The 121,896-nt window shown below is 42.1% G+C and overlaps 3 long non-coding RNA genes across 6 annotated transcripts; 2 read left to right on the top strand and 1 right to left on the bottom strand.

Annotated features, from left to right (window-relative positions):
- Nucleotides 1-228: 228 nt before the first annotated feature.
- On the bottom strand, nucleotides 229-17,387 carry LOC112675973 (uncharacterized). The gene is made up of 3 exons (XR_003146183.3): nucleotides 17,151-17,387; nucleotides 15,376-15,573; nucleotides 229-2,049 (listed from the first exon to the last, which is right to left on the bottom strand). It is a non-coding gene; the product is annotated as an uncharacterized LOC112675973 (long non-coding RNA).
- A 62-nt stretch (nucleotides 17,388-17,449) lies between these two features.
- On the top strand, nucleotides 17,450-73,179 carry LOC112675974 (uncharacterized). Of its 3 annotated transcripts, XR_004810868.2 has the most exons (6): nucleotides 17,457-17,535; nucleotides 21,379-21,428; nucleotides 61,135-61,226; nucleotides 61,636-61,716; nucleotides 61,830-61,926; nucleotides 71,128-73,179. It is a non-coding gene; the product is annotated as an uncharacterized LOC112675974 (long non-coding RNA). The 3 variants fall into 3 exon arrangements; XR_003146184.3 differs by lacking the exon at nucleotides 21,379-21,428 and having other exon boundaries at nucleotides 17,450-17,535; XR_003146185.3 differs by lacking the exons at nucleotides 17,457-17,535; nucleotides 21,379-21,428 and adding an exon at nucleotides 29,148-29,248.
- Nucleotides 73,180-81,306: 8,127 nt separating this feature from the next.
- On the top strand, nucleotides 81,307-95,695 carry LOC112675975 (uncharacterized). Of its 2 annotated transcripts, XR_003146186.3 has the most exons (4): nucleotides 81,307-81,502; nucleotides 83,776-84,075; nucleotides 90,894-90,999; nucleotides 92,921-95,695. It is a non-coding gene; the product is annotated as an uncharacterized LOC112675975 (long non-coding RNA). The 2 variants fall into 2 exon arrangements; XR_003146187.3 differs by lacking the exon at nucleotides 90,894-90,999.
- The last annotated feature ends 26,201 nt before the right edge of the window (nucleotides 95,696-121,896 follow it).

The following is a 121,896-nucleotide window of genomic DNA, read 5'->3' as shown; positions in this document are numbered from 1 at the left end:
GAGTGGAAGATGGGTGGTTTCCAGTGAAGTTAAGTTGAAATACAAAACAGTCCAATACATTTGGCAATACAGAGATCATGGGTAACCTTAACTGAGAAGAGTCATTAGAATCCTGTGGGTAAATAAAATGGGAATTAACCCTGAGAAGGAAAGAAGTAGAGATTTATTTATTTATTTATTTATTTTAAATGTATGTGAAACAGAAATTGGATAGCAGCTGGTGGAGAATGTTGGGTAAGGGATTTTGGCTTTTGTTATTGGTTTGTTTTTACCACAGAAAATTCTATAGCAAAAAAAAAAAAAAAAAAAGGAAAATTCTATAGCATGTTTATGCATTGATGGGGATGATTCAATAACAAGCAAGAGATTGAAAGTGCAGCAAGGACAAGGGAATCCTTGAGAAGGTGCTAGGGATCAGGGTTCCAGAGCTCCAGAGGTAGATGGGCTGTAGTTGGAGGCACTCTGCTACCTCCACTGAAACAGGAGACATGGAGAAGATGAGCATAGATGAGGCTGACTTACAGATTTGGTAGGGAGGAAGAGTGCAAATTCTTACCCGACAGTGTCTATCTTTTAATCAGAACATTTGAAAAATTACATTTAATTCATAGTTAAAGAAGTTTTGAGAAAGAGACTGTAGAAGGAATAAACTAATCATAAGACTGGAAAAGCTAATTTACTGAGGAAACATAAGAGGAGTGTTGAGTGTTTTGTTCAGGTATTCTGGTCATGAATTTGGAGTGAATCTGGTCAGCTGTGTTTCATGTGTGTGTTTTCCCTCCAGGAGTATTATTATTATTATTATTATTATTATTATTATTATTACTATTATTATTATTTAATACGGGCATGGATAAATGAGTCCACCAGGCTTGGCTTTATTCCAGGCAAGTGTGACAGAAGAGAGAGGTGTTAAGGAGAGGAAATTTTCAAGGAGGCGATAATAATTATAGAGCATATGATCTAAATGACTCAGAAAGAAATTATAAAGAGGGGACTAACAGACTGATGGGTAATGGGAATGTAGTTGATAGTTTGGAGATACCACTGAGGTTAAAGAATGATGTCAGTGAGTGGGAACTACGGGAGGAGGTGTGGGCTAGAGACTGGCTTTCATGAAACAGAGCTGGAGGTGGTGTGATACAGCAGTAACACAGTAGTGGGTGACAATAAGACTAGCTCAGCTGCAATAGGCTGAGGAAAAAACAACCAGAGGTGAGAACGTTGAGGAGCTGAACATTCAGCGTTTAGACGTTATCTCATTTTGCACACATCTCAGTGTTTTTCGGTTGTTGGTCTATCTTTCCAACAAGTATGCTATTCTCTGAAGGAAGGAACTCCATTTGTCTTATCACTGCTTCCTCTCTCATGCCCAGTGAAGTACCTGACCCATAAAATACTCAATAAATATTTACTGAATGGGCAAAAAAGTCTATTCTTTTAAAAATTCGAGAAGGTATTCCTGAATCGAGAGCTGCACCCTAGGACCATTGTCTTGACTCCTTCTGGACCACTTTCGGTGAGCTGCCTTGTAGGTAATGCCATTTACTGCTGCTGTGGAAGCAGTCCTGTTGAATTCTCCCTGGTATTTAAGGGCATGCTGAGGAAGTAATTCGCTCCTTTGCGTAGTATTCCCTTCGTTAGGACCCACAAGGGAAACTTGTCTGAGCTTTCATTGCTAGGAAGACCTGTGACTCCCTTAAGTGAACTGACACTTTGTGAGCCTCGTAAGCAAATGTGTATCCCTCTCCGCTTTGCCCATTACAGGCAGATTTGTGGCTCAGGCTCAACTTCAGCAATTATGCAGAAAAATATGGTATCTATTTCTTAGGAATAATTTTATCCTTTGCTTTATCTGGTTATCTTTTCCTGAGTTCCTCAACTCGGTGATTTCTTCTCGTGTTTCATTTCTATTCTAGAATATTTCTCAAATATGTAAAGCTAAAGTATGTTTCCCCAGGGTGCAGCTGGATGGAATTTTATCTCGACCACTTCAACTGGTGCATGCTTCTGGTGATCAGGTGAAAAGCGAGCCTGTTATTTCATAACCTGTAAGAATGAAGATTTAGATTATAATCATTTATAAACAATACATGTTTCTTGGAATTTATTGAGCTAATCTTTTTGAGTTAAGCTTGGAATTTCTACATAGAATGCTATACATGTCACCTATTTTGGACTTAATACCAAGCACAAAATTGCTTACAAAAAGTAAACACTTTTTTGAGAATTTATCAATTAAATCAAAAGCTCTTATCTGAGCCTTTATTAATTTAATTAAAGAATCTTATGAATTTTTTGAGCATATGCTTGCTTAATTAAATAATTGAGGAAGTGTGAAAGGAACTAAGTCATGACTAAGGACTTTGGGAGCCTTATTAGAAATGCAAATGCAATAGTAAGGCAGAGATCAAGATGACAAATATGGACAAAGGCCACTGAGGAATGAGAAGGATGGCCAGAAATGAGAGGACCTGGGAAACTCTATAGGACTAACCACAGAGGAATACTGGGCACAGAAATCTACACACTACAGAAAATGAAAGGGAAAAACAGAGGAATCGTGTTACAGCTGTGGGCTTTGCAATACACGATATTGGAGAGTCATTAGTGCTTTGAGAGAGTACATAAATACTGTCATTGTGGGAGAGTGTGTTCCAGAACACAAGCTGAGACACCTACTATATTTTACAACCGTTGCTTTCCACAGATGGAAATGTGGAACGTACAGGACAGAGAATGATACACAAGTGCAACTCAACAATGGCACTCGCACCAATGGGGCCGTGACCAGACCTCTGTGTGTAATTTGGTTAGGGATGACTATAAGCTTCTTTCTGTAAAGTGCGATCACTGGTCTCATTAAGTATTGTGTCTGAGAAGAATGAGATTGTTGATTGTGTTGGCCATGAAATATATGCATAAGAAAATCAAATGCATTAATATTTTATCAACAACTATAAAGATATTCCAGAATGGTCTAAGTTATGTTGGCAAAGCAAGTTTCACATATTTTTGTAAGCTACCTCGAATCCTTTCTTGGGAAAAGCTGGGCTATTCATTAAAGAATGTAAAACCAGACAGTCATATTTTCAGTACTGCATTTTAAAAAATGACTCTGGGAATGGAATGTCTCCTATTGGTATTATTAGAACTATTAACTATCATACATTGTGTGCTTCCAATGTGCTAAGCAAATGCTAGACATTCTTTGTGCCTTACTCGTTTAATCCTCATCGTAATCTGACGATAGGGATGATCACTATTCCCATCATGCATGCAGCAAATATTTATTGAGTTCCTAATATGTGCCGGCAACTTTTTTTAGTGAGTGAGACAAAGACTGTATTTTCATGGTGTTTCCTTAGCAATGGAGGACAATGAGTGAACAATCTAACAGAAGACCAATAGTAATAAATGCCTGGTGAAATGTGAGGCTAGGCAAGGGGATGGAGATTGATAGGGGGTACAATTTTCAGAGTGGTCTGGGAGGGCCTCTCTGAGGAGGTGATATTTGAGAAGAAACCTGTGTACAGTGAGAAAGCGAGTCATTTCATAAACACAAACTCAAAAAAGGCTAAGTAACTTGCAAAGGGTTAAGCCCAGGGTTATCAAATTCTAGAACACCCCTTTCAACCATTTAATTCACTGGGGGTAGAGTTCTGGGCTAATTCTATGACCAGCCTTAAGGGCAATTTTGAAAGTAGGATCTCAACTCTTGGAATTCCATCTTCCAAAGTCAGGGCTTGCCACTCACTGCTTCAGGGCCACAACAGTGTGGCCAGGCTGCAATCTCATGGCAAAAAGATAAACACATCTTTGATGAAAACAGATTTGAAATCCAGCTGGGATCTGTTTTGCTGTGTGAAAATAGAGGGGAGTGTCTTTGGGAGCTGTATTGTGTGGTGTCGGCACTTCTAAAGCATTACGCCATGAGGTACCCGCAGAATGTTCACGCTGCTTGAGGGTAATTCATGTTGTGTCCTGCGCCGGAGTCCTACAGGATCAAATTGATAGAGTGGAAACACATTTGGCTCTTTTAACCTCCTCTCACTTGTTTTCCCTGTCATGCTATAGTTGCCACTGGAAGGGAATGCAGAAACTGTCCCATTTACCTTCACAGCCCACCTTCGTTCAGCTAGAATCGTGTCACCTTCCCTTCTCTCTCTGATATTCTCAATGTGGACAATGGACAGTGTCCGGCTGGTGTCACCCACTGTGTTATGGATTAATCACCTTTACTGGTGGTAGTATTTGTTCACAAGAAGGCGGGGAGAGCATGCTATGGGTGGGAGCCTGGACTGGGATAAGCCCTCAGGGAAAGCTTGGCCCCTAATATGCAAAATAACATCTTTAAGTTGATGTGGATTTGAGTGAAGCTCTGAAGTTTTTGGAGAGGTCACAAGAAGGGCTCAGGAGAATTCTAATCTGTTTGTTCATTTGCTCATTTGCACATTTTCCGAGTACTTATTAGGCACCTTAAATATACACAGCATGGTTCTTATCCCAGAAAGTGGTCTCATGAGACACAGTTGTGAACAAGGCCACTGCATTCAGTATGACAAGTGGTATGGAAGGAAGAGCTACACACGATGTGATGTCAGAAGCACAAAAGGTGACTGGTAGGGGGTTCAAAGAAGGTTCACAGCAGGTGCTCTTGATGGTGGATCTGCGGGGAGGATGTAGAATTTGCCAGAGAAGGAAGGAATGAAGGGGAATGTTCTGAGATAGAGGGGATAGTATGTTCAAAGGCAGAATTCAGAAGGGGTCGTCTGCCTCAGGCAATAGCCCTGGGACATGAGATGCTTGTGCAGGAACTGAGGGCAGGATGGCAGGAGGGGCGGGGGGGGGTGGGGTGGCTGGGCCAGATGCAGGGCCTTCTGTTCCCAGCCAGGGGGCTCAGGCCTTTTCCTTGCCCTCTGTGGAAGGGAACCACAGGTTTGGAGAACATCTGGTGAATAAAAAACCTGACGCCCAGATGGTGACTTGATTAAACTAGATACTGAAAAATAGGATATGATTTGAGTTATTGCCAAATGAGAAATTCCTGAAGATTTTTGTTTTGTTTGCACATGGATGTATTCTATATTATTATTTTTCCTCCGGTGTGCTTGTGTGCAAATGATGGACAATGTGTCATAAGGGCTTCAGATTCTTACAGCCACAAGAACCTGGTTCTGTCAGAGAGTTTACTGCGCAGCATGAAGACTAATGCTTTGGACACTCACCCACACCATGCAGGTGGGAGTATAAATTGGAACAGCACTTCTGAAGGGCAATCTGGCAATGTACATCAAAACAACCTATGAAAGCTGCACAACATTGACCTCAAACTCCTTTTTAAAGAATTTGTCCTAGGGAATGGCCAGAAATGCATCTAGAGCATTCATTGTAGTATTTTTTTATGATGTCAAAAAGCTGGAGATCACCTACGTTTTCTAATGAAGGGATTATGGTATAATGGGAGAGCTCTGTCGATGTTAAAAGGATTAAACAGAAGTTTGTTTTTATGGAAATTTATTACTAAATGAAAAAATAGTTTGCAACGTAATATGTACAATGACTCTAATCTTGTAAAAATTAGATGTATAGTCTACTTATGTGTATGTACAAAAAAAGTCCAGAAAAATATATACAAAGATGTTATTATTGGTGGTAGGATAATAAGTAATTCTTAATTCCTATTATTGGCTTGTCTGTATAATTTCTAGGGTTTTTTGTTTAATAATAAACATGTATTACTCTATGACTTATGCAGTATAATTTTCCCATGTGTTTGCCACACTTTTTTACAATTCTTCTGTTATTCCATCCAGGATCATTTGGCCAACAACTCAGGAGAATGGAAAAAATAAAAGATTTGGGGACCATATATTATCTTTGGAAAACTTCTGCCTTGTGTAGGCCATGTCTGTGATGAGAAAGATAAGCTAGGCTTATCTTCATTCCTTTTTGGAACACACATCTTTAGATTAAGCATTGCTGGCAAACTTCCAGAATTCCCATTTCCTTAGTAACTGAGCAGTGTAATAAATTGGATAAAAGCATCTGCTATTTTTCAAGTCATCTGTGCTGTGCAAAAGTCTCACCCGGACACCTGGATTCTTTTTCAAAAGCTGTGATTTTCATATTCTGTACGTACAGCTGGAAATGATCTGGGTTTAAATCAGTCCTTGTAGGGGTAGCTGCTTATTTGGTTTTACCCAGTATTGTGACTCTGGTGTTCAAGTGTGTATTGCCTGAATCTTGTGTCTATTTCTAAAACTTTTAGAAAAGATTCTGTACCTTGGGTTTTATGAAGATCATAAACACGTTGTGGAAAATGAATTGAAACACCATTCACTGTTCTTATGTATTGACTTCAAGCTGCAAAGAAAGATATGCAGCGATTCTGGCCATTTCCCTTTTCCCTCCTCACTGCAGAGATTGGAGATAACCTTTCACTAGATCAATTCTGGTCCAAACAAGCTGCTCTTCTGCACGTCTCCTGTTGCTTTTATCTGAAAAGGTCTTACCTGCCTTGGGGCATCTGCAACCTGCTTGCACCTTTATTACAGAGTCTTTGTTTATGGCAGAACAAAAGATTGAGTTAATAATTGGTGCAGGTTTTCCCTGGTTTTAGTTCAGATGGGAAATTCTTTCTCCTTTCTTAGTTCAGATGGGAAACCAGGTTGTTGGATTTCTTTGCCCTGGAAACTTTTTGCAGAGCAGAGAGGAGAAGCTGCGTGAGGGAAAAACCCCTCCGGTGCGTTATAAAATCTTGAGCTCATCGGAGATGGCATTGGGTATTCTGGAGAAGAGTGATGTGGAGGGAGCACCTTTGGGGACAAGATGAGAGTAGGGGGGTCCCAGGTGATAAGCAGGGTTTGCAGGCTTGGCTAGCCTGGAGTGAGGTCAGGACCCACACCCTGTGCCCGGCAGTGCTCTAGGAGGGGAGAGGTTCCAGAGGGTCAAGGTCACTGCAGCACCAGCACGACTGGCTGAGACTCTCTACTTTGGAGCAGTCACACTTCAAGGGACCCTGTGGATATAGATTTTGAGCATGTTAGAGGAAGCTGTTGGGAGAAATGAGGACCTGCCCCTATTTCACGGCTTTTTGTACGTCTTCCAAATAGTGGAGGGGTAAGAGGCTGGACTAAAAGTCGGAGAGGCCGTGTACCTCTAACCCAGAGTGACATGATCTTTGAGGTAGACTTACTGTGGATGAAAAGAGAACACTGTTTCTGGCTCTGGTGTCATTGGCTCTGAGTCTATCAGATACAGTTTTTGTTTGTTTGTTTGTTTGTTTGTTTTTTAGAAGACCTTGCTTGTTTCCTTTCAGTATTCCTCCAACATGCTGCCAGTGGTCATATACATTTCTGAGGTTTGTAGATCTAAAATGAGATTGTTTGGATTATTGCATTCCCTTTGCAAGGATTAGTAATTTTGGGGCCAGAGCTCAACTTTTAAGGGCCGTGGTTATTAATGGGATTTGCAACCCCTTTGTGTGGGAAAAGTCGCTTCCAGATTGGAGCTGAGAAGAGATAACCCATTTCTGTAGCTTCGTGAGATTTCCTCTGTCATGTTAGTAAGCCTTGTCCTTTCCCTTTGTAGCAGCGCCAGCTGTAATTGTTTCTCTGTGTGTAGGAGCAGGTAATCCATTTTTAGTTGCACTATTTAAAACGATGCGATTGATTATTCCTTGGTTTATGTCATGGTTTCTAAGGCCGTGCGGATGTAAAGTCACTATAAGTTTGCAGCTCTGATAGTTGCCGCTTATGTATCTAAGGGGCCTATCTGAGCAGGCCTGAGCAATACGGATGACACACCTTGCAAATGAACTTGGATTACAAGCTGTGGGTGAGAAATAGAGCTAGGAGGCCTGACTTCAGCTTTCTGACAGCTCATTGGAAAAGTTAGAACCTAGTCATCTAGTTGTGTGACACACAACCTTAAACCAAGGCAGCTATTTATAAGGGTTATAATCAATTTACAGGGCATTAAGGGCATTTAAAAAAGGGAGGGTTTATTCCTGGATGGAATATGTGTAGAATATTCCAGAATGATGCACAGGATTTGGGTGGGCAGAAGGCAAAAGGTAATTTATGTTTCTATTATTCATGAAGTTTTATAACTAAAAGCCTATGGATTTGGTTCTTAAGATAACCCAGAAGCAACCCAAAATCGCCCTGTTTTTCCATCACATCTTTAGCCCGAGTCTGAGGCAGATTGGAAAGAGGTAAGATTGTGTTCCATTTATTTTAAGAGAGTTTTAATTTCATTTCCTTTTTCCTTTTCATTATTTTTAACCAAAGACTGGGCCGGGTCAGTGGTATGAGTTCAGGCATTCTCCAGACACCAGGAAGGAGTGGGGACGAGGGGAGGGTTAGGGCTCCCTTCTCCCTTGGGATGCTGCTGCCCTGGCCCTCACCGTCCTGCCTGGGTTGATAATCATGGAAAGGGAAGAGAAGAGGAAAGGGGTAGAAGAGAGCCAGCGTCTCCGGATTGCTCACCTATAAATTGCTGAATACCAAACATGGGAAAGGCCCGAGGCCGAATGAGGCAATGAATTGTGGGAACGTGATGCCCAATCGAAGTATGCTCTCCATCCACATTTTGGATCATCAAGGAGACACGGTGAAATGGAGAAGTACCCACGTAGAACAATTTCCAGATCCAATAGCACCAAGTCTGGACGTTCTATTATCATATAACCATGAGAGCTAGTATTTATTGAGCACTCACTTGCTGCCAAGCTCTTGACGTGCATTATTTTATTTACTGCACATAACTACCCCATGCAGGAGATACACCTGTTATCCCTATTTTATAGGTGGGGAAACTGAAGCAAAAGAGTTAAGACAATGAGCCAAGGTTACTAGCTAGTAGCTAGGGAAGGACTGAAGTCTGGCTCCAGAGCCCCAAAGTGTAATATGTATGCCACATTGACTGTCTGCTTTCAGGGGAGCAGAGCAGGGCCTGCATTGGAAATTTCTGTAAGCACTCCCAGCGTCTTGGTCGGTAATGGAGACGTCACTGAGTTTACTTGCATCAGCAGAGAGAATTTAATGAACCATATTAAAACAAAAGCAGTGGTTGTATTCACATTTCCTCAGATGTTTTCCCTTTTATCCTCTGCCATTAATGGGGTGGTGACTAGACAGTGGCATTTTTAAAAAGCATCCATAATGAATTAAAATAGCTTTTTGATGGAGAAACTATCGATAGCCTATATAAGAGTAACACTCTTAATAACTCATCTGGAGTGACTGAGGAGAGCAAATGAAACACATTTGCAGCACGGTGTATTTTGCTGGTTTAGTTTCTGAAAAACAAATAAGCCAATAAACTCTACCACTGAAGATTATGTTGAGTTACAGGTTTGTAATATTTATTCACCAATCAGGAAACATGAGCTTGCATCCCTAAATATGCCTCTGCTTTTCAGACACACTTGTTTGTATAATTCTTCAGCTTCCTGAGGGAGGAGTGATGTTGAACCTATATCCTATGTTCAGTTGCTATTTACAAGTTCACAGCCAATTCTAGACTCCAATTCCAATTTTAGAGAGAACATTTCTAAGAGAACCTTCAAATTTACATCTCCACCAAAGCGATGGTGCAAATACATTGGAATTAATAGGAATTTTAATTAAACGTGTCCCCTCCTGGAGATGTCATGCACTGTTTTCTAGGACTCGAATGCATGGGGTCTCTTAAGGACATACACAATCTTAAAGAAAACTCATTTGTATTTTGATAAAAGGTAATGCATGCACATAATACAAAATGCAAAAGGTGTTAATAATATATACTGAAAAGTGAAAGTCCCTCAACCCCATTCCCTGGCCACAGCAATTAGTGTTTCCTTGCCTTGCCTCACATGATATCTTGAGATAAAGATAAAATTATAAAATAATTTGAGAGTATTTTGACTAGACTGTAAAACAATAATTGAACTTTCACCTTGAAAGAAGTTATCAAGTAACACTCATGCACGATGCATCACTGCACTCCTCACCTCTTCCTTTAGAGTCAGTTTTTTCTTTACCACAACTCTGATAGTCACCCCATTAAGAATGAGATAAAGGGAAAGGCGGGAGGGAGTAAAGGGTTTCATGAAGTTCTGGGAGGGGCAAGAATGGTGGGCAGTCAGAGCTGGGTAGGATGAGAGGTAGGATAATCAGAATTACATGCTATGCAGACTCATTTTTCAAATCCAATTTTAAGACTCAAATTGGCTGCTGCTTGATGTTGTGTTTTATGTGAGGCAAAGCCTTAGTGACAGCCCTCAGAGGAGCTTGGAATCTGATTAGGACATTTGGTTGTCTAAGGTAATATAACAGGAGTTCGTGACTAAGCTCTAATGGTGAGTAAGCACTGAAAGCATTATTATGTGTTCCAGCCTTTATCACCAGTGGGATTGAGTGGCAACCCCACTTTAAGCAGGGTGAACAGGGGGAAAGTAGGAGGCTGTTGTAGAATGTGTTTCCAGAATTCACTGAAGCTCTTCCATGCCCACAGGCTATGAGTATCTTTGTAATACTTGTTCTTACACCCCCATCCCCCCACCCTCAAAAAAGTTTACCATGGTTTCTAGTTCTGATTGATTCATTGCAACGTAGTGTAGTGGAAATAAAGATTATCTATAGATATAGATATAGATATAGATATAGAGTTGCATTTTTCCAGCAGGATGAAAGTAGATAGAAATATATACAGAGGAATAGCATGACCAAGGCATGGAGGAGTGACAGCCAGCCCTGTGTGTCTGTGTGCTGGACAATACAGTGTCATGGTCAAGTTTGGGTGAGGAGCATGGAGTGACCCACTGCTCTAGAGGAAGCGGGGGCCTGGATGATGCTTGGCCCTAGATGAAATAGGGAGGAGTGCTGGGCCATTTGAATCAGTAGATGGTTGTGGTCAGAGTCTGGAATAACATCTTTGGTCACAGTGTAGAGGGTAGCTTAGAGAAGTCAGTGTTGCTTGTTTCCCTCATGCTTACTGACTAGCAGTCCTAAATGTCCCTGCCAAGAATTCAGGAATATACTTAAGAGAAAAGCTTTCATCATCTCTCACCAGATGCATAAGGAATTTTAATACCAGTTTTCTTTCTATATCTTGGGCTTTCTAAGAAACTTATCTAGCCATATGACTGACTCTTTGGACACTACCTGGTTGCATTACCATCTGGGGTGGAACTCAAACATTTTGGGATTCTCCATCATGTCTTAGTTGTTTGTGTTGTTTAGATCCCTCAGTTAAGAACTTAATTTTCATTTCTATGATTGGGCGGGTCAGTTTACAGGTAAATTTGCCATATCCCCAAAATGATAGAAATATTTTTGTGCAATAATGTAGGTGCAACAACAATGACAAGGGCCAAGATGAGGTTTCCAATATTGGGGCTTTGTGGCATAGCTAACTCATGCCTCCAGAGCTGTGCTGGTATGACTCAGCCCCACTCAGCAAGGCATGTGAGGATGATAGACAATAGTAATATATTTGAATGCTTCTTTTATGATGAATAGGAGTGGGTATTACAGAGTGATCAGGAGATATGCTAAGAGAACATGCTGAGGAGAGAGAGAGAGATTTATTTTAAGGAATTGCCTCATGGATTATAGAGGTAGACAAGTCCAATATCTTTGGAGAGGGCCATCAGGCTGGAGGCCCAAGCAAAAGCCAATAGATATTGCAGTTCAAGATCACCTGCTGGTGGAATTCCCTCTTGATAGGGGGCTAGGGATGATGGGAAGTCAATCTTTTGTTCTATTTAGGCCTTCAGCTGATTGAAGGAGGCTCAACCTTCTCATGGAAGGCAATCTACTCAAAATCTGCAAATTTGAATGTTATCCTTACCCCAAAATATCCTCAAAGAAACATCCAGGGTAACATTTGCCCAAATATCTGGGCAACACAGCCAATCCAAATTGACGCACAAAATTAACCATCACAGAGACTCAGGCACACAGGGATAAGGAAAATGTAAAGATGGAGGCAGAGATTGGAGTGATGTGCCCACAAGCCAAGAAACAACCAAAGATGGCTGGAAACTATCAAAAGTGAGGACAGATGTCTAGGTTGGTTTATCCTACAGAGCTTCCAGAATGAATAAATCCTGCCAATACCTTGATTTTGGTTTTTTGTTGTTGTTTTGTAATAACTTGATTTTGGACTTCTACCCTCCTGAATTGTGAGAGAACACATTCATGATGTTTTAAGCCACTTAGCTTATGGTAATTTGTTACAGTAGCCCTAGAAAGTGAATATACAGTAAACTCAGCCGTGCTGCAGGCACATTTCCGAGTAGAAGTTAGGGTCTGATGTCCTACTCTGGGAATAGGTTGGGATGTTCGTGATGCCAGGCACATTGGCAGAGCTTTGGAAAGAAAAGGCTTAGATACAAGGTTTCCAAGGGACACTACGTACAAAAGCCAGCGGCAAACTCACTGAAAAGAAGTGGAGCTTATATGATAGCAAAGCAGGGGTTAATTTCCTTATATATGAAAAGCTGCTACAAAAAAACATCAGGAAAAAAAGAGAAATGACTTTTAGAAAAGTGAGGAAAATTGAGGAACAATCAAGATGCAAAGGAAGAAACTAATGAGTCACCCCCAGGATGACCCGGGCTCAATGTGCATCCTGCCTCCCCTTAAATTTGTGCTCAAAGTGTGTTTTTTTAAGCATATCCTGAAGATGCACATACAGGACCCAGCTTGTAAGGACCAGAGAAAAGGCCTAGAGCACTGCATAACTTACTCCATCACCCATCAGCAGGGCAGGCGTTGCCACACAGAGATGGTTTCCTCGACCTGGGAGCAAAGGGTGATGGGACATATGAAAGCACGATCAGTTGATTAATCAAGAAACAGGCATTTACTGAAGATCTATTTTGTCTCCGGAACTATCCTGTTCATTGTGAGGAACATGAGAACACTATGCTCTGGGCCCCTGCCCCGCTCCACGGAAAAGAAAAGACAGGGATGAGAAATAATAGAACAACAATCCAAGGAGGGATGACTATTTGGCCTAGATCATATCAGTGGTTCCCAGTTCTGGATGCCTGTTAGAATCCCTGGAGAGCTCTTTACAAAATGCAAATGCCTACTAGAATGTTCTAGTAGTAGCACTACTTGTAAGGCCTCCAAGCTGGAAACTCTCCAAACGCACATCAATGGTAGTTTGGATAAATAATTATGGATTATTCATGTAATGGAGTAGCATTCAGCAATGAGATTGAAAGATTGACAACTACACACATCAATGTGGATAAATCTCTTTCATATAATGTTGAGTGAAAGAAACCAGATAAAAAAAAGAGCACCCTTCAATCTGCCATTCGAATGTGAGATGTTAACAATAGAGGAACCTTGGTACAGGGTGTAGAGGGACTTTCTGTACTACCTATCCTTTTTCTATAAAAATAAGCGGTTCTTAAATTTAAAAGTTTATTTAAATATAAAACAAAATCATACTGTATGGTTTCACTTACGTCAAATACGAAGACAAAATTTGCCTTACGCTGTTAGAAGTCAGGAAAATGTTTACCCTGGGAGGAGTGGTTTCTGGAATGGTCCGTGAGGGGACTGTGGGGAATTGGTCATGTTCTGTGTCTTGATCTGTGTGCTGGTTACATCAGCAAACATGTTTCACTGTGAAAATTGACCAAGCTGAACACTCATCTGCACTTTCTGTTAAGTGATATTTTATTTCAATAAAAAGTTAAAAGCTATTCTGGTGTCTAATCCTGCCTAGACTAACTAAATCAGATTTCTTGGAGAAGGGCCTGGGCATTAGTATTTTTAAAAGCTCCCTAGATTATTCTAATGCTCACCCAGAATTAAGAGTAACTGTTACTTGTCCTGTAGGCAGTGAGAGAAGCCAGTACAGACTCAAGCTGTGAATTCAAGCTTCTCAGAGAGGTCAGAACATGCATGGGGCCTCAAAGACTAGAAGGGATTGATAAGGCCACGCCCCACAATAAATGAGCTTTTTGAGCCCAGGAAACATTCAATTTCCAATTCTCATTTTCCTGTTTTTCTGGCAGTGGCTACGTTTTCGCTTAGAAACTTGATTCCTTAGAAACTTGATCTTACATGCACTTAAATGTTCAAAGAGCTGCAAACAGGGTCTTGCCAGAATTCATGCAAATAGGATTAAAAAGCAATTAGTCTGGTGTACCCCAAACACTCTGTTTTATCTAATTTGTACCCTTTCTTGTATTTCTACTCAAGCCTCAGTAAGCCCTCCAGAAAGCATGCCTGAAATAAATGACTGGAAAAAACAAGCCCCAGCATTTCGGTTGGATCAACAGAAGCACTCCCTGTTGTACCCGTGATCAACTGCTAAGACCTAATACATTTAAGTGTATAAGATCAGGGAAGGCAAACTTCATAGGGGCAAAGTTTGATGGATCTTGGCTTGTGGAGGAACTTATGTCTGAGTGCGTGTCGCTGCTTATGATTGTTAGTAGTCCAGACAGGCCAGCTGACTCACTGATAGGCTTCTTACTTATAAGGAGAGAGAAGCTTACAGAACATTCACGAAGAGTATCTGTGAATGGAGAGCTGGCATTTTCAATCTGACAGCCTTTACTTCCTTGGGCTAATTCTGGGTAAAAATGGTAAGAACAGCCGGCTTCTATTGAATGCGCACATCACACCAAACACATGGCCAAACCCTTTCCATAAATTATCTAATTCAATCCTCGATTCAATCTTATGAATCCTCACTTGACAGATGAGAAACTTGATGCCCGGGACTAACAATTTATCCAGCTCCCACCACCTGTCAGAAGCAAGGCCAGTTATCTCAACACTGTTGACTTCCAGACCATGTGTTTAACCGTGGTGTGATGCTGCCTCCAGTCGTCCTGGGAAAAGTTGGGATGATATAACCCTGTAACACTGTGTCCCTAAAGCTGTCCTCTCCTTCCCAGCCCAGATTCATCCCCTCCCCACCCTAAGCTCAGCTTGTCACCTCCTCCTTACCTCTCCCTCTGACTTTGTTTTCATCTCCGGATACTCACATTTATTCTGGACAGTTGTTTCTCCTCCCTCTGCTTCTCACCTCTAGAAGCGTGGATGGTGAGTTAAATCATGCTAAGACTTTTGAGATTTGCTGAGTGATTTCTCTCGAGAGTGATTGTCCTCAACGAGAAACTCCACTGGGAGGACAGCGCTTACCACCGTGAGTGCTTACGCAGGTGGCATCAGCTGGCCCAGGGGTCGGCAAGCTGCTGGCCAAATTTGTTTCGGTAAATAAAATTCTATGGGAACACAGCTGTGCCCTCCTGTGTATTGACCGTCTATGGCTGCTTTGATGCTACAACGGCAGCATACAACTTTTGCTCTCTGGACCCTACAGAGAAATTTTGCCCATCCCCAAGCTAACCTGTGCAGAGACTCTACGCAGAACTCAGCGCACAGGCACCCTGCAAATGGTCATTTCCTCTTGCAGGTTCCAGATGTCTTCCTGAGGGGAGTTGCAGCAGGAGGAGCGTTCTGCAATCACATCACGTGGCTGGCTGCTGCCCCTGCCCCTCCACAGCGGGCATGGGGGCTACAATCCTCGCTGGATATTCCCTTGCACCTTGGCAAATGAAAAAGTGACAGGCATCCTCACAGAAGCAAAGCCATGTATTATTCATTTTGCAGAGAGTGTTTTCTGGTGTGCAGACAGCAGAGAAGCCCTGGCTGGGGTGGAAACAGCCCAGGACTGGGAGTGTCACCTCAGTCCTAGGACCAGAGAGCAGGACACAGGGATTGATGCCTCCATGCCACAGACACCTGGGCAATTATGTGTCCTCACAGCTGTTTCCTTCACAGGGTTAGAGAAGGGACTTAATTTCTACACCAGAATATGTTTAAAATATCAAAAACCGAACCGAACCGAAAAGTCTTGAAGTACTTGGAGTTAATTTGAAGTTAACTGCAGTGTCTGCTTCTTTATTATACTTTTGTTAAGGACCATTTCCATCATGCAATCCTGTTTTCCACTGGTTAGCTGCAGGGGTGGCTTGGATTTGTTGTGGATAAAATTGAATGGCTGTCTTGTAGCCATTTCGAGAAGTCACTAAGTGTAACCCCTTGGTTGCTCCATTAATTTTACTTTCTCTAATTCAGGAGGAAGCAGGGGACTTGCATTTTGTGAACCATTCTCTTCAGAAATTGTATCTCCCTTCCTAGGGACCCACAAGTACTTGGATCTACTCTTTTCTCCTGGATGACCTAGAAGATCTGATCCCACATTATACCTCGCACCATCTTCACTGAGATTGAGCTTCTGTGAGGTTGGTACAGTGGTGGAGGTTGGAATTAATAAGCAAGTAACCCCACTAGGGCACCTGGGTGGCTCAGTCGGTTAAGCATCGGTCTCTTGGTTTCGACTCAGGTCATGATCTCAGGGTTGTGAGATTGAGCCCTGCACTGGGCTCCACCCTGGAGCCTGCTTAAGATTCTCTCTCTCTCCCTCTCCCTCTGCTCTTCCCCCACCCCACTTGCACAGTGCACTTGCTCTCTCTGTCTCTCAACTTAGTTCCAGGGAGCAGGAATGAGGGCTGAGGGAAGTGAGGCAGGACAGAGGAGGGGTGGGGTGACGATGGGCTGTAGAACTAGCCTCCTCTCAGTGAGGGTTGCTCCATCTCCTGAGACCATTTTCCAAGAAGATGTATAAACTGGGTCTTAGGACAGTCAACCTTGAGGGAATAAAGGAGGTAGAACTTATCCACCAGCTCTTGTCTTCCCACCATCCCCCGAAAGATTTACTGACAGTTTTTTTTGTCCCCCTGTACTTCCGGGCTGCATGTGTCAGCCCCGAGTGGAGCCTGGAGAAGTCCCAAGGCTACTAGTCATAGATGTGGCCACTTTGTTATCCGGCGTCCCTTAGTACCCCCTGTTTGGCAGCTTTCTGCCTGAGGCTCTCCCTGGTTGCAGGACCATGTCTGGCCCCCACACCAGGGGCTTAACATTCCTGGGAGCTGAGAGTTGGTGCTAACTACTCTGGTGCCTGCAGCCCTTGGGTGTGTCAACTGTAAAGCCCGTGCTGTGGGTTCTCCCGGAGGCTTCCAGGGGCACGGAAGCCCAGGTACCCACGGCAACACCTCCCACCAACATCGGCTTTCTTCCTATCCCTTATCAGTGTTCCTAGGATCCACTCTAAATTCTTACCTCAAAGTCTGCTTTAGGAGAACTTAGCCAAAGCCAGTAGAGAGGTCCTCAGGGAGGTGAGAAGCGCATGGCATGGGCGTAGTGCACCGTGCAGCTGCTCTGGCTGTGGTCCCAGTAGGGGCGGAAGGCAGGGGAGGTTGAGGCACGTACAGGTGTCTAATGGTGTCTGCTGCGCCTGGCAGGAAGAGTTAGAGTTCATTGATTTTAAACTGCCCCTAAGTAAGGGTGTACCGCGTGCAGAGGCCACGCGTGAATCAATGCATTGAAATCTCACCATTGTGACGCAGGCGCTGTTAACACGGCCCACATTTTACACATGAAGAAACGGAAGCATCATAAGGAAGAAGTAAGCTGCCTCAAGTAATATAGTAACAGAAGGCCAGAGGTAGGACTTGAACCCAAGGCAGTCAGCCTCCAGATTCTGTGCCTCTAAGTTAATGGTTGAGGATGATGCATCTTAATCGTTGCTATTTGCAGATTTACCGTGACCTGATTTAATTTCAGGAGACACAGCCATTCAGCCCCCCGTTCCAATGCCCACCTCTAGACTCGGTTTCTTAGTGGAGTGTGTGTATGTGTGAGCACTGGCTGTCGGGAGCATGGGAGCTGGGGGTTGAAACACGGTGACCCCTTTGCCTGCAGTCATTCCCCAAAGAAATAAGTTCCCACCCTTTGTAATCAAAGCCACAGCTGGATATGAGCCTGTCATCGGGGTTTGGGTCTTTTTCCAGGACCAGAGGCTGTTTCTAAATTAGACTCTAACTTACTGGCCATGAAATAGCACAAAGCAAACAACTTTTTGATGAGTTAAGTGTAAATGAGTCAGAGGCAGAGAGATTAAATTTTCCCTCAAATACACATGGGTTAAAAAAATTATAGTCTCTAGAGAGCCTGGCTCCTTGAGGACTGAGTTTTTGCCAAGTCAGCACATTGGAGAAAGAGTTTGTGACTCTCTGCCAAACCCCAAGCGCCACTGGCTTCCTTGCCTTAGCTTCTTGCTGAACCCGGGAGGAATCCGTCTTCCTAAATCCTTGCTGCCTGTCAGAGCTGAGTGCCCGTTTCTGTGCAAATGATTCATTGTTATAATTTGTGCCACCTCCTCATAGACTCAGGGACTTTTCCTTTTTTTACATCAATTCCTATGTAGTATTCCAACAAGTCTTTTCTTCCTCCCCTGTCTCCCTCCTGCCCTTCCATCGTCTCTGCCAACAGATTCAAAACAGGAGTCCGCGACAGGGCTTTCTTTGTCTGGCCCCGAAGCTCGCTCTGCCTCTGGCGGCCTATGTCTGACAGGTGCAGCACAGGCAGGAGGAATGACAGCATCATGCAAAATACAAGCCAATGTAGTAGCGCACATCATCATTTCTCCTGCTAGTGTCTTTGGGTTACGGTGAGGTCACCTTTGGGGACAGCTTTTGCTCTTTTCCTTAAACAAAAGAGTCACTGTGGATATCACGCACCCTCCAATTCTACTTTTAAGAGCACAACAATGAGAAAAGGATTAGAATGATTTCGAGTATCTTAGATACCTCCCATTCCAGGGTTTGGGGTAAAAATGTGTCCCCCATTGCAGGGGGCTCTAAAAATGAAAGAGCAGGAGGGCCTTTGAGGGGCCCCTGAATATTGGTGGTGGAGGGCCAGTTTGCTCAATTGCAGGTGATGCTACTTCTGAGGTGGGTGAAATAAAGAACTTAGAGCCACGAAAACAAATCTCTTTGAATTTGAATTTGAATACCAATAAGCATGGGTCCCAAAATTGAGCCAGTGGCACTTGCCAATTCCTCTGCATTTGGAGTGGATTTTAATGAGCACCCCGGGTGTCATTATATCTCCCAGGCTTTTTGCAGAGTGTCCAGATGACACCTGAGGAGAGCTCCACTTGTAGAACCTCTGGCATCCACACCTGCAGCATTCCGGAGGGCTAGGCCACTCAGACATTTTTTGTTCTGTGGGTCCTGGAAGACGGTTGGAGCTGAGCATAGATCAAATTCCAGGGAACATGCACGTCAACTTGTCAAATGTTCTGCTGGGTTGGGGGCATACGGTGGCGTAGGCTCGTGCCCAGGGAACAGCCTGCATGCAGCTCATGGAAGGATGCAGAAGTACAGCCTGCTTGACGCCAAGAGCCGTACACGTGGAAGCCCCGGTAAAGTCCAGCAGCAGATGGAAAACTCCACCAAACCTTTTATTGGCCATATGTCACTTTTGAGCGTTGGCCAACAAACTAAAATTTCAGCTAATATATAATGATTTAAACAGCAAAAAGAGCAGCTGCACTTTGATTTTTGATGCCTTTCCTCCCGGCTCTCCCAGCTCACTGGAGTTTTTTGATCTCCTCTCTTTAACCCTGCGTTGGCTCTGAATCTTCACCAGCCGGCACCCTCTTCAGAATTTTGCTGCTGGTTACATCTTGCTTAGTGGGTCAATCTCTCTATTCTTTCTTCCTTGAGGGCTGAGTTTTCTAGCATTTTTGTGGTTATAATTATTTCTTAAATTTTTTAAAGATTTTATTTATTTTTTCATGAGAGACACAGAGAGAGGCAGAGACACAGGCAGAGGGAGAAGCAGGCTCTATGCAAGGAGCTCAGTGTGGGACTGGATCCCTGGACCCAGGATCATGCCCTGAGCTGAAGGCAGACGCTCAACCACTGAGCCAGCCAGGCATCCCAAATTATTTCTCAATTTGTTAAGAAAATACTACAAAGCACAAGATTGGAGTATTTTAATACTTTCAAAAATCCCTCTTGGGTAAGGTCCCCATGTGTTCATTTTGGGTGCCTGGGCTGGCCTTCTGCTTAGCCTGCAGAGCTAGTCCTTGGAGTCGACTCTGGGAGGGCAGCTTGTTCTGATTTATGAGGACACGGCCTGAGATGGAGTTCCTCTGGAAAAATTCAGCTCTTTTACTGTCAGAATCATCTAGAAGGAAATGATTGATGTCAGGAATCAGGAAAGCAGGCCACCCCTTGGCTCTTTCGTCTCTTCTGGCTCTTCTATCTCACACACTTGAAGTGCCAAGTCTCTACTCCCAGCGGTCGTGGACATGATAGCTGGCTTAGTGCTTGAAGCCTCATGGAAGAAGAGGCTTCTTGTTATAAATTGAGGGTTATACAGTTGTTTCTGGGGTCAGTGTGCTGGAAACCACCAGGAAAGGAGTGGGAGAACAATATGAATTTAAACTTGCATGCCTGCCAACGACTAAGACTAACCCAATACTCAATTTAGGAATACATGATCACTGAAGTTATGTCCTCATCAAAGGGCTTTGTAGTTGTCACTCTAACAAATTCCAACTCAGGTTTCTGTATATTAATTCCTGCAGAACACAGCTACCTCCCTAATGTTATTCAAAAGATTTTGAACAGCATTGTGAATAAAAGTTATAGCAGAGCGCACCAAACTCCATGATTTCTATAACATCTGGAGCAAAGCACATCAAGGGGGGAGTAAAATGCACATTCATCATGGGTGTTTGGGGTATTTTCTGTTTTTACAAAGAGAGGAAGTAAGAAATATTTTTCCTGTAGGGATTTTTAGTTATCTGTTCCTGTGCTAACCTGGACACCTCACAGAAGAATTATGGTCTCTGTCTTTATAGGTTGATTCCCATTGTAGGTCTGATTAAGATTTTGTCCTATAGCCGCTTTCCTTTGGGAAATTTATCCAGAGATAGAACTGCTGTGTGAAGCAACATGTGTACACAGCTAACCGTTTCAGCATTATTTATGAAAGTGGGAGACTGGAAACAACCCAAATGTTCATCAGTGGAGAGTAGACTGCACTGTAATACATCCATACACTGGAATGCAACCTAAAAGAAGAAAGATGGTCTCTACATACAGAGTTGGATAAAGCTCTAGGACATTTGTTAGTCAAAGTTAGGTATAGAACACAGTGTGCAGTGTACTACATTTTGATCTGTGTAATATGTGTAATAGGCGTATACACATAAAGAAACTTTAGAAGGGTACATGAGAAAGTAGGCTGATGGGAGAGCAAGAACAGACACCATAGGAGAGAATATGTCATTCACTGTTTTTTTTAAATTGAATATATTTGACATGTAACATTGTATAAGTTTCAGCTGTGCAATGGGTTACTTTGATACACTTATATATTGTAATATCCTTGCCATTGTATCGACATTATCACATAATTACAGTACAATATTTTGTCTATGTTAATTTTTTTGTGCATTATATCACTATGGCTTATTTACTATTTGTTGCAGGTTTGTGACCGTAAATAACATCAATTTATCCTCCCATCTGCTACCCTCTGGTAACTACCATTCTACTCTATTTTTTTTTACGAGTTTGATTTTTTCATAGTCCACACGTAAGTGAGATCATGCGATATTTGTCTTTCTCTGACTTATCTCACTTAGCATAATGTGCTCAAGGCTCCTCCATGTTGTTGCAAATGGCAAAATATCCTCCTTTCTTGTGGCTGAATAATATTCCATTGTATATTATACACACAGACCATGTCTTTTTTATCTGTTCATCCACTGTTGGACATTTAAGTTGTTTCCATATCTTGGCTATTGTGAATAATGCTTCAGTAAACATGGGAAGACATATATTTGAAGGACAAATACAGCAGTGTTTTCACTCACCAATGACAGCTTCTCTCCTCCATGATTCTCCACCGAACTATTTCTTCCACTACTCTCACTGCTCATTTCCTGACTTTTTCGTTGGCTCTCCCATCTCCTCACACAAGATTGTCTCCAAGGTCCTGCCCTTGCCCTCCTGTCTCTAGCTACCTCCCTTCCCCAGAAGAGCTTTGATCTTCACCCTATGGGTTTCCTCTCCAAGTCTGTGTCCATACCTTTAGATATTTATTTCCACTTGCTTGATGGGCATTTTCACCTAGAGATCTTGCTGGAACTCGAGCACTGGTATTTCCCTGAGTCAAATATATCATCGTTTTCTTACAATCTGGTTCTTCTCCTTGCTTTATTCTTCTGGTAGCACTGCGTCCCCAACTCCACATTCCTTAAGCACAAAACCTTAGATAAAACTTTGATTCTTTGTTTTTTTGCCCTTGCTTTTCATTTCCAATAAGTTAAAAAAAATTGATGTTTTGAGTTTGATTGACCTCATATAGCTTTGTTATGCATTAATGTCTTGCCCGTGGAGCTCTTCACTGACCACCTCACCTCCAACTTTATTCTACTGCTATCTATGTAGCTGACAAAATAATCTTCATGGAGAGAGGTGCTCATACGATCTGTGAGGAAGACTTTCAAATGCTAATGAGGGATACACAGAAAATGTCTTCGTAAATGGAAAGGCCAGAAAGCATAAGTTATTATAAAGCTGACAATTCTCCCTAAATTAATATATAAAGTTAATGAGTGTCAATAAATATACAAACAGGGCTTTTTTGTTTCTGTTTTAGTTTTTTATTTTTCTGTAACCAGATAAGCTGATCTGAAAGTTTTTAAGGAAAAATAAGTGTGATAGCATATTGCAGGAAAATTCTAAAGAGGATAAATGAAAGGGGAGAATGAATCCTAAAAGATATTAAAATTATTAAACAGTGATAGTATTTAATATAGCTTAACTGCACATCATAAGTGAGAACAATATAATAGAATCAGAAATTGATCCCTATACTTTTATGAAAAGTTAGTACTCGATAAAGGTTGCACATGTAAATTAGTGGAGAAAAGATTTACAGTTTAATAAATGGTGTTGGGCCAATTGGGTAGCCATCTGGAAAATAATAAAGTTGTATTCTTCTAACTCTTTAAGCCAACATAAGTGCCAGATGGACTATCAACATGAAAATTATACTATCAAAGTTCTAGGAAGAAAATGGAAAAATTTTTTCTAATGATCTTGGAGTGGAGAAGAGCTTCCTATGCATGATGAGATTCAGCAGACATAAAAGAAAAGATAAATTTGGATCTAAAAATCAAAGACTTCTGCATGGTAAGAAACACTATAAATAGAGTCAAAAGACAAATCATAATCAGGGGAAAAATATTTGTTACAAACATATCAGACAAAAGGCTGAATATGTTAAAATATAAAGAACTTCTACAAATCAATAAGAAAAAGATTAACACTCTACTAGAAAAATTGGCAAAGGACATGAACAAATAACTCCCAAAAAGAAATACAAATGGTACTAAGATAGTTGAAAATATTCCTAGGTCCCTACACAATAAGCAAATGTAAACTAGAACTGCATTTTTCACCTAATATCCAAAGTTCCTTAAAATGTATTTTTGACAACTTGTTTTTGACAAGGATATAGGAAAACAGACATTTGTACATTTTTAAGGTATGTAAATTAATACAACCTCTAAAGAGAGCAATTTCAGACTATTTATCAACATTGAAAATGTGCATACCCTTCCACACATCAGTCCCATGTTTTAAATTGTCTCCTACAATTCTGTTGAAGCTTGTGGCTGAAGAAATGTATGAGGATATTCACTGCAGCACTAAGTGGAATAACATATTTTATCATCTCAAAAAAAAAAAAACAGAGAAAAAAAAGAAATGAAAAAATAGTAAAGCATAAAACCTGCCATGTTTACCCTCTACTCAACACCCCCTACCCCCAATTGTTTCCCATCAGGCATGTAAAGTTTTGTGATCTGGCCCCAGCCTGCCTTTTCTGTCTTGCATCTTACCTCTGTCTACACTTCTTATACTGGGGCAAACGACCACATTGCTACCCTGCACAGTCCTATCTTCATACCTCTCTTTGCGCTGAACCCGTTGCCGACATGCACTCTTCCCCACCTCTCCCTTCTTCTTCATCTATGTGAGTCCTAACTCTCCTTTATAACCAGACTCACATGCTACCTCTTCTGAAGACATCCTTGAATGTTTGACAATCCCCTATCCTTATGTGAAAATCTCTACCTGCTACGACTTTTGCCACAGCACTGTGAGTCATCTCTAGAATGACAGCGATATATCTTGATGTCCTTACTTTGATGCAACTGTTTAACCTGGGGACCCTTTGATACAACCTACGGAAGACACTATTAACTTACATTTCCCCCAAGAATGAAAATATCTTAACTGTTTGTTTCTGATTATATAAGTAAAATGCACATACTTAAATAAGTGGAAAATCTCAAGACTCACTCCCGTGTGTGTGTGTGTGTGTGTGTGTGTGTGTGTGAGAGAGAGAGAGAGAGAGAGAGAGACACACACACACTAAAGGAAAGATAAATTTCCTGAAGCAGATCCCTGGGTCAAAGTAACACAAATTTAAAATTTTGACATATGCTGCCAAACTAATCTTCAGAAAAATTTATAATTCACTCAACAATAGTCATTGAGATCAAAATATGTGCCAAGTACTGGGTGCTGGGTATTTAGGATACAATGGTGAGTAATGGCAGGTGTGGTCCCTGCCCTCCTAGAGGTCTGGTGTAAGTGTTTCTAAGGAAGACACATAGTTTTGTTAGAAAGGACAGTAGAGAGGATTTGGTGTAGTTGGGGAGTTCAAGGATGGCTTTGTGGAGGAAGAGACATTTCAGATAAAGCCTAAAGCTTAAGTGGGAGGCAACTAGACTAGTGGGGGCCATAAGAGCTCTTTAGCAGTAGCCTGTGCAAATGGGGACACAGGGGGTGTTGCAGAAGGTTTGTGTTGCTGCTGTGGAAAGTGAGGAGGGCCTGGTGCAAGGCTAGGCTGGGGGTATGGGAAGGGAGTAGGCCACAGATGCATTTGTAGGTCTTGTTAAGGATCATATTGTTGTTCCAACAGCAAGGGGAGATAAAAGCAGGGTTTAGAGAGCATATTTGTGTTTTAAAAAGATAACTTTGGCCAAGTGGAGAACTGATAAATAGGCAAGAATGAACCTGGTTGACAAGTTAGGAGGCTATTGTAGTCGGCCAAGGGACAGGTGACACTAGCTTCAACTAGCCTGAATTATAGACAACAATAAGGTGATCAAGGCTGAAACACAGAAAAGTGGACGATTTTATAATTTTATCGATGAATACCAGTATCAGAGTAGATATCACTAATCTTTTCCATCTTTGCCAATCCAACGTGTGTATGTAGTATACAATACACGTAATATGGATTATATGTATAACTTAAATAATTTTCCCTTGATTTTTAGTGAAGTTGAACATTTTTTCCTTATTAGCTCTTTCTTCTTTTGAATTACCTGTATCTAGCCTTTGTCCATTTTCTTCTTGGGGTACTTGCTCTTCTTCTGTTCCAGGATCCAGTCTGGGATCCCACTTTGCATTTAGTTTTCTTTCTTTCTTTTTAAAGATTTATTCATTTATTTATGATACACACATAGAGAGAGAGAGAGGTAGAGACACAGGCAGAGGGAGAAGCAGGCTCCATGCCGGGAGCCCGATGTGGGACTCGATCCTGGGACTCCAGGATCGCGCCCTGGGCCGAAGGCAGGCGCTAAACCGCTGAGCCACCCAGGGATACCCTGCATTTAGTTTTCATTTCTCCATTGTCTTCTTAGGCCAATGAAAGTTTCTCAGGTGCGTATATTTTTATTAACGGTTTGAAAAAAACCATCATGATTGATGCAAGGCAGAGCTTGGTAAGAATCCAAGTGTGAAATCAAGGTAAACTTAAACCAATTTTAAAAAAGCAAATGATAATATGTGATACACATTGCAAATATTTATCCAGTTTTCTTAAACTTGGGTGCTTGTGTATATGCAAGTTTATGTGTGATACCATCATCGAGTCACTGTCTTTTCCCTTGTTACTGCGGCTTTGGTATAGTGCTTAGAAATCCCTCCACCCCAATGGTTAGAACTATTTATGTGAGTTATCTTTTATTACTTTTACAACCATACATTTTCAGGGTTATGGCAAGTAAGATGCAAAACAGACATCTTTGTCTTGTTCTTTATTCTCTCCGATGTCCACTTCACCAGATGGGGTGATAAAAATCAGTATGAGGTAGTGCTTATGATATAAAATCAGCAAAGTCAAAATGACCGAATGCTCTCCTCTGAATTGCTTTGACTTTATACCTAACTTGGGTCCTGAACAAGGCCTTCCCTGTCCTTAGTATTCTTTGCCTTGTCAATCCTACCGGATCACGAGTTCCTTGAGGTCAGGAACCGCATCCATCTCCTTCTGTGTAATACCCATGTAGTTGGGTCCTCCTTAGAAGTCTCCACCAACATAGCATTCTGATATATGTATTCCCATGAAGAAAACTCAAACTCTAAACATTGACAAAAATGTAGCTTTTCTCGAAAGTTTTGTGAGGTATTTATTGGAAGTGAGAATCCATCCTAAATCCCACAGCAAGACAATCAAATGTCTCTATCAGGAAGCACATTCGTCCACTTCCTCTTCCCCTCTCTTCTACAACCACTCTCCAGTGAGAGCAAAAGTCTAGTCAGCATAATAAAACCTGCCACATCAGCCTAATGAGGGTCATGTGTGTTTTTTCAAACATCCCTTAAGGGCTTCAGTTCATCTCATCAAGGCTGTTTCCCCTGGTGTTTTTATCAGAAAACTTTGTGCATGACAGTCAATACGTGCTTATGCAAATCAATAAGGTAGGCAACAGTGCAGCTCTGACGCTGGACTTAAGCTGAGACTTAATTGGCATCTAGGAGTAAAAAAGACTTTTGTTTTCTAATTCCTTCTTTTTAGGACTCTATTGGAAACCCACCATAGTTTTATGGGCTATCAGATCAAGTTAATTGTAATAAGGATCCATCTTAAATTCTCACCAAAGGGCTTAGTTCTTAAAGTGGCATTTTCTTAAATGGTCCCTTAGCACAGACTAGAGGACAGTGTAATTGCAAAGTGAGCAGATGGTCTGGGTGGACTGAAAATATGGATATCACCTGTCTGTCCTGGGTGGCCAGCCAGATGCAAATCCATTTGGGATAAAGCCTTTAGGCTAGAAGCCAATGGCCTCCAAATGGGAAGTTTTATTTTTTCCCCGAGGAATATGAAGAAGGGAGTTGAGACATCATACACCATTGGACAAAGTAGATGGAAGCATTCTTTGTTCTAAGGAGCAAGCCAAGTGCACACGCGTGAGCAAACCAGATTACACAAGGTTGAAGGGTAGCTGCTTGATGCCTTGTCCAGGCTCAGGTTGGGACCAGGGCCATAGGATGTTTGACTATCACCTGAGCACGGAGTTACAAGAGGGGTTCAAGTTCAAGTTCTCAGAAGTCTGCTGCCCTGGCACCAAAATTCTGGCCTCATGGTGAGTGCAGTCAGTTTTCTCCTCTTTCATTTCCTAATGGCCTCATCCTGCTTCCTGGGGTCTTTTCAAGCCATCATTTACCTATAACAAGTTCACCTTGTGTGAACATCTCTTATTGGTGATGTGACATTACTTTGTTAGCTTTAATTTCGTCATCTGAAAAAAGAGAAGAAGAATAATAGAGATAATGTGGATAGAGCGACCAGCATGGTACCAGGCACCCAGTAGGTGCTCCTGTGGCTCATTTTAGGAGAAGCTAAGGCTGATTCCAGCTGTCAAGACACCTGAGGCTTTGGCATTCTTCTAGGCCATTGGCGAGGGCATGCCTCGACCAGAGCAGCAAGGATGACAGACGGCTTGTTCTTTCCTGATCCTTTGCCATGTCAGAGTTCTCGTCATTTAGGTCTCTTGCCCATTTTGGGAGCCTGGATGATGACTCCCTGGTGTCTCTTCACATGCCACAGCCCATGAGCAGTCACTTCTGCCGACCTCTCTGCAGGGTAAGACAATGAGCTGGGGACAGCTGCGGGAACCATGGGAAAGAGCCAGAAGAATCAAAGCCGTAACTGAGTTAATGACACCGTGGCACTCGGGTGGCTGTCTTGAGAGAAAGAAAAGAAAAGAAAAGAAAGAAAAGAAAAGAAAAGAAAAGAAAAGAAAAGAAAAAAAAAGAAAAAAAAAAGGAAAGAAAGAATCCCAGGCCTCCAACCAGAGACAGCTGTTTTGACTTAGGAAAAAAAGCCTAAAGAACAGTTTAGAAGTTTGTTTATCTAACAGCAAATGGATACATAACTGGTTTAAAATAAATCAAAAGACATTTTGTATTTACATAAAAATTAATCCAAAAAGGAAGATAAATAAAAATCTCATCCTCTTGACTTCTCTGTTTTCCCTCTTCTCTTTCTTCTTTCCTCTCCTCCTCCAATACAATGAACACCCCTCTTCTTGAGTATTTGACACGGCTCAGGCTCAGGCTCAAGCTCAGGCCCAGGTGAGCTGGAATCAGTGGATGTGATCGTGAGTGGGAGTCCTGGAAATTCCAACTCTCATCTTGTGCTGCTTCATGTACTTGAACCTCACAAAGGCAGAAACCTCTGTTAATTTAGTTGTGAGTGTAGTGTGCTAATGATGTCAGGAAATAGCAGCCAGCATTTATGGAATTGTGCAAGGAACCCACGCCTGGGACTCAGGACACAGAGACTATGGTTCTAGTTGACCCCTAATTCATGTGTGACTTTGGGAGTGTAACTCAACCTCCCGGGGACTCTCCTTCCTATGGTGTCTTCCCTGATGGTCGAAGTGTATGCCTTGGGCAGAGGGCTGTTTACAGTTATGGCACTGAAGGAGGTGACCCTGGTGACAAGTCAGAGTTGAAATCTGGCCTTTGCTCCCCTTGCCAAGACTCTGCCTCACCAGAGGGGAAACTTGCTGAGACCTGGATAATGAGCCTGGGCAGAGGCCCTCTCTGGCGTGGGGTGGGAGTGAAGAGAGGGGGAGGCATTTTTGAGATCTTGGGACCTGAAAGCCCAATGATGTGACTGCAAGGTGGTCAGGAGAGACCAAAGACAAGAGAAGTCTGCAGGAGACTGTATAGAGGAGGTTAGGAGATGGAGGAGAAGACTGAGAGTCAGTGAGGAGAGGAATCCAGGGAGTGGTCTGGGGGAGGCAGTGGGAGGGCCCCTTCTCCGAATGTCAGGATGACTAGGAGTACAGCCTAGCCTCAATGCAATGATAAGACGCAGGGGGGAGAGTGCATGCACACCGGCCCACACCATTCTGACTGATACTCCATTCTGCTGGGGTGTTGAGGAGGGCTGGATGTGGGGGCAGTGGGGGTCCACAGGCTGGGGGAGGCTGGAGACCAGAGAAGAACATGAGGATGAAAGAGACCCCAAACCTCCACTTTGAGGTAATGCATGGCTGTGATTTATCCACTTTTATAGTTGAATAGAGTCTGTCCCTTAGAGAGTTTACACTCTGTGGTAAAGTGGATTGCTTTGTGCCTACCTGAGCCTGGCTGACTGGCCTCTGGTGGTGTTTTGAGTGGCCGAGACGGGGAGATGCTGAAGAGGAGTGACAGGGAAGATGGGAGGACCAAGGTGGTATTAAAATAAGGCAGACCTTGTGCTTGGAACACCCTAAGCCTGGCCCCTCTAAGAGGGGGACATGGATCATGATCTGAAAAGCTGGGGCAGAAAATGTGAATAAGCTGCAGACATGAGTGCAGAGCTGGGCTGACCCCAGGCTCCCGGGGGGACTCTTCGGATGGGGCCAAACCAGGCTCCGTTTGGAAAATCCAGGAGCGAGTCGGTACCTGAGGGTGAACGTCTGTGCGGAGGCGCTCGTGACCCGGGGCTGGGCCGGGAAGGAGCGTTGTCTGTGATCCCCTGGAAGGTCTGGTTTATTAGATGGGGCGGCAGAAGCAGCCAGAACACAGCAGGTCCCTCTGCGAACTGCCTTCTGCGCCCCGCGCCGGGCTGGGCCGAGCTGGTGTGGGTGCTGAAACCCCGGCCTAGGGCTGTCACCGCCCAGCTCGCACCATGGACTCTCCCAGAATGTGCTGAAGAGGTTTGTGTGTAAGCCACATGGGCTGAGGGGCCACAGTCGGCGGCGGGGGGGCTGCTGTTACAGCCTCAGAGAAGGGCAACCCGGGTGGCTCAGCGCTTTAGTGCTGCCTTGGGCCCAGGGCGTGATCCTGGAGACCCAGGATCGAGTCCCACGTCGGGCTCCCTGCATGGAGCCTGCTTCTCCCTCTGCCTGTGTCTCTGCCTCTCTCTCTCTGTTTTAAATAAATAAATAAATAAATAAATAAATAAATAAATAAATAAATAAATAAAATCTTAAAAAAAAAAAGCCTCAGAGAAGACCAAAGAGTTGGGCAGCAATCCTGCTTTACACCTCCTCTGGAGGCTGAGGATGACAAGAGGAGCAGGGGTGAGTAGTTTCGTCATGGGGCGAAAACAGCACTGGGTTAGGTGACTTAGGAGATGGGTGTTGGCCCTCCCTCAGGCAGCTGACCTTGCTTACCAGATGGGCCCCTTGGTCTAGAAGGTTCTCTGAGACTGAGACAAACCTCATGCCCTGTTGCTGAGTATCCTCAGCTCAGTCTCCAGACCTGCCAGAAGATTGTCTACATTAGCATTCCGCGGCCGAGGTGCCATCCCATCACCCTACGTAGAAAGCCAGTGTCTAGCAACAACACCTGACACACCAGCCGGGTACCCCCGCATGTGAGCCCTGCATGCCACCTACTTCATTGTGATGAAGTGCTGTTCATTCATAGCTGAACCCCCCCAGGGCTTGCACATACATCCAGAATCTTGACATCATTTTCTTATCTAGCAGAGTTCTGGAAGGATAGGTGGAGATGGCAGTCACACCAGACTGAGTTTTTCCTACTCTACATGATTCCCCCAAATTGAGTCCATCTGCATATCGACTCTTTGAATTGCCCTCATTTCCTCAAACTCTCAAATTGTTATTTCACAAAAGAGAATTCTATGTCTCATACCTACTAACTCTAATACCTTTATGGAAGTAATGGTCAGTGGAACAGATTCACTTATGAAAACTCACCCTTGGCGGACATTGTCAAATTAAGATTTGAAGGCCAATAAAGAAAATCTAATAAAATCATATTCTTATGTTTCCTTAAATCTACCATAAGACCAAAAATCTTTAATGAACCAGAAAATCCACAAAAAACATCAAGCTAAAAATAAGCTTTAAAAATTGACTGGAAGTCAACAAGAATAATAGAAAATGTAAAACCTGCTGACTAGAGCAGTGGTTATATTATATTGATCTGAAGGATTAAGGCAAAGAGAGGGAATTCAGGGGTACACCATGATGAATGTTTGCTGCCCTTTGAATGAAAATTTCCAGGAATGATATGACGGGTGGTTAGGTTTTAGGACCTCAGGAGGAGGCCACCTTCTCCCTACCCTCACCATGAAGAAGTTTGTCCAACAGGCTATATTCCAAATTCCAAAGCAGTTTTACTAACAACTTCCGATGTGGCCATATGATCAAATCAAATGAAATGCCTTGTAAACTGTGGAGGGCTTTACAAATGCAAGTGGCGCCTTGGTTGTAGGGGGAAGAGTTTAGGTCTCAACCACTAGTTTTCTCCTCAAAGAGCCTGGACACAATAAGAATTTGTTGAACAAATGAGTCAAATATTCTACAGATAATACTCTTTGGATATTATTCCTTCTGATTATCCTCAAAGATTGTTTTTGGGAGGGGTGGGTGCCAGGGGATACTCATTTACTATCTACTTGCAACCTAAAAACTGTCCTGAGTGGTTCTGTTACATCCTATTCTCTTTGGAGGGAACCTATAGAAAAGGAGTCCTTTAAAAAAAAAAAAAGATTTTATTGATTTATTCATGAGAGACACAGAGAGAAAGGCAGAGACATAGGCAGAGAGAGAGAAGCAGACTCCATGCAGGGAGCCCGATGTGGAACTTGATCCCAGGACCCCAGGATCACAACCTAAGCCAAAGGCAGACAGACGCTCAACCATTGAGCCACCCAGGTGCCCAGGAAGGGAGCCCTTTTGTTAAGAAGGAGGATGGAGGAGATGACATCGACCGTCCTTTCAAAAGCCAAGAGTCTATGATTCCAGATGCATTGGGGCTCCTCAGGTGACCCCATGTGATTTGCCCCCTGCCTTGCTCACTGCCATCCTCCTCTTGTGGCCTGGCTGAGATGTCTTAGGATGTTCATTTCAACTCCTAGAAACTCAGACATTACTTGATTTCTATGATCCAGTCCTTGGAATTTTCTTTCTCAAGCCATGAATAAATCCACAGAAGGTACACTGAAGTAGTTCTTTAGGTTTCTCTTGAGGGTGGGCTCCATTCATTCATTTATTCCACAGATATTATTGATCACTCACGAGGGGCCAGGCACTTTGCTGTTACTGAAGATCTGGTCCTAAACAACACAGACAAATTCTTCTCATAGAACTTGAATGTTGATGACTGGAAGAAGAGCCCCAGTGGTGTGGGTTCTTCTGTGACTGGCCTCTACCTCCCCACCCCATCCGTGGGTAGGCTTTGCAGCAAGAACAGAAACAATAGATGCCTGGTAAGTCTGGGTAAGTAACAGAGGTGACGTCAAGAACCTCACAATGTTAGGCTTATTAATTTTGTGTTTATATGACTTTCAGGATCTTTTACATACTGGTTAGCCAAAGCCTGCTAGTGCAAATGGCCAGAGTAGGAGGACCTGTTCCCAGCCGTGACTGCCTCCCAGCCCTGTTTCTTGGTGGAAGTTGTGCGGCATAAATGGGTTGATTCTGATACTTAGTGGAACTATTTGGGTTAAGACTTAGGGTTCGGCTACCTTGTTCTCAAAGAGTACGCTGGTGTGAATATTTTTTTGCTCTATGGAGCCATGTAGCATAGTAGCTAAGAGGCACTAGATCTCAGCTGTGTACTTGGGGCTCCCAAGACCTCCTTCTAGGGATAGAAGAGAGCAAGGTTATGATCTGCCCTGTGAGCTCTATGACAATGCTTTGCCTCATGAAGCAGCGAGCTTTTGCCCCCTTTGCCTTGGCATCCTGCAAAGAGCTTGCAGGGAAGGTATGATCTCCAAGTTTCCTTGACTTCCTGGGCTATAGGAATGTGCTTGGTGAGACACTATGCAAACTTCCAAAGAGCTCTGATGAAAGGAGACATATTAGTGATGTTTTCCTTCAGCAGTTCTGTGTGATGGAGTATTTCACCCTAACTCTGGGATGACTCCAGCCAAATTAACATTATTTTTAGGAGCCCTTGAATAGATCTGACCTGTTCTGGTCATCAGAGCCAATTTGGAGAGGTGGCTCCATTCCACAAAGATCCCAGGGAGCATGACTCATTTGGCCAAAGATTTAGGAACTCCAAGAAATGGTCTCATCAGCCACCCAAATAAATTAATCACAACAAGTCCTTGTAGCCACCTAACATCTGTTCTGGGACAACATGAGGTTACAACTGCGGAAAAGAATCAAAATGAAGAATTGGTGATTGGTGTTGAGGGACCAAGGGGAGAGTGAAATTTTCCCACAAGATTTACCTTTGTTGTTACCAAGAATTTATCTCATTGGGTTCTGTCCATTTCATCCTGTTCTGTTGCAGGATGATGTATACATTGCCATCTTGATAGTCAGAACTCTATCTTCCTTTTCCCCTTTTCCCATGCCTCCCTTGAAGCGGGGAAGCAAACAACCAAGACACAAAGGAACGAAGCCAAATACTACAAAACATTAATGGAATATTTGCTCCAGATGAGATTTTTAAAGAGGCACTTTAAATGCAGCAAAGACCTAAGCACTCACATCAATGTTCCTGTAGGCAGAAAATAAAATCTACAAATAAAGTTTTAGTGGAAGGTGTATCACTTTATTTTATTAGTATTCATATTCCAAACTCATATATGCAATTGTGGAGGACTTCATGAGACAGTTTGCTCTTGGGAAACAGACAACAACCCCAGACCAGCCTAATAAACATCCAAAATATCATCCATGCCTGGCGCAGGTGTTCTCCAGTTGCCACCTGTGCTAATGTTTAGTGGGCTAGAGCTCCGGGCACCATCATAATTTGTGCTCTGGCTTTGCATCCCACATGCCACTGCAACGAAATGGCCCAATTTGTCCTGCCTCTGCATTGGAGGGGACAGGGTCTCCAGGATCTCCTAGCAATATACCTGTCTTCCAGTTTACTATATTTATAGTCAGAATGACAGACACTCCTCTTAGCCTCCCTGACTGTTCAAGGACAGGTTAACTCTGAAGAAAGGTGCTTGAAGGTTTCCTGGAAGCTCCGCTGTTTTGATTTGGCCTCTGACTCAGAGTCGAGCACAGGTGAAGGCTTCAAGCCTAGAATCCAGCACCGTTCCCCTAGTGGGGTACAAGATGGAGAGTCGATGTACATACCCTGTCCAGAACCAGGAGAGTTTTAGTTTTTTGATAAACTGGCCTGGTCCTAGAGAGGATCTGTTGGGCTATCGGAAATGCTGGTGCTTTGCTACTTAAAAAGAATGAATTTCCTTGCAGTTTCATTTGACCTTCACAAGGACATTCCCACTTTGACCCCACATCATCGAGAAGTGACTTTTTCACTTTACAGGCACTTTTAATCTCATTCCAATGTTTCTCTCCTCATTCCACAGCCACCCTAACGATGAACTGAGAATCATTATGAATTCCCAGGGGAAGTACCTCCACATTTTAATTCCTTATGGTCATGTGGTGGGAAGCCCAGCTGAAGAGAACTTTCAGATTAAAGACAAGGAAGAAACCTGAGGAAAAACCAAGGATTTCAACAGACCTCATTTGGTTGGGAAGGAATCCTAAAGATGCCCCAGAGGGAGCTACCCAAACTGTAGCCTGGCAACCTGGGGAAGTATCTGACCCAGATATGTAGGGTTTGGCTTAATCTTCAGATTCTGGTTGCTTAATTCCCAGACTATTTGTTGTCAATGCTGCACGATCAATTGGCCTAAAGAGATAAGGGACCTGTTTAGATTAACATCAGAAAGAAAAAAAAAAAAAGCACATTCTCTGATGGAAGTATCAGTTTTTCTCAGCTAATGGGCAAGGAAAGTAAAGCCAAGAAGAGGTGCTGGATGATTCCATCCCATTTCACCTAACTGGACAAACCTCTGGACTGTGGGAATGAGGAGGAAGTGATCTTATGTGAAGAGGGTACTATGCACTCAGGAGGCACTGCAAGAAGAGGGCCTAACCCTGGCCTCATTACAGGCCAGAGAACTATCTAGCCTCAAGGAGAAGGATAACAGAGTGGTTCAGAGCTGAGGCTTTCAAGATAGAATTTCTGGAGTCACATCTCACACTGCCACTCTTATCTTGCTCAAGGGCCTTAACCTCTTGGTGCCTCAGTTTCCTCTTCTGTAAAATGGAACTAATAAGGCTAATGTGTAGATCAAACAGGTAACAGTGTTTAGAACCATGCTTGGCATAGAGTTATTATCACATGGTCACTACTGCTGTATTTGATGTGTTAGGCTACTAACCGGATTTCGTTTATCCAGACTCCTGACTGTTTATTGTTCCTGGACCCAACCCCAGATCTGCAGAATCAGAATCTCTGTGGGAGAAACCTAGGAATTTGTGTTTTAATAAATGTCTCAGGCAAATCTGGAAAACATAAATGTCTCAGGCAAATCTGCTGAGAAAATTCCTCTTCTGGACCCTGGACCCAATTTAGGATGGTTTCAATCCACTTGCTTCCCACTTTGCCTCTCCTCAGCTACCCTGCTCCCCCTCCCCCACCTGGACACGTCTTCTTCATGACCATGAGGTGTTCTGTTTTCTCATCCTTGCGTGAGGAAGTGCTTTCTCCTCCAAGTGCACATGAATTTCCTTGCTGTGCTCTGCTAGCTCCACTGCCTGGAAGGCTCTTTCTTGCCCTCCCATTGCTGAGCACTCCCATTGCTGAACACACTGTATGCATTAGGCATTTTTCCCTCGCAGAGGCCTTCTCCGCATCTTCTTGTCCAGCAGAATTTCTCACGCAGAGCTAGATGGTTGTCTTCTCCCTAGACCTGTCTCCTGGTTCACCTGCAATCCTCTTTAAAGGGCAATTGGAGTTCAGTCATGAGAAACTAAGATGCCATGACCCCCGTGTCACCAGCTGGTGTCTCCTCACCAGGGACAGTGGGGTGTGGATAAGGAGATGATCTAGTCTCTCAGGAGACAGCCCCTGCAGCTGCTCTCACACTCACTAGTACTGGTCATACCTCACACGCCAAAACCATGGCCCCTCCACACCCTGTTCAAGCCCTTTCCCTGGTGTTTGGCCCGGTTCCCTGGAACTGCTCTGTGGCCCCTTTGCTTTCTCCACCATCGTTGCCTACACAGGATGTGGGTCCCCTTCCCACTGTCTTTGCTCCAAGCTTGAAACAAGCCAGTGTAACCAGCACCTTGGGCTGGTCTGCTCCAATCTGGACTGCTGAGCACAGCTCTCCACTCCAGGCCCTGTGGCCTTGCTGCCAGTAGGGAGATTCTGTAAATCCTTTGAGCCTGTGGTGATAAGGAGGTCAGAGAGGAGGCCTGGGGCCAAGCCCCAAAGGGCAGACTTCTCTGGAGACTCGGGAACTGGCCAAGTGGGAGGCGAGGGGCAGACATTCCTGGTGTTTCTGTTGCTGTCTTTGCCACACCCTGGGGCTCACCACATATCCTCTAGGTCTGTTGTTTGACCTGCTTTGTTAGCAGATCCCATCTCCTCCACCCCAGCCCTTCTTTTGCTCTGTCCTTTGCCACAGAGGGGGCAGGGGTTGGAGAAGCTGTGGGAGAAGGGAGGGAAGGGATGCACTGTGACTTTAGTGCTGGTGCAGGGAAGCTCCCAAGGCTTGGGACCATGGCTGAGGAAGGTTCTCTGTCCTCCCATGTGGTCATTTCTCCAAGGACAGAGAGAGAGAACAGTGAGAAGACAGAGATGGTGTTATACTCCAGGACTATTTATTACCTCCTTTTTGTACAGATTCTGTTCCTTCTCCAATAGTCAAAGATGACTTTTTGTAAGAACAGATACATGGCTTATACTTTAATTTATTCTTTCATTTAGCAAGTATTCACTGAGAACATACTCTGTCTGGGTCCTTAGGGTAAAGGTGCTGGGAAGAAGTCTGGGAGGTGCTGTAGATGAGACAAGCCTATAGTGCAGTGCCTGGGGTTGAATAGGCCTTAAAAATGGCTTTTAAGTAAAATCAGGCAACTCTGATATAAGGAGATTTTTTAAAATAAATTTTATTTATTTATTCATGAGAGATACACAGAGAGAGGCAGAGACATAGGCAGAGAGAGAAGCAGGCTCCGTGCAGGGAGCCTGATGTGGGACTTGATCCTGGGACTTCCGGGATCACACCCTAGGTTGAATGCAGATGGTCAACCTCTGAGCCACCCAGGGGTCCCTGATATAAGGAGATATAAGGGCCACACAGGTGCTCTAAACAAAATATACAAGGGTCAGAAAATCTTTGCTGCAGTGCCTGAGGGTGGTGTCAAGGTAGAGGTAACACTTGGGTTGACCTTAAAGAACAGGTGAGCATTTGTAACCATGCAGGTGTGGTGAGCACTGTCGACCCGAGTATATGTAGGGAGATGGGAAAGTTCTGGAATACTTGGGCAGTGGGTAAAGTTTAGTTTGGCTAGAGCCCAGGGTTTCTTAAGGAGAATAGTGAAAATCCTAGGAAAGTTGGCCAAGACAAGTCTGTGCAATGCTCATGGAACAAGACGAGAAGTTTTTACTTGATTTGGTCAGATACATAAGCACTGGAGGCTATCCTCCAATAGACAGATGAGTGAACATGACAAATTGTGCTTTAAAGAAGAAGAGTCTTCCTTTCAGGCCAGGAAGATCATCAACATAACAGTGTATGAAGGCAGGAGCAGTGGCAGTATGAATAGAAATGAAAAGATGAGATTTAGAGAGTGGTCCTGAGGGAGACTGAGCAGGATTTGGCAATGCTGTGGGGATCGAAGAGAAGAGAGTGACGTATCAGGAAGCGGTTGTGTGATTCTATGTACTGATCCCCATTGGCTGGGAAGCTTCTCAGTTCAATAATCACAAACATTGATTAGTGCTACTCTCTTATCTTGTGCGAGACAAGCAATACAGGAACAGCAAAGGTGACCAGACACAGTCTTTGCCCCAACTAGAGAAGAGACTTAGAGGAGAACCCAGGCCAAAACTTCTATTCCCTTTGGAGAGAATCAGAGATGATTGAACGTTGTATTTACTATCATCCACGAGTATGAATGAGAGGGAAAGGGACTTGGATTTCCCAGGAACACCATGGGTAGTTTAATGATTTAATGATTTTGTTTGGCTTTGTTTCATCAAGAGCTATTTCTTTTGACTCTAACATGGGGTATGTGTTGAGTCACAAAGGTGAGTAACAGATTGTCTCCCTTCCCCTCTCCCAGCTCTAGGGGATGCTCAGAGGAGTCTGAAAAGAATGGCAGGGCTAGGTAAAGAAGAGGACACATTTCAGTGGTCTGGGATTGAAAGGCAAGGAGGGCACAGGAGCTGAGGGCAGTCTTTCTGCAAGAGGAGGCGTTTAAGCCAGATGTTGGATGGGGTAGGATTTCAATAGGCAGACATTGGAGAAGTGAGAGTGGCGTTCTTGGTGAGAAAAAAGGAGAGCAAAGGTGAGGAGACAGAGATGATAGGACATGTTTAGGGCCTGCTACACTGTCTTGTTTGAAAGATGTATAGGCAGGGGCGACTCATTGACTCAGAAGGTCAAGCCTCTGACTCTTGATTTCAGCTCAGGTCATGATCTCAGGGTCCTGGGATCCACTCCCCCCCACCCCATGTTGGGATCTGAGGCAGGGGTACACTCAGCTGGGAATCTGCTGAAGATTCCCTTTCTGCCCCTCTCTGCCCCTCAAATAAATAAATAAATACATCTTTAAAAAACGATGTATCAAAAAAAAAAAAACAACGATGTATCTTTAAAAAGCATATGTATATGTTCTGTAAACAGAACGCCATCCTGTTTAAAGCTAAAGTTTTGTTTTGTTTTGTTCATGAAGTTAAGAATAACAGTTGGTAAACCAGCTAAGTGGGCTAGAAGTCGTGGTTTAGTTGTTTCCAGTTATACAATGTTCTGGGTTTCTGATTGGGCCTAGGAGACATCCTTGTTTGTTAACAACTGTCAAGAGTTATTTGATTAGGTTATTTCTCTACTCAAGCCCAGAAGTGACTTTTGGCAATAACGTTTCCTTGGTACGGAGACTTCCATTACTCACTATCCAAAGGAGTGGAAATCATGCTTGCTTTCCTTTTATGGGGTCTCTTTATAGACAATGAAATGTGTATGTGACAGGACATAGAGGTCAATACATGGAAATCACCACATTTCACAATCATATTCCTGAAAACCCAAATGCTCCATGCAAGAAGTAGGCTGAAATTAGTCTTTTGCACTTTTCTTACTTCATCCTTTTGGATCTTCCTTTGCTCTCAGAGTTGTTGATTCATCAAAGAGCAACTAGAAATATTATGACAACAGTGTCTTTTTTCATGCTCAATAAGAGGACAAGAAGGACCACCCAAGGGTAAGAGAAACAATTAACCAACTTAATTATCAGCAATAAATTGTCAGTAATTCTTAGCTATTCTTTTGGTAACACTATGTGCTAGCATGCTTAAAGTAAATACAAGAATGGATTTTTTTTTCTTTTTGGCAAGGCATAGTAGAGGGATGGTGGTTAGGGTTGGGGAATTGCTTGCCAAAACAGAAAGGATTCTAATAAACACATGAGATTCAAATCCTAAACATGTCTTTGAGTTTGAAGTGTTGAAGTTGGTATCTGATTGTGTACTGCTTTCCTAGGGCTGATTACCAAATGGTCACCAACTACATGGCTTAAGAACAACAGAAATGTATTTTCTCCCAGTTTTGGAGACCAAAGGTTCAAAATCAAGGTGATTTCAGAGTCACATTCCCTCTGAGGTGTTGCAGGGAGAACCCTTCCTTCCCTCTCCCAGCTTCTGGAGCCTCCAGGTGTTCCTAAGTTTGACGCTACATCACTCTGCCTCCCAGCTTCATGTGGTTTTCTTTGTGCATCTCCATATCTGAAGCCTCCCCCTGCCTTTCTCTTAAGAGGGATACCTCTCATTGGATTTAGAACCCACATGAATCAAGGATAATCTCTGAGATCCTTGGCATAATTCCACCTGCAAAGACTCTTTCCCCAAATATGGTCAATTTACAGGTTCCAGGGATGAAGGCATAGACATATCTTTTGGGGGCCATCAGTGTATGACACTGAAGATGCATTCTTTGGTGGCATAAGGATGTCCTCCTGGATGTTCAACTAGTTTTTGTTGATTACTCATCCTTAGGACAGCAGAAGATTGAACTTAGTGCAAGGAGATTATGGTGAGTCCAAGAAATCTGCACTTGGGACAAGAGGAGTTATGTAGTTTACTGGACAGAGATTATAAATTCATTTTACTAATCACAGTATATTTTGGAAATTTATCAACAACTTTCTTGATAAATTCCAATGCTGGGAATTAGAGATCTCCAAAGAGAGTCAACCACATGGTACATTTTGTTGTTCATAACACACTTTCTTGGTTTTTTTTTTTTTTCTCTCTTTATTTGTTTTAAAGATTTTATTTATTTATTCATGAGAAACACAGAGAGAGGCAGAGGCAGAGACATAGGCAGAGGGAGAAGCAGGCTCCCTGTGGGGAACCTGATGTGGGACTCGATCCCAAGACCCCGGGATCACAACCTGAGCCAAAGGCAGAAGCTCAACCACTGAGCCACCCAGATGCTCTTCCCCTTTCTCTTGAAAATAGAAATCTTTGAATTGATCCAGTTGGGCATTTGAAACTCTGAAATGTTATGGAATAAAAAAGTACATTTTAAAGCAAGTCTCCCTAATATAAATAGAAGACAACCCAGCAAATAATACACATTGAAGATTTTTTCAAGAATGTTTTTGATGGCACCCCTTTGGGGTCAGAGTTCCTTATTTTTCATCTGGGAATAGTAAGACATAGAGAAGCCAGGGCCACAAATGCAAACTTAGCTCCCTAAATAATACATGCAGAATCCCTTTTCTCTTCCAGTAGCTGAGAAACACAGCCACCCACATATTCCTGCTCCTCTCCCCCGGTGCTTTGGGTTGGTAGTAGGAAATTGCTGGGAGAGCACTGACTCACCGGAAATGCTCTCTTTTTTCTAGAGTAAACAACAAGAATGAAATTGTGTCAGCACCATTTACCAATTTTATTTTTAATTGGATTCTACGCCTTTGATCACTGAAGGGGAAATAGTGAATGAGGGCCGGCACAAGCTTAAGGACCGGCATTATTACCTTGTATGTTCGTTTAGACCATTTCCCACCATCCACCTGAGATGCAGTTATTTATTAGCATAATATGCTTACGGATCTATCTGCAGGGCTTAAAGATGGAAATTGAAACTCTGTGATGATTTAGCTGAAAGTTACTGGAGCATTCATAAAGCTGTCAGAATTACAAGAGAAACCACATTAAGAAAACGCCAGCACTAGTTGCTATTAAATGGATATTCAAACATCGTCAGCACTGTTATCCACAGAGGGCTGGTCTAATTTATAAGCTCCTGTACAAGGGGATAATGGTAGCTGCAGGTTCAAAGGAAAGTGGATCATAGGAATGACATTAGGAAGAATGATCACATGTTTTAAAACATAAATCAGGACACAGGACAAAGGACTTTCCCCCGATTCATTTTTTTTTAATATATTTACATCTTTAAAAAGTATTCTCACTAATAAATCACATTTATAGAAAACAATGAAATGAATTGAAAAGGCACAAATTCAACTTTTATTCATTCAACAAATACTTATTGAGTGCCATTTGTATGCCAGGCATGATTTTAGGTAGTGGATATGATGCAGACTAAACAAAGTGCTGACCATAGATAGTAGTCCATTGTTTTATCAACAGAGGTTTATTGAAGGCTGCTACACACCAGGCATGTGCTATGGTTGATATTCTGTTGATTTACAATCATATACATTTGTGATCCTATATACTCTTGGGAAATGAAATGTTACTGAGTCTCTGAGCCTAAGAATTCCCGGGAGTAGCTAGGTGTCTCCCATGAGTCTGCTGATCACTCTTGAGCATAGCCTGCTGCTCTGTTGGCTAAGCTAGAGTTCTGTAGACTCAGTCTCCATGTACAGAGTCGCTGTACTGAGCCAAAATTTTGTTTCCATTTTCACGGCTGCCTCTACGTTTACAGCCTCAATGCTGGTGGAGCCAGAGATCTGGATGTGATGTTGGTGTCCCTGGAATGGAGCCCTGTGTTCTGAGATGGCGACCTGTCATGACTTGTCATGTGAATGAACTCTTCCTCCAGCACACTGAGCTCGGGTTGCTTGTGCCCCAGGAGTTACAGTGTTTAGCCAGCCAGTTCTGTCAATTCTTCCCAAGCAGAGGTTCCTTTGCCATCTTGCATCCAACTCACACATCTGTACCCTCTCCTAGCCCCATAAATCTAAAGATGTTAGTGCATGTAACTTCCACTCCTTATGGGCCTCTGAGACCTGCCACGCCAAGGCATCTGGTTACACACATGCATCTTTGAAAACAAGATAGTCTGGGAAAATCTAGAGCAGGTGGCCTTAGATATATAGCCTCTAGGTACAGACTGAATGACCCAGAGTTCAAGGTAGAAAAGCCAGTATTTTATGGAAATGGGCAGTTAAGAAAAGATGACCCAGGAGTCAATTACAAAGGCAAAAAACAAATTTGAGTATGAGCCGTACACCCAGAAATGAAATTGAAGTTAAGGTGCAATAATTAGAAACATGGGAATCTGCATCAGAAATCAAATTAAATTGGCAAAGAACTTAACGATGTACCCCCAGATCTTCACAGGGAGAAATTATTACTTAGGCCTATTCTACTATTAAAGATGTGGTCATTGAGCTTCTGACCCGATGCAGACTCTGCATTAGGCAGTGGGGACAGAAGGATGAACGAGTTCTTTTCCTTGCCTTTAAGAAGCTTAGAGTCGAAGACAAGGGTCGGAAAGTACAGCCCTTGGGACAAATCCAATGCACTTCCCGTTTTTGCACGGTCTGTGAGCTAACAATGGCTGTTGCATTTTAAATGTTTGGGAAGTGGGAATCAAGAGACTAATGTTTCCTGATATGTGAAAATTGCATGAGTTCAAATTTCAAGGTGTGTAAATTAAGTGCTTTTGGACCATGGCCATGCTCATTCGTTCATGTGTTGTGTCTGGCTGCTTTCCTGCTACAGTGTCAGAATTGAGTACTTGCCACGGATTGTATGAGCCACAAAGCCTGAAATGTTTACCCACTCCTGATCTAGGAGATGGGGCAGAGGGAACAGCACAGACATAAGCACATGATTAGGGGAGAATATGAAGGTAAAGATGACCCCAAGGGTATTTCTGGAGCATTGAAGAGAGCATTACAAAAGAGGCATAATTTTCAGTTTATTTCAGTTTACTAGGACACATGTATAATTACCCAGAGAATTTTAGATACTTTTTTTTTTTTTTTTTTTTGCTGTTATATAAACAAGGAGCCAAAGAAACAAACAAAAAAAAGAAACTTGTGACTGTATTTCCAGCTTAACTCTTCTGGTTATTTTTTTTTTACTTACTTATTAGTAATAATATTTTAGCTTTCTTTTAATAACATTTTATACACACAGGTATTAATATTGCTTTATTACCAGTTGTCTTATATGTATTATTAAAACATTAGTTGTTCAGGATATCCTGCATCGGATGGAGTTTTTTTTTTTTTTTTTTTAAAGATTCTTTAATTTTTAAGTAGTCTGAAGGCTGTGGTCTGGAGCAACTTGGCAAGGCTAGGTCTCTGCATGTGGTTTAAAGGGCAAGTCTCCCCCAAAGGCTTGAGAGAGGGGTGTGCTCTGAGACACTCCCTTTTATTGGATCGGGCTTCCTGGGACAGGAAGTGGGGAACCTGGATGTCAGCAGGTACCAATGGTGGCAGCTGCACATGGCTGACCTCAGGGGCATTTTTAAATAGAATCTCTTCCATATCTGACCTGGGGGAGCTGAGCAGAAAAAGACAGATATGGGACTTTGTTTCTCATTTTATATTTTTATCTTTGGCTTCCTCTGGTGAAAGTATAAACTCACGCTGTAAATGAACAAGTGGTCAGAAGTCCACACTGACTCACGGAGAGGCAACATGGCACTAGTTGTGGGGTTAGGATGTCTGGATTTGAATACTGGCCCTGCCACTCAGCAGTTTTGTGACTCTGGGAAATTTACTTAGCTTCTAGACATTAGCGCTTGTTAAATGGGGAAAGTACTAGCAGCTATCCAACAGGGTCATTGTAGATTAAATAAATTAATGCATGAAAAACATTGGAAACAATGCCCGGCATGCAGAAGAGTCCTCCACATTTGCCGTGATGACAATGATGATTAATATTAATTTGCTCTCTTGGAAATTACCTATTTGGGGTCCACCCTAAACATTGTTTTTAGGCTCTTAACATATTTCGCCACACTCCATCTTCGGAGCGGGAATCCTTCCCTCTGTCTCTCTTTTTCCTGAGGTCCTCCCCTGAATTCTGGCCTCTTCCATTGTCTTTTTGTCTTACTTCAGTCTTTTAAATCCTGACTGTAGCAATCTAGCAAATATGCCCAGGCACTAACTTTTATTATCCTTGTGAGGGAAGCCTAGTGGAGTGATTAAACGCTCTATCGCAATACCATTGATGATCGAGTTTCTGTTTTAGAGCATCAGTCATTTCTTCTGCAGCAGAAATGGAGACCACTACATATTTGTTGGATTGAATTGAATTCTATTCTTGCTCTGACAGTGATGAAGATCCTATTCTTAAAAATTTATTGCTGCATTAAATTAGCCTAGAGCTTAAGAACTGGACAGGTATCCATTGATTTACATTTAACTACCCGATACTTTCTGCTTGAACGTTTTGCTCTGGAAAAGAGAGTTTGGAATTTCTGTGTCCCGATTTATACAAGGGATGTATTATGATTCTTCAAGCAGATCATCCTTATCCACAATTTTCTGGAACTCTTGCTTTAAGCATATGCTTACTGGGCTCCTTATTCATTCCCAGCTGATTTGTTATTGGCTCAGCTTCCTCCCTTTCCTTGCACTCAGCTGCTCATCTCTGAGTTTCAGAGATGCTTGCAAAGGACTGATTTAGGATTTAACAGAGGGAGAGCGAGTGTTTTAGTTATCTGTGTCTGTATACCACACTGCCCTCGAACTTAGCAGTTTGAGACAATGAACATCTACAATCTCACAGTTTCAGTGGGTCAGGAAGCTGGGAGTGGCTTGGTTGGGTTATTATGGTTCAAGATTTCTCACGACGTAGCAATCGAGGTGTCAGTCAGGGTTGCAGTCTTCTGAGACTTGATTGGGTTGGAGGATCCACTTCCAAAACTGTGAGCATAGCTATTTTCTGGGGCCTTCATTTCCTTGCCAGGTTGGCTTCTCTTGCAGGGCTGCCTACACACAACAGTAACTGGCTCCTCCAGAGAGTGAGCCATGTGAATGAGTAAGAGTGTCCAAAATGGAAGCCAGAGCTTTTATAATCTAGTAGTAGAGATGGCATGTTATTATTTTTTGTATAGTATTGGACATGCAGATCAACACTCGTACCATGTGGGTATAGACTACAAAAGAGTGTGGATAACCAAATGTGGGTTCCTTGGGGATCATCTTGGAGGATCAGTCCCATATTCTACCCTCTGGTTCCTAATGATTCACATCATTCCCACATGCAATATACATTCATTCCTGCACAGGTTGCCCCAGAGTATCTCACTGAAGCACTAGCTTGAAATCCAGAATTTTCTTATCTATATCAGCTCCAGCAGAAGAAGGGGCTCTTCAGGTGTAGCTCCTTAAATGCAACTTCTCAAGTACAGTTCCTCTTCATTTATGAAACTAACTCCCCACACCTGACATACAGTGGGGGAGCAGGCATAGGATAATGGTGATAGACATTTCTGTTCAAAAAGAGGGAGAATGAAAGGCACACAAAAAGTTACTAGTATTTTAGAAATAGCAATCTGGAAACCAACTAGTTAAATGCCTTGACTTTGATCAACTATTGAAGCCTGGGAATAATTAATTCTCCATGGCTCTCAGCTCTGCCTTCTGGGCTTTTGGTTCCTCCCAATGAAATCATCTTTCTCTTTTTTTTAAATAAATTTTTAAAAAATATTTTATTTATTTATTCATGAGAGAAAAACAGAGAGAGGTAGAGACATAGGCAGACTCCATGTGGGAAGCCTGATGTGGGACTCGATCCCAGGACCCCAGGATCACACCCTAAGCTGAAGGCAGATGCTCAACCACTGAGCCACTGAGCCACCCAGCCATCCCCCCCTTTTTTTTGCCATCCCTTTTTTAAATACAATTTTAATGTTAGAATAGTTTCAGATTTCTACAAACTTGTATGTTACTTAGCTTCTCCAGGCCTCAGTCTCCTCATCTTGCTTTCTTTGTTTCAAATGCCCTCTGGTATTTTCACCCACTTGCTTCTCCAGACTAGAAAACTCATTCTTAATTTTTACTCCTCTTCTCCAGTGTGCATTCCAGACTGCCCAACCCAAGGTCAATGCACGTTTGGTTCTCCTGACATGTGTTTCTTCCGCATCCTGTTATGCACATGAATGCAGTGTATTAGAATTATTTATTTTCTTGTCTCTTGTCTTTGTTTCTTAGCACATTGAAGGCTAGAATCCAAGCCAGTGTCTAAAAGAGAGAGGTGCTTAAATATTTCCTGAATAAATTGAATACATTAAAGAATTATTTTTTTAAAAATAAAAATACAGAGCAAGTGTATAGATTCATGTAACTACCATTAACAATCAGGATACAAAACAATTTCATTACTACATGAAATGTCTTGCTATCCTTTCCTTTACCCCTAAACCCTGGCAATCACTAGTCTATTCTCCACTCCAAGGTTTTGCCTTTTCCTGAATGTCAAATACATGGAATTACAGTATGCAACCTTCTGAGAAATGATTTCTTTATTCATGCAAGCCTTTGAGAGTCATCTAAACTGTTATGTATTTCAATAATTTATGACTGCAGTGTTTATACTGCTGAGTAGTAACCCACTGTATGGATATACCACAGTTTGTTCATCCATTCACCTATTGAAAAACATTTGGGTTGGTTTCATTTTTCAGTCATTATGAATAAACTTTCCTATGAACATGTTTTTGTGTTAATTCAGATTCTCATTTCTTTAGGCTAGATATCTTGGGATAGTATTTCTGGGTCATATGATAAATATATGCTTAACTTTATAAGGAACAGCAAATTGTTTTCCAGAGTAGCCACATCATTTTACATTCCCACTAGTAATGTATCAGAGTTCGGTTGCTGTGAATCTTTTCCAGAACCTAGTAGTATCAGTATTTATTTTTTTGGGGGGGTCCATTTTAATAGATATGTAATGGTATCTCATATGGTTTTAATTTGTTTTTCCCTAATGGTTAATAATGTTGAATAAATTTCCATGTGCTTATTTGTCATCTATATGTTCTCTTTGTTGAAGTGTCTGTTCAGTTCTTTTCCCCATTATAAAAATTGTATTTATATTCCTACTGCAGAGTTTTGAGAGTTCTTTATATGTTCTGGGTACAAGTTTCTTGTTAGTTATATATTATAATTTTTTTCCAATCTGTAGCTTGTCCTTTAATTATCTTAACAATATTATTTTAATGAGGTGCAATTTATCTTTTTCATTTTTTAGTGGCTAGTGCTTTTGGAGTCATATCCATGAACTTTTGCCTAAAGATTTTCTCCTATTTTCTTCTAAACTTTATACTTATTACATTTATATCTGTGATACGTTTTGAGTTCTTTTTTAAAGCTTTTATTTATTTATTTGACAGAGAGAGAAAATGAGAGAGAATGTGAGTGAGAATAAGCTGAGGGAGCTGCAGAGGAGAGGGAGAAGCAGATTCCTTGCTGAGCAGGGAGCCAGACATGGGGCTTGATCCCAGGACCATGGGATCATGACCTGAGCCGAAGGCAGATGCTTAACTGACTGAGCCATCCTGGGACCCCATTTTGAGTTATTTTTGTATAAGATGTGAAAGATATGTCAAAATCAATTTTTCACATAATGATGTCTAATTGTTCTAAAGCCAAGTGTTGGACAGACCAAGCTTTCCCTATTGAATTACCTTTGCATCTTTCTCAGAGGTAAATTGATCATATTTCTGGGTCTCTACTCTCTTTAGTTTATTTTAATGTCTAGCTATCCAGAAATACCATACTGTTCTGACTACTGTAGATTTATATTAAGTCTTATAATTACATAGTATGATTTATCCACATTTACTCTTTCTTTTTTCTTCAAAATGGACTATTCTAGCTCCTTTGACTTTTCATATAAACTTGAGAATCAGTTTGTCCATATCTAACAAAAATCTTGGATTTGATTGCTATTGCATTAAATCCATGGAACAATTTGAATCTTTGAATACATTAAAACAGTATGTTTCTCCATTTATTTAGGTCTTTCAAAATTTATTTCATCAACATTTTGTAGTTTTTAGCTTACATGTGCTGCACATGTCTTATTATATTTCTACATAACTCCATTTTTAGGAGGATTTATTGAAAATGGTATTTTTACAGATTTTCATTCCCAATTATTGTTCATTGTCAGACTTCTGTGTGTAATTTTGTATACTGAGATTTTGCTAATTTCATTTTTAGTTCTGGGAGTAATTTTTTATTTTTTTTACTTTATTTATTTTTTTGTATATTTTTTAAATTGGAGTTCGATTTGCCAACATACAGTATAACACCCAGTGCTCATCCCATCAAGTGCCCCCCTTAGTGCCTGTCACCCAGTTGCCCCAACCCCCCACCCACCTCCCCTTCTACTACCCCTGTTCATTTCCCAGAGTTAGGTGTCTCTCATGTTCTGTCACCCTCTCTGTTATTTCCCACTCAGTTATTTTTTAAATAGATATCTTGTGATTTTCTATATAGACAAATGTGATCTATTTAAAAGTACACTTTATTTTTTCCTTTTCCATCTGTGTGCCTTTTTATTTTTCTTGCCTTGTTGCATTGGCTAGGATTTCCAACATCTATATTTATGAAGGAGACTGATCTACAGTTTTCTTGGGTACTATTTTTGGTATTTAGTATCTTTGGTTTTGATTTTGGCTGGTCTCACAAAATGAATTGGGAAGTATTCCCTTCTTATCTATTTTCTATTAAAGATTGTGTAGAATTTGCTTTCTAGCTTCCTTCAATGTTTGGTAGAATTCTCCAATGAAACCATCTGGGCCTGGAGATTTCCTTTTCTGAAGGTTTTACAAATTAATAAATTTCTTTAATAGCTAAAGAATTCTTTGGATTATCTATTTCATCTTAAATGAATTTTGGTAGTTGGTGTTTTGTAAAGGAATTAATATACTTAACCTGACTAAGTTGTTGAATTAGTTGTGTGCACATAGTTGTTTGCATAGCTATGGGGGTATGATAAGCTCTTCCTGCTTTCATTCCTGATATTGGTAATTAATATCTTCTTTCTTTTTTCTTTGTTAGTCTGGCTGAAGACTTATCAATTTTCTTTATTTTTTTCAAGGAACCAGATTTTAGTTTATTGATTTTCTCTTTCCAATTTCATTAGTTTTCTTCTATTTCTATTAGGCTTGACTTGAGTTTATTTTTCTTCTCTTTTTACTTTCTTAAGGTGAGATCTTAGACCTTTTATTTAAAACCTCTTTCTTTTCTAATATAAACATTGATTTTCTTTTCTAATATAAATATCCCTGTAAGCACTTTATTAGCTACATCCCAAACATTTTGATATGTTGTATTTTAATTTTTGTTCAGTTCAAATATTTTCTAATTTTCTCTGAGACTTCCTTTTTTGACTCAGATTAATTAGAAGTATGTTGCTTAATAGCCAAGTATTTGAAGACTTTCTAATTATGGTTCTGTTATTGATTTTTATTTTAATTCCATTGAAGTCAGAGAAAATACTCTGTTGGGTTTTGATTTTTTAAAAAAATTTGTTAAGGTTTGTTTTATGATCTAGGATATGATTTACCTTGGTGAATCTGTCATATGCACTTGCAAACAATTTGTATCCTGCTCTTGTTGGATAGAGTGTTCTATGAATGTCAGTTCGGTCAAGTTGGTTGATAATGTTGTTCAGTTGTTCTACATTCTTGCTGGTTTTTTACCTACCTGTTCTATTGAGTACTGAGAGAACAGTGTGAAATTTCCAACTATATCTGTGGATTTGTCCATTTTTCCTTTCACTTCTATTTCTTTTTGCTTCATGTAATTTAAAGTTCTATTGTTAGATGCAATATATGTTAAAGATATGGCTGTCGAAATCAGCCAAAACAACGAAACAAAAAATGACTAGGATGAATTTTAGATACACAATGAATAGTTTGTTGGTATAAATATATCCTAAGTAACATTTGTATTTTATCTGGCAACTCTAATTCAGGATTGTTATGTCTTCTTGATGAATTGGCCTTTTATTAATTTGTAATGTCTCTCTTTATCCTTGCTAATTTTCCTTGCTCTGACATCTACTTTGATATTAAAAGTGATTCTAGTTTTTTTTCCCCTTAGCTTTTTTTTTATTATTAGTATTTTCATCTTCTAAGCACATCAAATAGAGACAGGCATTGTCAGATTTAAAAATAAGAATAGCAACACCAGTAACCATGTGCTACCTACTAGGAACTCATTTTAAATATAATGATATTGATTATATTATGTGTCAAGTAGTATACCAAATGCAATTCTATTTAGGTAGACAAAAACACCAGAGTTATCACTTTCAGAAGAGGAAACTGCAGTTTGAAAATGATATAGTTATTGCTTCAGGTCATACAGCTACTAAATAATGGAATCAGAATTTAAAGCTTAGCCTAACTCCAAAGTTCATGTCTTAAGTACTAGATTGTTCTTTCTGGTTACCTTGCCTGTAAAGCAAATTTTTGCTTTGTTTTGTTTTGTTTTTGGTTAAGGACCAGGTGAATATTTTAGGCTCTGCAGGTCATGTAGTTTCCTTTGCAACCATCCAACTCTGCCTACAGTCCAAAAGCAGCCACTGATAATCTCTAAATAAAAAAGTGTGCTTGTGTTCTGATAAAACTTTATTTAAAAGACAGGTGATAGATTAGATTTGACCTGTGGGCTTCTGTTTGCCAATTCCTGCTTCTAGGTTATGGGTGGATTTTTCTGTTCTTGTCTCCTGTGGGCTATATTTCCTGGTTCTTGATTTATGAGTTCATTCCAGGTCATCATAACTAGTGATAAAGCTTAATTCACATTTCAGGCAGTCATGTGTCATATGACCTATTCCCTTACCTAAGATCTATTTCTCTTATAAGGAACATTAACTTCTTTCTTCTTTCTTTCTTTCTTCTCTCTCTCTCTCTCTCTCTCTTTTTTTTTTTTTTTTTTTTTGGCTTAGCAGGTCCTATTATAAATGCAGGATTCAGAGGCAAAAGAATAGGAACAGTGATATACAAGGCTCTGTCTAGGAGAACAAGGAGAGAGAGAGATGTTAAACACACACAATCTGCCTTCACTATGCAGCCTGGTTGCTGAATCTAGTCCAAGTATACATGTAATTCCAGTCTACTACATCCTTGAAAGAATCATTTAGTTTCTTCTTGTATGCCTCTAGGGTTATGGGACTCTCAATCCCTAAAGATAGTCCTTCCTGTATCTTCCTTGGGGATGGAATAAGTAGATTGCCCTTAGTTCTTGGAAATGTTGTGTAAATAATGAACTGAAATGTGTCTCTGTGTGATTTGTTTCCATTGTTTGAGTCTTACCCTTTGAAGTCACACAAAATGAATGTAATTTCTTCAACAAGGCAGTCTGGGATTGTAAATTTATTTTCTACTAGAGGAAGGAAAAATACTAGATCTCACAGTAGGGTCAATAGCAAGCACAAAATGCTTAAAAATAAACTTAAAAAAATTCCAGGATTTATGTGTAGAAAATTTCACACATTTTTGAAAATATAAGAAAAATGGAAACAAATGGAGAAAAACACAATGAGAAGACAATACTATACAATGAGAAGACAATACTATAAAAATGCTGATTATTACCAAATTAATCATTAGATATAATATAATTCTTATTCAAACCCCAACAGCTTTAGCTTTTAGCAGGGAATATTTTGAATTAGGACTTGACTGAGCCTGAGTTTAGCATGGGAGTGCTTGCGGACTGAGGAAAGATGGGGTATGGGGTGGAAGAAGCAGGGCTGAATAGTGGGAAAACCTGGTCTGCAAAAGAGTATCAAGCTTCCTCTCCCCATGGGGAGCATGGCACTAGTTTGAATCTTTAGTTATACCAAGTTGGGGTTCCCCTAGCTCCCAATCAGTCAGTTATCACATGCTTCAAGAAGGAGGCCGGATCACAGGTGTGGTGTTTTTCTTTAGCTGAGTGCTCACAGCTGAGGACCATCTCTTGAGCACTCTCAGCAGTTGGGAGAATAATCCTCTCTACCTGAAGAAGGATCTGGTGGCTCATCACAACATCTACCCTGTGAAGAAAATTGGACAAAACTTCTGTCAGTAAAGTTCATCTAAAATATGGGGGAAATCTTGCCCCATGAGATAGTATACTATGAAGCTACCCACAATCATTAAGAGTAGATTATTGGCATAGGCAAAGAGAGACCAATCAGTGAAACAGAAATGCAAGAGCAGAACAAGAACCAGACTTTTGCATATGTAGGAACTTAGTACATAACACATGTGATCCTTCAATCTAGTAGGGAATGAATGATCATTCAATAAACAGTATTGAAATTAAAATGAAGTCAGCTTCCCTATCTCATACCTTATACTAAAGCTAATTTTAGGTGGATTAAAATCCAACTTAATACAGAAAAGAAAACTTAATAGTGCTAGAAAAAAATGTAACAACGGGAGTAGAGGATTTCCCGAGGATGATCTCAAGATCAGAATCTGTAAGAGAAAAAATATTAACATCAAATAAGATTAACAGTGTACAATGGCAACAAACTTACTGTAATAAAGATTTATTTTATTTTAGAGAGAGTGAGTATGTGCACATGAGGGGAGAGGCAGAGAGAAAGGGTGAGAGAGAATCCCAAGTAGACTCTGTGCTGACATGGAGCTGGATGCAGAACTCGATCTCACAACCCTGAGATCATGACGTAAGTCATAATCAAGAGTCCAATGCTTAACTGACTGAACCATCCAAATACTCTGGCAACAAATTTACTGTAATTCATGTATCTAAAATTGATCAAAAGCTTATTATGTACCTGACACTGTTATCAGGACTTGATATGATTTGCCATCTAACCCTATAATTAAGGTACTGTTATGTTTCTTATTTTAGAGTTGAGGAAACTGAGGACTACAGAGACATTTACCTGGTTTACATAACCAGGATGTGGAAAAGCCATGATTTGAACCCGGTTTGTTCAAACTCCCCATTCTTTAAACAAATGTGGAAGACAGTGACAACCTAGGAAAAGTGTCATCAATGACAAAAGGTCATTATCCCTACTTGAAAAAGGTCTGTTACAAATTGAAGCTGAATTTGTCATTATTCCAATAGAACATTTAAAAACCCAAAGTAAAGAAGAAAAATAACGAGCAGTAGATAGGTGAGAAGAGCTCCAACTTTAAAGTCTCACCAGTGAAGAAGAAATGAAAATTTCAAATAAGGAGAAAGCATTTTTCCTCTGACCCATAAGCCAAGAGTGAAAAAAGCTATAACCTGAAAGTCCCGGTGGTGTAGTGGTTTAGCGCCGCCTGCAGCCCAGGGCGTGATCCTGGAGACCCAGGATCGAGTCCCACGTCAGGCATGGTGCCTGCATGGTGCCTGCTTCTCCCTCTGCCTGTGTCTCTCTCTCTCTCTCTCTCTCTCTAGCTGTGTCTCTATGAATAAATAAATAAAATCTTAAAAAAAAAAAAAAAGCTACGTCCTGGAGTGACAAGTATATGGGGAAATGGCCATTGCCATATAGCTAGTGAGAATATTGAGCAGTATAAATTTTCCAGAGCTGTTTTGCAATATTTACCAAAAGCTTTGATTCAACATGGTCACCAATAGTTATTTAGTTTAAGAAGATACGTAAATATATATTAATATATGTTAATAATATATTAATTAATAACATACATTATTCTGGTGCTGTAATGATAATAAGAGTTAATTTTTAAGAACAGAATATATTTCCACTATACTCTACTCTCATTAACGATGTCAATGCATATCTGAATTAACCTAGAAAATTGTTTAGTTTTTTACTGAGTGAAAAAAAGGTATGTATAGTGTCACATTTTGTAAATAGAGCTATAGGTATAATTATCTGGATGGCTATATCTAGAATCTTAGCAATACTTACCTTTAGATGGTGAGATTATGGACAATTTTTCCTCTTTTTATTAATCCTTATATTCTTATTTTCTACCATAAATGTTTGCATCTTGTGTAAAAAATATAAATTTTGTTGATGTCAAAGTTTTGAGTAGATGTTCTTAATCTGAAGCCTTTTTGGAAATAGCAGTCACATTCCTAGCTGGCATTAAAAATATCTGTAAAATGTGTTTCGCCTGGTTTCATTTTTTTGGTTTCAATTTGGGTCAGTTTTTAAAATTTCAACTTCGATCTTTTTTTTTTTTTTTTTTGGCCTGGGTTCTCTGTGTATGTTTGCTCCCAGTACCTAGAAAACTTGCCTTTTCATTTGGTAAGTAAAGCAGTCAGAACAAAGCCACCAATGTAATTTGAGTAGGTGTGGATCAGAATGAATCAGGCTGCAGGAAATGATTTGGGACTGTTTTTCAAGATCTTTGCTTTTTTTTCAGTCTTTTGTATTCAGGGAAGATTGAAAGCCCATGTGGGAGAGAAAGGCTTTCAGATTCTCAGGTTTTTAAAATACAGGTCTCCAAGGCCTTCGACTGAGCTTCCTAGGCATGACAGGAACAGAATTTGGTGCAAAAAGCAAGCAAATCGCCTTGGCGAAGATATTATCCCTTGGTCCCTCCCAGCTCCCCAAGTGTCCTGGGCTTTCTCTGCTCTCTTCCTCTGTCAAACATCTCTCTGCCTTTTCTCTACTTCTCATCCTCTCAGCTCCCTAAACTGCCAGTGTCCTTGAATTTGAACTTCTTCCCAAAGAGAGAAGAATAGCCTAGGGAAATAAGAAGAGGAAACGAGTTTATTTTCCAGTTCTCAGGGGCTACCTTTAGTAAGAAGGCTCCAGGACTGTGCCAAGCAGTGTATGTGTATTGCTGTTTAGTTTACTTTTATATATATGCATTGCCCTTCCACCTACCCCCTCCCTAAAACTGTCTGCACACCCTGCTCATCCCTACAGAATTCCTGACTGGGGAGCCATGTAACAAAGGGAAGGAAGAATGAGATACAAGCACTATGCTATCATGGACACTGGGGGGCAAAGGAGGGTGGGAGATGGTCTGAACAGAATAGGCTGTGGTATAGCAAAATACCTACAGATATTTCTGCTCATTTCAGATTCGTTTGTTTGTTCTTTCATTTATTTGCCCACGCTCAAACATAAACTGTAGTGGCAGATGCTGTACCAGGCCAATTGGATAGACAGATAAACCTACTTCCAACCTCAAGTAGTTCAGTTAGAGACAAGATTGCTAATTATGGATGCTCATCAGAATCACTTGTAAGAATGCAGATTTCTGGGCACCATCCAAGACCTTCTGAATCAAATTGCCAGGGAAGTTTCAGAAATTGTAATTGCATCAAATTTCCCAGATAGTTCTGTGTAGTCAGTACTGGTCTGAAGACCAATGTTAGGAAACAACTGGTAATAGCTTCATGATTTACAAAAGAAAAAAATAATTAGGAACCAAATCACGGTGCAAATGCCAGGCCAGCCAGCTTCTTCTCTCTCCTTTCCTTCCCACTATGCTTCCCTTTAGGAACACCAAAGTCGAGGATAATTTTTCAGCTTTCTATTGCTGTGTAACAAATGGCACCCAAGCTAAGTGACTTAGAAAAGCAAACAACAACTGGTTGTTTTTCACAATTCTGTGGGACTGGGATCAGCTAGGTGGTTCTTCTGTTCTACATGATCAGATTGAGGTCACTTACACGGCTGCATTCAGGTACGGTCTCTAGTGAGGCTGAAATGTCCAGGATGGTCTCTCGTCCTCTATGAGTTGCTCTCCATGTGATCTCTCCTAATTCAGTAATGCAGCCCAATTCTCTCTACTATCTTTGTAGCCAACTCAAAAAAAAAAAAAAAAAAAAAAAAAGCTGATGCTGACAGTTTGTTTAAGGCTTGGGCTTGAAATCCCAGAAAATTACTTCTGCTGTATTCCATGCATTCTATTGGGCAAAATGAGACACTGGGCCAGCCCAGATTCAAGTGAAAAGAGAAGTAAACTCACCTCTCACTGAAAGGAAGAGGAAAGAATTTGTGGTCATCTTTAATCTACCATACAGTTTTTAAAAAGTATGCTGCTTTATTAGGTCCACATACCCACAGACTTCACAGATGACTTCAGGCTAGGGGTTACAGATATGGTTCTAGAAATCAGTCAACTTAGACCAAGACCTTGGCTAGTTGTATAAGTGGTCATAAATGAACAATAAACTTTAATAGGGTCAGGCTGTAAATACAAGATGGGTCACTCCATTGTGACTACATAAAAAAAGAGCTAAAGGTAAATAATGAACAAACAAGGCATGAGACTGTAATCTAGTGTTTTTGCCAAAAAGGAAAAGCACAATATCAGATATACTTAGAAATTCTAAAGAATATTAAAGCCGTGACTAGAATATCATATCCAGTTTTGGTTCTTATAATTAGGAGCCAGAGTTGTTCAGGTTAGAAATAGAATTGATTTTTTTCTTTCTCCATTATGTTCTGGAGCCAGGACTTGATTAGGGAATCCAGGATAGCCTATACTGCAGGAAATGAGGAGTTTGGATTTGGATGGGGGGAGAAGGAGACAATTGAATGGCAGGCCATCATCCACCTGTTGACTCTCTAGAGCCAGGACTTAGGGTATCAATTAGGCCATGTCATTTTCTGTTTCACCATCCTTTGGCTATTCAGGTTACACAGAGTAAAGCCTAGGTCTGTGCAAGAGCCAGCAAGGCCCCACCTGGTCTGGCCTCTCTAACTAATTTCATCTTCTACAAATATTTTCCCTTCTCACTTTACTCCCATCACAGTAGCCTTTCTGCTGCTGGTTAGAGATGCCAGCACACACCTGCCTCCAGCCTCTTGCACTCATTCCTCTCTTTACCTGGGATGCTCCTCTGTAGATCTGCATGGCTCATCCCTCACTTCCCCCAGGTCTCAGCCTATATTCAAGCCATTACCCCATATGAAGTGGTAACCCCCACTTTCATACTCCCTATTGCCATCTATCACTATCACACTGCTTTGCTTTTCTCCCTGCACTTCTAGCATTGGGTATACATTTATTTTCTTGTTTATATGTTTGTCGTCTCTCTTCCCTCACCAGTATGCTAGCTTCAGGAAAGCAGCAGCACGGCTTTGTCTCCTTCATACCTCTAGTGGCACCAGCAGTCCCTCGCACCTTCTAGGTACTCAGGAAGAGTTTCTTGAATAAATAAATGGACCTCCTTGTGAGCCTTGGGTAACTGAATACAACACTGAGATCGTAGCACCCTGAGTGCTTGTTGAATTGACCTGTTGGCCAGTATGTTGCAGAGTCAATGGGCCAGGAGACTGGAGTTAAGTCCCTGCTTTGCCTCTAACTTCTTTGTGACTTTGGGCAAATGTTTATCCTTTCCATGTCTCAACAGGCATATCCTCTACAAAACTCAACATTTAAAGGAATCTTAGGTGGGAAAGTGTTTTGGAAAGAAGATTACCAATGGTCTTGTATTATTCTTTGAGGGTCTTGCCTGTTGCTCAAGGCAAGAGAATTGCAGCCTATGCTTTCAGTTCAAATCTTTGTATCCTGCTTATGGGGAGGGACATTATTGACCTAGGCAATTGCTAATGCGTGAGAAAGTAAGAATAATGGAATTTCAGAGGGCAAGTGGGGGCTCACCAGGTGGGTAGAGATGGCATTATCCAGGAACTGGGAGACGTGGGGTTTTTCACTGTTGAGGTTGGTTAGAATGCATGTCAGGAAGGGTCAAGGGTTTAACAGAGTTTTGAATCCCTTTCCTCATAGAAATGGTTATTTTTAAAAATGCTAATTGATATAGCAAGAACATGGTCTTAGATGTCAAATTACCTAGATTCGAATTCTATTACCACTTGTTAAGTGTGAGACCTAATATTTTAAAATCCTAGTTTCACCTTCTGTAAAATGGGCATTTTAGAAATTATTATTACCTTGCCAGGCCATTATGAAGATTAGATGAAATATTCCATGCAAAGTGGCTGGAACATATGTATGTTTGCAATTATTATTATTACTACTACTACTGCTATTACTACTACTACTACTATTATCAGGAACAGTAGTAGAGTAGTAATGGTAGACTCATATTTATCTACCTTAAATCCTGTCTCATTTTCTATTCAGTGAAATGAGATACCAATCTGTATCAAAAGGCTGCTGTGAAACCAAATGATGGTGTATGTCAAAGAACTTTGTAAATGTGAAAGCTTTATCCAGATGTGAGTTATTATTAAATGTTAAGATTCAGCTACTATCATGAGCCCCAGGGCCCAGCTCCATTTCCCCTTCCCCATGGGCCCCAGGGCCCAGCTCCATTTCCCCTTCCCCATGGGACACATACAATGTACCCTCTACCTTGCTTTTGGCCCCACAGTCTCCAGTTCCTCCAGTTGCTGGGTCAGATCATCCTCCAGAACCAAAGGGACCAAGAACCTCAGCTCCAGATGCAGGGTAAACACAGGCCTCACTCTTGTCAAGTCTCTGCAAAGGACCCTGGAGGCCATGACGGGAGGACATACTCTAAAAGCTACCACTGCGGACCCATCTGAGGGTTGTCAAAACTGTCAACAGGAAGGTTGTCAAGTTTCTCTCCCTGAGGTTTTTAAAAATAAGAGTCTTGCCTGAAGATGGAGCCTTAATTATATGACCTCTCAAGATCACATCTCATTAAGATTCCATGTCACTTCCTGAGTTTGTATAGCCTCTCTTTTGAGAGTAAGGCCCTTCAGTAATTAAACATCTGAAGGAACTGGGCATTCATTATCTGAGCATTAATTCTGAAGACAGATCAGGGGATTCTGCAATTTCAACTCATTTTGGTAAATGGTCATTTGATTATTATCCAGCTGATGGAATTAGAAAGAGATCTTTGAACTCCATCTTTGTTCACATCCCTGTTCTTAGGGTTTCTCTGTGTAAAGGTCTTTGATTAACTGGCTATAAGGATGCTCTGTTGGATTTCCTTTGTAGACATGCCAGTCCCCTCTGTGATATAGGGAGCTCCTTTGGGGCCAGAAACCCATCTTGTCCTTGTGTGTCTCTTGCTGCCTGTCACTACACAGGATCTAAATATTACAAAGTAAATATTTTGTTTTGTTTTTAATAAACAAATGAATACAATTTCAGGGGAACTGTCAATTGATCATGACCAAACTTGGGACTGCTATTAAAAAAAATTCGTCTTTCATCTTGGATTTGCTTTTTGGTTGTCTGCTATCTCAGAATGAAATAAGTAACAAACATTTTGAAGTAGATTTTTATGACAATTCTGAATTAATTTTAATGAAATTAAGCCCATTTCTGGAGTTTGCAGAAGGCATTTCAGCACATGAAGTTTGTCCATAGAGGAAAAAATCAGACTCTCTTTTCACACTACTCAGAAAATGGGACAGAAGAAGGTGTCTGATCATGATAACAATGAAAGTGGATGTGAAATTTACATTCTAGTCCTGTGTCCTGTGCTTTGTTGTCTGGTTAAGATGGAAACTCATCCAGCAAAATTTGACATGATTAATATAGACCCATTTTTCTGAGCCAGGGATTTCCTGAAAGAGGGTGGTAGACTGAAGTCATAAGATCTGAATCCTGATTTTGACACCACGGACCTTGATTTCTGTGTGGGTATGATGGGGGTGGAGTGGTGAGGGGAAGCTCTACTGTTCTATGACTCAGTGCCTGGCTTCTTGTAAGGCGCCCACCAGAGAGTGGAAATAGCATGGAACATGATGGTTCTGAGTGAATTCCTTGGGAGCAGAGTCTCTCACAATGCTTAATGCATGAGAAATAACAAGGAGTGTTTATTGCCTAATGAGTGTGTCATGCTGGTTTGGGCCCTGGCTTTGAGGATAGGCTGAACTGGGTCTTTTCCTTGGATATGCCACTCGATAGCTTTGTCACTTTATGTATGATAACCTTTCTAAGTCATTTTAAAACGATATATATATTACATTGAAAAATGGAAATAAAAATAGTGCCCATATCATAAAGACGGTGGAAGGACTGACGGGACAAAGTATGTAAGATGATGTAAGAACCACCTGATATACAGTGAACACTAAAAAAATAATAATTGCTAATGTGGTGGTGTGGGATGAAGGTGGTGAGAACCAGGATTACCTGAAAGAGACAAGGATGTCAGTTTCCTTATTTGTCTCTTAGATTGTTGAGAAGATTAAAAAGAGTTTAACAGAATACCTGGCACACAGTAGGTGCCATTAAAGTGTTGATATTTTAAAGAAAAACACGTTCATAAGTTCTCCACGCTCTCCAACATAGATCAAGCTTCTCCCGTGTGAAGTCAACAGAGAAAGTAGGTGTGTGCTGCCACTGAGACATTTTCTGGGCATTAGTGTTCGATTTCATGATCAAGAAGGAACAATTCATTCCCTCCTGGGTGTGCTGTTGTCTCTAAAGACAACAGGTGCTCTGCCATAGTATAGCAAATCCTTCTTTCTTTTCCTCTTTTCTTCCCGTTCCTCCTTCTTTTGTGTTCTCTCCCCAACCCCTGCCCCCTTGCCTTTTGGTTTGTATTCAAGTTATTTTCCCTCTGCTGTGATCTTCCCCCTCACATCTGCTCTTATCCCTCCTTTGCTGCTGAGCCACATGAGTCATGAGGGCCGCTCTGACAGAGGTGCAACTGTTCTTTGGCAATCAAAGAGCTTCTCAGGCCTGCTCAAAGTCATACGGTAATGCTGCAAATGCCAGCTCAAATGCCAGCAGAAAGCTGGACCCCCTTTCATCTCTTCCTTTTGAAGAACTTCTTTGTGGGGGGCCCCTCACAAATAGTATCTTGAGACAGAGTGCATTTTAACCCATTTGTTTTGCTTTTCTTCCTCAACCCTTGTAGAAGGAGTGGGAAGTTGGAATCAGTGATCAAACTGCTGCTCCACAGAGGGAGCCTCTCCTGAAACTGCACCATGGACTTGGGCTAAAAATGAGGTAATTTCCCCGAAGTGTAGCTTTGCCACATCCACTGAATCATTTGGGAGGCCTTGTCTAGGACTGCCTCAGCACCCTACTGGTAACTCATGGGGTTACCCCCAAAGACTGTGGACTTGTCTAAAAATCCATGGGTTGTCTCATTTGAAAATTGTGTATCTGATCACATTTTTATATTTTAAATATTTTAAACTGGTTTACTGTGAACCATTATGAATATCCCAGGCTCAAAACTTATTTAGGGAGAATTTTGGATTCTAGGAATAATACCAGAAGTTTGTCCTTCTGTCAGAACATTTGTAAAGAGTTTTCCTCCTCACATTAGTAAACACCCAAAAATGAGATCAAGATTCCTTCTAAATCCCATTATTTAACTAGTCATATTTAGTTGCCTATTGTTTATATTCAGCCTAAAGGCCCTGACATCAATGCACGGAATTGGGAGCAAGGAACTGTCTTCATTCCAGAACTGAGCTGATACCTCCTGAAGGTGAGATCCTTGTGAGATGTTCCCCGAATAATTAGCAAGAGCCTGAAGGATGTATGGTTTGGTATTTAGTCTTATTCTATTTCTAACAAGCTTTGTTCCTTGTTCTGGTACAGGTGAATCAACAGCTATCTAAGGAGGAAGAGATCATTTCTGCTGTCCCACATTCGACCTCCATCCTGGACTGAAATTGGTATTGAACATCTACTGCATGTAAGCATATAACCTCCATTATCTATAGTCTTTATGAGAACTCTGTGAAATGTTGTTATACTAGGTCTTCGGATAAAGAAACTGAGGCTCAAAAGAATCAAGTGACTTTGGCAGATTATAGTTTCAAAAGATGGTCTTAGCAATATTTCCTGTTGCGTGGCTCATCCAGAGTCTTGCCTCTCTCCTACCCAGAGGGGAAGTCCATTTTTTTCTCCCCTATAAACTTGGCAGGATTTTGTGATTGCCTCAAGAGGTAGAATGTTGTAAAGGTGATGCTACATGACTTCTCAGGTTGTTTTAATAAAAGGTGACATTGTTATATCTAGCTCTTTCTCTTTCTTTAGGAATATTTACCACCGGAGCGCATAACCATGTTGTGAGGAAGCTCAGGGTATGTGGAGAGGTCACATGTGGACATTCTGTTCAATGGCTCTGGCTAAGGTCCCAGCCAACAGCCTACACCAAGTGCTAAGCCTTCCAATGATTCCAGCCCCCAATGTCAAGCCACCCCAGTTTATGGTGGCATAGCAGAGACAAGCTGATCCTGCTAAGTCCTGACCTAATTGCAGATTCACAAGCAGTGTAAACATCATTGATATTATGAAGTTTTAGGATGGTGTGTGACATAGCAATAAAACCAAAAAAGTAAGCTTGTAAAACTAGTCCATGCATGAGTCAGGATTCAAACTTAAATCTTCATCCCACCATAGGTTCTGTGACAACTATACGACTTTACACCACTGTAGGCTGGTTCCACTGTCCCAGATCCTTATTCTTCCAAGTGTTTCTCCTCAAGTAACTCTTCTTCTCCAAAGTCCTCTTTCAGCCTGGACCCAGAGCCATTCTGCCTCTGCTTGCTGTAGCTGTGCTCATTACTCTTCTTTCCCTAATTAATATACAGAAACCTGAGGAGCAACACACACATTCTGGATATAGACAGGCCTTATGCACTCCTGGGGATGCTTTCCACATTATATTGTGTTTTTTGTCATTGTTTCCTAAGGGCATAATAATAAGTCTTCACAGTAGTAGTGGTAAGTGTACAGGTCTTGACATCTGAATGTCGAGGTTCAAATCCTGCCTCTTCCATTCACCAGCTGTTTGACCTCAGACAGTTTAACTTCTCTGTATCTTAGTTTTCCCAACTACACAACGAGGCTAATACCATTTCCTTCTTCATAGAGTTGCTGCAATGGATTAATGAATTAAGAAATTAGCACCCTAGAACAGCAGTTAGCATATTAGTTCTCAGTTAATGTCATTTATGGGTCACCTATAATTTAGAAGCATAGTTCATCACACATTTTTTTCTTTTTTTTAAGATTTTATTTATTTATTCATGAAAGACACAGAGAGAGAGGCAGAGACACAGGCAGAGGGAGAAGCAGGCCTCTCATGTGGAGCCCAATGCGGACCTCAATCTCAGGACCCAGGATCACGACCTGAGCCAAAGGCAGATGCTCAACCACTGAGCCATCCTGGTGCCCCTAACACATTTTTTTCTACTTAGGTCATTGGACAGGAAAATAATGTTAAATTCTCCCATTGTTTGTTTTCCTCTGTGGTTCTGTGTAACCTGCTTTTGTTTAGTGTGGAAGGTGGGGCAAACTCTGCTGGTCATCCATCTTTGAGTAGGGAAGACCAGAGACTGGCCAGAGACTTTGTCATCCAAGGTTTAGCCCTGCCCTTATCTTAGCCACATCACCTTCTGCCAAATGAGAACTGTTGGCCTCTGTTAGTTGTTTGTGGTGTGTGTGAATAGATGTGTAAATCAAAATTTATTTTGGAAGACACTTGAGAAAATTGGGTATCTTTCCATAAGGACTCAGGGGAACCGATAGACAGGCAACAAAAAAGGTCGGGGAAATCTTTCTGGCTTCATACAAATAATAGAGAAACACAAACAATTGGATAGGACAAGGTAGTGGCTGACACAGCACCAATGATCACACAGGACAGAACTGCAGGGGATCTTCAGTCCAATCTCCAGGGGTAGTTCCAGGGGTGAAGCAACTGCTCTGCTACTGCCTGCATGGACTTTAAGAGCCTGTGGCTTGATTACCTTGTGTCCTTGATCACCAAGGGCATTTGACTTTGGGGTCTTGGATTCCCCATCTTCATAATTAACTTTCTGTTCTGCTTCTTTTCCTTGAAGAAAAACTGAGGTAGACAGGTAGCTGTGACAAAGCAATATATATTTAGAAGTGCCATTTGCTGAAACTAGCCGAGTGTCAGAAATTGCAGGAAACATATAATTATCCAGTCTGCCTCATGGCTGAGGAGCCCTATTGGTGTGATGGCTAAATTAGTTTTATGATATTATTTTTGGCTTAAGCTCAGGTGAACCGAGGGACCTCAGGAGGCACACAAACTCTCTGCCATCTCTCTATTTTCAGCACCTATCCTTGCTGTGTGGGAACCAATGTGATATCAACGTGAAATATAAATTGAAAAGCTTCCCTTGGCCCTCTGTGTTCCGCCCAGCTTTTTATATCAGTGACTCGATTTCTATCACTTGTCTGCCATGCTCTTGACGTCTTTGCTGTCTCAGTGTGCTGTTTAGATGCTTAATGCCTCCTCTGTTGAAGTCCATTCCCTTGGAGCTGGTGTTAATGAGGTCCCACGAAGTAGCGCTACATTTTGCAGCACAATTTCAGTTGCCCAGAGAGATGGATGGTATGAAACAGCCAAAAGGGCTCCATCAAGTCGGCATGGAGAACAGGACCACCAGGAGCCCTGAACGGAATTCAATCAGGTGGTGCTGTAGAGTAGGAGAAGGGGGAGAGATCCCTTTGACAGGAAAACAAATTGAAAGGGAAAGAAAATCAGAAGACAAATGCCAGTTTTCAAAATGGGGCCTGGGAATAGAGGGGCCCTGCATTTGGCCAAATCGAGGCTTCACACTGCAATGGTTTTCTAATATTCTGGGGAGATTTCTATCTGACATTGGTCAGGGTCTCGATTAAGGTGTCTCCTGAGGAAAGAAACTTTCCTTTGTAGCTTTTGGGTGCCAGGATTAATCTCAGTTCAGATGATGGCCCCATTTGAGCAGTTTAAAAATTGCGTAGATAGCTAGTGATTATGCCTCCTTTCCTCTCCTGTCAGCTTGCATTTAATGGCAGCTCATTGCAGATAAAAACTTGGGAGTGGTATTGCATCACGTGGGTGTACCCATGCGAGCACGTGCACACACACACACACACGCTCACGTGCATGCATGCACACACTTTGAAATGTGAGCCCTGGAGAAAGTTCTAGATGAAGGGGTCCTTGTTATTGTATTAAAAGTAAAAACTGCACTTGTCTAAAAGGTACATGGCACATCTGAAGGCTCTTTGAAACTCTGCCTCTCTGCTTCAATGTTCTATGCATTTCTAAGCAGGGAGACTTCAGGCAGCTGCAGGGAATAGGACAACTTAGCACATGCCTTTAGGCTTTCCCCAGTGAAGTGACATTCTTTTCCTTGGGCAGTTCTGAAATAGCTGACTCAACTGTAGCTTCACGGCTGGGAGATTTAGACAACCTGGTGTAAATCCGGGCTGCTCTATTTACGTTGTGTGGGACCATCAGCATTTTACTTAACAGTTTGGAGGTTCCATTTCCTCAATTGAAAGGTGGAGATATTTAATGTTGCTGTGATGCTGTTGTAAGGGTGGTATGAAATAGGGTATGTCAACGTAGTGCTTGCCGAGCAACAAGTGCTCAACAATTGTTACCAATTTCTAACAACAGCAGCCTTAAGTGTTGGCCATCGTGGCATATACGAGAAGCGGTTTGGAGAGAAAAGCTGAGATTATGCACTCCTAGCAAGAAAAAGACATTAAGGAATGAGTTTCACCAACCTCATTTGGAATATAAGGCTAAGTTCTTAGGGGGTAGCATCTCATAAGTGGGCTTTTATCAACACAGTTACTTTTACAGCACACGATGTGGCCAACTGTATAAGATAACTTAACCTCCTCAAGATGCCCCTAAAGTGAGGGTGTGCAGTGGGAGAGGTGGGCATTATTGTTTCTTTAATACAAGTGAGGCCCTGAGAGAGAGAAGGCACTTCTTGCACATGGTTCTCAGACCTGACGTGGAGTCCTGTGAGCTGCAGTGGTTATGGCCTCCTGCTCAAGCTGAGGATGAGGCCGTGACTTTTGATAGTGGAGAGGGAGAAGAGGTTGAGTTCTGAGATAACGATGGTACCTGGGATTGAGATATAACATTGGTGGTTGGCTATCAGTCTATTGATTCTGCAAATTGGGGTGTTCCTACATTCAGGCCATACAGACACAACACTACAGAGGAGCAGTGTTTTTAACCAAACTGTTGCTCTTGACATTTCACTCATTCAACACTTACTCCTTCATCTAATGAGTATGTCCCTATGCCAGCAATGGGCATCTCTCATCTCCTTATGAAGTCCACATTCTCTCTGCCCCTGTAGTCTAGATCTTAGTGAAAATCTCAGCCACATAATTAGCCCTCTGAGCCAGATTCCTTGGTGTGTCTTAGCTTCTTGCTTTCCCTCACTTGCTGTTCACTTGTCCCTTGTTTGGCTTTTTGAGGTGGCCTCCTAGTGTCCCTTCCTCTAGTTGCTTGTGTGGAACCTCCTGCTTACATCCTTGAAAGGCTTCTTCCAGAGTGATGGCCAATTTCCTTAGCATGACTCAAAGGCCTTTCCTTATCTGACCCCTCCCTACTCAGCCTCATCCTCTGCCACCCTCTCTCCTGCCTCCTTGCTTCAGAAATACTGGTACCTTTCCTAGCACTGCATGTGCTTTCTTGCTTTGGAACCTTGGCTGTATTCTCAGCTGAACTGTATTTGCCCTGCCCCAGTGGCCTGGAAAATACTTGTGTTTCCTTTTAGATTTCTCTTCAATGTCCCCTCCTCTGGGAAGCCTTTCTCTCTTTTTTTATTGCTTCTGTGCAATGTCGATTATGTTCTCCATAATCATCCTTCTCTGAATAATCCTCCAAAGTTGAACTAAGCACATCAGACTGTAATTATTTGCATGTAAGTCTATCTTAAAAGATAGTCCTCTACTCCCTGAGGTTAGCAACCATGTCCTCAGTGCCTCAATAAGATTTACACAATTAATTAGGGAAATCAATCTATGGATGGTAGCCATATTTAAAGACAAGTGCAGGGTAGATATTATTTGAGAAAATTGCTATTTTTTTTTTCTGGAATGCTCTCTGATGATTTGTGTATATGTGAAGAATGTTTCCTGGCTTTAGTAAGGATGCTGGCTCTGGTGTCATTCCACTCTATCCAAGTGGTGGGGTGCTTGCCTCAGAGTCAGAGAAAAATGACTAAGCTTCCTAATTATAGTATGGTAAGAGGGGTGTAGAGTCCAGAAATCAGGGCCTGAAGGGCAGCCAACTAGAAAGGTTTTGGGGATTTGGAATGCAGATGTGTCCCCTCAGCAGGAAACAAGTACAAACCGGAAAATGAAGCAAAGAGGGAATAGGCAGGAGCAGAAGGCAAGAGCAGAAAGAAAAAGGAACAATGAAGAAATGGCAACATGGGGCCAACCAAAAAATACAAGGGTTTGTGCAATGGGTTTGTGTTATTACAGCTCTATAACAGCAACAAGTTGCATTTTAAAATCTGACTGGTGAGTTTTCCACTTCTTTTCATCTTTCTTTGTCCCTCCTATGGAAGGGGACTTCATCATAATGTCACATCATCTTTTTTTCCCTTTTGAATGGAGTTCACAGTATTAGCTTCACAGCAAAAGTGAGAAAAACATACAGAGATTCCCATGTGCCCCCTGTCCCCACACATGCATAGCCTCCCCTGTCATCAACATCCCACGGGAGAGTGGGATGTTTGTTATAACAGACGTGCTGGCATCGATGCATCATAATCACTCAAAGACCATAGTTTATCTCAGATTAATTCTTGGTGTTGTGCATTCTAAGGGTTTGGACAATGTAATGATATGCATCCAGTTTTACAGAATCATACAGAATAGTTTCACTGCCCTAAAAATCTTCTCTGCTCCATCTATTCATCCCTCCCTTCTCCCTAACCACTGGTGTCCACTGATCTTTTTATAGTTTCCATAGTTTTGCCTTTTTCAGAATGTCATATAGTTGGAATCATACAGCGTGTAGCCTTTTCAGATCAGCTTCTTTCACTTAGTATCATGCAGTTAAGGTTCCTTCATGTCTTTTCATGGCTTGATAGCTCATTTCTTTATAGTGATAAATAAAATTCCATTGTCAGGATGTCTCACAGTTTATTTATCCATTCACTTACTGAAGGACCTCTAGGTTGCTTCCAAGTTTTGGCAATTATGAATAAAGCTGCTTTAAACCATCATGTGCAGGTTTTGTGTGGACAAAATTGAAAACTTATGCTTTCAATTCATTTAGATAAATGTTTTGTTTTGTAAGAAACTGTCCCACTGAGGCTGTACCATTTTGCATTCCCACAAGCATCTACTGTTGCTTGTGTTCTGGATTTTAGAGTGTGGTGCTAACTTATTGTTGCTTAATTTGCATTTCCCTGATGCCATAGGATGTGGAACATCTCTTCATATGCTATTTGCCATCTGTATACCTTTTCTGGTGAAGTGTCTGTTTAGTACTTTTGCCTATTTTTTCAATTGGATTTTTTGTTTTCTTATTGTTGAGTTTGAAGAGTTCTTTGTATATTTTGGATACCAGTGCTTTATTGGATGTGTCTTTTGCAAATATTTTTTCCCAGTCTGTGGCTTTCTTTCTCATTCTCTTCACAGTGTCTTTTCCAGAGCAGAAGTTTAAAATTTTAATGACGTCCAGTTCATCAATTATTTCTTTTATGGATTGTGCTTCTGGTGTTGTATCTAAAAAGTCATTGTCATACTCAAGGTCGTCTAGATTTTCTCCTCTATCTTCTAGGAGTTTCATAGTTTTGCATTTTACATTTAGATCTGTGATCTATTTTGAGTTAATTCTTGTGAAGAATGTAAAGTCTGTGTAGATTCTTTTTTTTTTTTTTCGCATGCGAACATCCACATCCTTTGGTGTGAATATTTTATCATTTAAAAAATACAGATGTAGAGATTTGTGTAAGTTCTTTATTGTTTCATCTTTCAGTGTTTACTTTTACGGCTTATCAACACCAACCAATACACACACAGTAGTGTCTCAAGCTACTGTAAAAATCTGGGGAGTCAGTGTTTCTCTGCCTTTCTCTCCCCCTCCCACCTACCACTTTTGATATATTAGATTAAATTTCAGCCCTGGGCCAATCTGTCAGAGAAACAGGAAATGTCTTTTGCTATGACATATTTGCTAGCGGCTGAGGTTTGAAACCAGGTGGGTATTAGTTCTTGCACAGAAGCAATTTCTCCCCATCAAAGAGCTAGAATCACTGGACCTGCCCAGCCCAAACCTTTGCTTTGTACGGATCAGTCTCTCTGATGTGAAAAACATCTTTTAATAAACACATTTAACAATTTGCAGAATTCTTGAGAAACTTAAGGAAATAAAGAAGACAACAACTTTCTGCTTTGGGAGGAAAATCAACTCTAAATATAGTACGCTTTGATCCACACTGAAATTGTATGTGGATGATTGTCATATGGTTATTAACACCCTGAACAGGCTGTATGTGACTGGAGACAGAGTGATAAGAGGGAGGGGAATGCACGTCTCTCAGAGAGCCTCATAGCGTGCTCCTGTTATCACAGCTATCTCTAACTAGAGGAGAGTCCCCAGCTCACTTTCTCTTAGCATGTGGAAGTTAAGGAGTGGCTCAGAGTTGCTTTGACTCATCACTAGGAGCACATGGTGAGGGAAGGGAACCCACCTCTCCTTCATGCTCTCATGCCTTTGCTATTCTGCTGAAGGAAAAATCAATACCAAACACAGAGAACAAATCTAGCAGCACCAGAGAGGCAGCACTTCCCTCGTGCCTGCCTAAAGAAGATATCTTTTGCAGGTCCTGGCCAAGAACTGTAATGGCTGCTGCCAGCCCCTAGATTTTCCTTGTAGAAGGAATTATTTTTACACTGGTGTCCCTACTAGCTACCTCCTCTTTCAGAATTCCTAACCAGTAATCACCTTAGAACTCATTCAGTAATCACCTTAGAACCCATTCCAAATCAGCCTGGAGATCCAGGTGGAAGCCCAGAGCAGAGGGAGGCATCCCAGGTTTTAGAAGCCAACATTCTTTCCTCCCTTTCGTGTTATGGGGAATCTAGGTCATTGACACCCGAGATAAGTTGTTCAAGGTGTGGTGGCCTTGAGGCCAAGGCAAGTTGTGTATTTTGCCTTGAGGTTTTAAGGGACTTATTTGCAACAGAAGCTAGGAAGCTGCCTGAGCAAGAGAGCAGTGTGGAGCTTAGGAGGAGCTGCATCCAGCAATAACCACCAAAACACTGCTATTCCTCTCTTTGCCGTGCTAATCAATGATTCTCTTTAAAGTTAAAAAATAGTTTTTAAAAGTTACTTTGAGTTTTTATATATTGATTTCTATATACTTCTGTATCTATATCTATGTCTATATCTATACATGTTAATTTTAAACTTAACCAGGAATGGAAACTTCATGGCTTTGCACAGTAGTCAGTGAAATGATCACCTTAAATGATTTGCCAATAATTATTTAAGCAATTTTCCTCTTGGGACTAATAATAAAATAGTAATCGTAATCATGCTAAATATAGTAATAAAGAAACAGCCATCACATGTTAAACATGTTCGATGTCTAGGCCCAGTCCTTAGTCCTTTATGCATTTTTTCTTATTTAATTCTTACAGTTCTGATTAAGAGATGACATTCTGTGCAGGTATCAGAGAATACAAACAAAAAAAAAAAACAAGACAAAAAGTCCTTAAAATTTACCATTTGCTTTCATTTTGCTTTATAGCCATTTGCTTTATTAGAATGTGCTATAGAGTATTTTTGGAACATGGTGTAGGGTCTGTAGTTCTGAAATCAACTGAAAATTGTTTGCCTATTTTATTTTTTTAAAATTTATTTGAATTCCAGTTAGTTACCATAGAGTGCTATATTAGTTTTAGACATTTGCCTCTTTTAAAACAGCATTTGTAGATTCTATTGTGAAGGTTAATATTAAAGACAGCAATAATAATAATAACAGTAAAGAAAGGAATCTTCTTCTGAGCACTGAAAGTTTACCAGGCACTGTTTCACCTGTGTGGCATGTGTTAGCTCATTTCAACCTTTTGAAATGGGTATTACTGTGTCCATTTGCAGATGGTGAAGCTGAGATTCACAAAGGGCAGATGGCTGACCTGAAAACCCTCAGCTGGTTAGTGATGGAATCGACATCCAAAGCAGACTGGCCTGATCCCTGAGTGCTGTGGGGCCATCTGCAAAGAGTGCTGTGCAGCCTGCTGTGAGCCCATCATGGAATAACTACCATCTAGATGTGGGGAAGAGCTGTTAGAATTGGGGAAGGGGGTAGGGCTCTTTCATGAAAACCACACTGACTGGACTCTTGGGCCAAGGTCTTTTTCTCCTTGATCAAGTGTCTGGCATCTGTCCAGTAGCAATGACCTCCATGCCATGGTATTTAATATGTGAAGAAGGAGCTCTACCAGCTGGGAGAGAGAGTTGAAATACGTAAATTCAGTTGGACGCCAACACTGGAGGACCTGTTTTATACACTTAAGGAGCTTCTTACTTCGTTTCTGCTTTTTCTGGAAACTGTCTCTCCACTCTGCGGACTCTCATGACAACCATATTATATGATGTCATTTGGGCCCACACTGGGTCAGACATGGTTCCCCTGGGAATCTGGAACTGGGACTTAGATATTCCAGCCTCAGAGGGAACTGTGGGTGGCCTAGAATGCTAAGCTGCAGTGACAAAGTGTAATGAGGATGCATTTGAAAGCATGGAGGGGAAAAACCAGGGAAGCAGTCATAAAGACATTCTAGTTTTGGTCTATTTCTGAGGCTCCTCTGTGTCTTTGAGTAGTTTAGTGAGATCATCTATTAAAAATTAAATATAATATGGCAAATTTCCATTTTTGTTTAAATTAATTATGTGGAATTCTGTCATTGGCAAATAAAGGGGTCTTAATTCTGGAGCGTCTAAAGTCCAAACCCAGGTTAGGCAACAGCCGCAAAACTCTAGAAGAGGGGATGTGATAGTGAACATGGCCATGGTAAACAAGAAGCCAAAGGAAATGACAGCATCCAGGGTCTCCATCAAGTCCTGAAAACTGAGGATTGAGGGCACTGGTGTTTACAGTCCAGTAATAGAATTGCCCATGGGTGAGGAGAAGAAATCTCCTGCTCTGCTTCCCCCGCTCCCAACCTGGAGTAGAATGGAAAAGGGGGTGAGGATGGGCAGGAGGCCCAGAGGAGCAGAGGAGCAGTAGCTGATGCTTCTGGAGAGCCAGACCGAAGTTGGAACCATGGGGACATGGTGGCCACTGGGAGGGGGCAAGGTGCCTATGGCAGCCATGCCCAGTGGGGTGTTTGGAGGAAGGGATTTGGAGGGATTTGGGATTTCTGTGAAATGCGGAAGGGCCTGTGGTGTCTGCTATGTTGTTACCACTGTTGTGATGCCACCTGAAGCAGCAAAGTTTACACAAACTGAGGATAGTAGAGAATGAATCCGGCTCAGATGGAGGATAACCAACAAAGTCACCTTACTTGACTCAAATTTGGCAGAGATGGTTTTCAAATGTAAAGCATTATCATTCTACTTGCAGCTTCTCTCTGAGCCAGACATGAGACCAGGGGGGAATAACTGCCCACACTGGACATTTCTAAACGTTCCTCCAGCCTCTTTCCAGGTGGACTCACCTCTGAAAACTCTGATTCCACCCCTGTGGCTGCATGATTCCCTTTTGCAGCAGAAATTCTAACTCCACAATTGAAATAAAGAAAAATCCAGGAGCTGAATCAGGTGGAATTGTTGCAAGATCTCACGTTGTTTTACTACACTACCTTTCTTCCATTAAAAAAAAAAAAGAAAAGAAAAGAAAAAAAGATATGTATTATCTTTGAAGGAGAAGCGCCTAAGAAGTGCTGTTCTATGCTGACAGAAAGGGAATCTAGCTTCTTAGGTGTTTTTCTGAGTAAGAATACTCAGGTGATTCTTACTCTTTTTCTTCTTCCTTGGAAGCTCTGCGAGTCTTTCGGATAAAAAGTTCTGAGATCCGTGAGCAGAATTTCTCCCATCTTTGTAGTTCCAGGTCATTTTGGTGCTATGTTTTGGTTGTGTTCATGAGAAATTTGTCGTTTCTAAGTCACTGCACACATTTTATACCTGAATAAAAGAGAAATACGCATAGATGCCATTGTGCTTGATTGAATCCTTATGCATGACAATCTGAAGGTGCTTATTTGGGGCATTATGATCAATTAATGATTTACTCATCTCTGACTTAAAGCAATGTGTGGTGTATCACCTATGGCTGATGAAAGGCATCGTAGAAGTGCAAAATGTTATTAGCTTTTAAGGAAGGGATGATAAGATTTGAAGCATAACCTAGCCCTGGAAATACTCATTCTCGGGTAAGCTGCTTGCAGTTCAAATTGCAGCAGCAAAGAGGCTTTTGGTCCCCACACGCATTAATCTTTTAAGCAGAAATGAAGCCTAGAAACTCCTGCATCTCCAAATGGAGCGGGTGCCTGGGATGTATACAGTAGGCATCTTAGGGATCAGAGTGGGCACTGAATCTAGAGATGTACCTACTGGCGTCTCTGGGTGACCTTCAGCCGGGGGCCGAGTGGGTGGGGTGCGGAGGATGGCGTGAGCTGGGCAGAAGGCTTTGTTTGGCTCCAGGAGGCACCTCATCAGGACAGGATGAGGCATGCATCTCTGACTGATGGGCTGTTAGAGCTTTAAAATGTTTGCCTTGAGTGACCTTAGGGAGAAACACCATCCTCTCTGGCTTAATGTGAATTAAATTTTTCGATTACTCTAGAGGAAGGAAAGGCAGCGGCTCCAAGCATGCTTATTTGTGGAAAGTAAAATGAAATTAAACACTCGAGCAGAAGGAATCTTAGCAGCTCGCTGATCCCAGGGCATCGCCCCTTGCCACTCAACGGCAGTGAAAATTTGATTTGAGGGTAACGGATATTTCAAATGGAGTGTCCTGAATCCATCTAAACATGTTTTGATTCTGAGAGAATAACTATACTAATTTATATATCCTGGGAAAGAAATGAAGCATTTTAATATTTTTTCTTCCTTCAAGGAGAGTGCTATAGATCCCGCCACTAATGGAAGGAGAATTTAATATAGGCATGTGTGGTCCTGTTGGCTGATGTTTTGTGGTTTGCCATAAGCACGCAGAGAGAGGATCCTTTCTTGGTCATGGGATGCTCAGATCAAAAATGAGGTTTCTAGGATTGGAAGAAAATCTAATTGTTCTCATAAAGGTGAAAACCTGGATGGCTCTTTCTTTCTCTTTAAGGATGAGAAAAAGTGTGTGTGTGTGTGTGTGTGTGTGTGTGTGTGTGTTTCATTAGAGTGTGAGCAGGCAATCTTGATTATATATCAGAGAGCCCATGATGTATTATCTGCAAGTAGATATATTTAAAGTCTGGAATAGAGAGTCGCAGAATTATTGTCACCATCATCCTTGGGGGACCTGTGAATGTGCCAAATCCCTATGCGTTTGGAGTGCCAAAATGACAGACTTGAGACATAACTTCACCTCTTTTGGGTTTTATTTGCAATCAGAGCGTAATCTCTTAAATACAGGCATATTTGTGTGAGGGTGTATATACACAAGTGTGTACCTGGCTGAGCTGTTCACTCAACTCAGAAACCTTCCCTGTAACATCCCGGATGGCCTGGCATCCAGATGTAGCTTGAAGGCTTGCAAAAAAGACAATAGAACTATTTCCAGGGATCACCCATCCTACCATTAGACCACTCTGGTTTCTAGAAGATGATCTTCCATACAGAGTAGAAACCTACCCCTATAAAACTTTACTTATCATCCTGGGTCTATCCTTCACAGTAACAGAATTTTAGGCATTAGAAATTAGAACTGATAGCATTTTATGTAATCTGGGGGCTGTTGTATTTCCCCTTACCTGTTTATTTCCAGACTAACCACTGCTTGTCCTTTATTCCTCATAAATTGTGCTCAGGGGCCTTGTCGCCCAAGCTCAGCATGCTGGCTGCCTGCCACCTGCCCACTGCCCACCAGCAGCAGCCCAGCCCCGCAGCCTCACACCTATGTTCTGGTTCATCAGAGTCTCTCCCAGCATGCAGCACCCAGAAATATTTCATAATTCATATTTTTTTCCCTCATCGCACCATCCTTCCTCATAATTAACATAGATGGCTGTGGTTTGAATGCAATTTTTCATCTCCAGGGCACATTTTTATGAAATTTACCAGAAAAGCTTCATTTCCCTTCTCAGAATATAGAAAGATTTTTAATTTACTGCACCAACAGGAGGTAGAGAAGGGGTCTCCTCGGTCAAAGATCTGGGATTACAATTTAAACACAGCTCCCCAAAGGAAGTTCCTCACCAACAATGAGGTAGTTGTTGACAATCTTCAGAGACCATGGGTCTTGCTAATTGCTTTCTCTTTCTTTGAGCTAAAGCTTCTGTTAAATTATTTCAACATATCCCAAGGGGGACTTGCTTTCCTTGCTTGTTTTCTTTCTTTTTCTAGGGCTCCAGGGCCTACGCCCTGCCTGGGGTCTTAGCCTGGCTCCATTCCTCACCAGCGAGGTGAATTTGGGGCAGTCTTTTTGCAGCTTGGAGTCTCAGTTTCCTTATCTAGAAACGAAGGGCAGGAGTTTTGTAGAGCTTAAATGAGATGATATGTGGAAAATGATTAATCAGCCTTTTGTCAGGAATATATTTGGGATTGCTGCATAGAATATGAGGCACCCAGGGAAAAGTGAATTTCAGATAAATAATGAATAACCTTCATGGTGTGTCCCAGATATGTCATCACTGTCACTTTCCTGCTCTCATCCTCTCGTGGTCCTTTCTTTCCTTCTCTTCCTCTTCTTTGTCTCTCTCTCCTTCATTCCTTTCTCCTCCCCAGCACCTAGTTCTAATCTTACAGGCATGTCAGTGGTAGCATGACTGCACTCTAAATTTCGTTTTTTTCAGGGGAACTGTACCTGCTGTTAGTGGTAGGGCCCAGCAGCCTGGGAGGCAGTCAAGGAGACAAGAGGAGGTGGCAGCGTGTAAGTGGCCTGTGGGCTGGAGGGTTGTTTTACATCCCTTTCTTTTTTTTTTTCTTTTTTAATTTTTATTTATTTATGATAGTCACAGAGAGAGAGAGAGAGAGGCAGAGACACAGGCAGAGGGAGAAGCAGGCTCCATGCACCGGGAGCCCGACGTGGGACTCGATCCCGGGTCTCCAGGATCGCGCCCTGGGCCAAAGGCAGGCGCCAAACCGCTGCGCCACCCAGGGATCCCCATCCCTTTCTTTTTAAAGAGTCTTGCTTGGTGACTAAAAAGTCAAGTTTGCCCACATGAACAGCTCACTTCGGCCCACTCAAGCCTTCACCAGAAATGGAAACATTTGTCTCCATCATCAGCACACTTCAAAAAAAAAAAAAAATCAATGTATTATGGAATATATTTTCATTTTTCATTTTTCCCTCATCGTTTCTTAGTTTGTTTCTTCATGAAACCCCCAAACAAAGGCTATATTCAGAAGCACTCAAGTCATGCTCCTCGCTCAATATTCTCTTGCTCTGGCCAAGAATCATTAAGTCCATCCTCTTTCTGGGCCCTTCCGCTCTTCTCTGGATTACTGTCCATACCTAATTTTTCTTTCTGCTTCCAACCTCTTCTCTCCATAATCAATTTTCCACTGAACGCCACTCATGTTATTTTATAACTTCAAGTATGTTCATTTTATTCCCTTCTTGAAAAACCTTCAGAGGCTCCCATCATCCCTGGAGAATCCACAAGAGGCGCCTCAGCATGGTCTACGGTAGCCATGGCTTTCCTGGGGCATGTGCTGCTTGAGATCCTGTGAGAGCCTTTGTGTCTCCTTCCTTCACATGCATTCTCTCCCCTTGTAAAGGCTGTTCTGCCCCTTAGAACCTCACTCAGGTTTCACCTGCTGTGGGACACCTTTGCTGGTAACCCAGTTACTGTGCACCCCTTTCCTGTTGTGGTTACTTTTATCATGTGCCAGTCTCCCGCCACGCCTGCCACATCTTAAGCCTCACGAGGGCAGGGCCTGGGTATTAGGCATCTGTCCAACCGCACCGAGAGCACAGGGCCCGATACAAGGGAGGTGCTCCCAATTGCAGCAATATCATCAAAGAGAAAGCTTTGGGAGGCTATAAAATGCACGCTTACCCTAACATTTGTGAGGCCCAGAGCAACAGTGTGAATGGAGGCCCATAAACCGTACGCCTAAGTATTTAAAAATTATAAATCAAGCTAACAAACTGTTCTGTAAAATAAGTTCTATCTTCCTACCTTGATAAATGTGCCCTCATCATGGCAATACCAAATATATAAAGCTCTATGTTTTTAATGATGGAAAATCGGCAAAATACCAAAGACGGCTGAATTTAATTATTAATGCACACATCTGAGAACTCTCTTGATGAGTTGGTGACATTTGCATGAGAATAAAATGAAGACATACATAATTCATAAATTACCATATATTTATTCCATTAAATTTATTCTCTTCACTTAACTTGAGCAAAAATCCCTAATTATGTGATTTTTCACATAATTTGAGTTCTATTCATAGTGATCATCTGAAGGATTAAAACTGTAGTTGTATTCAAGATGTATTTTAAATATATTTAAATATATTTTCATAAGAAGATAAATAAACATCAAAGTCAAAATATAAAATTAAAATTATTTTTTATGTATATTTTCAAAATGTTTTAATAAAATCAGAAATAAAACTAACAATTTTAATTTTAATTTTTGAACAGTTAGCTAAATCTTATTAGATGTTTCTCAAAATAAATTTGCAATTCTAGCATTCAATATTCCTCAAGGTGCTAATGTAAAATCTCAGTATCATACTTCAAGCATGATATATAGATATATATATTTAAAAGCTATATGCATTATTTAATATTGCAAAACATTCCTCGGTTGCCATGTGCAACTGTTGTGAATACCTAATTCACGAGTCCATGCAGAACTACAAACTGGAATGTGGAGAGAAGCAGAAAAAGCACTCTCAGTGCTACTGGGAAATAGTACTTCATTATGCACAATTCCACTGTTCATGCTTAGAGAAAGGATTTGACAAGTTAATTAGTCTTTTCTCTTAGCTAAGCACAAATCCTCTCCATGCCCAGAAGTTGTGCCTGACTCCAAGTGCTGGACAAGTGGCAAAATCCATAAACCTTCATGACATTCAGGTTCACTTGCTTTTTGTTTTTCTTTTTAAATTGAGATATAATCAGCATATCACTTATAGGTTTCAAATACACAACATAATGATTCGATATCTGTATATATTGCAAAATGAGGACTTAGGGCAGGAGGTGCAAAGTGGCATTTGTCTGGGACCTGAACAGTGTTAGTTACCAGAGCAGATGTTTGAAGTCCTGGGTCAGACTGTGTCAGTGCTAGGTGCCAGATCTTGAGTAACAAGGGTGTCTGTGAAGCTCTTTAACATATTTATCTTTTGTCTGTGTTTTCTCTAATTCATGTGGGGTCCTGTAAAGTGTAAGGTACAGGGCATAGGTCCTTTTCGCCCCAGCCTGAGGGGTATACTGATCCAATCTGTTGTTTATGTGAGTATATTTTAAATAGCTTAATTTCTTTCATATTTAAAGTATTATTGCAATCTTGTTTTTTTTACTTCGAATTGATAGCCCAAAGGCCTCAAGGCCGGGTAGTCAGAGCACAGAAGTAGGGATTGGGAAGCCTGGCCTTGAATTCTAGCTTGGTCTCAAATTCATGGTATGAACGGATGCACCTCTAAGTCTGTTTTCTCATCAGAAAGAAAAAGGGAGGGGGGTGGAAATTAGAGTAATTGTTAGGATTAAATAGGATAAAGTGGAAGGCTTGAGTCACTAAGAAACAGGGTTTTTTTTTTTTTTTTTTTTTTTTTTTAGATTTTATTTATTCATTAGACACACACACACACACAGAAGCATAGACAGGCAAAAGAAGCTGGCTCCCTGTGGGGAGCCTGATGCAGGACTCAATCCCAGTACCCTGGGATCATGACCTGAGCCAAAGGCAGATGCTCAACCACTGAGCCACCCAGGTATCCCTAAGAAGCACTTTGTAAATGAAGGGATTCATTTGGTATAGCCTGGGTCCGGTTTCTGGCCTGTCATACCAAAGTACCACAGCCCAGTGACTTCAATAATAGAAACAGCACAAACTTATTTCCTCAGTGTTTGTGGGATGGAAGTCCAAGATCGAGGTGTCAACAGGGTCTCCTGCAGCATCTCTCCCCAGCTCATGGATGACTGTCTTCATCCAGTGTGTGGTCCTTCCTCCTTAAAAGCCTGTGCCCCCAACTTCTCTTCTTCTTAGGACACTGATGCTCCAGGGTTAGGGCCCACCCCCATGGCCTCTGTGACCTCGGCATCCTAAGGGAAGGTTTAAACAGGTCTGAGTTTCAGCCTCCTCATCTATACAGTGGGATTGATATGTGCTAGAGCTGCTGTGAGGATCAGCTAAAATAATGTGCCTGAAATTCTTGGCAGAGCTCCTGGCATGTGGTAAGTGCTCAATAAACAGGAATTATTATGACCTCCATAGCTTGTTTTGCCACTAAACCCCAAATGACTTTGTCCTCTTCACAGTTTTGGAGGATGAGAACCAACTGGGGAATGGGGCCAGGTACGTGCAAACAGACTTGTAAAGAACAGATAAAGGTTTTGAATATGCAAATATGAAGGAGAAGAATATTTGGGGTAGAGAGAATGAAATGAGTACAGGCACAGAAATAGAAATATGCAGGGGCCTCTATGGTGGCTGGCAACGAGATGGGTTTGAAGGCCTTTTAGGAGACATGGATTGGACTTGACTAGATGAGGTTGGAGAGGGAGGGTAGGGACAGCCTTGCTAGACTTGCATCCCCAACTGGGAGCCATAACCAGGGTCTGGTGCTCAAGGTTGAAGGCTTTGACTCAGGTGTACAGGCTGGGATGCCAGGTAGGGGGGAAGGGAGTGGGTATGTTGCAAAACCTGGCCCGTAGCCGTGTGGAGCCCTTTCTGCTGCTCGGGGAGCCTGCTGTATAGTCGGAGGCAGGACTTGAGCATTTCTCTGCAGGACATTAGTGAAAAGGCATGAAAAGCACAAGCTGAAGGATGAATGCACCGTAGGGCTGGGTGTCTCATTGTCCTCAAAGAGCATGTGGATGCAGCTTTTTTTTTTTGTGGTCTCCACAAGCCGTCACTCACTTGGATTCCCCTACACCCATGATTAAAGGCAGAAACAGAGTTTTGTCACTGTTTCTTTTGTTTGCAATATCCAGAGTATTACCACTCTTCTCTCTGCTGAGTTAGGCCAAACAGCCTCTAGCCCTGGTGACTGCGTAAATTTATCTGCATGGCTTCATCTTTTTTCTCTCTCTCTCTCTCTTCAAGTTTTACAATCCCCATTCTATTTTTCTTTCTTTATAGAGGTTCTAGGATTTTTGTTTTAATTTTGTAAAAAAAAAAAAATGTTAGGTGTGCCTAGGTGGCTCAGTCCGTTAAGTGTCTGCCTTTGGCTCAGGTCATGATCCTGGAGTCCTGGGATCGAGCCCCATGTCGGGCTCCCCACTCAGTGGGAGTCTGCTTCTCCCTCCTTCTCTATTCCCTCCCCATCTCAAGCTCTCTCTCTCTAAAATAAAGAAAATCTTTAAAAAAATGTTAATCGAAGTTTAGATGATAACAAGGTTATATCAGTTTCAGGTGTACTTTCTCTTTGTCATAGGATTTTGTGACCTTTTCCACCTCAAACCAAGACTCAGAGCAGCTACCTTACCCATCCCCAACCTCAAAAAGCCACTGGGGCCCCTGAGAACTGATTCATTTGTTCTCTGAGCCTGTGCTTTTTTTCAAAAGACAAATTGACCTCTGTTCTATTACAGAGAATTAGTAGGCACTAATTTATAGTCACTTTATTTCCCATCAAATGACTCCTAGAAGCAATAAAAGGCTGGATAGAGGCCATCCACAAACTTCTAAATTGGAAATATCTGTGACCAATTGTCTTCACCTTAAAAATCCCACTTAGGGGCTGGCAACCATTTCCCGGTATGATGTTAGATGCACCCTAGTCTTTCTGTGTTTCTTGAGCTTTGGAAAAAGAAATACTGTGTATGTAGCTTTCCAGCTGAAAGGTGCTGTGTTCAGCACATGGCCAGAGTGTGTGCGAACACACCAGGCTGACCGTGAGAGATTTTTTTCCAATACAGCCTTCCAGTCTCTACTCTTCCCACCCCCCTCCGTGGGGGTTCATTTCTCAGAGCACAGTGTGTCCTCGGAAAAGTCATGTAGCTGTTGGCAGCGAGAGGTGCTCTCCCAGCACTGAGGGCTCCTGCCTCACTCCTACAGGCTGGGTCACCTCTCTCAGAGAGTCCTTGGATCTTGAAGACAAAGACAAGAAAGCAGTAGTAGGGGAGAACGTGCTACAGGGAAATCTCACTGAGCAGGCCTCCAGGCAATGACTCCAGCTGACAATATCAGAGGTGAGACCTCAGCTCCAACCCTTAAAACACCACGGCTGGAGGAAGATAGATAACCTTTGCCTGTTTGGCTCACTATTTCTGTTCTCACTTGTTTCTCACATTTGTGGGTACCCATGTTCGGGCCAGCATCTGGCTTCTTCTGAATCAGGGAGGCCATTGAAGAGGACAGTCAGGGTTTGGAAAAGTCTTTTCAGGAGGTGAGGAAGGTTGTGTGGAGGGCACGCAAGCTTGGATTGAGGACAAAAGAAGAGGATTGAAAAAAATTAAAGAAAAGCAATGTGTGTGAGTGAAAAAGGGGACAGAGCCACGCAGGAAAGGTAGGTCCAGTCAGGCATCCTCCCGATTTGGTCAATGACAGATGGAAGGCTAAGTTTAACCCACAGGTACCTTCAGTGATACTGCTCTGGCGGGGGGTGGAGGGGGGGTCTGAAGGAATCCTGGGCCCTGATATTTCCTAGTTGTGTAAACATGGGTAAATCATGTAGTATTCTTGAACGTCAATTATCTGAAGTCTACACATTCATTGATGTCTCCCATCTATCACAGATCAGTATCTTAGATTGCTATACTCAGGAAATGAAGAGGTGAGCCCTGGTACTGCCCCAGCCATCTTGGGAACCCAAGGAGGCGGGGCAAGTTGAAAGCATGGCTCCTGATGGGGTTTGCCAGCACTGTTGCTGAGCAAACTCAGACAAACTTATCATAAGCAAAGCCAGTAATTCAGGACATGGTGGGGGAGGGGTTGGAAAAGAGAAATGGAGAAATTTATTTCGGGTGTCTGCAGCCAAGCGAGGTGGTGGGCTCAAGCCTTAACAACTGACCTCCCTTCCAGCAAGATGGACACCTAGAGTCTTATAGGAGAGGTTCAGGTGCAAGAACAGGTGGAGAGGGTGTGATCGTGGGTGAGGGTTGGTAGGTGTTCAGCCCACTATCAGGGGCAGGGAAGGGTGTGTGTGGAGTGTGGTTCTTCTAGGCTATCAGCGCTTTCCCGGTCCGGTGTCTCGGGATGTTCCAAGTCATTGCAAAATGCCTTCATCAATGTCTCAATAAAGTGCAATAAGAAATGAGCACAATGGGTTTTAGTTAGAGCATGAGGTAAGTGGTCTTGTCTATTTCTGGTTCTAACTGTTGAGGTCTTTGGTTGGGCAAGAGGGCTTGCCGACACTAATAATAATATCCAACAACAGTACTGTCATAGTGATCAAATAAGATCATGCGTGTGGAAGCAGTTTGTAAACTGTAAGCACTGTCTAGTGTGAGATACTATTGCCTACCACCTGACTCTCATTATTTACATGAACCAGGCCAGAGACTGGCCAGAAATTACAGTGTGCCTTCAAGGAGTGCACTTTTATTACTTCCTACTGCATAGTGATTTGGACTATGTCAACAGGCTAGATTAGTGAAAGGCCTTGGAATATTCTGTAATGGTGTGGTAGTAGATGTTGGCAGTCTTAGTTTTAAAAAATGCATATCTTCACACTTTATAAATTCTTTTTTTTTAATTTTTATTTATTATTTATGATAGTCACACAGAGAGAGAGAGGCAGAGACACAGGCAGAGGGAGAAGCAGGCTCCATGCACCAGGAGCCCGACGTGGGATTCAATCCCGGGTCTCCAGGATCGCGCCCTGGGCCAAAGGCAGGCGCCAAATTGCTGCGCCACCCAGGGATCCCCACACTTTATAAATTCCTATGATGCTTCCTAACTCAGCCCATGGTCTGCGTGGGGCAGAGATGTGAATATTCTGGTTACAGTGCAGGAAAGAATCCCAGCTTACCTTCCTACCAATTCTTTCTTCTTGGAAAATTGGTTTACTCTTAGTCATCCTGCTTAGAGGATAGAGGCCAGTCGGGTGGAAATGCACTTTTGTACTTTGTACTTTCTTTTTTTATTAAGTTAACTCTTACCTTCACCACGGGGCTTGAACTCGAGACCCTGAGATCAAGAGTCGCATGCTTTACTGACTGAGCCAGTGAGACACCCCTGTATTCTGGAAACAAATGGAATGTGGAGCTAGAAGAGCTGAGTTCAAGTCCTGACTCTAATATTGTCCATTTGTATGACCTCGGGCAAATCATTTCACCTGCCCAGAGCCCTGCTTCTGTTATTTGCAAAAGGGAGAAGATGTAGGAAATGCCTATTTTACCAACGCACAACATGTGGGGAGGACAAATGTGTGACAACTGTAAAGTGCTAATGTATTTGAATATAATCATGTGAGCCATCTGTTTTCTCTTCCTGTCGTCCACATTCTATCCTGCTGGGGAAGCCTACATGGTCTTTCTGCACAGGCTCTGCACCGAGTTACGTGTGTCGGAACCTCACTGAGTTCTGATTGCTGATTTAATACTCATCACCTTTAAGATCCACAATGGCTTCTTCGACCAAGTGGCCGTGAAGAGACAAGAAGTGTAATATCCCAGGATGGAGCCTGAGGTCTGTGCTGTACTTCTAATGAAGGTGATCTCTGGTAATCTTTGGCTCTGAATACCTCCGCTGCGTGCTTTTCATCATGTTTATGATGAGAAAGGTGTCATCTGTGGAGCATCTGCAGAGCCTTGGTTGAGAAGTGAGTTGCTTGAAAACATTTCATTTCAGATTACTCATAAAGATTTCAGCGGCACTGTTCCTTCATTCCTCCTGGTAGTCAATTTATTTATTTTCACGACCACAATAGTATGAGTGTCATCTTTTGAGCCTAAGTAGTGCAGTTTAAAAGTCCCCTGGACCTGAACTAAAACACTTGTTTTCTTTAAAGTGTGAGCTTTTCTATGACTTGGCTTAAATTCCTTTTAAATCTGTTTTGAATGCAGATTCAAATGTTTTGAAATCTGTTTTAAATCTGTTATGTTAGCCAGTCAAGGATACTTTTCCCTTCCTTCTGCTTCTTCTTTAGGACCCAGAGTGGTTTGTCAGTTCAAGTACACAAGGCAGGCACAGACTTCATTTGACTGACAGCTTATAGGAACTCCTGGCTCAGCATTTTAAGTGAGATAGAGTTGGCATTTAGGATGCTGTCTTGCTGTCTGGAAAAATCTGTCCGTATACGACCAGGAGTTTTCGTTCACCTGAAGAACGTTGACATCTTTCAATACTTATGATGCATGGCTAATATGTTGTCTCCTTTTTTGGCTAGTGCCACCTGGCAAGCATATTTCAGCCAGTGGGACACCACTAATATTTTTGCTTTGCAGGGGAATTGGCACTACCTTTGGGACACAAGGCTATTATTTTTCTTAGTACTAAAATTTTACGGCATCTGTTACAAGGTCTTAATTTAATAATATCAATAATCTGAGCATGATTCTCTCCTATTGGAAGCAGAGTGTTGTGGAAAGGGCCCTGGTTCTGAAATCGGAAGAATTGGGCTTGAATCCTGGCTGTCCTACTAATTAGCCAGATGACCTTGGGCAAGAGGTTTAGCCTTTACAAGTCTTAATCTCCTGCTTTGTGAAGTGGGGGATAGTAAGCATGGTTGGGATTTCAAATGAACGGATATGATTGTGGGGTGATACATAAGTGGAAAGAAAGATTATCATCAAGAGTCTTTACGCCTAGGGGAAAAAAATCTTTACCCTTTGGGCTGCTGGGAGTTGGAAGGTATATTTTGATTTTGGAGGTTTGGCCCATAGATTTCATATGACACTTGGTTTTATAATTTCGGAGGATGGCAAAACCTCAGGGCTTCATGTCAGCCTTTCCAATGGTGCAATTGTTTGAGGAGGAGGAGGAAGAGAAGGTTCCTTGAGGAAGAAATTTCCACTCAGCTGGACAACGCCCTTCTCAAATCTCTCCAATCCTAAAATCCTGTTATGATAATATTCTAGCGCTGACCATTGCAATTAGTCTAAGGGCCTCATGAAACTCAGACATTGACTCATTCATTCACATCACAGAGGGAGCGAGAACAGCTAGGGGACAGGTGACACCGTGCCCGGAGCTTGACAAACAACAGTTGCTTCATTGTTTCAGTTGACTTGAGTATAATTCTAGCTTCTCCTTAGGTCTTATGTGTCGATCCAGTTTAACTGATACTGAGATAAGTAGAGACCTAAGTGTTATGCAAGGTATATAGATTCTAGAACTCATGAGGAGTTAACATCCTGTTAATTCCTTCTCCCTCTTCCTCAGTGTTGCCTCTCTGTTATCTATATCCACATCTGTATCTGAATCTATATCTATACTGGAAGGGGACTGTATCTATGAGCTCCTTAAAGAAAGAGTCCCACTGCTTCTAGCATCTGACTCACTTGGAAGCAGTTCTGGCTGCCTAAAACTTGGGCTCGGGAGAATTGAGATCTATAGTTGGTATATCTGGGACAAACAATAAAATTTGCTGGGTACATGTGGCTGAAGGATAGATTGGTGGAAAGCAGGAGTTTTGGCATCAGGGGTCACTCTTGTGTGAAGGTCTACATAGTCATAAGCCCCAGCCTCAGTAGCTGTGGCCAGGCTGAGGCCACCTTTCCTCCTTTGTCACATGACCTGATGTCACCTTATAAAGAAAGGTGACATGCCCATGGCCTCACCTCCTGGTGAGCTGTGTTAACAGCTGCCCATGGATTCTTGCAGCTTGCTCGTTCCATCATTCACTCGTTCATTCATCCCACAAATGTTTATTGAGTGTCTACCATGGAAAAGTTCCACATACTGGTGACAAAATGGTGAGCAAAACCACATAATCTTTGCTTTCATGGAGTTTTCAATGTATTGTGAAAGAAATGCACAGATGTAAGTTATCCCTGTGATGGGCATATATGCCTGTGGCAAGTGCTGGGAAGGAGGGATTTAGGCCTCGAGGGAGAGATCAGGGAAGAGCTGAAGGAGGAGAGGAGGATAACAAGCAAAATGGGCCTGGGAGAGCTTCCAAGGCCGAGGACATGCTACACAGCAAGGCTTCCCACTCCGGTGGCCTGAAAGAAGGCAGTATCTGAAGATTAGAGGCTGAGAAATAGCAAAGATGCGATGGGACTGGGGAGGAAGAGGCCATTAGGGTCAGGACTTTAGACTTGAAGCCTCTGGACCATGAGAAGACAAAAGAATTTTAAGCACAGGATCTCGTTCTGCACGTTGGAGAAGGATGGCGGGGGGGGTACCCGTCAGGTGTGGGGACCCCAGGTAGGCTATTATCTCAGTGTAGGAGAGACAGAGTAGCTGCCGCGGACTAGGTGCTGGCCATGGAGGGCAGGGGTGGTGACGCTGAGGGACATCCAGGAGGCAAGGCTTTGGAGAAGATTTGCTGGTGAGGGGAGGGAGAGAGAGAGGGAGCCAGAGGGCTGCCCGAGTGGGCCAGGAAGGCCAGAAATAAAAGCAAGGGTCAGGGTTGGAGGAGGCAGAGTGCGTAGGCAGCAGGGAGAAAGCAGCGGGAAGGCCTTTGTTTAATTTTATTCCTTCTGCTTGTGAATGCTGCTCTAAGCTTGGTTTGTCCCATTGGGTTTCCACCTGAAGCATTTTTGCCTTAGAGCTTAACTGTGAGGGGTCATTCAACCCCTGGGTTGAGTTTTCGGTTTCTTTTTCAAGCCTGCAGGTGCACGACCATGTCTGCAAATGGGGGCGCGGGGAAAGAGACCTTGGTATTTGGTTCTTGGGCTCTGAATTTCCACTCTTCTGGAATGTGGCTATGTCAGCCTTACACAATCCTCCCCTATGCCCCATCTCTCCTCACTCACTTTCACCCGTGACTGAGCAAGTTTAGTAGCCCAGGGTTGCTACGAGCCCTTCTAGTTTTTGGTTACAGCTCAGTAGCCATTCTCCCCTCAGGCAGTCGGTGGGGCTCAATCCTGGCTGAATGGTCTCTGTGACCCTGGAGGTCCTTTAGGGCTTGTGAGGGTGGGAGCCACTGTGGGCAGTTTGCCTTTCTTCTCATCTGAACGAGTCTTAACAGAATCCCACCCCATCCCAGCCCATGGAAGCTTCACATTGTTTTTTAGTGCCAAGTGGCCTGCAGGGACTATGTATATTACTTTTATTGTATTAAAGAGAGGTTGGCATTAGAAAGATGATGAAATCTTGACATTTTGGGGGGACTTGGTGTGAAGAAACTTTTTTTTTACATAGACATCACTATTCCTAATGCATATGTCCATTTTTTTCATCCAATTAGTGATTGGATACGAATGTACTGAGCCATCTCCCATGTGCCAGAAATAGTGCTGAAGAAGAAGAAGGGAAGAAAGGTGACCGATGACTATTTTCAGACCCATTAGTGCTGTTTGCAATTTCCCATGACATAGGTCTAGGTTCCAGGGGACTGAGTGCAGATTGAGTGCAGAGGAGCCAATGCCAATGCCAATCCCTTGGCTTGGGATGCTGCTGCTGGCTGGGCAGCATAACTTGTCAGAATCTCTCTTAATGTTTGTTTGAGGGCTTCTGTCTCAGTTTAAAACTTCATGTACCTCTTGCACTTGGCTCTCTTTGTTTAAATATTAAAAATGTCCCCCAACCTAAAAAAGAACATTGTTGCCCTAAGCACAATGCTGACCCCAAGCTCCTTTGCACACAACTGTGCACCCCCAGACAGGAGTATCACAAGAGAGGCAAGGAGGAGAACTCAAAGTCTGGTGGGACAGACAGCCAGGCACACCCCACAGCAATGCCATGGAGAAGACGAGCAATCATGGAAATAAACGCTAAAGCTGGGTCTTGAAGAAGGGACTTGGGATTTTGAGGGATGGGGGAAGCATTTTGGGAGATGCAGATTGCTTCTGTGAGTGTGTGGAGGTCTGAAGTAAAGTGACTCGTGTTGGGAGTAAGTTGTAAGAGCACAACTGGTGGTGAGGGAATGAGCCAGGAGAGTAGGTGGCACCCAGACCACCACGACTGAATCAAATCCAGAGCCACCGATTCCGTAGGCAATGAGAAGCAATTGAAGGTTTTCTCAGGTGAGCTAGAAATGTCACCGAGTAGGACTTAGCCACAGGCCATTACAGGTAGGGTGGTTCAGAGTTCAGTGCCAGGATTCCCTTCATTCTTGGACTTTCTGGAATGGGTGGGGTTGCGGGGGGTGAGGAGTGGGGCCGCCTTCCCACTTCTGATGCTAAGTCTGGGTGGGATCTGACAATCTGTGTGTTCAAACATCTCATTTCAAATCTGAAAGCAATTAGCCAGGTTTGGGACTCGCTGCTCTTCTGCGACCCTTTTATAGAGGAGACGGAGGGCCAGGAAGGCCAAGCCACCCCCCAGTGTCACCCCGCTCATTATTGGCCGACACCCGGGACTCACCCCCATCACGAGTTGGCACCCAGGAGCCCCAGGGGGAGTTTTTCTGTTCACCTTCTCCCTCGTGTATTTCTCCAGAACCGAAGGCATGTGGGAGGACAGAGTTGTTTTGCAGGGCACTGGAAGTTTTGTGTCCCAGCCAAGGTCAGTTTAGCATTCTTATTAACATACTGTAGATAATGGATGTCTAAAAGTCTGAGGGCATAAATATTTTAATGTAGCCATACCGTGTCGCTGTTTCTTTCAGACCTGCACTTCAATTTTTATTTACTTTTATATGTTGTTGGCGTGGGGCCACAAGGTTTTCCATCAACAGAAATGGCTGCTGATTGAGGCGATTTGCTTTCTCCCCAGCACTGAAGAGAGCCCCATTCTCCAAAGCAGGTGTTTTTAGATCAAGATGGGCCGTTGGATGACACAGTGGGGAATACACTTAGTAAAGCAATGTCATAAATTGGGCTAGTGTCGGCTTCCTGATTTAATGCTTTGCTCTATTTGGTCATGAATTATATATTCTTTTTCAGATTGATCATTTCTCTCACTGATAAAGGGACAGTGTTCTACCCAGTGGGTTTGGCCCCTGACCCAAGAAATATACCAATGCATCAAAATTCCCTGAGCTGACAACTTTGGGTGAACTCTGGAGACTGTAAATCTGCAAAGGCAGAGAGTGGGCAGGCGGGCAGGCCTCTGTGCTGGAACTCTCCCCTCACTCAGTATGCATCGACTACCATGATGGTCGAGCAATTCCTTGTCTGCTTTTTACCCAGTGTAATTTGCAAATTGATTATTCTTCCTTAGAAGTCTTTCTTAATTAAATAGTAACTGCAGTTATTACCCTCAGACAAAGAGGACATTTTAGTGTCTTGGCAGAGGACAGCCTTAGCTCAGTGGATTTTCATTTATTGAGGTGTCTGCCATGGACTATTGTGCGCAGAACCCTGCCTGAAGGCTCCTTCTAGGGGAATGAGATAGTCCTCCTTGCCCACAAGGAGCTAGAAGCAGGTGAGTTAATGATAAGGCATTATAGCAAAATATGCATAGATGCCTTTGCTTTTGAATGCACTCATTTCAAACATTATCCTATTCCATTTTCATACCATGTATGGCGAATGACAGTAGTCTCCATTTGTCAGATGAGGAAAGTAAGGGAGAAAGAATTTAGGGATTTGCCCAAGCTCATAGAGAAAAGTGAGAAGCAGGACTAGCATAGAGATGACCGGCTTCCTTGTCTGCTCCTTAGGTTGAATGAGGCCCAGATGTGTTCATCAAATGTGACTGGGCCCTGTAGACATGGGTAGAACTGCCATGGGTGAACAGGCATCTTCACTGGACACCAGCCTTCCAATCAGGCCAGTGGTTCCGAATCCTTGATAGGCATCAGGAAAATCTGGGAAGCTTGTTAAGTTCAGTTACTTGGGCCATAGCCTAGCATTTTAATAAGTCCGGATATGTCCCAGCACGTACATTTCAAAAGTCCTTGAGGCGAATCAGATGGCCAGTTAGGGTGGAGACCACAGAAGTAGGCCTTTATCTTCACTAGGATTGCACGAGAAAAGGTGAAATGGAACCTGACAAATGATCCCAGCCAGACTGGAGATTCGTAGGGGAACAGATGTCACCACAGGAAGGTCTCAGAGCCCATGGAGAGATAGGCACAGTCTCTGCTATAAGAAAACACACCAATGTCTCTTTGATGAAGCTCTTCTGGCTTAAGCTGCGTCCACCTAACAAGCTGGAAAAAGAGAGCCTGCCCCTTTTAACCTCTGTTTCTCCCCTTATCTTTCTCCTTTCCACATACAAAATTCCCTTCTTCCATCAAAATCCTCCTCCTCCTCCAAGACCCAGATCACATGCTACCTTTTCCATGACATCTTTTATATCCCTTCTCAGAATAGACTCTCCCTTTCCTCTGTGGTCTTTAGCACATTGTATCTCTATGGTTTTACTTAGCCATCCTACATGAGGGTATATTCCACCTTGGGGATACACTTCCTATTCCTTTTTGTCCATCCCAGAAGGTAACACAGAGCCTGACACATTGGAGACGATCAGTATTTGTTGAGTTAAACTGACTTAGTGAACTGAGGCTACTCAAAATTAATGAATGAATGCATCAGTTCAAATGTAGAACACATATCCCCACCAATAATTTCTGTCTCTTGACAGCTTAAAGAATAATAAGAATAATAATAAAAAGCAAAACACATTCAACTCAAAATACTTGAAGAAAGAATAATTGCTGGTTTCAGTGATGAGTCTACATTGGCCATTGGTAAGTTAACTTGGATCTCAGATGTAATTACATGTTAGGCCTATCTGTGTGAGCAGAGATTGTCCCACACAGCCACCTTGTGACTCCTAGGTCTTGGGTACTTTTCACAAGCAGTCTTGCATGCTATTTCCTTTTATACCCCAGGGCTGAGCCTAGCCTAGTCTCCTCCACCTCAGGAGGAGAAACTTTTTCCTGATGGTCTACTCCCTGCTTCCCTCCCTACTTCTGTAACCCAAACTGACTCCTGTGTCCTGCCCTAAGCTGCCTGACCTTGAGTCTGTGGAGGCCGGCCTCGGTCAGGAAAGGGGCTGACAGAGCAATTGACAGAGCTGTGCAGCCTGGGGGTGTTTGCTCCAGGTGGGTGTGCACGCTTGATTGGGAAGGCTGACGGTCAGGCCTGGTGTAAGGAGAAATCCCTCCCTTCTCTCCTTTGTCTCTTCCTCTTCCTTCCTGACCCTGGAGTTAGGTTTGAAGACCTGCATCTGGCCGGCTCACTCTGTACACACACTTTTCTCGCCAAGTTTTTCAGACCAGGGCCAGAAACATTCAAGGTCAACCATAGTCAGGGTTCATTTTCCATACAGGTATGATAAGAGTGATGTGCCTACACAGTTGATTCCTTCTACCCAGAAAAAATAGCTGTAGGGAAATAGCCTCAGGATCCTGTCTGTACCTCTGGAAAGGATGATGGGCCCACATGTCTCCATGTCCATACTCTCATACCTGGTAGGATGGCTTAGTTGTTGGCATGGCCCTGAATCAGGGGGAGAAGCAAACACAATGTCAGTGTGATTGGGAGAGTCACAAAGATGTCTGTTGGAGAAACACCAAAAGGTTTCTGGAAGAGAAAATTAACAAGACCAGCATGGCTGTCCTCAGACACTTGAAGTGTCCTCCTGAGGAAGGAGGAATGAACTTGTGCTGTGAGATCCCAGTGGGTAGAACTAGGCCGAGTCATAAATCCAGTCCCCAAATTACCTTCCTTCTCCAGTTTCTGGCTATGCCGAATCGCCTCTGCAGTTCTCTTTGCTTTGCTAGGACACTCTCGGTGGATAACTTTGACTCCTCCTTTGGCTAACGGCTTATACTTCACTTCTCTAGAACAGGAGGCCTTCCTTAAATTCTCTAGATCAGGTTTCTTTAAGTGGCACTATTTTGGGCAGAGTAATTCTTTGTGGTAGATGTCTGCTAGCATCGCTGGCTTCTTTCCACTGGATGCTGGCAGCATTCCTTCAGCTGTGACAATAACAAATGTCTCCAGATATTTGGAGACATTGTCCTCCCAATTGTCCCTGGGGGGTTAAACTGTCCTCCGCTCCTCTAATGTGGTCGGGAACCAGTGTGTAGACAGGTGGGCCCAGAGCACCCTGTGCCTTTCCTTCTGTAGCCCTCATCACATTCCTCTCACTTCTAGAGTTCTTGGGAATCTGTTCATCTCCTCTCTCACCAGCTTCTTGAGAGCAGGGATGGACTCCAGAGTTCTTTGCTACTCCTAAACTTTAGAAATGTTTCAAAAAAAAAAAATAGCGAAGGGATGAACTGATTAAAATGAGAACATCGAAGTACTCAGAGCTATCCACAGATCGCATAGCTTCCCCTCAAAGTTATTAAGTGTCCTATCGCTGGAGGGATCCAGACATGGCAAACGATGACTTGAGGATGTGACAGAGGAGACTTAAGCCCTGGATGGGTGATCTTGAAGGTTCCTTCCAGTTATGAGATTGTATGGAATGTGGGCTTTCAGCCAACCACCCTGTGGGCAACTAATTAAATCACAAGGAAGAGGCCAACCACTCCCTCCAGAGTCAGGTGCTAACTGTTCCCAGGAAGGGGTGATGTAGCTTGGAGAGTGACCTTTGAGTGGGTCAAGAGTCACATGAATATGGAATGCCTTTCCCTTGCCTTTCTCCTCTCCTCACAGGTCATTTGACCCATATCCTCAGGGGTAGGATCATGCTTGAAGAGTTAAGAAAACATCCAACTAAGTCCCGCTGAGTCTCCCCCTCCATGGTGGCAAGCAGAGCCAGGCAGCCCTCGGGTGTGTGACGTGGATGAGAAAGGAAGCCAGCACCCTTCGCTGGATGGTGCGGGAGTTGCCTGGGGTGCTATTCTTCAGACTTTGAAGGTTACAGCACGTGTGATTGATTGCTCTATTTTTCCTTGCCTATAAGCCCTTTGCTACTGGGGCAAAGAGCAGTAAGCGGAGACAAATGGATGCCCACTAGGCCCACATTTGGTTCCAAGGGCTATGAAAGAATCAGCTTTGCTTGCTGCGGAATGTGTGCCTATGTGCCTGGCACTGTGCTGCCCACTTTCATGTGCACGATCTCATCTCATTTTCATTACTCAGTGAAGGAGATACAATTAAATCTCTTTTCCAAAGAAGCCATGGAAGGGGTCAGCAACTTGCCCAATATCACATAGCTAAGAAGGAACCTGTGCCTAGGCCTGAATCCATTCATACCTGCTGTACCCCCTGCATGTCCTGCCACAAGCAGAATGTGAAAACCTTTTACCCCAAGCTTGTGTTTCAGCGAGCCCCTGTGAATTGGCATAATCATGATGAAAACTCCCCTTTAACTCAAAGCTGCTTTTGTGGCTGCTGCTTATGATCTTGCCAGGTTCACTTGATTATACATTTCAAATCTCTCTTTGCATATCTGCAACCGAGGCTTCTTAAATCATTGTACTTTGGATTTAACATGGTGAATTGCACACATATGTTTATTTCTCTCTAGAAACAAAAGCAGAGGAATAAAAAACGATATAAACCTACAAGGAGAAAGAAAAGGAGAGCGAGCATCTCAAACAAAATTTGGAAGATGAAACATGGATGGATGAGCAATAAATGACCTGGCATAGCAGAGAAATCTGAAACCCAAATGTCTGAGGGTGGGGTAGGGTGATGTGGGAGCAGTGGGTGTGTGTGTGTGTGGGGGGAGGCAGTGGGAAGCCAGTAAGATGCAAGACAGTTCCCATTGCAGAATCCCAGAAAGAATAAAAGTAGAAGTGCCGACTGCCACTGAGTACAGAAGAAAGAAGTGAGGCCACCTCCCTGCTCAGCTACACGACTCCTCCTCTTGGACCTCAGCAGACTGCCTAAGGAAGGTATACTCTACAGACTATAACCCAGCAAAGCTCTGGATCCAGACATGCCAGCTATAGCCAAAGCCTGGGAAGAGACACTGGTGGAAGCAGTGGCTTAAATCAAAGTTTGCATACTGTATGGTAGGATTTCACAAACCCCTTTTCCTGATTGGCTTCCAGATTTCTGGAAGCTAGGCTTCTACCCAATACCCCAGATAGGAGATTAGAAAATCCTTCTCAAGGGAAACTGACCTATGAGAAAAGACCTAAAGAGTTGGACATTTGGGGTATTCTCCAGTGGAGGATCAGGTCCACATCATTCTGTAGAGTGGCCCATGGTGGACCAGTCCTACTCATGGCATACAGACCATCCAGTCAGGGGTTAGGTGCCTCACTTTGGAAAGCCTTAAACTGTGATAGTGCTGAAATTGGATCTTTGTCACCAAACAGGCAACTTCATTGCTATTGAGGCATCTTTGCAAACTTAGTATTTGAATTTCTTGACCTACTAATCGCAAAAGCCCTAGTTCTTATTTCCTTAAACATTTTGGCCTCCTCCTTTACAAAGCTGACTCTCTTCTGTGTATTCATACCTTCACTCCTCATACAATCTCCCGAATGTCAGGGTTTTCTTGTTTTTATTCTGACATAGATTAAAACTTAGATCACTTTGTAGGGGCTGACAGGGGTGATTCCCTATGTATGTTGCTTGACTCTAATTTAGATATCTCATTGGTTATTTTTATTGTGTTGGTGTTTTTGTGTTACTTATGTTTTATGTCATTTTTCCCCACCTTACTCTGAATGCTCTGAACCTGATCCTGGTTTCCTGGGAATAAATAACAAGTGCTTTAAAGCTTTTTGTGCTCTTGCCAGATACCATTATCTAGAAATATGTTGGCATCTCATATAAACATATGTTTAGATTTCTATAACTAAATGTATCCTTATGTATGACTTATTATTATAACTGAATTCATCTATAAAGATATAAATTTATTTACAGGTGTGATCTATCATAAGCTTCTACATTTCTATTCAGTTGGTACATATGCCCAACAAGGAATGTGTCACTTGTACTTAGGAATAAAATCACATTATTTGTGAAGACTTAATAGAGCTTAAATGAATGCAAGCAGTATTTACCTTATTAAGTAGGTATTTTCAACATTTATCATTTAAAAGGCCTATGTTAAAGGGTGATGTTCTGAGACATTTCAAGGTGACCTCTAGCTCTACGAGCTAAAGCAAATGAGAAAATGTGGTAAAGGCTGATACTTGTGGATGTTTTGTAAAGGAAAGCAATGTGGTGGAGTGGAAATGGCTAGATGTCTAAGGTGAGAGACCTCATAGGCTCAAGCTCCTCATTTATTGACTGTGTGATCTTGTGTGAGCCCCTCCATCTGGCTATGGGGCCTAGAAAAAAATGCATATTCATGACCTCACAATTTTGTTAGGCATTGAGCTACTGTGTATGAAAGCATAACAGTAAATTGATATATTTAAACTGTTGTATATCCAAGTCCGTTTTATCACCCTGTTGCTTACAATGCCTTGGGCAAAGTACTCATTCAATAAATATTTGTTGGATAATAAACTAATAAATGAATTTGTGAGTCTGAGTTTTCAAAATATTTTTGTACCTCTCCAAGTCATATTTAGACATTTATAAAATTGAAAATTTATAAGTTGTTGCTGGATAATCAGATATCTTGATTCAGAGGTAAAAGATGACTATTCAGGTGTTCAAGCCTTTCTTGCATATGGAACACTAAATGGCACAGCTGATTATGAGAAATTGTCATCATCCTGCTCAAATATAAGATCATAGATTGGGGGAAACTTAGAGATAATCATCGCCTTCTCAAATATGAGAAATTTGAAGCCCAGAAGCTCTTTGAAGTCAGTAACTTTATATGATTTTTCTCTTCTATAGCTATAGGGATATTGTAGATAGTAGATAGTTGTAAAACACATACATTTTTTTAAAAAATGGTTTTCAAGGATTGTGTTAAGCACTGGGGAAATAAACAACAGCAAGACAAACCTTCCCTTCGAGAAACTCACCATCTAGACAGATATGGAAAGCAGTTAAGTATGCTGTTGTTGTACTAATGCCGTGGTAGATTATAGGGGCAGAAGGGAACTGACCAAGGGAAGCTGGGGAGATAATTTTTACCTGGCATCTTAGCTTGGGCTCCTCAGAAGGAGGTGAGTTGACAAGTGACTTCTTAAGGAAGTGTTCCTGGGAAGACCTAAAAAGGGAGTGTAGAGAAAAGAATAGAGGATCAGGAGAAGACCCATGCAAGGATGAGATATCTGGCCGAGTTCCGTGGAGAGTAGTTTAGCCTGATGCTATGGGGTAACTCCAGAGAATTATTTATACTTCAGAGTTTGCCCCTGCTTCCAGGCAAAGGGACTGGACTTTCATAGTCTCACATTAGTTGGTCATTGGCTAAGGGCCATGGTGAACAGGGTTGGGAAGAACTAATGGGCAGATTTGTTCCAGTAGCCAGAGAGTGGGCCTCTGTAGGCTGTTTCAGGTGTAGAACATTAGAAACAAAATGTTTGGAATCTGGATGAATCTGGATGAAACCTTAGCAGTGTCCACTTCACCTGAGGTTCATGAGGATGATGTGAGGTAGGAGGGAAGGGCATTCCAGGCTAAGTGATAGCCTGAATAAAAGCTCTGAAGCATGACATCATAGGATGTGTTTAGAGGTGAGAAAGTAGTTGATGTGGCTATATTGCCTTATATGTAGTAGAAGTAAGCTGAGAGATGAGCATGGAAAGGTAGGCTGGAGTCAGATTATGCATTTTTGTTTTTGTTGTTGTTTTGTTTTAATTTGGCAAGAAAAGGAGGTCTACTTGAGGTACTTCAAATACTAGATGGCTTATAGGGTTGCATGTACTCAGGATTCCAGGAAAGGTCTATCACTGGGAAGAGGAGTCCTCAAGAAACTAGAACTCTAGAACAAGCAGTACTTAGGGGTCTTTGGCCTGGTGCTCAGTAGCTGCTTTTCTCTATCTTCACTTTCAATGCCTGCTTCCATTTCTATCTACCTACCTTTCTCAGCATGTTCAGATTCAATCTGAGTTCAGATTTCTAGGGTAAGCTGCACGGACAAGAAGATGGGCCCACTGATGGGCCACAGCAAAAAATTGTTGTCCAGTCTATGAATTCAGTTGCTGTCCTAGGTTCAGGTACACAGTAATGATCCAACTGGCTATTCCCAAGGGAGGGAGCAGAGTCACATAATGATAAAGGTGTAAGGGAAGTTAAGGTTTATTGAACACTGTTATGAGCATTTTATATATATTGTTTTATTTAATCGTCACATTTATTTAATCAATATTAATTTAATTCACTTTCATATTCACTTAATCAACCCATGAAGCTGTTCTATGATTATTTTCAGTTTACAGAAGAGGAACAAAGTCCTAGAGGTTTGCATGGCTAGTATGTGGTGAACTTCCTTAGACAGAGCTGTCAACAAGGCAGGAGTCAGGGCTGGCGCATGCAGTCAATAGCCTTACCTCTTCATGAAGGAAAATGGAATGTATCTGATGGTAGCCATTCAGCCACATGTCTCTAAAGGTGGAATACAATCTTCCGTGTGACCTGGTATTAGGATTGGGGTGAAGAGTTGAAAGATTTCTAGTGTGAAAAAATACCCAGAGAAGATTATGTTTGTTTCATTCTTGCATAGTTTTCTCTACCAGCATCAGTTTCAACATATTCAACTATTTTGGGTGAGAAGCAAGAGTCTCTAGCAACTGAGTAGAAAACTCAGGAAGTCCACAAACAGTAACAAAGGTATCCATGAACAAAGTCTCTGTTTTCAGAGAAGTGTCTCTGTGTGTTGCCCTGGCCGTGAGGGACATGGCCGTGAGGGACATGGCAGGCCAGATGCATGAAGGTGACAGTACCTGGGACTCCCTTCTTTGGTGAAATAAGAGATTTAATGGTCTTTGTAGGCATAGTAAGCCAGTTTTATCTTGGAAATCTGAAAACAGGGAGGTGAGTGATTATCTACTTAGGCTTCCTCTTACAAGGATGGAATTGAGCACTATTATTTCTTGTTAAGAGGAGGAACCACAGGGAAATAAGACTTTTCTCATGTACCCAGGCTTTAGCCATCTGGTGCAGCATTAAAAGCACCAGAAAAAGACTTTTAGGGAGGAGGTGAGAAAGGTAAATGTGGACCTATACTTGGCCTCTCATTGTGCTTCCTTGTCAGTGACTCAGTGCAGATCACTTTTCTGGCCAGAAACCAAGTCTCTCATCTGAGACCTGAGCCTGAGATGTGACTAGTTTAGTTGCTCATCATTAGACTTTATTTTTAACTCCATTACCAAGAAAATGGTAAGATACACTTATTGAAGAGAGGAACACTTAGAGAAACCCATTCTGAGAATAGAGGGAAGAGACTGCCAAAGTTTCCCATTGTTCCACTATCTCCTTTGGATGGAGTGGCAGTGGGCTGTCGGGAAAGAGCCTTGGAATGAAGTACGGACTCATCTCAGATGACTGTAACTCTGTGCCTCAATTTCCTTGTCCATAAAATGAAGTTTCTAAGCTCACTCTCCAATGTCCTCTTTCAGCCCTCATATCTAACAAATACAGAGGTGTAGCCAACACCATCTCCTGAAAGAAAAATTAGAGGTGTGTCAATTTCAATTTTGACTTTGGATGGTTATTGCACAAAGCTTAAAAATTAAAAAAAAAATTATATTGCTTTGTAACTTCCTGAAGGAGCTGTCACTGAACCCATCCCAGGGTTATAACCAGGCCCCCTTTTCAGGTCATACTAGTTCCAGCACCCTCCTTCCTTTCTCATAGAACATTCTAGTATGTACATGTATACATTTGTATACACATAGTACATAAAAGCCTGGTTGAAACATGGGATGCCATTTCTTATCTGAGGAGAAAAAGAATAACAAAAACTTATGGAGCTTGCAAAAGTCTTTTCAAGGTTCTTGTGGAGAACACTGTTCTAGAGTCTCTGGCTTCCTCCTGAGGCGTAATTGGAAACACAGTTGGCCTCTGTCTTCTGTTCACTGATCCTTTCCTCCACTCAGCCTCTGCCTAGCCAAAGGGCATGTGGTCCCTTCCTCCTGGTGGGAAGACAGGACAATTCAGGCAGATTAACATATGCCTTTATGCGACCTCCATTTTACCAGCCTTTTTCCTAAGATAGACATTTTCTTACACTTCTTGTCCTTATTATTCTGTTGACCTGTGGCTATTTCTCCTTTGTAATGTGCAAACTAGAGGGCTTTTGTGCTATTTTTCAGGGAGATGGGAAAGAAGAAGAAACTGTTGATTTGCCTGCTCCATGGTAAACCAAGGAGTAGGAAAATTCTGGGGCAGGGAAGGCAGTGCAAAGGCAGTGATTGAGTAGTCCAACCCCAAGTCTTGCAAGGGAACTGTCTTTGAGATATCTCCAGCGTCTAGAAGTGGGCCGGATAAGTATTTAGCACCAGGAGGCTTCCTTAGGAGTATTTAGCAATATGAACATCTTGCCCTCATTGTAAACATGACATGAGGAAAATTCTACCTCTAGTTCATTTTCTTCACATGGAAACACAAAGAAAGGAAGGCAATGAGGCAAATGATCACTGTCTTTTCCCATGGCTCTCCTCCTAGGGGTCTACCATGCTCCTGGAATGGACCTGGAAGATGCAAATACTAACTTAAACACCCTTCTCACCTGTCACTCTAGGATTTCGTAAACTAGAGAACAAATCAGGGCTTCCTGGAAGGGTAGTATGTGTTCATGGGGACTTAAACACTGTTTTATGGAAGGTATATTTTACTGGTAATCACTCAGGACAAGGGAACAGAAGGCAACCTAAAGGCAAACCATAAGCTAACGCCCCCACACCCCAGGTGGGTTATATGTGCCATTCTTCAGGCACTCCTGGCTGCTCGAGAACAAAGGAAAGAGAAAAATAAGTGGTTAACTGATAGAGATCACAGTCTAGCAGGACATGAGTCTCCATCAGTTTGCAACTGTCTTAATGATTTACAAGAAAAAAAGCAATCTCCAGAAACCTATAGACCCAATCTCCTGGGACCTTAACATCACCCTCCCTGCCCCAGGATAGAAAATATTCTAGAATCAGCCACTCCTCACAACCCCAGTGCAGCCCTTTCTGCTCATGAGTCCTGTCCCAGTGCTTTAATAAAACCACCTTTTTGCATGAAAGACATCTCAAGAATTCTTTCTTGTCTGTTGGCTCTGAACCCCAACACTTCAAACCACGTCAACTAGTATTTTCAGTTCTCTTTTTTCTGAAGATTGTGAACATGGAATATTGTTTCATAACTCCTTCTGGAGGCAAGTTCCCTTCTGACACAGTGAATGATGGAGGGACCACAAGATCAGTATAGTTAGGTTCACTGAATTATCACATAGAAAACAACTCCCTGGAGAGTTACTCATACCCACCTTGAGGGACATGTTAACTTTTCTTGCATGAAGCCCCTGAGATTTTGGCATTGTTTGTTACTGCAGCATAATTAACATATTCTGACCAATACACAGACTCAGTCTAAGACCATTTCTCAAACTTGTGTGTTCATCAAAACTACCCTAAGTGCTTTAAAACTCATCCTAGGGGCACATGGGTAGCTCAGTGGTTGAGCGTCTTGCCTTCAACTCAGGTTATGACCTAGGGTCCTGGGATGGAGTCCCACATCAGGCTCCCTGCATGGAGCCTGCTTCTCCCTCTGCTTATGTGTCTGCGTCTCTCTGTGTGTCTCTCATGAATAAACAAGCAAACAAAACCTCACCATAAAGCATCTGATCCAGTAGATTTGAGGGGGGGCCCAGGAATCTTCATTTAATTGTATGTTAAATTGTCCACAGAAATTCTGGTTTAGTCTGTGACTCTGCTGCTTCTTGAGGTCCACACATGGAGAAACACTTGAAGGCAGGTTGAAGAGGTTAATTTACATTGCTTGCTGTTGAGGTTGTATTTTTCTCTTACTCTGAAGGTCTCAATTACTTTCTCAGCCACTGGAAAAAGAGAAGACTGGGAGGTGGGTTTACCGGCAAAGGAACGCTTGCATTAGTCAGGATCATGGATATGGGAGTGATACCGGCTTCTTAAATTCATTCTGGGGATTCAAGGAGATAATTCAACAGGATGCATAAATCATGTAGTCCCTTGTCTGGAGCAAGCAAGATGGGTAATACATGTAGTTTCTTTAAAAAGGAAAAAGGAAAACTAAGTTTCAAGCAATTATGATTACCTTCGTCCTGCCAGCCATAGTGAGGCACAGGGAGCTGACTCGAGCCAGTTGTGCAGATGTTGCAGAGTGAAGTCGGGCAGGGGGCTGAGCCCTATGAGGGCAGAAATAATCCAGGAACAGGGCTCCGTTGATAAGGGCTGTGGGAATTGTAGACTCAAAGTACTAGGAGAGTTCAGAGAAGGAGAGATTTCAGTTTTCCTTGAATACTGACTTGATATGGCATGGTAAGGGTAATAGCTTCTAAGAATGACAGTCAGGAGTTTCTCACAAGGGCTAATGAATCACTCCATTTAGCTGTGACAACAGCAAGGCAAAGAAATATCTTCAAGGGCCCAGACGTTATTTTTCTGGCCCTGTCCCGGGGGTATAATGTGCTTAGAAGTTATGACAAATTAGCTGCTTGTAGCAAATCTACACGAGCCCTTTTATAAAGATGGAAGTTTAGGCCTGCGTTAATGGGTTATTATTGGCAAGGGAAATAAAGTGAGATGAAGAGGGCGGGCCCTGGCTAGGAAGGGCTTTGAGAAGCGGCCCAGGAGCTCAGCCCTGGCCCAGGAAGCCAGAGCACGGGCAACTGTTCCAAAGGCAGAGACCAAGCCTCTATGGGGTCATGGGCCATTGCTGCGTGTCTGTGTCCCCACAGTCATTTTACACACGGAGGCTGAGGGCAAAGTTACTGGACTTCTGTACCGGGAAATGGAAAGGAAATAAAAGAGAAGTAATTAAGGAAACAAAATGGAACTGGAGATGTGAAGAGAATGCAGTGCTGTGGTATTTTTTTTTCAATCATGAGAATTTATTTTCTCACCAGTATTGTTTTTCTAGGAGGGAGCATCCCCTAATTTCACACTGCTGTGTTTATGTTTCAATGCGCCCGAGTGACATTTGCGATGGCCAGCCTCTGGGTTCTCTCTGTGCTTTGGGAGGGAGAAGCCAGGCCTGAAGTCAGGGCCCTCGGGAAGTCGAGCCTTGTTTTGGCAGAGATGTGTATCCCTATGTTCATTTATGTTCTATTACAACGTATGTGGAAACAGTGACCTGTGAACTATGCTGTTCCATAACATTAAAGAAATACAGGTACACACACACACACACACACACACACACACACATCTTAAATAAACGCAGTGTGCATAAATACTTTTTAAATATAACAGTGAACTATTTGCATCTTATGCTAATACCTCTATTTACCTGCAACTGGCATAAAGAACGAACCACTGAACCGTAGCGTCCTGTGGAAAGCATATACATGGTATCTCATATTGCTCTTAGACATAATGGTAATTGATGTTAAATCACAAATACACAGCATTTAATTTTATTTATTTATTTTAAGGTTTTATTTATCTGAGAGAGACAGAAAGAGAGAGAGCATGAGCAGGGAGGAGGGGCAGAGGGAGAGGGAGAAGCAGAGTCCTCACCGAGCAGGGAGCCAGACGCTGGATCCTAGGACCCATGGATCATGACCTGAGCCAAAGAAAGATGCCTAACTGACTGAACAACCCATGCCTCTAAACAGTATTTCAAATAGAAAAGCAGCACACACACACACACACACACACACACACACACACACACACAAGATCATACCTGACCTTAAGTGACCTCAAGGCCTGAGCAATGTGTAGTCAGGATGCCTACCCATGGAGACTTCAGGAAAGCAAGCGGCCTGGCAGTGGAGTGGAATGAGGCCGTCTTCCAGACCCACAGTGGCCATTAGCCTTGCTGTAGTTCAAGGGGTCTTCACTCTAATCAGTCTGTTAATGGGACTCTGCTGCCTTCCCAGTGCTCACTGTCATCTTTTTCTATCAGCTTCCTCCCTCAGGCTTCCTACCCCCTTATTGCTCTGCTCACTCAGGCTTCTCCTTCCTCATAACTGGGCTTCTTCATGGCCCACAATGGCCCCTGCTTGTCTTACAACATGGCTTTTCAGCTTGGTTTCTTATTGCAAACTGCCTGCTTACATCGGTTTCATTTATTTATTTTTTCCCAATTTTGCCTCCCAAAAGTAAACATTGGAAAGGACCAGCTCATTTTATTTTGCACCAAGCCATTTTACTTCTTCTTTTTTCCAGAACAGCTTTCTTGAGGTATAACTAAAATACAAGGAACTGCAAATATTTAATGTGTATAATTTGATGAGTTCGGACATATGCAAACACCCATGAAACCATCACCACAATCAAAGTATGGGTCACTGGTGAGTCAGAGAATTGGTTTCTACGGATTATGTGCCATTGAATCATAGCCTAGGTCCCTGTGGGAGACTAGAGGGGGCTCAGGCCCGGGTGGTTAGTTCAGGGTTGTCTTTCAGCAGGGGCTGTGGCAGGACAGTCACTGCGAGTGGCACGTTTTGTCAGGTTCTTTCACTTGTTAGTTCCCCTAGCCTCTGCTGGGTGGTGGCTTGGGGGGCCTAAGGCTCCAGTTACTGGGGTGGTGTGCACAGAAGACCTGGCATTCTTTCTGCCTGTCTGCTGTGGTCAGAGCATATGTCTGTCTTAAGAGTCCACAGTGGTCCCCCTATACTAGGTCAGGGCACGACAGGTCAATGTAAGTGAGTCTCTCACTGAAAATGATAAAAGAGAAGCCAAGATTTGTCTCTTGTAGGGCTCCCTCTGTTGCTCCCCTTCTAAGGAGTGTGAGCCATATGTGGCGGGTGGGAATGACTGCCCTCCCACTGGTGAGGTAAAGGGTTTGTAGCAGGCAGCATGCTTAGCAGCAAGGTCAAAACCCAAATCTGGTTAATTTCTTCCAGGAAAGGTATCATCAGACAGTTCTGGGAAGCTCTGAGATTTACTAGCAGCGTTTGGAAGCTGCATTACCAGGTATAACCTACTCGGTCATTGAAGACATCTCTCTTACTGTCATTGGGCACCAGGGCTCAGCTCCTCCTCCTGCAACCACAGTCCTGGTCTCTTGTGAAAATTGCAGCCACACTTGCTTCTGGAAAACCAGCATAGCCACCCACCAACCTTTGCCAGAATGAGCTCTCCGAGGCCCAGGATTTTTCCACTTTAAAATTGGGGGGTTGTCATCTGACAGTGGGTCCTAGGTTACATGTCCAGGCCTTAGTTGCAAGGAAGGCTAGCGATGCAACTTTTACGAATGGTCTCTGCTTCTTAAGATAGAGAATCCCCCAAATAGGGTTCAGATGCTGGACAGTAACATTTATGTCAAATACATAAATGCTATGTATTTATCCCCTTGGGCCTTGTCCATTCTTAAGACAGGAGAGAAACGTGAGGAAAATTGTGCATTAAGTACTACATGTTTGTGTTCTCCTCCAATTCATATATGGGAACCCTACTCCCCGGTGTGATGGTGTTTGGAGACTGGGGCCTTTGTGAGGCAGTTAGGTCCTAAGGGTGGAGTCCTCGTGATGAGATTAGTCCTCTTATGAGAAGAGACACAATCGAGCTTGCTTCTCTCTGCTTTCCATGTGAGGATACAACCAGAAGATGAACATCTGAAGACCAGGAAGGGGCCCTTACCGAGAACGGAATCTGCCAGCACCTTGAACTCTCAGCCTCCAGACCCAGGAGAGAGCACTGTCTAATGGTTAAGTCCCCCAGTCTGTGATATCGTGTTATAGCAGCTGGAGCTGACTAAACACAGCATTTGGGGGGAGTCTGTGGAATGGATTGCAGGAGAGAGATGGAACTGGAGGGCCTCCGCGGGGAGCAGCATAGGAATGATGTGCAGAGCTCACACCCGGAGAGCGTGCCCTTGGCACAGTGTCTCACCAAGGGAAGAGAACTCTAGTCTAACACAGATAATTTCTAAGCCGTCTCAATTTTGTGTGTGGGTGTGTGTGTGTGTGGGGGGGGCAGGGGATAAGCTGAGATGGACAGACCAATAAGCACACAGACAGATGCTTCAGCTCCAGAGCCCAAGTCAGAGAGTCCATTCCACTACTAGGTTCTTTGCCAGCTGTGGAAACTTAGGTCAGCCCCAGACATGCCGCCTGGAAAAAGGGGATGATGAGAGCACCTACAGCGTGTGGCAAGGACTCGGAGGGTTCATGCACAAAGAACTGTTGGCCGATTGGCTGGTCCAGAGCAGGTTGCCAATAAATGCTATGTATTAATAATGATATTCTGACGTGAGGTCGAGAGGCTGGCCTATTTGGTAGGCATGGGAGGGAGGCTGGGAGGGTGAATGCGGGAGGGAATGTGAAAGGCAGCACAGACGGAGCATGGTGACAGATGGGGGGCAAGGGCACAGGGGAGAAGCGAGGGTCACAGAAGACTCCATAAATTATTGATAAATCATCTCTCTCATTTGGTTCTTGGCATGGGTTATTCTGATTTGAGCTGGCATTTTTCAGATAAAATAACAGGGAGAGAACAATTGAGAATTTGATCTGATAGGATGAATGCATCACCCGAGAAGTAAAAGAATGTCTGAGTGTGCACCCATAGGAAAGCGGGGGTGGGGGCAGGGAGGAGGGAGACTGGCGTGTCCCCCCTCCCCCTCCTCCTCCTGCTTCATAAGAGAAGACACTTGAAAACATAGGGGAGGGGAAGATTTTACACCTGACTTTACCAGTCAGATAACCTGATCCTTACTCTGAACTCTTTGCTTTAAATCCACGTTAGAAGGAGACAGGATATAAATTGCAAATAAATAAATAATCAGGTCAGCTCGTCCACTTAGGAATTAGTTTCTTCCCCAGTGAATGGAGGTCAGATCTATACTAAGGGAGTAAGAACTGGCCCCAGATTTGAGACTGACCTCCCTGAAACGTCAGTCCCTGTACTGAGAGTCCCCGCTGTGTCATTCCCTGAGGAAGCCTCTGGATCCTGCGCATTCTAGTGTCACTTTACCAGGAGAGGTAATGGTTGCTAAAGCTTCCATCTAACAGGAGTGTATATGATTTTCCATTAGTGCCTAGTCTCACCTGACAGAAATGTAACTAGGGAATGAAAGATAGGATTTATAGATAATCTTAAGAAGCTTCAATTTATTTGATGCCTTGCTACCAAAAGCATAGCCCAGGAATCAGAAACATCGACATCCCTTGGGAGGTCAGTAGAAACGCAGAGCTTCGGGCCCCATGCCATCAGACCAACTAAATCAGAATCTGCATTTTAATAAGATCCCCAGGTAATTTGGGGGATCACTGCATTTTGAAAGGCACTGGCTGAAGGCAGGAGGCGGGGATAGAGAGAGATCAGATTTGTGGAAGACAGAGGAGGCCCTGGGAAGGTGGGAGAATAATGAGGGTCTTACTCATAATTTTGCCTAGGGCTGGCTTTTGAGTGGTGTTTAGAATCTTGACTCATGACAAAATCTCTTGTAAGGAATAGTCTTCACAAAGTTCTCTGAAACCCATAAGCATCACGTCAGCTCAGCTCCAGGTGCAGAGCTGCCTGTCGACGACAGGTTTATTGAGCTCAGCGCGTGCAGAGCACTCGCCCTCTTCCTTTAAATTGGAAACAGATTGCAGCGCTGTAGGCAGTGTCATTGAGAAGGTGGCAACTGCCTGGTTCCATCTCCAAAGTCACCCAGAGTAAAAGTGGATTCTAATATCCTGGGCCACGCTGGTAGGACTTTTTGGGCCCTCATAGAGTCATTTTCCAAATACCACCCCCTCTTCCATCCGTTTGTTGTTTAATTCCCTGTGTTAGGGGTTTTTAAAGCATGACCCCAGGACCAGTAATCTCCACATCACAGGAATAAGAGGAACGTAAAACTCTGGGGTCCCACTCCAGATCTACTAAATTGGAAACTCGGGCTGGGACCCAGCAATTTGGAAACAAGCCCCCAGGAGTTTCTGATGTTAGCTGAAGTTTGCAAAGCAATGCCCTGCATTTTTAAAAATCTTAAATGGAAATGAAAAAGATTTCCTTTGGTCTACCTTCCTAGGTGATGGTGATGGAGACTTTCTTCTTTGATGGCCATTGTATTTCTGTGCATTGACAGTAAGGAAAAAAAAGTCAAGTTCTTGGTATTTAAAGAGCACTTTTGCAAGAAGTATTGCCTGTGCTCTCTCTCTCTCTCTCTCTCTCTCTCTCTCTCTCTCTCTCACACACACACACACACACACACACACACCTTTGTGAAGCAAATGGAGCAGATGTCCAATCATAGTCTCCATTTTAATGGACAAAGAAACTGTCCCCAAGCACAAAGCTATTTGATCCCCAGGAATCAGGCTGATCTGAGTTTTGAGGAAACATCCAATGCAGAAATTCTATAAGGTCTCATTCAGGAAGCAACACGTTGCCATTGATGAGGCTATTTCATCTCATGCATTCTGAAGTTCTGTAGTCTTTTTGGAGGCCTCTCGGAGTGACTGGAGATGTGGAAAATCTTGGACTACTCTTTGCTTTCTTTGCAGATTTCCTTTTTTTATTATACTTACTGGAGCTAGTGCATTTCCAGACCCTTCCAAAGAAGGGATTCAGTCACCTGAGTATGACTTCCTATTTGCCTTTACTTAAAATCTGAGAGCCTCCACAAGACCCAGATGTTGGGGCGAGGGGCTGGGGGCTCTACTAATGGCCCTTTGGGGACGTTAGTGTGGTTTGGCTCCTGCCGTGGCAGTAGCCTTATCTTGCCCACTTCCCAGCACCACCGAGGACATACTGGGATAAGTGCATTTTGGGCCAGGAGAGGAAAGCACAGGGAAAGAGTGGCCAGGGAGGTGGCGCTCCTCATCAGGTAGCCGTCCGCCGACATGGGGCCAGGTGGCTTCTAGTTCTAGGTTATGCCTGAAGAGCAGTCTCTGAGAAGCTGCCTGGCGGTGCAAGAAGAATGCTTAACTAGGATGAGAAGATGTGGGCTCTGGTCCCAGTTATTTGCTCTGCAAGTTTGGGCAAGTCGCTTAAACTCTTGGGCCCCATTTGCCTCATCTAATAAATGGAAGTATTAAGACCCGCCCTGGATGTTTCCCAGAGGACTCCCTGCGGTGTCTCTGAGAGTGACCTGTAGCCTGGGCGGTGCCGGGCCCAGTGAAGGGCTGGGCACCCTACACGCTGCTCCCTGTTGTGTGGTCCCCAGGGCTCTGCCCCTCGGGGAGACCTCTGCCTTTCCTCCCCCGTGGGAGTGCAGGGCATGTCTTTGAGGGAGACCACAGAGGCTTCTTGCAACAGGGTAGTGATTCTTCAGCAGTGCTTTTGTGCGCCCGGACTCAGGGCCACCCAGATGAGCCACCAGGGGTTCCCTCACCCCTCTGGGCCCATGAGGCTCTGCTGCCAGTGCCCTCCTTCTACCCAAAGCACAGAATCCGACCCTGTGAAGACGGTCTCTGTTCTACCCTCCACGAAGCTGAATAGAGTCCATTCTCCTTCTTCTGCACCTTTTATCTCAAAAGATTCCTGAGCACACAATACACTTCACAGCCTGGTCCTCTGCCATTAGACAATAAAGGGTCTTTCATTGACCAGTGCTGTTGAAATGCCACCACCTCCGCTGTGCGGCTGCCAGACAGCTGTTCTGAGCTGTGCAGAAAACATCTCTCGATTCTGGGTCATTTAGAATGTTATACGCTGATGAGAGTTCAGGGTAGCACCGAGGCCTGCAGGTTATAGGAAAGCCTGGAGTTTCGTAAAACACACACACACACACACACACACACACACACACACACACACGCTTAACCAACCTCCAACTGATCCTAAGAAAACCAGACCGAAGTTGTTTATGTGATGTTGGGTTTGTTTTGCGCTGAAGATCCAAAATTTGACCCAGTCCATTTTTGTCCTATTCAAAGTGGTCTCTTTATTATAAACAATTAGGTGTCTTAAAATGGGAATTATATAGATAAAATGTGAGAGTGGTGTAATAAGCTTTACTTGGTCTTGTCTCCAAATAACTATGGGTACTCATGTGTTTTGCCTAATACAATTCCACAGAGGGTCGGCTATGTGCCAGAGCCAGACTTGGAGCTGAGTGGCTAACATGAAGTGGACAGTTTCTGGCCTTGAAGTCAAGCACATTCAGATGTTCACATTCCCTACGTAAAAGGAAAGGGCTTGGGGTAATCTCAGACCCTTGACTCTTCTTCTTAACACGTGGGCCTCTCTTGGTCAAACACCCAACTAGAACAGCACTGGCAGCCAAAGACTATCCCAGGCTGCCCTCAGTCTCCCTCTTATTATTGAAAGGAAAGCCAAGCAAATCTGGGGAGCTTTTCAATAATTATTGCATAAACAACTTTGTAGTCATGATGCTAGAAATGACACTGGCATTTGTGTTTCTTTTCTAGTGCTAATTACATTCAAACATAATTTTTATTAAGTTTTCTTCAAAGGGGTGATTCAGATTTTTATTATGTTGTTTAGATTTTATTGCTTTAACTGCCCAAATAAATGCTCCAAAACATAGGAAGTCAGAGTTGTGACTATGCCACTGATCTACATACGTGGGTCTAATATAACACTTAGAACCCCCACCACCTCAGTTCTTTAATTTCTACTGCTTTTTGTGGGTGTCAGCTATTTTTAAAGTCAACATAATCCTTTCACAGAATCCTTCAGAAGCACAATGGGAGAAGGAGGAAAATTGTGATGGCTTAAAATCTGTTCAAAGACTCAAATTTGTGTTTTCCACAGAACCATATAAAGCCAGTCATTGACACTTTGTTAAACACCAGTTTGTGCCAGAGCTATGGTGGGGTCTTGCCAGAAGCCTATAGATGAGTATATGAGCTACATAAGCAAAAATCCTGAGGGAAATCTGGTGAGCAAGATGAGATAATCATGGGAAACGAATTTGAGAATACTCTAGGATGCTGTCATTAAGTACTAAATTTCCTGCTATGGAGTTCAGGGGTCAGTCGAAGTTGGTAGTTGGAGTTCAGCTGAGAGGAAGCATTAATTTACACAGAGGTAGACAGATCTGATTGATGGCCAGGTACATTTATGTATTGATGATCTAGGGTGAAAACCTTTTTGTTGGACCAATAGCTTTTAAAACACTTGGTTGACTATTGAGATGATCCATCGGTGGCCACATGGCCATTCCATAGAGTGGTAAATTTGCTTCTATAGCTCCAACTTTTCCCCTCTTTTCCCCCAAGGTCAACCTTCCCAGGGAGACAGCTCCTCCATAGACTGGTGATTGACTGCCGGTGACATCACTTTAGCGATATGAAATTGCACAACAGACATTTCTAGATCATATAATCCAGTGATTTTTTCCATTTGCATATATATCTCGATTACTTGAAGATCTTGTGAAATCACAGATTGCTGGATCCTACTCACAAGTATCCAGGTTAGTAGGTCTAGGGTTTGAGACAAGGCCAGAGAGACTTGCATATTTAAATCCCAGGTGTTGCTGATGAACTAGTCCAGGGACCACACTTTGAGAAACACTGATCTAATCTATTATCTCAGTTTACAAATGAGGAAACTGAGGCCCAGAGAGTTCTGAGTTTAAAAAATGTACCAGAAAGCAATTGCCCACCACCCCTTGACTGCTCACTGTCTGCCAAGTCCAACCCGACTTTGGTTAGATTTTAATTGTCTGAGGGCTGAGCTTCTCTAATCTCAGGGAAAGTTCTTGAATATTTAGGAACAGATCTGCCCCACGGCAGGAGGATAAACTAGCTAACTTTGAGGGTTTTAAGGCTATGAAAATGTTACATTAATAAAACAAATTTTTTTCCTACAAATTATTAATTTATTATGTCCCTGATTTTATAACCTGTAGGTGGCAGTGCCTTCCTTCTGTATACACAGCTAGATGCTTGGCCATTTTCATTTCCTGAGGCAGTAAGGAGGCTGCAATGCATACATTGTGAGAGATGAGGCCACCTACCCCAGCCCGGGACAGCTCCTCCAGAGACAGGGGAATCAGATAACAGGATTTAGTGTTCTGAGAACTATGTTGTTCCTGATTACATGTGAGGGTTTTTATTTATTTATTTTTATTTTTTAGCTGTAATGTTTTTATTTTCTCATTTTCTTGTTTAACTCGTTCGGTTCTTATTCCCTGCACAAGGTTCTAAAATTTAAGATCTGTGAAAAGTCAAAAACCAGTGCCAGAGAGAAGTGGAACTATTGAAATACCACAAATTTATTCTAAGAGAGCATTCTTCACTAGAGAGGTTTCATAGCCACCAAAGCACTCTTTTATTGTTGAAAGCCGGGGGCGGGAAGGAAGAAAAAGAGAAGTATGATTCTAGGAACCACATTGCAGAAATGCCGAAGGGAGGTTCGAACAAGTGAGTGATTGTTCATTAGCTACTGCCAATGATTAAACATGAATTCCCCATTTCCATATGACCCAGAACTCGCAGATGACCTGTTGGTACATGATTTCCATTTCGTCAGCAGTGACTGACATGAAAAAAATAAAATTCAGCGTATGTTCAAAATGAAAATGAAATCACATTGTAAGAGGCAAAGGTGTGCGCTTGCAAACATCCAGCAGTGCCTGCTTGTTCACCTCACCTCCCGAAGACCCCAAGGTCGGTCCCTTTCCCAACGTCACTTGAAAGTCATTGAACTGTCTCCACTGCTGCCTTGCCAGAGAAACACTCTGATCTGATGCCTTTTGACCATTCCCTCCTTTCTGTCTCCACAAAAGGAACCATGATTTCCCAGTGCTGATTTCTCTAAGTCATACAAAAATCAATTAATTCCACATCAGTTAATTTCCTTGGTTTTTCCAACATACTAACATACCGTAACAAACTGTAGCTGTGGTCCCCAACATACCCAGAGTGGACTTTAACCTCTCATTCGGCATTCGAAGATGTAGGGTTAGTTTCTACCTTATTTCTTTAGCCTCATCTCCCTCTGTTTCCTACCCCTCTTCTCTGCATTTGCTCTGAACCTCGCATCATTTCCAAAATGAGTTCATGCCTGTGGTTTTGTACATTTTGTTCCTTCTGAAAAATCCCTGTTCATTTTTTGAGGATTAACAGTCATTTGGGAGAAGCATTTCCAGACTCCCCCAGACAGCACCATACTCTGCCTTTAACACAGCTTTTAGCACGTTATAGTGTAATGTATGTGTTGACATGTCTTTCTCCCAATCCTTCACCTCATTTTGTCCCACTCCTCCTCCTCCACCTCTTGCTGCAATAGGTTGGTGCCATGATAGTAGTGACTTTCTCATTTGTCTTCATATCCCTAAGACCTAGCATAAAGCGGGGCAGATAGTAGATGCTAAGTAAAAATGTGTGGGCTGTTAATCAATGAATCCTATTCAAGATGCTTCTTTCTTTTGTTTCTTCTGAGAAGCCCCTCTTTTCTCAATTTCAACCTTTCGCCTACCCTGTTATTTCATTCTGAACTGACAAATAACTTGAGTTCTACATATGATAGGTTTATATCAATGAAAAGATGAAAACATGGAAATGGAAAGCTTGAGTGATGATGATTCTTCTTCTACTACTCCCACCACAAAACCAGCTTCATGGTATCTCCAACCCTTGGAAAATTGCCTGAATTCCCTTTCAGAATACTCACAGAAGTTTTCAGCCACCCCTTTGTCTCCCCTAGATGAACTGACCTTTCCTCGAGACCAGAATTCAAACAAACAAAAATGATTTCTTTGTGGTTGTTGCATGTTTTATTATCAGCTTCGAAACAATGTCGTATTCTACTTATTTTCATTACAATAGTGTGCTATTTCTGATACTTGTGGGTTAGAGAGGGTAGTACGGCCAACTATGTGGTCAGCTCCAACACTACAAAAACTGTTTTTAGAAGAAAATGGGTTTCACATTTCAGCAACTGACCTAAAAATGAACTTTTTGAACATGTCCTATGTTTTAATGTGAGAAACCTGGCCCTGCATACAGTTGACATCAATTTGCAAGAGTGATCAATTCATCCATTATGTCACATATAGGGCAGAACACGGAGCCAAAGACATATATACCTGGCAACATGCTGGAAAATCTCTTATGACTACTAGGAACACATAACCTTAATAATCCCCAGTGACATAGCTTTGTGTTTCCTGTAATCATGGGGATAAAATGGGATAAAATGGGGGTAAACAGGAGCTGATTCTTTAGGCAAGGGCCATCCAGCAAAGGATGTTGGAAAGGTGTCGTAACATGGGTGAGGCTCTGTAATTCAACTTGAGAATCAGTGACAATGACTTGACAAAGCCTGACATGCCCTCTCGCTGAGGTTAGTGCACCTAGAGGATGGAAATGAGTGATGTCAAAGTAAAACAAACAAACAAATCTTTAAACAAGGAGCCCATTGCTTTGTTATTTAGCATGCAAGCAGAGACACTGATTGTTTGGGAAGTCAGGGAATTAATTTGTCTTAAAATTTCCAGATGGGGACTATGATGGAACAGTGAATAGCATGAGGCAGCCAGCAGCACTCAGTCAGGCTGTAAGAGGAGTGTTCAGGTGGGAGGGAGACGACAGGGAAAGGAGATCTCAACAATAACTCAGGGAGAGACCCTGGACCCTTGGACACAACTTCCCCTGGTAAGATCCACTTGGAGTAGGAATTAAAATATTAAACAGCACAAGCCCCATGAGAACGCAAGTGGATAGGTTTTATCCACAGCTGCTACAGCCAGGTGGTATGCTTGATAGTGTGACACAAGAAATCACCATAAAGAACTTCAGAGTATGCAGGAAGAGCTTTCCAGATAGCACTCGTGTTAGAAATTATTTTCTTTTCATCCAAAATTTAAGATAATTTAGAACACCTTCCCACCACAGCAGTGCAGAAGAGAAGGCACTTTATAGCAATTATTTTGCAGAAACACTTTCGTATTGGAGTAACATAGACCTGGAGAATTTCAGCTTTGCATATGTATGAAAGAGGAAACTAGTAACCAAAATACCTAGAGGAAGAGAAACACATTAAAAACAACCACGAATAAATAAACTGTGCATTGTTTGAAGGCTGACCTCTAAGCACTGGTCGCTGCCCTGACAAATATTATTTACAGATAGATAGATATATCTGTTCACATTTATTTTTATTAAACATAACATATATAAAAATAATATAATTTGTATGTAAAGTTACATGTAAAGTTTAAAGATTAATAATGAAATGAAGACCAATGGGTTCAACAATAAGCTTAAAAAATATAACATCTGGTACTCCTGTGTGCTCATCCTGCTCTGATCCTTCTGCCTGCTTTCTAGAGCTAACCACTGTCTTGAATTTTTACCACATCTATAACCTTAGTAGTTTAGTTTGAAACTTCATACAAGTGGAAGATATGCTGTATATGTATATATATATATATATCCCCTGGAACTTTTCCTCTTTCAGTTTTGGGCTTTGAGAATTCTGGGGGGTTTTTGCTGTGTGGTATTTCATTTTAAGAATACCACAGTTTATTTGTCCGGACTCTTGTTATTAGACATTTAGGCTCTTTCTAGATATTACAATTCCAAAAATGCTGACATGAACATTCTTGTCCATGTTCGCTGGAACACTTGTGCAAGAGTCTCCCAAGATCTGAACAGTTCTGTAGTAGGAAATGCACATCTTCCGTTTGATTAGGTAATGACAAATCGTTTTTTACCAGAGTGGTTTAAACTCCGCCAGCAATATATAGGAATTTTGATTGTTCTACATTCTCTTCAATCTTTGCTGTTGCCAGACTTCTGCATTTTTGCCATCTGGTGGAGGCAAAATAGTTGTGGTTTTAATTTAAATCCTCCCTTTTGATGAGGTTGAGCATGTTTTCATATGGTTATTGGCCATAAGAATTTCTTCTTCCATGAACTGTCCAATTCTTATGGGATTGATTATTAATTTTAGAGATTATTTAAATGCCCTATATATTAATCCTTTGTCATTTGTGTGGCAAATGTGTGAGTCAAATTTTAATTTCCTTATAAAATTGTGCTAATATTTTCACCATTCATCACATACGCATACATAGATAGCTCCAGTTGGATGCAAAAGGTAAATTCCCATTGCAGTGTAACAATACTATTTTATATCCTAGTGTCTGGCTGGTAGTAGCAGTGTTTTATACAATTGGCTACATTAGAATCTGAACAGCTAAGGATTTGTCTTCATCACTGTACCTCCAACCTAGGGGAAACATGTGATTGATACCTCTTGGTTGTCCTGAAAGAGGAGAAAATCCAGCAAAGCACTAACCATTCTCGTTTTGTAGTTAGGTAGCAGTTGTCTCTCAACCCACAACTCTTTCTTTTGGTTTGCACTTCAAACATCCTTACATTCCCCCAAAGACAGAGAAAATAAAAAGAGCCTAAGAGCTACCAGGTTGAAATGAATGAAGAGGAGTAACATGTTCACGTCTATCCTCTCTACCCTTGTTTGACAGGCTGAAATTCTTTCTGGTATCACTTACAGCGTTAGGTAGATCGCTTACCAGGAAATATTCTGACTTAAAGATTGTTTAATGTTAAAAAAAAACAAAACAAAACAAAACAAAAAAAAAAGATTGTTTAATGTTTGTTTGTCCCATTTCACTGCAGACTATACATCCTCCTGAGCACAGGGCTTTGTCTTTCATCTGCAGTACCCTTGGCACCTCGTATAGTGCCTGGCACCCAGTGGTTCTCAAAAGAATCACTTGTTACATAAATGAAACAGGTATTTTAAAAATTTACTCATCCCGTTTCTTTGTGTTCTCTATGTCCTCTCATTTTGCGGTTTGAAAGATGATACTTCTCTCCACCTATCTTGTTTCCAATGATCACCTCAGCCTTTTCAATTTAAAGAAAGGCTTCTCATCTTGGTGGTCGATATATATGTATGCTTTGATTTTCTGTCCTGTTCAACTTGCTTTCAAAACATCAGTGGTTTGGATGGTGTCATTGATAACATCCTGATCGAGTACACGTATGCATAAAGCTGGGAGGGGTGGAGATTGTGATAGGCTGAATCTATCAAAGTGGGATCTAATCAGCATGAATGTTAAACTCTTGGGTTGGGTACAAAAAAGAAAACTGTGCAAATTGCAGAGAAAAGCGTGTGCTTCAGTGGCAAAATATGCATTGTTTACAGCACAATCTTCTGGATAATCTGATTCTTTGGAGATTTTGCACCTTTCACTGCCTTTGAGCTATTTTACAATTATGTAAATTATAGATAAGCCTTAGCAGTGCAAAATAATTCTTGTCTATAGACTTGCAAATAAGTTTTGTCCAGTGGAATTTCAATTGACTCTGCGGATTGGCGAGTCTTGTCTCCATTTGCAAATTCATTTCAATATTCCCAGTCTATAAATGTATTCTTTGGATTCTCCTTTGAGCTTGCTCCCCTTATTAGTGATTTAAATAACATATTTAACACATGTCCACTTTATATTTATACAAGAATTGTTATTTTATCTTATTTTTAAGGTTACCTATAATAAAGTAAAGAACAGGAATAACTTGGGTAGGATACAATATGTGCAGAAGATTTGAAGTCCTGGCTGACAATAATTCCAATTTAAGTCATTGGTGTAATATGGCTGTTGCTTTGGTTCTTTGAATATTAAGTACTAAGTTTAGAAACACTATTCCAAACCACTGGTCAACTTATTTTTACCCCAATAACTAATTGTTTTGATAATGGTTGTTATAAATCACGTTTTAAAATCTGCTATAGCAAGCCATTATAATTATCTTGGTTAAAAGAACATTTCAATATTCTTGATAGTTTATTCTTCTAAATGATTACTCTGTGAGTTTGTCAGAGTCTGATGTATTCATTTGGGATCATGGTTTTGCATAAAATCTATAAATATTTGCTCAGGAATTATTGTCATTACTACTGTATTTGGTTTTTCCAATAAGAAGCAATATATATATATCTCCAATTATTCCTCTCATCTTTTATTTCTCCCATTAGGACTTTTAAATTTTATTTGAATAATTAAATCATTTATGTCTTGAATTAAATAAATATGCATTTAATGGTTTCAATTGTAATAGAATCTTTTTTATTGTGTCTCTAGCTATTTGTCATGGGCCTAAAAGAATGCAATTGAGTGTTATATTTGTGGGTTTTTTTCCTAAAAAGTTATTATCAGGGATCCCTGGATGGCGCAGCGGTTTGGCGCCTGCCTTTGGCCCGGGGCGTGATCCCGGGGACCCGGGATCGAATCCCACATCGGGCTCCCGGTGCATGGAGCCTGCTTCTCCCTCTGCCTGTGTCTCTGCCTCCCTCTCTCTCTCTGTAACTATCATAAAAAAAAAAAAAAAGTTATTATCAACTTTTCAGGGACAATTACTGTATTTTTATCCAAAAAATACCACCAGCATTTCCAGTACTATATTTTTAAAAAGTGAGTTAAAAAACCCAACTAGATGTTCTTGGTTTGAAGATAGTCTGCATTCATCCTGGAGAAAACCAAAGTAAGAAAAATTTTAGGTCCTCCTTTTCATCCCTCAAAGATAACTTGAGTAAAGATTGCTTCACTTTTTACGTAAGGTTTTTTGGGATGAGGCAGTTAGAAACACCAACACACGTTATAAATCTTTCTAGTCGATACTTGACCAAAGATAATTTAGTACTGCCATGGGTTCAATCAATGTCTGCATGTGTAGTCCAGGACCCAGGAGAATATTTACTCAAAGATACTATTTGGAAATTCTTTATTATTCTAAATATCTTTATTATTTCTTTAGCATTCTTACGAGTGTGAGCAGCATGCAAAGGAGACCAAACGTTTGAAGTTAAGATTAAAATATTTTAAACCACAATAAAATTTTTCTTAAATGTTAATATGTTTTCTATTCTTTTCCAAATTTTCCTTCTTTTCTTTTCTTTTTGCTAGTCACCATCTGTCTTTGATTATAACTTAACTCAATTTCCTTTGAAATTCCTTTTTCTAAACAAAAAAAAAAAAGGATTTTTTCCATGTATTTTCTAAATTTCAGGTGTTTGAACTCAAGAAATTATGAAGCCCTTCTGACCTTCCATTTCCTTATTTGTAAAGTGAGAAAGAAAGTTTTGTGTGTCTCCCTGAGTGGTTGTTTAAATCATATAACATGGTTAGAGCATCTTCTCCTTTGTAAGAGTGGTTGGCAATTGAGGACCACATCACTTAATTCAGTAAGAATATGTTTAATCTACTTCACAGCTACCATGGTTCCATGTAATTATAAAGAAATGCAAATAAAAGTGAAATACAAAATAAAATTCCTGTCTCCCGGAGAAAATGCTTCTCAAATATTAACACCCACATAAATCTCCCAAGTCTTGTCAAGTGGCAGATTCTGATTCACTTAGTCTGGGATGGTGCCTGAGATTCTGCATTTCGAACAACCTCTAAGAGATGCTGATACTGTAGATAGCAAGATCCCTACAGTATAAATCATACGCATCAGAGAAAGAGAGATCAAGAAGAACTCAATATCCTTGAGTATCCAAATGGATCACGGTGGGCCAGAGCATGAAAGTTGGGACAGGATTCAACCTGAGATTCCTTCCACCACTGGTTAGGAGACAAAGCAGGCATACCACAGTCTTAACAGGAGTGAAGAAAATGGTTCATCTTTGGTAAGATTCCGTGGATTCATGCCTTAAAAATGCTTGAAATGGCTTCTGACAAAAAGGTAGGAGGATGTTTAGCCAAGAAACAAAGGGGTTAAGTTGCTGTTGGAGCTCAATTATCACATACACGCATACATATCAAACTTAAGAGAGCTTACGCATACATGTAATACTTATGTGCACATATGATCTTATAATCAATCAGGATTTCTTTTGTGTTTCTCTATAGACAAGTCACATGCTTTGTGTTTGCAATATTATTAAAGGCAGCATTTGGCATTCACTAAGCAACAATTGAGCTCCCAGGATAGTCAGAAGCAGTTCCTACCTACATGCCAATCAGCTTTTTCTGGAATGAATGTCTGGCTGTTCTTATTCCCAGAGGGTGATCTGCAGCATAGCTACAAAACAGGGTAAATTTATCCACTGGACTCACTGACTCAGTTTCTTGAGTGCCCCATCCCTTGAGGATGCAGTGCCTGCCTCTCCTTGATGGTCCTGATCACCCCCCTCTAATTCCCATGTTCACACCCCTTCAGCTGAATGGCGACTCTAGTCAACCAGGCCTGGTTCTCTGTTCCCACTCTACATGGGAGAGGTAGGGCAGGGAAGGCTGCTAGCTCAGAGAGGCAGCTGAGCCCCTTCACACATGGGCTCCCTTCTAGGCACAAGTAAGGACCCTAGCTTCAGGGGTCCACCACTGGCTTCAAACCATTCTTTCTCTCTTCCTTCCAACCCCAAATCTTTCTATATCACTAAGTTATATCATTAAGAAAGGCAAGGCTTTAAGTAGTTACTTCTGATCATTGATGTCTGAGAAATCACAGCTGCCACCCAGGGAAATTACTGCCAACTTTCTCCTTTGCTTTATCCTCTGCTGGAGCCACAAGACCACATGGCCATCTTGTCCTGATGAGGTCATCTTGCAGCCACACCCTGTTTTTAAATGTAAAAACAAAAAACCCCAAATCCTCAAAATACAAGAATATGGATAAATGTTTACTTATTCCAGCCAGAAAAGCTTCTCTAAAGCAATGGAAAAAATATGAAAGTAAAAAGTAGATTTGATGACATAATAATTTAAGAATTCTGTTTGTTAGAATAGACTATAAACACTATTAAATAGTAAATGTCAAATTGGAGGAACTTGCCATAAATATGGCAGGGGACTGAGATCATAAATGTATAAAGAGCTTTTCCAAATCAATACAAAAAAACTATAATATCTCCATTGGAAAATTGGTAAAAAAAATATGAAGACAATTCACATATGAATTAAACATTCAATTTTACTAACAAAGAAATGCAAAATAAAATGATAAAGAAATACTATTTTTTTGGGGGGGGGGTAAGAAATTGACATTAAAGATAGCCAAGTGGAACTCAGGTGACAATGAGATCTCCAACTTGATGTCTCCTCCCTCCCATTATAGCTTCCTGACTGGCCTTCTTTCTACTCCATCAGGTGCTGAACTTGTCCTTTAGCATTTCTGTGTCTTTCACTCTCCTGAAGGATCTACACTTGCTATGGGTGTTTGTCTGGGTATCTGGGATGGTGTTGAAGGGAAAGAGCATGGAAGGAAGGAAGTCTGGAATAATTATGTCATATTTCTAGATCCAATTATTTTACTTAGAAGAATATCTTACTCTTACTCTAGGCTAAATAGCCTCTGGTTCTCATTGCCAAATCTAATAGACACTAGTAGAGAGTGACTATACTACAGCTTGGAAGTTATTAACTCTAGCCTTAATAAATTGATAAAGGTTATTCTCCGGGCCCATAATTGGCCCATTAGCCCTGGTCTACCTTTTCTTAACTCCTTGCCTGGCTAGGACTCTGAATTTGGCAACTTTAGTGCTGTTTTCTTCATTCTTCTAGAGTTCTGTCATCTTAATTCTGTACTCTGTCAAGTTGGTTTGCACCCCGCCCCTAGGGTGAATACCCACTTTCTCTGCTCCCTACCCCTATTCTCTGCTCGATGGAAAAAGACACAGGATCACACTGGCTATGTCCACTGCAGCTTGTGTGCTGTGCAATGTTGATTTCCCATTGATTTTCCTGGGCACTTACCATAATGGCTAGTCTAAACATATTCTAATATCCACAAGGCTCCTTTAACAGTAATAGTAATAACAATGACAATAAATTGAATTTTACATTATATGATTCCCTTAGTGCCTAGCAAAGTGATAACACTTATGAGTTGTCCAAATAATCTTTCTTGAACTGAAACTACTTTACAATATATGGAATGTGAGTCACAGGTTCCTGAACCTGTGCCTACAGCTTTCTGATGAGCTCACTGTTTTAGCAGCCAGAGTATTTTAGCACCTTTCTTGACCTCTTATTACATAGTTTCATCTTTTCAGAGAACAATTCTATCATTTCTTGTGTAGTTTGAGTTTTGTCCTCCCTACACAAAGGAAAGATGAGGTAATCCAAATAACTGCTTGTTCTGTTTGGAAATAAGGCCAGAGACACCAAAGAAATAATTTTCTTTTTTTCTTTTTTTTTTTTTTTTTTGATTTCTTAAGCATCCACAAGTGCATGTGCTGTAATTGTTTTGAAGACCCAAATAGCTATCATCCTGGATAGAGAAAGGGCAGCATGGAGCCAAGGCCCATTCTCTGCTCCCCAGTAGCCCCAATGTCACTCACTGAACAGTGGACTGGGCAGCTTTGGCAGGTGCAGCTTTGGGCTATGGAACCCTTCAGGCTGAGGGTGAAAATAAAGGCTCTCTGCTCCAGACATTATTGTTCATCGGTCCCCTTCTTGGAAGTGGTGTCTTATCCAATCTCATTTCTGTCCTCAGCACAATACAGCATGGAAAATTTCTGCCTTTCTTCATCTTGAATTGGTCATCAGCATGAGTATCAGCCAGACCTTTCAACTGTGTGTTCCACATAATACTTATTCCATAAGAGATCAATCAAACCAGGTTTCTACAGTCAGATAATGCAGAACCAGGTTTAGTTTCTCAGAATCTTTAACATGCTAAGATGTTTCCTAAATCTCCAAGAAGGGTGGCATTTTAAAAATTCCTATGGCTACAGAAGACTTTTCTATTCGGCTGAAAATTAGAGCATTATTAAGCATCCCATGCAAAAAGTTTTGGGGAAAGCTGCTTAATGCTA

Source organism: Canis lupus, chromosome 30 (genome assembly GCF_003254725.2).
Source record: "Canis lupus dingo isolate Sandy chromosome 30, ASM325472v2, whole genome shotgun sequence".
Classification (NCBI taxonomy): domain Eukaryota; kingdom Metazoa; phylum Chordata; class Mammalia; order Carnivora; family Canidae; genus Canis; species Canis lupus.
Note: the sequence above shows the minus strand (reverse complement) of the source record. Positions and strands in the feature narration are given on the sequence as shown.